General features: G+C 52.4%; 1 protein-coding gene across 2 annotated transcripts; it reads left to right on the top strand.

Moving 5' to 3' along the window:
- The first annotated feature begins 13,438 nt into the window (after window positions 1-13,438).
- CPNE5 (copine 5) lies at window positions 13,439-114,890 on the top strand. 2 transcript variants are annotated; one of them, XM_027958669.3, is made up of 22 exons: window positions 13,439-14,191; window positions 29,631-29,671; window positions 31,407-31,453; window positions 57,813-57,916; window positions 59,336-59,375; window positions 59,590-59,666; window positions 61,414-61,473; window positions 63,522-63,572; window positions 63,852-63,915; window positions 77,850-77,953; window positions 82,201-82,305; window positions 91,540-91,581; window positions 94,277-94,352; window positions 98,580-98,633; window positions 102,557-102,618; window positions 107,468-107,514; window positions 109,461-109,642; window positions 110,218-110,345; window positions 110,589-110,691; window positions 111,477-111,534; window positions 111,946-112,019; window positions 113,222-114,890. In XM_027958669.3, the coding sequence occupies exons 1-22, from the start codon at window positions 14,097-14,099 to the stop codon at window positions 113,438-113,440; spliced, it is 1,833 nt and encodes a 610-aa protein (XP_027814470.1). In that variant the 5' UTR covers window positions 13,439-14,096; the 3' UTR covers window positions 113,441-114,890. The 2 variants fall into 2 exon arrangements, with proteins under 2 accessions (XP_027814470.1, XP_027814471.1); XM_027958670.3 differs by lacking the exon at window positions 63,522-63,572.
- Window positions 114,891-117,523: the final 2,633 nt, after the last annotated feature.

Raw genomic sequence — 117,523 nt, 5'->3', positions numbered from 1 at the left:
CTGAGTGAGGGGGATGCCCCTGTGGATTAACCAAGTGGATGTGCTGTGATAACCTGAACCATTACGTGAACTTGCAGGAGATAATGTTCCTCCTTATCCCTCTCCGATTTTGGAAATGGTGATTTTCTTTGTGGGATGGCCAAATAAGGTTCTGTTCCCCAAGCTTTCCCCATGCACATCTTTCTCTTTTCTCTCAATGACAAGAAAGCAAAACCCAATAACGAACTATGTAACTGACTCTGTAACCTCCCAGAGATGGTTTTAGGGTACAGAGTTCTATTGCAGGAAAGTAGAAATACATTTCTTCTAGCTTGGACTGGGTGGACATAATTGAATCCTCCTCTGGAAGCAAGGAATAAGACACTCAGCCACTCACCTTCCAAAATTATAATCCTGAAAATCCCTGTTTTCACCCAGGTCATGGGAGTGGTGGAAATGTGTTATGGCTACTTTGAGAAGTAAACAAGGTTGTGATTACGTTGGGAAGAGAGCCACACGGGCACAGTTCCTTGTTTCTGGATGAGTATACCACACGTACGCCATGGTGATCATACATGCAAGCACATGCCAGTTTTCAGAAAGGATGTGACCTCAAAGAGTAAAACTTGAACTGAGTCACAGTTTCTAGTGATTCTGCCAGGTAGCCAGAGAAAGGGAGCTTGTGTAAAAGGAATCCTGGTTGACCCTTTGGTCATGTGAATGTTCACATCCTCTCTGGAAAAGTACAGTTAGGACAATTCTTATGGAAGTGGGATGTGCTGGGACACAGCTCATTTCAGTCGCAGCTCAAATAGATCAAGATGAGCGTAGGTTATGTGGAGAACGCAGGATGAGTTTGTAACTTAGATGGAGATTAATGAAATAGATCATGTTCCCAGACTGCAAAGGGCACGGCCCCCATGGGGTCTAGCCCAAGCTTCCCACACTTAGCCACACATAAGAATCACTGGGGAGCCTGCCCTTAGAAAGGGGATCCAGATTTCAGCATCTGGCCAGAGATTTCTGCGTCTCTGACCACCCAGGTGGTGGTGATTGCTGGTCCAGAGACCACACTGAGTAGTGAGAGTCTAACTCTCACGTTTGCCCAGCATGAAATTGGGGCAAGGGGGTGGTTCTTAAGAGCATGGGCAGTCAGGACATTAACCTTTTCTTCTGCCTCCTAGACCAGTAGTGTTCTCAGAAGATGAAGAAAATTGAAGGGATTCAAAGCACAGGGTGAGCTTTACCAGCTCGTGGCTTTGGCAGCTAAGGTGGAGCTTTAAGAACCAGTACCCTTCCACCTTCCATTCCCATTTACTGTACCATGGACATCAGACCACGTGTGACCCTGAGATCCTGTGAGGGCACCAAAATGACTAAGATGGTACGATTTAGTAGACATCACAAAGGCAGGGGTATGTCATCATCGGTCATGACATTGAGGGTAAAGGGCTCTGAAACCAGACTTCCAGGCCTCAGAGCCCAGCGTCACCACTTAGCAGAAGTATGATGAACTTGTTCCTTAATCCCTCTGTGCCTTGGTTTCCTCAAAATGAGGGCAGTGGTCCTTACCTCTTAAGGCTGTTGTGAAGATTAAATGAGCTGGAGCAAATATTTAGAACAGGGACGGGCCTTTGGGAAACAGCTGTCCTTCGCACTGGTGGTCCTTGAAGCCACCGCACGCTTCTGCCTCTTCACCCCAACATTTCAGTGGCCTGAAGTTGCACATCGCTCCCTCCCACCGGGCTAAACTCTGAGAGCAAAAACCCTTGTCTTATTCCTCTCTGGGGGCCCCCTCAGCACCTTATGCAGTTCTTTGAGAGGTTATTACTGAATAAATCAAATTAAAAATTGTTCTCTGTCAGGAAAAGGTTGAGATCCATTTGCAGAAATAGCTTTACCAACCCAAGCTTTAGCTGGTACGGCAGCAAAGCCTTTCCACTAAGCCCTGTGGAAGTCCTCAGCTTGATTTATTTTTGGATTGCGTCTCCAGAATATGTCAAAATAGCTTTCCCTGCACACGGGAAACGATTCCTACCCCCAGATCCTCGAGCCAATCCGAGCTGTCACTGTGGCCCCTTCTGGCACCACATTCTTGCAACGTGTGGAGGAGGAAACACTGAGAAGCGCATTTGTGTAAGTGGCAGAGTTTACTGCCTACGAAGCCCTTGATGGTCTCAGAGCCCTGTTGCCTGTAGAGTACTGTTCTTCATGTCGATACCAGGACAGGAGATTGTCCAGAAACATTTTTAATTTTTTTAACAGATAAAAGAGGGCAGGGAAAAAAAGAAGCAAAATGTATAGGGGAAGAAAACAGGGTCTCGTTCTAAGGCTGGCTTGGTCTGATTTTGAAAAAATGGATCCTTATTTGTTCAAGTAGGTAATTCATGATCCCTAACTACATCCCTAAAACCACAGAGAGCCAGTTTAATGACAATGAGTTGTAAGGCTTCGGGACCAATCATTTTACCTCCGAAACTCTGTTTTCTCATTCATCAGGCGAAGATCAGAATGAGGCCCCTATTAACCCTAAGTTTCGAAATCTAGGTCATTCTGAGAAGATTCCTTCCACTGCCAACTTTCCATTTAGCATGCTGTTTTGGAAATTTGCCACTAGAGGCCAGTGTGAATACAATTTAGCCTTACAGTCTCTTTAGGAGGCAGAAGCCTACCAGTGGCTTTCAGGATTGATTCTAAGCCAGGCCAGCCACCCCTTTGATGTGGAAAACCAGCTACTGCTCGGATTGCATGGGGCCAGAACTGAGATGTCAGCCTGGCACTAACAGGCCTGGGAAGGCTCTTTCTCCTGTCTACGGGACTAAGTGGAGAAGTCCGCCGTACATAGGAACAGGGAATGAGCCCTGGTGCCCAGGGCCTGGTTCTGTGATATGCCTCATGGTAAAGAGTCAGGTCCTTCTTAGCCACTTTATATCCCTTAGCAAGTACCTTTGGAGCCGTCTTTTAGGCCCAGCAATCACAAATATTTCCATAGAAACCAGAAGGAATCTTAAAGAAAAGGAGACGTCGCCGCCCTTGCTTTGTTCCGTGGTCTGTGGAAGCTGCTTATATGTATGTTTCTCTTAATCCCCAAAACCAGCCTCTGAGGTTGGCATTTAGTATGCCCATTTGCAGATGAGCCAACTGAGAACCAAACACAAGTAGAAAGCCTTGGACAGAGTGAAAGGGTGTATGGAATAATGGACCCAGCGAGGCATGGCTAGTGAAAGGCAAGTTCTCTTGAACTTGAGAACTTCTGATGCGAAGTTCAGCCCTTTTATCTCTACCTTTGACATTCAGAGGAGGAAGATCAGGTGCAGAAAAAGAGAACGATCTAGGTGCAGGGCACGGTTGAGGACCCGAATCGCCTGCCTTGCAGGCTATCCTGTCCAGCGGCTCCATGCTAGAGCATCCTCAGGTCAAGTTGGCCAGGAAGCCCCAGCCTTAGCCGTCTTCTTGAAGGCCCTTCTGAGCAGATCCTGCCACGGTCCTGCCGAGGTTGAGCAGGAGGAGGGGAGGGAGGGAGGGAAGGAGCACAAATGACCCTAATCAGTGTGTTTATTGGATCATAACTATTAGCCTCACCACTCAGCTAATCTCATAGAAATCACTTTCCCCTCTGCGAGGATCTGGCCACAGCTCCATGAAAAGCTGGCTGGCCTGAGTACCTGCAAGGGAACTCTCATACAGCAGAAGCAATGGGGAAGGAGGGAGAAGCAATATTTCTCCTTCCTCATTATACTGATGGGGAAAATGGCCATTTCACAGTCACTGTATAAGGAAAGCCCCCGAAGAAAAGGAAATCCAAGACTCACAGTTGTCCTTTTGGCAATATTCAGCTCTTAGAGAAAACGTTCCCCTTGTGCCTCCCCTTTTCAAAAGCACGTGTAGCTGTGTAAGATAGAAGACGGTAAGGAACTCGTGTTTGGGGAACGTGCCACGCGCTTTGCACGGATTACTCCATTTAATCCTCTCCAAAGGCCTGTGAACAAGACATCATGATGTCCGCTTCAACGAATCCGTTTTGTAGATGAAGGCTCTGTGTTGATTGACTGGGTCATGGCAAGGCTGAGCTTTGGGCTTTGGGTCTGCTCTCTCCCTTGGTCATACCCAAAACTCCCCCAGGAATGGTTTTCTTACCATCCTGTGCCCCCTCCTCTCTCCAGCTCAGACAACATGGAGGCTGGTCATTTCAAACCAGGTTCTTGCGTGCCCTTGGCAGGCTTCTTCCATCTGTAGAATGAGAGGGCCAGACTTGTTTTCTCACCATGCTGTGGTCTAAACTTGGTCAGTTTTATGATGGTATTTTCTTCTAGCACATCCTCATGTAATTGGAATCTCATACCAGTTTGGAGGGGATAAGGTGGAATGGGTATTATTATCCCCATTTCTTTAAGCTAGGAGAACCCGAGAAGCAGAGATACAATGCGGGGTTCAAGGTCACGAGGTGAGTGGTTGGAGTGGAGACAACCCTGTGCTGCCCCCTTGCCCCCAGGCAGGCGGCCAGGCGAGAGGCCGGCAGCAGCTTCTAAAGCCCGACGCCTGAGCCTCAGCCCAGCTCCTGATAGGCTTATCGGAGAACAGGGGACACACGCTTCCCGTAATCAGGGCAGATTTTCTTAGCCAGGGGTGGAGGAGGAGGAGGCAAGATGCGAAGTGTGTCTGAAGAGCAGGGCCCAGAGTTAATAGAACTCAGGGAAATAGCAGCAGGCAGCTGGAGACGCAAGCAGGCGTGCCCCCAGGGCAGGGCTTCGGCTTCCACACAAAGCCAGGCTCGTGGCATTTCATGCACGTTTCCATTTTCTTCCGCAGCCAGGCAGGCAGATACAAGCAGTTTGGCATGAAAATGAATTTATACCCTTAAAAAATAAAAGTTTCACCCTTGGTGGCTTTTCAGACTGCCCCAGCGCAGATCCAGCCGGGGGACATGCTAAAAGAGCTGCAGGGTACGGATTTTTCCAAGGGTGGGGGTGGAGTGTTGGCCCCCCTCCCTGCCCATCTACCTGAGGCCTATGAAGCCCCTCAAGCAACCAGGCCAGGGGGAGAAATGGGAGGGGGTTGGGGAATAGACTCAATCGAGGCTTTCAATCCAGCTGTTTTATCCCACCCCCTGGGCCAATCAGGAGAACATTAAGTGTGTTGGTGGGAGGCTGAGACTTCAGAAAGTGACATAGGCTGCTTTTAAGCTTCTGAAGATTCAAATGTGAGGATTCATTCTCCATTTCCCAAGATGCACAAATAAGAGGAAATGGCTGAGATCAAATGAAGAGAGAGTTCAGGAGGCCCAAGAGCAGACTGGCTGACTGAGAAGTCATATGTTCAAGTGTAATTAAATCCAGCAAAAAAGAAGAGAGGGAGGCTGAGGCTGGGAAAGGCCAGGCTATGGAGGACCAAGATCCAGGGACCAAAGCCTTCAGGGTACACCCCCTGTTAAGTGGAGAAGAGAGAAAAATCTACCTAAGAGAAAGGTTTTGGAGGTTCAATGGAAGGAGAAACTTGGTGACCTTGGGTGAATCCAGGCTGGCTTCCTGGAAGTGATGATACCTGACAGATGGGGAGAGTATGGGCCTGGTGGAGAGGAAACGGCAGGAAGAAGGGCCAGGCCAACCACGTGGCTGGTTCTGGTTGGGTGTAAAAAGCTGATGGTGGAGATGGAGGTTCACCTTGGCCCCTATCACAAAAAGCCCAGAGATGGCACAATTGCATTTATAAAATCAAGGGGACCCATCCTTTCTTGAAGGAGCTGAGCTAAGAGAAGAAAAGACCTAGGAGTTCATTCTAATATGAACTCCTGTTAGTTTTTACCTCCAGTTGCTACTTGTTGGCAAAACAACCTTGGCCAATTTCTTTCCCTCTCTAGGACTCAGACTGCAAATCTGTAAAATCAAAATGAGTTGCATTATCTTTCAAGTCCTTTGTAGCCCTGAGGTTTCCAATACCACAATAAAGAGCTAAATACTGGGTTAAATGTTGGAGGGGAGGATCGAGAAGGGCAGATAGTGACGTGCTGTGATGTCTGTGCTGTGGTGAAAAGTAAATGGGACAAGGCTCTGAGCACAGATCACGTCGTGCCAGACTAGGCCCCGCGGCCAGGTGAGGGGCCACGTCACAGACACCGAGATTCCTCAACAAGCCCTGAGTAGAGGCGGAAGGAGTCGGCCTGGTGTCAGGCAAAGACAGGGGCTGGGTTTGCATCCTGTCCTCTGCCGCTTGTCTGTGTGAACTTGGGCAAGTTAAGACCCATATTCTATAGATTCCTAGAACATAACTCAAAACAAGTGCTCCAACCCTACTGGACAGAGCTTCTGAGGAGGCTGGGTCTCTCTCTCCCTGGTAGCGAACTAGCCCAGCTCATGGCACAGAGTTTATCAAATGGGACAATAGCATCGTAGAGTTACTGTGAGGATTCAGCGTGTGATGGGTGTTAAATTCGTATTGCTGTGCTTATTACATGGTAGGTCTCGGTAAACAAAGTAAATAGATAAGATCCCTTTCCTTCTCTGTGCTAGTGGTCACGGAGCCCAGAGAGTCTCAGTCTGATAGTTGTCAATGCAACAACTGAATTCATAATAGATGCTCAATAAATGCTGCATGGATGAAGGCTGGGTGTGAGATGCATGTGGTGGTAACCCTGTTTGGGACTGCTCAGTAGAAGCCAAGGGTCCTCATTGAATGAGTCAGTGTTTCAGAAGGGAGAGACAAACTTATGAACTTTTCATATAGTCATATTGAGGAGCAGATAGATGGTCCCCAGGGTGAGCAGCTGGGGTTCGTTCCCTGTGGACAGAAACTCCACAACAGCAGGAGCGAGAAAGGAGGCTAGGTCCTGCCCAGGTAAAGGATAAGAGACCACATATTTCTCATTCTCGAAATCAAGGAGAACTTCCTGACTATAAAGCTCGTTGGAGGTCAAAAGGGGAGTGATGTCAACTACCCATAGGCCTCTTCTTTGGAATCCATCTTGACTAAGAGATGATCACACACACATGGGAAGTTCCTGAGATTTACCAAATATGGACTCAGAACCAGGCAAATCAAAATGATCGGCCAAAGGAAACCCGGAAGAAATGCCCCATGGAAGTGATTCAAACTACCACGAGGTCACAACACTGTCTGAGCCTGCCCACCTGTCTATCCACATAGACTCTTTTCCTCCTAATAAACGTGTTACCTGTTTCACTGCCTTCTGTCTCTGTGTGGAAATTCCTTTCTGCACAGCTGATGGGCCAAGGCTTTATCACTGGCCACTGGTCAAGCAGCTAGGATACAGCCTCTCACTGCTGCTACCCAACCCCCATCTCTGGCTGGGAACCAAAACCCTACTTCAAGCCGCTGCAGGCCAAGTCCAGCTGACATCAGTATGATCAACTGAGCATCTGTTATGTGCTAGGCACTATTTAGGAGCTGGGAGTGTAACCGCAAGCAAGGTAAGGTTCTTGCTTGTATAAAACTTGTATTTTAGTGGGAAAAACAGAGAAGGATACCGCTCTGAGGAAAAATAAAGGAGGGTCGGGGGCAAAGAGTAACAAGGCACTGGGTTAGGAATAATGGCCAGGAAATCCCCCTGCCCATGGGGCAGAGACCTGAGGGCCCCAGGGCCAAGTGTTCTAAGCTGGCACTTTCCTGGTGGTCCAGTGACTAAGACTCCGTGCTCCCAATGCAGGGGGCCTAGGTTCGATCCCTGGTCAGGGTACTAGATCCCACATGCTGCAACTGAGACCCAGGGCAGTCAAACATAATTTTTTTTTGTTTTGTTTTTGAAGTATTCTAGGCTGAGGGAACAGCAGTATAAAGGCCCTGAGACAGGAGCCTGCGGGTCAATAAGGAGGCCAGTATGGCTGGAGCGAAGATTGTGATGGGGAGAGAAAGATGAGCTGAAGTCAGAGAGGTCACAGGCCTTTTGGTCCACAGCCCACGGCCCATCAAGTCCTCTTGGCACAGAGGGAAATGGAACCCAGGGCAAGGTCTCAAACAGAGGAGTGACGCAGCCTGACTCTGGTGTCAAGTGGATCCCCTGGCTGCTGTGAAGATTCTAGTAGCTAGACAGGGAGGCCTCCCCTCACTTAGAAAGCAGGAGGGGCTGGAAGGAGGAGTACAAGAGACTCGAGAGGCAGCCCTGGGGTGGGGGTGGGGGCAGGGGCACAGCTGGGATCCGAGGGGCTAGGAAAGGCTGCTGAACCAGCAGTGGGAGCGCCCTGCCCTGGGGCTTCCCTTTGCCCGGATGGCTCTCCGGTGTGGGGAGAGGCAGAAAGGAAGGGTGGGGTGGGGCTCTGGTTGGGATGGTGGGGCAGCTCCAGGAGGAATGGGGGCTGGAGGTGTGGAGAGCTCCACGGCCAGCTTGTGCCCCTGCCTTCAGCCCCACCGAACAGGGCTGTTCCCAGACCTTCTCAGGCAGGTCCACCTTGCACTTGGGCATCGACCTCACTGTTACTACTGGAGTGTGTTATTGAGGGAAGAGGCGGGTGACCTTGAGTCCTTTACTCCCCTTCTCTAAACGTTTTCGTGAAAGAAGGGGTTTAATCTAGCTGATCTCCAGCCAAGCCCCTGCTAGCATTTCTAGTAATGGATGGAATCAGACACTGCATCTCCCTCACCTCTCTACTGCCATGATGGCTTCAGGTTCCCGACACGCCCTCTGTCTTTCCCTGTCTCCCCAGGACTCCCGTGCACCATGGTGCAGGGTCTTCACTTCCCAAGGGCACCCAGCCAAGGGAGTAAGCAGAGGGTCAAATCCAGTCCCCTCCGTTCTACGAGCCATGTGCCCTGGCTGGCTCAGGACGGAATTTACCCAAAGGCCTCTTTCCAGCTTGTTCTAAGATGCAGTATGGGCAGCCCCCACTCCCCGTCCCAAGCACAGTCCTTCTTCTGCTCCTTTGTGTTCTTTTCCTCTTATCGCCAGCCTTGCACAGGGCGGATCTGAGGGCAGCGTTTACACAACAGGGGGTGGGGGTGTAGGAGATGGGCAGCAGCTGCCTCATCTGTGAGCCCTGCCTCCTAAGCCCCGTGGTGCTTTTCCTCTCCTTATCAATGCTGCGGGTTGCCTCTCGAAATTGCTCTGCCGTCATTAACACCGCGGATTAGGTCAGATGAGAGAGCGTTTGCAGTCTTGGATGGCAGAGGCAAAACGCTGATGCTGATTATTCCACATCTTCTGGGCATGGCCCATTCTGTGCTCACAGTCTGTAATCAGAGGGACAAGGGTTGGTTACAGGGTGGGGTGGGCAGGGCGGTGGTTGGCTGTAATCTGGCTGCCAGGCTCAGACAGCAAGACTGCAACCCCTTTCGGCCTGCCACCGGCTTCCCTGAACTTCACAGGTGACCTCAGTTACTTGCCACCACTATCATAGCCCTCAAAGGAGAAATGACCTCTCCAGTGGCAATGCCCAGAGGCTGCTTTTGAACCATCAGCAATTCATTTGTGCAAGGACTGTGAGCATTTTGCCCCAGGCCTGATCATCGAGTTTTGTATTCTGGGGTCACTGGTTAACCATGGAGCTCAGGGGTGTCTTTCAGACTCCTCTTCCTCCAGTGTACCCTCCTGAAACGCCTCAGTGCCCAGAGGAGGCCAAGGCCCATGGCCTTGCATCATGGCCCCTCACCTCCTGGCCTCCATTCTATCTCTGCCACCTTCATCCTGCACTCCAGGGTCTCCAAACACAGCTCTCTGGCCCTTAATCTTGCTGGTCGCCCGCCAGAAGCACCTGCTCAGCCTTGTCCTCCAGGCAGGAGTTCGTCTTCTGTAGCAGCTGCCGTCCTGTCTGCACCCTCACCTTTACCATTTCAGCGCGCCTCAGCCCCACCTCCTGTTGTTGGCACCTGTGCTTCTCTGCCTGCAGCTCTCTCTGGCTTCTGGAACCTGCATTGCCACTCTCTGCTGGTCAGGTCAGACGTGTGCCAGGAAATGAGCACGCTCCAGAGGCGGCACTCAGCCACTGAGCCTGTGACTGATGAAAGTTGGTGTGTCCACACACCCACCCTGCTCCTTCACCCCTCTGGTGGGCTGAGTGTGAGGTGTGTGCTGCGTGGTCTCCCAGAGCGCCTCGGTGGGAATGAGCCTAGTTGCCCGCAGGGATAACCGGCTTGATAAACCACCCCTATTGGCTGCCTGCCCCGCCTCACCTCCACACTCCCCACATGGCATTTCCTTCATCTCCCAAATAAACTACTCACATTTAAAGCTTTCTCTCAAGGTCTGCTTCTGAGGGAAGCAAACAGACATCATCTTCAACGTCCATCTCAGTATCAGCTCCTTTTTGCAGTTTCTTCTGAGCCTCCCTTGCACCCACTCCTGGGGAAGAACTATTGGTCACTCCTCTCTGTGGCCCTGGCCCTTTATGTCTACCTCATCAGCACTGCTCTCGCCACGCCGTCATTTATTTTCTGCATGTCTTGGGGTCCCCACTGGCCTGGGAACTCTTTGGGGACAGATACTATGTCCTTTTCATCACCTTTTTATCCTCTGAGCCTGAGACAGCACCTGGCACAAAGAAGTTGCCCAATATAATTTTTTTTCCCCAAAGAGCCACGATGGAAATGCAATAACTAAGAGAGAGCAAAAGAAAAATAAACACCATATATTATGCATATATGTGGAATCTAGAAAAATGGTACAGATGAAACTATTTGCAAGGCAGGAATAGAGACACAGATGCAGAGAACATTCATGTGGACACAGTGGGGGAAGGGAGGGTGGGATGAACTGGGAGATTGGAATTGACATATATACACTACGATGGATAAAAGAGATAGCTAGTGGGAAGCTGCTGTATGGCACAGAGAGCTCGGCTCAGCACTCTTGTGATGACCTAGAGGGATGGGATAAGGGTGGTGGGGTGGGAGGGAGGCCCAAGGCGGGGATATATGTACACATAAAAATTATTCATTTCGATGTACAGCAGAAACTAGGGCTTCCTGGGTGGCTCAGTGGCAAAGAATCTGCCTACGATGCATAAGATGAGACACGGGTTGATCCCTGGGTCAGGAAGATCCCCTGGAGGAGGGCATGACAACCCACTCCAGTATTCTTGCCTGGAGAATCCCATGGACAGCGAAGCCTGGTGGGCCACATTCCATAGGGTCGCAAAGAGTCAGACATGACTGAGCGCGCAGACACGGGCTGCAGAAACTAACACAACACTGTAAAGCAATTATATTCCAATTTTTTTTAAGTATCTTAAAAAGAAATCAGTGAATAAAACAGAAAAGAAAAAAAGAGGGAATGGAGAGAAACAGACAAATTCCAGAATCTTTCTAGAAACAGACACAGGGGCTGCTATGCCCAATGCTGTAACATTACAAGGTTATGCGATAGAACTTCAGTCTCACTATTCACCTGGTCAACAAGCTGCAGTGACTCCCACTGTTGTCCTCCTCAACTGGACCTAATTTCATGGATGTCTGTCTTTTTAAAATATGTATTTATTCATTTGGCTGCGCTGGGTCTTAGTTGCAGCATGCAAACTCTTTAGTTGTCGCATGTGGGATCTAGCTCCCTGACCAAGGATTGAACCCCGGATCCCCTACATTGGAAGCACGGAATCTTAGCTGCTAAACCACCAGGGAATTCCTATGGATGGCTTTTAAGACCCTTCAGCACCCAGCTCCATGCTAAGAGGCAATCAAGACTTCTGTTCAGAGTCAGGCTTTGGTCTCAACTGCCTGGGTTCAAATTCTTGCTCTGCCAGTTCCCAGCTGGGTGACTGTGGGAAAGTTATTTAGCTCCCCTGAAATAATAATACCTCACACCTATACTTATTTTGAGAATTTATAATCATGCACAGTCTTTGTAAATATATTAAAACCATTGAATTGTATAGTTTAAAATGGTGGAATTTTATAGTACACAAATAGTATTTTGAAAAATTAATCATGGTGTCTGGCCCAGGGTAGGCTCTTTGAAAACAAAACGGTGGTTATCATTGTGACCGAGGAAGCTTTCCAAGGGAACCTAGCACCTGATCAGACACAGAGTGGGTATTCTGTAAACACTGGTGGGACCAGTGGATAACATAGCTCTCAAGTATGTGTGGAGCATGTCTAGGACAGCTACCTGGGGGAAAGTGGGGAGTGGGGGACACAGAGATTCCAAGCCCAGTTTTGCATCCCTTGGAAAAGCAGGCCCAGCTTATTCTTGGTGGAGACAGGGTCTTAAGCCCAAACCAGAGAAAGAAACCTTTCAACCCCGCAGCACCCCACCACCCTGGGCATCCCCTCTTTGTTCTTGCTGTCGGGTCCCAGGTCGCAGAGCCTAGTCCAGCAGATCCTGAGCCATGGGTAAACAGAAAACACTTAACCCAGGCTGACGAACGTGTTCTTATATTTATCTTTGACTCTGGCTGTATCCGATGTTCTGGGAATTGACTTCAAACAGAATCTTGAGCGCCGGTTAAGGCCCAGCTGCCAAAGCCAGGCCCGGAGGGCGCGGCTTTCCCAGAGCCGGTCTCAGGCTCTGATCCCCCCAGGACCCTTCCCCGGCAGAGAGGCGCGTCCGCTCCAAATGCCGGGGCGATGGGGAAGAGGAGGTTCCAGCTCAGTAAAGCTGAGATTCAGGCTGAGGAAGGGCCGCGGGAGATTTCCTGGGGAAGCGTCTCTCTGAGAAGCCCTGGAGAGACGCCACAGCGCTGCAAACCCAGGGGCTCACCCAGGAGGCTAGACCCGGGCAGAGTGGAGCCGCAACGGGCCAGGCTGGAAGGGAGGCCGCCAGAGAGGGGCCTGGACAATCTCCTCGCTCCCCTGACTGCGATCAGAGCCCGGCACACAGCAGGCGCCTACTTGGTGCAGGTTGCAGAGAAGCCTGGAGAGCTCGGACCGCCCTCTGCCTGGTTGGAGGAAGCTTCTAGACCCAGGGGCTGGCTAAGCCGTGTGGTCACGACGGGCAGGGGATGGGGAGGGCTCTGTCGCGTGGCTTAGGTGGCCGACTCCGCGTGGCCAGGCCCGGCGGGGGCAGAGGCGGATGGGAGAGCGTCCATGAACCCACGCTGCCTAGGCCTAAGGACCCTCACTGAGGCGACCCCTCCGGGCACTGGGGTCGTCCCCACACGCTTCCCCAGGAGATGTAAAATCTGTTTCTGCACTGAGACCCGCCCCCTCCCCCGCGTTGGGGCGCACCCTCAGCGGACTCCCCCCCCAAACCTCTGGGGGAGATGCTGTCTCTGTGCACAGATCCCTCCCCACCCTCGCTCCGCAGAGACCCTTCCCAAACAGATGCTCCTAGGTTCAGACACCCCTCTGGCTCCCGGGGTACCGAGATCCTCCGGGAGGTGGGAAGTGGAGCGCGGGCGCAGACGAAGACGCGCACCGCCGAGACCATCTCTAGCCGTCACCCCCCAGGCTCCCAGCATCTGGAACCGCGTCCCCACGCCCGCCACACGCACACACACACAGATTCACACGCTCGCACACACACTCGCGCGCAGACCCCGCCCGCGGCCCCGCCCCGGCCCCTGCGGGCGCCCCCTCCGGCGCTCACGGACCCAGCAAGCGGCCCGCCCCGGGTGGCGGGAGGTGGCGGCTTCGGGCAGATTTGATTTTCCCGCAGCCCGGGCGCCCCGGAGCCAGAGCCCGAGCCGAGGAGGTGGCGCTCGGAGCCGCGTCCCCAGCCTCGCCGCCGCCCGCGCGGAGACCCAGCGAGTGGCGCCGCAGCTCCGGCGCTCCGGGTTCGCTCCGCGCTGCCTGAGTCCCGCCGCCCCCGCAGCCCGAGCTCCACTCGACCCCCCACACCCCCTCTCCCTCTCCTGCGCCCCTTCTGCCCCCACCCCGAGCTCCCCGCCCCTTTCCTGGTGCTCTCTCCACCACTCCGCGCGTCCCTCCCGGCGCCCTCGCCTCGCGCCCCTCCGCCTCTCCCCGCTGCGCCCCAGCTCCCTGCGCGCTCTGCCCCTCAACACTGGGTCCCCAGCCTCCTCGCGGCGTCACCCGCACCCCCTCCTCTCTCCTCGGCCCCCGCTCCCTCCGCCCCCTTCCCTCTCTCACTTCCCACGCCCCCTCTTCGCTCTCCTCTCTCCTCCCTTTGCCGCCCAGCCCCGGCTCGGGAGTTAGGGGGAGAGCCCAGGGTTTCCGTCGCTCCGGAGGAGTCGTGAATCGCGCAGGGATTGACTAATTTGGGGTGGGGGGCGCGGTGGGCTATGGAACAGCCCGAGGACATGGCGTCGCTGAGCGAGTTCGACTCCTTGGCGGGCAGCATCCCGGCCACCAAGGTGGAGATCACCGTGTCCTGCAGGTGAGCCGCCCGCTGTCCGGGTCCCCCCGCCCCGCCCCTGGAGCCGGAGCCCCGTCTACCTCCGTGCGCCCCCTTCCAGAGCGTGCTCGCCCCTCTGCCTGTCGGGCAAGAGCCCATGCCCAGCCACGGGTGGCCAAGGCGGAATGGGAAGCCAGGCTCAGGGTCTTATTCGGGAAAGTTTGCACGCCGGGCTGATGTTGCGAGGAGATAAGAAGACACAGGGGGTAGGGATCCGGGAGCCCGAGGGGGGAGAGGGAGGTAGTGAACGAACACGGCAGGGGCTTCACGCCGTCTATTTCTGATCGTCCCCTCCCCAAATGGAGAAGAGAGGGATTTGCCTCATCCCTCCCAGGCGTGCCCAGCCTCTGCCTTCTGCGCCCTCCTTCCCTGCCTTCTCCCTGCTCCTTCGCCCCAACTCCCCCACCCTCTCCTCCCTCCCTCCCCCCACCTTCTAGACCCCAGGATCCTACAGCCTTTCTTCACCTCCAACAGCAAAACAGACTCTTTGGGAAACGATCAGATTGGCTCACTCATGCTGAGCTGTGGATGACTGATAACAACTCGAAGTGAGACCATTAAAAAAAAACAATAACTGGGATACAAAATCTTAAGCCAAAGGACTAGGACACTGAGTGTGGAAGTTTAGAGTCCAGCAGGGGAGGGAGAGGAGCGTTTTTGTGGGCTCCCACCCCTAAATCCTCATCCATGTCACACAGGCTTTGGGAGTCACTGGCAGGGGGGACATCGGAGCTGGGTCTCCCCTAGGTTCTTCCGTCTGAGAGGAAGGCTGTCCCAAGCAGTGAGGGGCACAGGTGGGCTGGGGGGGCTGTCTCCCCTAGTGCAGTCAGCCTGCGGCTGGCCTAGGGTCACTGCCTTGCGGGGACTGTGAGGAGCACTGGTCGGTGCAGACCCCACCTCTGCAGGAGATGCCGTTCCCCTGCCCAGAGTGACCAACAGGGTCTCTGGGGTCCCGGGTGTGCACTTGTCCCAAATCGCCTGCCCCATCCTCTTCTAGGCCTCTCTTTGGTCTGCGTTTCACCCACCTTCGTGGCACCGCCCCCCCCCCCAACCTTGTATTCCCAAGTTGTGGCCCTGGGGAGATGCATGTAGATGAACCAGAGGAGCTGGGCAGGGGTGTGAAAGAGGAAGGATTCGGGGAGCAGGGGTGGGGGTTACGGGAGTAGGGGTGAGAGCTGATGTGGTGGAGCATTGCTATCCCCTCGTGTTAAGGCCCTTCTGGGGGCTCCTGTGATAACTCCCACGTTTCTGCCCCATGGTCCCACACACAGTTTTGTCAGGATCATCTCCCAAGGCCATTTGCATCTTGTCATTACTCCGCTGGGAGATTCCTGATGGCCTGTTAGCTCGGGTCTCACTTCCTCAGCCATCCGCAGCTGCCCCAGCCCGCCCTTCCCTCCCCTGCGGGCATACAGCCTGCCGCTCCTTCCCAGCCCAGCCTTCAGTCAAGCCCCTGTCAGAGCTGTCTCGGGGTCCTTTTCACCCCAGAGCCTCTGAAGGGCACCTTCTCCATCAGATCTCACCCGGTCTTCATCTCTACCAGTTTATGTCCCCTACCCCATCCTGAAAAGCTTGGCCTCATACTCCCCACTTCTGGCCATCCTTCTCACTCATGGGACACCCATCCCAAATCACTGCCTCAGGTGTCCCCTGAGTCCTGAACACTCAGCCTGGCCCAGGGGGTCTCTCACATACTGAGCCCAGAACCTCTGAAGACATCTCGGTTGTATAGACTTCATTCCCCTTCCCCTGAAGTAACTGTTTTTTTCTTTCTTTCTCTCTCTCTTTTCTTTTTGGAAGTGGGAGCCCCCACTCTGATTCAGATTCACGAACCCTTTACTTCCAGGGCAGGGAGAGGAGGCAGAGGGCAACAGGGCACCATGGCTTTGAATCAGACACCTTAAGATGGAATCTGCTCTACCACCTGGGGCAAACTTTTAGCCTTGACTTCTCCCATTTGTCAAGTGCAAACCACCTGCAGCCCTGGGAGGTCCCATATTCACTGAGAAACCTTACTTGCCAAGGTAGCTCACGCACTTGGAAGCGTGGCTGGCATGTAGCAGATCCTCAATAAATCCTGTTGGAGGAATTAACTTACGGGAGTAGAGGATCATGAAGCATCCAGCATGCTGCTTTCCACTTGTTTCGCATACAGTAGGTGCTCAATAAATAGCTACAATGATTCTATAAGGCAGTAGCACTTGGCCCTTCCTGTTTACTCTCTGAAAGTAGAGGTGTCCAAAGACTTAAACCTTTGGCCTAGGTGGTACCCAGGGATGCAGTTGAGTTCCTGGGGGGTGTGGTTCTGGGATCAACCTTGGTGCTTATTCCCTTTCATAGGATATCAAGCTGGGGAGGGCATGACCCAGGCCCTGCTCTCCCACCCTCCCTGAAGCCAGAGGGTGGGAAAATGGGGTTCTGGTAGGAAGGGGTGAAGGGAGGAGTCACCTGGAACAGAGAGGAGGCAAGAGCACAATGTGGGTAGGCTTGAAATCGTCAGTCCATCTCTTTGCCTCAACCAAGTCCAGCTATCCAGTTTCTAGAACAGATTGAGAGAGGGAGAGAGAAGAAAGGAAAAGGAGGAGGAGGGGGAGGAGGGAGAGCTGCACAGAATGGCTTTCTCCAGCATAGTCTATACTCCCTGGCCACCAATTACTGGAAGTCCTGGCCTCTTCTGTTGCATTCCATGGTCAGCATTGACTGAGCCCCAGGGGAGGAGGCTATGGGATGCCCCTACCCTGAGCTTCTAGGTGACAGGGAATAGTGGGCAGGGGCAGGGAATAGTAGGGCAGGCAAAGGTGCTGATGGACTGAGTTCCAGAGGGCTTCAGAGCAGGCATCTCAGGATGAGGGGGCCAGTGTTTCAAAGGAGCTGGAAACTGTCCTGGGAGCCAGTTCCCTTCCCGCTCTGCTTCTTAGGAAGGCCCCTGCCACCCCTGCCGCCCTCAGAGGTCTCTGCTGTTCCCTGAGGGAGGAACTGACCCCGCACCATGCCTATCCTAGGACACTGCTAGCTGAGCCGAGCTGCTTGGCACAGGGACACATGTGAGCCCCAGCACAGGACCACAGTGGATGCCCACCCAAGCCTCTGCTGAAGGCAGATGACACTGTGGGGTGGGCATGTTTCAGCCCCTGGTTCTTCATGTTGGTATTTCCTGGGCTAATCTACAGTCTGTGTATGTGTGTTTTTGTTAATCACTCAGTCATGTCCAACTCTTTGTGACCCCATGGACTGTAGCCCAGCAGACCTCTCTGTCCGTGGAATTCTCCAGGCAAGAATACTGGAGTGGGTTGCCATTCTCTTCTCCAGGGGATCTTCCCGACCCAGGGGTTGAACCCAGTTCTCCTGCATTGCAGGCAGGCTCTTTACTGTCTACTCCCAAATAACTGTTTTTACCGATTTTGGTAACGTTGTTGTTCAGTTGCTTATTCGAGCCCGACTCTTTGTGACCCCATGGACTGCAGCACACCAGACTTCCCCGTCTTTCACCATCTCTCGGAGCTTGTTCAAACTCATGTCCATTAAGTCGGTGATGCCATCTAACCATTTCATCCTCTGTTGCTCCCTTCTCCTCCTTTGGTAAACTCAGGGTCAAAGATTTTAAAGCTCTGGTTGTCTGGCTCAGTGTTTAAGACTATGAGTCTGTGGAGTCTGTCTGCCTGGGTTCAATCCCTGTGATCCTGGGTAAAGTACTTAACTTGGGCCATGGTTTCCTCATCTGTAAAGGAAGTGTAATAATCCTTATCTCAGTAGAAGGATTAAATGGATTAAATTCAGGAATAGTAATTTATGTGCCTATTATTTGACACCTGAAAATAAATAAAAATCTATCTCTATAGCTGGTTTGTGTGGGTCTTGGAGATCTGATCCTTCTAGGAAGTTCTATTTTCCCCACTCCCAGCTTTATTGACATATATTTGACATACGGTGTGCATTTAGAGACTCTGAGAAGTTGTTTTGGGAATAATGGTTTGTGAAACCAGATTCCAGCAGACATCGTAGAAAGTGTGAGCCACGAGCTTCTCCCTCCTCTGACGGTCTGTTTCAGACCTTTCCTGACTTAGTAATCTCCCTGCAGACCCAATCAAACCTTACCTGTCAAAAAAAACCCCATAAAAACCTCATCTGTCCAGTGCCCTGTTCCCAAGGCCCCCACTATTTCTCTATGCCTCTTCTGATAGAGGGATCCAGACCAACGTGTTGGTTTGAAAGGGCAATTTGCATTTTTTATGTAACAGAAACCTGTGCACTTCCCAGGGGTCTTGCTGGCAGAAGCAATGCACAGTTCTACACGGTGGGGTTCCTGAGACCCACAGGGGAGGCAAAGAAGGGACAGCCCAGTGGTGGGCGGTGGCTTAGCCCTGCTGGGGTCTCTCAAGTGGCTGCCCACGCCCCTGCAGCAGACGTGGGGCTGGTGACAGCCGTTGCCTCTGCCCCAGAGATGTTGTTTTCTGCTCTCTGTTCAGGTTGGCATTTTGCTGCCCTAGGGCTCGAGAGGCAGCCTAGCTCCAGAGCGGTGCCCTCAGCCTCTCAGAAGGGGTGTGAATGGGCTCAGAATGCCGTCTTCTGACAGGCAGGGCGAGGGTGGTTTTGGTGAAGGAGGGGGCCTGGGGGCAATGTGGCAGCTGTTAGAGCCAGTGCTGGGGAAAAGAGACATATCCAGCCACTGAGTATATCAAGATACCATTTAGAGGAGCCAGGGGAATAATAACGGTGGGATTTATTGAGTGCTTACTACATGTTAGGCTCTTAACATCTGTATTAGGCTGAACCACATGCATTGCCTATACTCAATTGCTTTTTAACCTACCCAAATAGCAATTTGGTCCAAACTCAGATTTTTATTAGTTTTCAATTGCTGTGTAACGAATCACCACAATCCTAGGGCTTGAAACAATGGCCATTTATTATCTTACGTTTCTGTAGGGTCAGCAGCCCAGATACAGCACAGCTGGCTTCTCTGCTCTGGGTCTCCCCAGGCTGAAATCAAGGTGTGTGCAGGGGCTATGATCTCATCTGAGGCTTGGGGTCCAAGCCAAGCTCATCTAGGTTGTTGGCAGAGTTTAATTCTTTGCAGCTATAAGATGAAAGTCCTGTGTACTTTTTGGTTGTCAGACTGGGGCTCTTAGCTCCTATAGGCCACCCTCAGGTCCTAGCCACATGGGCCTCTCACAGCATGGCAGCCTGCTTCTTCAAAGCCAGTGGGATAAATCTCTCCAGAGTCTGCAACTTAATATAAAGTAACAGGAGTGAGTATCCTATCACATTCCCACTCACACTCAAGGGGAAGGGATTGTGCAGGCTTGTACAGCAGGCGTGGGAATCTTGGGGCCCATCTTGAATTTCTGTCTACCACAATGACTGCACCTTTTGTAACCTTGCAACCACCCTGTGAACTAAATAGTAGTATTTTCCCTTTTCACTGATTAGAAGATCAGGGCTCAGGTTCAGGAACCAGCCCAAGGCTGTATGGTTAGTGTGTTTTAGAAAAAGGGATCCAAATCCAGTTTCCTCAGACTTCAAAACCTTGAGAGCTTCTTCACATTGAGGATTAGGGTGTCCAATGGTGAGGACTGCAGTAGGGCCTGCGCTCCAACTGTGGTAGATGCAACCAAGAGGTAGGTACTCTATCTCTAGAGATGAAAGAGGCCTTCTTGCCCAGTTATGCCTTTGATTCTAAGCGGCAAACCCAGAGGAATCCCTAGGGAGCAGAGGCCAGAGAGAGTCACAGAATGGCAGCTGGCCTTCCACGGCATCCAGACTATAAAGTAGCAACTTATCATCTGTCCTCTCCCAGCCCCTTGTTCTTTCTGCTCAGACTTAAGGCCATTGCTAGAGATGACCTACCACTGGAAAGAGAGAGTGGAGAGGAGGTGAGGGGAATAGGTGAAACAAGCTTTGGGGCACAGAGAAATCATGTTCAGTTAGGAATGCTTTGGCTGTAAGTAACACGAATTCTGATAGTGGATCAAACCCAAAATACATTTATTTTTCTTAAATCACAAAGAATCCGTAGGAAGGTCTTCTCAGCTCTGGTTTGTCTGCTCACTTTGCCTAAGCACCCAACTGCCCTTCTATCTTGTCATCATCCAAAAGGTGGACCTCGTTGTTATAGAATAATTGCCTCTGTTCTAGGTATCACAACAGCATCCAAAGACAGGAAGCAAGACATAGGGCCAAAGACCTCTCTTTGAAAAGTTCTTTTTTAATCTAGAAAGCACAATCCTTCTCAAGAATTTCTCAGCAGACTTTCCCTTCTATCTCAGTGGCCAGAGCCAGGTTTCATGTCCACCCCTAGACCAGTATATTAGTCAGTTTGGGGGGGTATAACAAAATACCGTAGACTGGGTGGCTTAAACAAGAGAAATTTGTTTCTCACAGTTTTCTAGGATAGAAATCCAAGATCAGGTTGTCACATTCTGGTAAGGACTCTCTTCCTGGCTTCAGATGGCCACCTTCTCACTGTTCTCACATGGCAGAAAGAGAAAGTGAGAGCTAGCACCAACTCTTCTTATAAGGGCACTAAGCCCATCATGAAGGACCCACCCTCATAACCTCAAACGACATGAATTACTTCCTAAGACCTCACCTCCAAATACCAGCACATTGAGGGGTGATGTTTCAGTGTACACATTTTTGGGATTACACAATCAGTCAGCAGCAACAAGGGACAGGAGCCTTCTTTCTCTGACTTCAGGGCAGCTGCATCAGATACCTGAACCAGTGTGGATTCTGTTAGGAAGAAAGTGAGGAATATTTGTTGATTGGATAGCCATGGCCTCTGCCACAAGGAGGAGGCTTTCCAAGTGACCCATAGGTTCCCTGAGATCCCTGAGGCTAAAAGGGGCCTAGAGTTTGGGGTCCTCAGATTTTCCTGCACTTAGTAGACAGCCAGTGTTAAGTGACTGGGGACTGATTTTCCCAGCATAGCTTGGCTGGACTCTAGACAAAGTCTTTTTCTGCTAGTTTCCTGGTCAAGACAAAAAGACTTAAGAGTGATTCCAAAACATTTCAAGGTGCCTCTGTCCCCTAATATCCCGTCTGTCTTCCCACAGTCCTCTCTGCTGGCCTTGCATAGGCCTGAAGTTCCCAACAGGAGAAATTTTAAGATTTGATGAATGGGACAGGAAGGGGCATAAGGAAGTGCTGCCTACATTTCCGTTGTAAGCTATTGGCTTCACAGCTTCACAGGGCAGGTATATGGCTGCGTGCACTGATGAGGAAACTGAGGTTAAGTAGCTTGTTCAGGGTCAGAATTACCATGTGGCAGTGTGGAGATTCTAGTTTGAATGGATCTGAGGCAGAGCTCAGGCTCTTTTCCTCGGTCACGCAGCTTAGGAGGGACAATTATTACAATAATTAATAATAACAAAAATGCAAATAGCTCCAGGAAGGAGAGCTCTTTAAGCCATGTGAAAATTGCTTTTTAGACCTTGGCGAGGTTGCTTGGCACGGAGATGGTGCACGGGCGTGTGGAACAGGATCTGAAAGGGGAGATGGGCGAGTGCCAGGGGCTGGGTGCCAAGGTCCCTCTCCTCCCCAGCTCCCTCCTTGCCTTTCCTGAGATTACTTCTGCCTGTTAGGACAGGGAGCAGAGCAGGGAGAGATGGAAAGCCCTCCAGTTCTCTTCAGCTGTTCCTTTGCGAGCAGCCCTGATGAAGCTAGGGGATAGGAAACCGGGGAGTGAGGATGTGAGGGGCACTGCTGGCTGGGGTGGGGATTTGGGAGATGCTGGATTTTGGTAACACAGGCACCCCTGCCTCCCCATAGGACCTCTGAATGGGCTCCAGCTTCAGAGTTCAATCTCAGTGCTCCAGCTAAGCTGAGGGACACTGGCACCGCAGCCCCAGCCACCTTCCCTATAAAAGGAGACAGTGTCTGTCTCCCTGCATTGATACGTAGGGTGAATAGGGTGTCATAGGTTAAGTACCCAACAAAGGATTTGCTGCAGATTATATCCATGACTGGGCTTCCCTGGTAGCTCAACTGGTAAAGAATCTGCCTGCAATGCAGAAGACCCTCGTTCGGTACCTGGATTGGAAAGATCCCCTGGAGAGGGATAGGCTACCCACTCCAGTATTCTTGGTCTTTCCTGGTGGCTCAGATGGTAAAGAAGCTGCCTGCAATGTGAGAGACCTGGGTTTGATCTCTAGGTTGGGAAGGCCCCCTGGAGGAGGGCCAGTATTCTTGTCTGGAGACTCCCCATGGACAGAGGAGCCTGGCAGGCTACAGCTCATGGGGTCGCAAAGAGTCAGATACGACTGAAAGCCTAAGCACGCACACATATCCATGGTTAATGTGGCTCTCTCGCACCCACTGCCCACTGGGGGTTGACCAGATGTTTGGTGTGGAATTGTTCCATAGAGGAATAGGGTGCTTCTAGCAGGCCCCTCAAGCTCTGGGGTCTCTCCAGCTTCTTTAGGATTCCTGTTTCTCCCTGATAGTGACTCAGTCTGCTCTCCTTAATGAAGAAGATGGGCAGTGATGGGCCAAGGACATGTGGGTGCTCACAGTCCTAATCAAGCCCAGCATTTAGGGGACAGAGAGGGAAGAACACAGGGCATCCCTACAAGACACCTTATCCTCCACAGGGCTTTTGTGAGCACTTATTGTGTGCCAGCATATTACAAAGCACAGACATCACTTTGCCCACAAAGGTCCATGTAGTCAAAGCTATGGTTTTTCCAGTAGTCATGTGTCAATGTGAGAGTTGGACCATAAAGAAGGCTGAACACTGAAGAATTGGTGCTTTCAAATTGTGGTGTTGGAGAAGACTCTTGAGAGTCCCTTGGACTGCAAAAAGATCAAACCAGTCAATCCTAAATGAAATCAACCCTGAATATTCATTGGAAGGACTGATGCTGCAGCTGAAGCTCCAATACTTTGGCCACCTGATGCAAAGAGCCAACTCATTGGAAAAGACCCTGATGCTGAGAAAGACTGAGGGCATGAGGAGAAAGGGATGAAAGACGACAAGATGGTTGGACGGCATCACTGACTCAATGGACAGGAGTTTGAGCAAACTCCGGGAGATGGTGAAGATCAGGGGATCCTGATGTGCTGCAGTCCATGGGGTTGTGAAGAGTCGGACATGACTGAGCAACTGAGCAACAATCACATTGTATGCCAGGCACTGAACTGCAGATGACTGCGCCAGACACTGTTCTGTGTGGCATGTATGAGCTCTATTAATTCTCAGAAAACTTGTAGGAGAGAGGGACTATGATTACTCCCGCTTTACAGATGGGGATACCGAGGCACAGGCAGACTAAGTGATGTCCTAGATACACGAGAAGGGCTGGGTTCTGGACCCAGCATTGAAGATGCAAGTTATGTGCTCATCACCACCAGCTTTTTGCCAGAGGTTGCAGGGATGCTTAGTGAGGCTGTTGGAAAGAAACTAAACCATATTTCCTTGGCTTTTTGAACCTCATGAACCTCTTTAAGAATGTGATAAAAACTCTCCAAAAGAAGAATGCGTACATGCAGATCAATATGCCACATTTTGCTAATAGTTTAAAGCGGTTCATGGACCTCAATTAGGGACCTACGGTCAAGAAAAGCTGAGATACATCCTCTTGGAGTGTTTCCTTATTCTGTATCAAGAGTCATTGCTAGTAAATCCATGGAGCACGTATGGGCTTTGTTTGCGTGCATGCTCAGTCGCTCAGTTGTGTCCGACTCTTTGCGACCCTATGGACCATAGCCTGCCAGGCTCCTCCGTCCGTGGGGATTCTCCAAGCAAGAATACTGGAGTGGGTTGCCATTTCCTTCTCCAGTAGATCTTCCTGACCCAGGGATCGAACCCATATCTCCTGGGTCTCCTGCATTGGCAGGCTGATTCTTTACCACTGAGACACCTAGGAAACCCATAGACTTTGTTTAAAGATTGAAGATGTGATAATCAGTTCACCCAGCAATTTAGCTCAGAGGAAATGTATCCACCCCCTCAGACTGGGGCTCTCTGAGGGCAGGGCTGTGTCTCCCCTCAGACTGGGGCCCCTGATGCAGGGTTCAGTATCCTCTGAGATTTGGCCTCCACTAGACAAGGCTGTGTTTCCTCTCAAATTCAGGCTCCTTGAGGGACGGCTGTCTCCCCTCAGATTGGGGCTCCCTAAGGGCAGGACTGTGTCTCTGCTCAAATAGGGCTGCTTGAGGGCAGAGCTGTGTCTCCCCACAGACTGGGGCTCCCTGAGGTGGGGCTGTGTCTCCCCTCAGACTGGGGCTCCCTGAGGGCAGGGCTGTGTCTCCCCTCAGACTGGGGCTCCCTGAGGTGGGGCTGTGTCTCCCCTCAGACTGGGGCTCCCTGAGGGCAGGGCTATGTCTCCCCTCAGACTGGGACTCCCTGAGGGCAGGGCTGTGTTTCCCCTCAGACTGGGGCTCCCTGAGGACCTGGCTCTGTCTGCTCTCAGATCTGATCTGCCTGAGGGAGGGCTGTGCTTCCTCAAATTCAGGCTGGTTGAGGCAAGACTGTTTCCCCTCCGATGGGGCTTCCTGAGGGCAGGGCTCTGCCCCCCTCTCAGACTGTAGCTTCCTGGCGGCATTGCTGCTTTTCCTCAGAAGAGACTCCCTGTGTCTCTTCCTCTTTCTGACTACAGAGCCTCACCTTCTATTCTGACTCTTTCAAGCCCCTCCTTGGGGTGTCACCCTCAGGCTCTGTCCTTTAGTACTTGGCAGGAATTCTCATTTTGGCCTTTCTGTCTTTGCTGGGGTCTTCGCCCCTCACCGCCCAGAGCATGGTCATCCTTCCTGCAACTGTTTCAGAAATTATTCTGAGAGGAGAGTGGGGAGGGAAAGAGCATTGGCCTCGGCTCCCTGACCTTGATTTGAGGAACAAAAGAAGCCAAGCTTTAGGCTGCAGCTTGGACAGCTGAAGTATTTTATGCTTTTGGGGGAAAAAAAATGTATTTTGCCTGTTGGAAAGAAAGTCTCTTTGAGTTCGCCAAAGACTGGAGAAAAGCAGTTGTGGTCTGGTCTCTTTGTGTCCTTGCAGTTTGAGCCCTGCTTCATGGTAGAAGATCTGGTGTTTTTACCCCATGGCTTCTTACTACCCCTGTGCCTGTGGGCGAGTCACTCACCGTGCCTGAGCCTTGGGGTCTCAGTACATCAGCCCCAGGGGGAAACTGGGGATGTAGGTGATGGGATGGGCTTCCTGGACCTCTCAGTGTAGAAATGGCTTGTGTCGCTCCTCCTGTCTCTCCTTTGTCATGAAGTGAACCTGAGCTCTCGCCAGGAGAGTGACTGCTGTGCTCAGCACCGGCCGATGATGACTAAACCGTCTGATGAGCCTCACTATGTCCCAGGGCTTCACAGCAGTTCTAAAGGAGGAGCTATTTATAGCTCCATTTTACAGATGGGGAAACGGAGGCACAAGGAAGGCAAGTAACTTGTTCAGAGGGGAGATGTGAACCAAGCTCGTATGACTGCAGCCCCCACGCTTAACCATCAGGCTTTGCAGCTAAGTGGAAATACGGGGGCCGACCCTGAGCATGACCCTGTGGGGAGACAAGAGCCTCGCTCACCCATCTGGCCATTCCTTTTGGTTTTCCTTCATCCACCCAATTTGCCAGGGCCTTGCTCTGGGTCCAGTGCTGGGTTGGCCTGGAGCAGCGCTGGGGTCGCTGCCCCATGTGAGAGACAGTGTGTGTGTGTGTGCTAAGTGACTTCAGTCGTGTCCAACTCTTTGCGACCCTTTGGAGCGTGGGAGACAGAGGCACCCTGATTCTGAAGTCCAGGTTGTGCCGAGGATGGTCATGGGTCCTACAAGCCAGAGAATGGCACAGTACAGGCCAGAGAAAGCTCTGAGGAAACAGTTGTCGGTCACTGTCTGTCCAGGGAAGGCAGAGTTTAGAACAAATAGGAATGCTTCTGGAAGGAGGGTAAGGATAATCTCAACAGAACAGAGGGGAGCAGGCTTGCATTACCCTCAGGGCCACGGCCAGGATGACCCTAAGTCTCAGCGAGAGTCCAAGGTCACTGGGCAGGGAGCCACCGAAGCTAGGTGGCTGGGTTCCATTTCTTAGTCCAACTGGGTGCGCTCACCAGGAGAATCCCCATCGCCCAGACAGGCCCCATCTGCTTCTCTTGGAAGATAAAACTCCGTATCTGTGTCTCTTTCTCTCAGTCACTTTCTCTTTCTTTCACGTGCATGCACACACACACACACACACACACACACATATATGCCCATATCTAGGCTGGAATCCTGGAGAAGGCGATGGCACCCCACTCCAGTACTCTTGTCTGGAAAATCCCATGGATGGAGGCGCCTGGGAGGCTGCAGTCCATGGGGTCGTGAAGAGTCGGACACGACTGAGCGACTTCACTTTCACTTTTCACTATCATGCATTGGAGAAGGAAATGGCAACCCACTCCAGTGTTCTTGCCTGGAGAATCCCAGGGATGGGGGAGCCTGGTGGGCTGCCGTCTGTGGGGTCGCACAGAGTCTGAAGCGACTTAGCAGCAGCAGCAGCAAGCTGGAATCCAGAGTTTCACTCTGTCTCTCACCTAGACATGACTGAACCTGAGTTCCAACTAAACTTGAAGGATACCTAGAAGTCAGTTGCCTTCTCGCCAAGTCTCACATTCCTGATTTATAAAGGAATTAGAAAAGGTGACCTCTGAGGTCCCTTCTAGCTTGAACATTCTAGGATTTTATGTAATTACAGAACTTCATTATAGAATTCAAAGATAAACCTCAGCACTTGTTTGAGAAGAAGAGTCCCCCCCACTCCCCCTCCCCTCAATCTTCTTTATGACTTTCCAGCTTCTCACCACACCTCCGGTTCCATTGCCACAGAGTCGTCTTTGGAATTTAGGCATTTTGTATAATTCCAGACCAACGCTCCTGCCCTGAACCTAGTGCACTGAGGAGAGGGGCGTCCACCTGGGAACAGATCAGCCCACTTCAGTGCGGAAAGAAAGTGAAGTCACTCAGTCGTGTCTGACTCTTTGCAACCCTGTGGACTGTAGACTACCAGGCTCCTCCGTCCATGGGATTCTCCAGGCAAGAGTACTGAAGTGGGGTGCCATTTCCTTCTCCAGGGAATCTTCCCAACCCAGGCATCGAACCCTTGTCTCCCGCATTGGAGGCAGACGCCTTAACCTCTGAGCCAAAATAGGTGGTGTCTTATCTGTGGCTCCTGCTGCCTAGCTTTTCAGAGCCGCCTGTACGTGTCTTTTCAGCTGATGCTCACTGCAGAGGACTGGGAGGTTTATCAGATGGTTTCCAAAGTGGCCGCTGCTGGGAGCAGGTCTGGTAGAGGGCCAGTGGGGGCCAGCAGAGGGGTTCTGTGCCTTTGGGGTCCTGGAGAGCTAGCAGGGTAGCTACCTTCGGGGAGAGGCCCCTGAGTGAAGAGACTGGAGCAGAGGGTGGGAGTCTGTTGGGAACCAGAGCTGGAATGATGGACCAGCACAGTCTGGGCCTCCCTGGCAGCAGAGCATGCTGCGTGCTGTCACCAGAAGGCTGCTGCCGGGCTCCCACCTCAGAGTGGGGGGTGGTGCTGGCTGTGGGTCGAGGTGTCCAGACAGGCTGTCTCTGCTGATGGCTTCAGTGTTGGTGACTTGGGGGAAGGTCTCTTTCTAGACCTCTCTGGCTCTACCACTGCTCGCCACGCCCTGTCCTGGGCCTCAGTCCCCTCCTCCTCAGGGAGAAGGTGAAGGGATAATCCTGAAGGTTTATCTGTTATCTGATCACGGATAATCCAGCCCTGATACTGGGAGTTGGCTGGCAGGAAGCCACATAGCCCAGTGTCTGTGATTTCTTCTCTCTGGGGAAAGGGTGCAAGGGGTCTGTTGGGGGGAATAGGGCATGGGAGTGGAGAAGGGGGATGACAAGACCCTAGGGACCTCTGAGAGGGAGGTGGGACATGGATGAGGTGGTTGGCAAGGGCAGAGCAGGACTCTAGGGCAGTATAGGAAGGAGTCAGTAGCACCAACAGGTGGGCAGGGTGGGGGGGCCTCACAGGAAGCCCCTTCAACAATGAAGCCCTTGCCCGAGTCAACAAGGGTCTTCAAGGAGCAGGTCTCCCGGCGGGCCCCTCTGGGGGGCTGTGTGGGGACATAGAGCGATCCCCGGGGGGCGGGGAGTGAGGAAACTGGGCATTGATGCCCCAACGCCTGCCCATCATTGGCTGAAGGCTGCCCCGGGGAGTGTCAACTCCCTGGTTATTTGCAACCCTGTCCACCTGGGAGAGCCCTTGGAAGAGAAGCAGGAGGAAACTAGGGGTGTGGACGGGAACTCTGAGGGTTGAGGAAGGAGGGAAGGCCGAGCCTCTCTACCGTACAGATGAGGAACCCGGCCCAGAGAGGTGGAATCACTTCCCGGCCGGAGACTAAGTTTCCGTCGGGCCACACTGTGTCCTGCACAAGGACGGCCGCAGGTCACTGTGCAGCGAGGGACGCCAGACGTGCAGGGCACGTCCTTGCCCAGTTGCCCCTGTTAGATGGGATCCTGCCTCCCCAGCACTGACCTTGCAGGACCCTGAGAGGACTGGGAGCTAATATTTGCCCAGCACTGAGCACCGCATGTGGGGCTCAGTGAGTGGGAGCTGTGATCGCACAGAGGCAGGGCGGGAGTGGGATCCACACCTGTCTCTCTGCCCCCAAACACTGTGTCCATCATCTTTTTTTGTTGTTGTGAACCATGCCACGTTGCTGGCAGAAGCTTTGTTCCCCAACCAGGGACTGAACCCTGGCAATGAGAGCACCACGGAATCCTCTGTTGTGTCCATCATCTTACTGCGTGACTTCAAGTCTGATTGTCAGAGCCATGTGTGAGCTCTGGCCTTGATCACCGAAGGACCTTGTTCAAATGAGTCTGCATCTCCTGGGAGGTGTCATTAATTAATCCACAGGCACAGGGGAGATGGTCGAGTCCACTGGCTCTAAGTAGAGCCCTGGGAGAATGGAACAGTGAATGGAGAAGTTTTTGATGGCTTGATTTTGTTTTATTTTTTCAGAGACAGAGAAGTGGTAAAAGGAGAATTTCTAGAACAGAATTTTCAGAACATTGGGCAAGTTGGGATTTGGCCCAAGAGCGAGGTGCTGTGCAGGCTAGGGTACCAGGGTCCACAGGAGTGCGTGGTGGTGGGGGTGAGAGGCAGGGAGCACCAAGCACCCTAGGAAGGCTGAGCTGAGCAACCTCATGGGCCCACCCAGCTCTAATGAGCCCTACTAAACCACTCTGGGAGTTGGTGATGGACAGGGAGGCCTGGCGTGCAGCAATTCATGGGGTCGCAAAGAGTCGGAACACAACTGAGCAACTGAACTGAGCTGAACTGAACTGAAATCATGCAGAAGGAGCCTCCTGCTTCCTGTTTGCCTGAAGCCAAGCCTGAGGCTGCCTCTGGGTCTCAGTAACAGCCTGAATCCCCTGGGATCCTGGGGCTGTGCTAACTCCTGCTCTCTCCCCATCTTTCAGGAACCTTCTGGACAAAGACATGTTCTCCAAGTCTGACCCACGTAAGTCCTGCTCTGACAGTAGTAACAGTAGCAACAATAACAACTGCACTGTGTTTGGTTTATTTTGCTCTTTTCCATGTTTTATTATAAGATAGTGAGTATGCTTCCCTGTGCTCTACAGTAAGACCTTGTTGCTCATCTATTTCATATATAGTGGTAATCCCAAACTCCTAATTTATCCCTCCCCACCACCTTTCCCCTTTGGTAACCATAAATTTGTCTTCTGTGTCTGTAAGTCTGTTTCTGTTTTGTATAAATTCATTTGTATAATTCTTTAGATTCCACAATACATATTATCATATGATAGATGTCTTTCTCTGTTTGGCTCACTTCAATCAGTAGGACTATCTCTATGTTGCTGCAAATGGCAAAATTTCATTCTTTTTTATGGCTGAGTCATAGTCCATTGAATATTTGTACATCTTCTTTATCCATTCCCCTGCCCATGGACATGTAGGTTGTATCCATGTCTTGACTGTTGTAAATAGTGCTGTAGTACATGTACTGGGGTGCATGTATCTTTTCAAATTAGAGTTTTCTCCAGATATATTCCCAGGAGTGGGATTGCAGGATCTTACGTCAACTCTGTTTTTGTTTTTTAAGAAACCTCCATTCTGTGTTCCATGGTGGCTGCACCAATTTACATTCTTACCAACAGTGTGGGAAGGTTCCCTTTTCTCCACAACTTCTCCAGCACTTGGTGCTTGAGGCTTTTTTGTGATGTCCATTCTAACTGGTGTGAGGCGACACCTCACTGTAGTTTTGATTTGCATTTCTCTGATAATAAGCAGTGTCGAGCGTCTCGTCATATTCCTGTTGGCCATCTGTATGTCTTCTGTGGAGAAATGTCTGTCTAGATCTTCTGCTCAGTTTTTGATTGGGTTGCTTGTTTGTTTTGTTATTGAGCTGCATGAGCTCTTTGTATATTTTGGAAATTAAACCCTGTTGGGTCGCATTGTTTGCAAATATTTTCTCCCAGCCCACAGGTTGCCTTTTTGTCTTGTTTATGGTTTCCTTTGTTAACAATGGCATTAAGACTGCTCCAGTGGCCGACATGGGAGCCAGGACTGAGTGCTCACTATGTACCAGGCGCTGTTCCTGTACCTCAGGGCTGTCTCATGTTTCACCGACACCGTCTACAGAAAGAGAACTGGTGGGGCGGGAGGATGTGAAAGCTCAACACAACCAAGCGGGTGGGGAGGACTCAGGGTCTTTGGGGCCAGAAGGTCTCAGTCCCAGGGAAACCAGTGCAAGGTCTGTGGCCTAGGGGCATGAGCACTGGTTTTGGAGCCCAGGGTTCTAGCTCTAAGCAATGTTGCCCAAGTATATGACCTCAGACAGATCACTGGCCTCCTCTGATCCTCAGTTTCCCCATCAGGAAAGTGGGGCTGATGGTAACAATAGGGCTGAGGCCGCCTTGGGCTCTAAAGGGACAGGCAAGTCTCAGATGCCCCCTCCTGCCACATCTCTGCCACTCAGTCCTCCTTCAGGCCCACCTGTCCACCCGCCTCACACTTCACACTTGCTCTGGCCTAGGAGTGGCCCTGACCCTCCTCCCAGACCCCCATATTCTAGCCCCCTACTCCAAGCTGACCTCGGCCCTACCCAGACCCAACAAGGCTAACCAAGACGGAGTGTCCTGAGGTGCTTGACCCCCCAGAGCCCTCCCCATCTGGGGCGCACATCTTCCTCTTGGCATGGAGCGTTAACCCTTTTTTCTCTCCTCTCCTCACAGTATGCGTCATGTATACTCAAGGGATGGAGAACAAGCAGTGGCGGGAGGTAGGTACAGCCCTGCTCCCACCCTGGGAACACCAGCCTGTCCCGATGGTCTGTCTGTCTGTTCATCTAACTCTGGAGTCCTCCCACCTGGTGACTTATTACCAACTCCAGCATCTCAGCTCCCGAGGATAGTAAGACATGCAGAGTCTTATCCCTGCTGATCCAAGAAGAGACTGGAGGTGGTGAGAAAATTCCTGTCCTCAGGGAGCCCCGGTTGAGGCGGGAGACAGGGAGTCCCGGTCCACCAGGGTGGTGGCCTGAGGTGTGGGTACAGCATCTAGCACTGAGTCGCCGCCACAGTGGCTTTCCTGGGGTTTTTGACTAATGTAAGTGAGCGTGGCTTTAGTTAGGTGACTCCCCTCTGCTTTGAATCAACTCCCAACTCCTTAGTCTGACTTCCAAGCTCTGCCATAACTCAGGATGAGCACATTTCCAGCCTTGTTTCAATTCCATTGTCCCACCAGAGTCCAAGTGTCTTTTGCTCCTGGTGACAGGGGCTCTAAGGAAGAGGGCAGACTTGAAGGGCTTACTGTCAAGAATCACAGAGACTTTAGTGGATGGGTGCTAGATACCTTTAGTCTATTCCTCACCCAAAAGCCAGAGGAATCCTATTAAAACCCAAGACAAACCCTGTCCCTCCTCTGGTCGGAGCCCTCCAGCAGCTCTTGCAAAACCGCCGTCTCTGTGGTGGCCCACCAAGCCCCATGGGGTCTGACTTCCTTGAGCTGTCTGACCCATCCCCTGCTGCCCATCCCCTCCATCACTCCACTCCAGCCATGCCTGCCTCCTCCTGCCTCAGGGTCTTTGCACTTGCTGTTCCTTCTCTCGAGATGCTCTTTTCCCAGACGTTCATGTGGCCCCTCCACAATTCCCTCAAATCTTGACTCAGACATCACCCCATCAAGGCCTTCCCTTGGCTACCCACTCTGACATTTCAACCGTCAGGCGAGTATATGTTCCTCGGTTCTTTGTATGTCACGCGGGTGTATGTTCCTCGGTTCCGTCTCCTCACATCAAAGATTCGGAGCGACAGACATTAAAGCCCTCGGCGTGTCACAGCTCTCGGGTCTTGGACAAACCGTGTTATAGCTCTTAGGCAAATCAGTGTTACAGCTCTATTTTATTTAGAAGATGGCAGGAGAATCCATCCTCAAAGCGTGAGGGCATGCCAACCCAAAGACTCAAAGAGAAGAGAGTGGAGGAGCGCACGGGGGAGGGAGAGAGAGAGAGGGAGAGAGAAAGAGAGAAAGAGCGCACGCACGCGGGAGAGAAAGAGAGGGAGAAAGCGCTTTGGCTCCTCCTTTTGTATGTTTTCCCTCCCCCCGGGCCTGCCCTGTGCAAACTGGGCTTAGCCAGGAGTGCTGTCTGTTCTACCTGAAGTCTTCACTCTGGTCCTCGGGCCTTCCTTTGACCTTCCTTGTCTTTTAGCCCCCGCCATTTTGGACTCCTTTTCCCTATTCTGCCAGCACATAGGCCCTTCCCTGCTTAATTCTGCCTCCCCCCCAACACCCCACAGCATGTGTGATCTCAGTTCCCCAAACAGGGATCAAGCCCACACCCCCTGCTTTGGAAGCTCAGGGTCTTAACTGCTGGATGCCCAGGGAAGCCCTGCCTCCCTCTCATTTTTCAGTATAAACCATAAAACCAGTAGGTGTTAACAATGGCTGTTGGAGGAGTGACTGGATTAGGAAAAAGAGGTGGATGACAGACAGAGGCCAGCAAGAATGTGGCAGCTTTTGTCCCCTTCCTAACTCTGCCTCCTTCTTCCCTCACACCCTCCATGCCAGCTGGTTTTCAGGTGCAGAGGATAAAAGGGGGAACGGGCCAAGGGGGAGGGTCCTAGTAGCCCCTGGCTCCTGTCTGAGCAAAGAAGGAGCAGACCTCCTTACTCTTGGAGAAGAGGCTCTGGCCAAACAAGGATGGCGTGAAGGTCTGGGAGGTGAAGAATGTTTTCTTCCATGGTTGAAGGGGTGGAACCTCCATGAGGATGTGGGGGTGAATTTGTCCAGAGGTGGTTTCCCGTGGTCTTTGTATTGTGCACACTGAGCTCTTTCCTGGTGATCTGAAGAGGATCCAGGACGGGATGAGAGGGGTTTGACCTTGGCAGCCCCACCTGTGCCCTTCACGGGGAGGGAGGAGGCCCGGGGCTCTGAATAGAGACTCGGCTTGGGGTCTCCACTGAGAGAGGCGGGCGCTCTATCTAACGGGACAGAGGCAGCTTCAAAGAGCAGAGGGTCACAGGTCTAGCCCCCGGGGCCTGCCGAGAGGGAAGGAAGGGAAAGGTGCACGAGAAGAAAAAGTAAAAAAACCAAGAGCTCACAGGGGTGGGGGTCCCCAGTGGCTTGATGAGAATGGGGGACTGCCAGCCAGTAAAGCTTCAGTAATTCAGACTCTTAGTCATGAACCTTTGGTGGAAGTCATGAACTCTGGAGGAAGTCATGAACTGCTTCCTCTTTGGTGGACTGGATGGAATATCACCTGTCGTGCTCCCTGCTCCTCCCTCCTTCAGATTTGGCAGGAGCAAGTGGCCGAAGTGGGTAAATTTTATCCATAAAATGTATGGGCAATATTTCCCCAGGGACTGGGCTATTGTTGACTTTTTGCCCTCTCCAAGACTCTAAACCAGTTAAAGTCTAAGCCAGATTGCAGGGGAAATGTTTAGCCTAAAGGAACTTGTTACTTTTGAGGCCTTTGGCGGAGCTTCACAGACAGCACAAGTGTCCTGACATCTCAGTGATTCATTCAGGAAAGTCTGGAAGGGCCTCTTCAGAAGAGCGCTGTTCCACGAACCCTTAATTACAGTCTGTAATGAGGCTTGTCTCATTTGGGTCAGGGTCCCCAGTTGTCCACGTTACATCTTTTTTTTTTTTTGGCCATGCTTGGGGCATGCAAGATAGTAATTCCCCAGCCAGGAACTGAACCTGTTCACTGGAAGCGCGGAGTCTTAACCATTGGACTGACAGGACTGAACCGATAGGGAAGCACTCCTACTGCATCTTGATATCATACACGCCACAGGATGAAACGAAGGAAAGGCGACAGGCCTTGGAGTCAGATACACCTGTGCATTCACTCCTGGCTCCAGCCCTCTCTGGAACAAATTTCTTAGCCTCTGTGTTTCCACACATGGAGATAATACGGGGATAACACCGACCTCACAGGCCTGAGATGATTGTAGGGCAGGGTGGATATAATGTGGCTGCTGTGTAGTCATCGCTCGGTAAATATTATTGTACAGCATCGGCCAGATTGTGGGGCCTTACTGGTCCCTCTTCAGTCAATATCTACAATAGGAAACATCCATGAGGTGCTGAGGGAAAGAGGGAGACAGGCCAAAAGAAGAATTTCACCAAAAACACAGATGGGACGGGGAGTCTTCCGCCTGGAAGGGGAGATCCCCGTGCATGAATAATGCGGAAGGAGGATGTGATGAGAGGTATTGATGAGAACAGAACGGGAGTTCAGTGGAGAGAACGTTACAGTCAGTGTCATTCGGGTTTTTAATGGAATTGGAACCTAAACGCCAGTCACCTCTCTAAGGGGTGCTTGACAGGGAGCAGAGGAGACTGTGGGTTGGAAGGAACTCTGGAGCTCAGCGGGTTCACCCTCCTCGTTCTGTAGAGGAGGGGGACTGGCCTCAGCTGTTGGAATCGGGGTGCTCAACCCCAGCGCAGCGGGAGCGTCCACTTGGGAGAGCTGAGTCAAGCTGGGTTTCAGTGAAGCCGGGAGACACGGTGCTTGCAAGGGCCCAACAACAAAATGGAGGTGAAAGCGCAGGCTTGGAGGGGACGGGAGTAAGCAGGCCAGCCTAGGTCTTGGGTGGTCGAGACATATGATAAAAGGCTATTTATAAAGGAGTGTGCGGGGCTCAAGGAAATCAAGGAGGGCTGGTGAATCGCAGAGGCTGGCAACAGTGGGACCTCTCCAGGCCCGAGGCGGTAAGGGGAGGGTGGGGGTGGTTCCTGGAACCCCAGGGGAGCTTCTCTACAGGGGCAGGGTCCTCAGTGGAGGTGCGAGGTCAGCCCGGCCACCCTCGCTCTCCCCACCCTCTGCTCTCCTGCCTTCACCTCCCTTGGGGGAACCTCCTGGGAGACTCGGGGCAGGGGCTGCTGATCCAGTCCAGACACGTTGGCCTCCCAGGCACAGAGCAGGGTGGGGAAGGGCTGAAGTGCATCCAGAGGGGCAGACAGGGACTGGAGAGACAGACAGCGAGCGAATGCGTGAGGCTGGCATTCAGGCGGTGTTGCGGGTAAGATGCAGGGAGAGGCAGCTGAAGGGGGCTCGTGACCATCAGACTGAGGACTGCTTGGCTCACAGGGTCAGAATGTCAGAGAGGAGGCTGATCCTGTTTATAGGATCCGTCAGCACCACGTTCAGCCTTCAGGGGCCGCGGTGGCAGAGCTCTGTCGATGGGCTACCCGGGGACACAGGCTTCAAGCTGCTTCTAGAGAAGGGACGTTTCCGTCAAACACGTCAAAGGCCCTACTGCTTTGCCTGGTTCTTTGTGTGACCTGCAGAGGAAAATATCAGGAATGGAGAGGTTAAAGAATAATCCAGACCCACCTCTACGGAGTGGCCCCTGCTATGGAAGACTGCTTTCCCTGGTAAACACAAACCTGTTCGCATGGCTCCACATTTCATTGCAAAATGTCCCTGCATGAGCTTGGATGTTGGCCACGAGATACGCATACCATGGCCGGAGGGTGTCAAGTGCAGGCACAGCAGTTTCTCCAGGCAGGGTCCAGACCCCCCTTTTTGCATAAGGCCGCAGAAGGATGAAAGCTGCTCTCGCAGCCCCTGGCTGTTGAGTTCCAGCTGATTTTAACTGTTTGGGTCATTTTAATGCCTTCTGAGAAAGCTCCATCTTCCCAGCACCTAAATCTGTCACTGCACTTTATGAAAATTGACTCAAGATGTAATTTTAGCCCGGGAAATTGAGCACTATTTGCATCAAGGCTTGCTGGGGCCTTCTGCATGTCCCGGGAAGGGCAGGATGGCCCGGCAGGAGGAGTCCCAGAAACAGTCTCACTTAGGAAGACGGGGCTGTGTGTGGGTCCCTGTTGGAAAAGGGTAGGGGTAGGGGTGATCCCTGCCCCTCCCTTGCCCGCTGGTTGCCCAGGCTGAGGGCCCCTGGGAAAGGAGGAGATGGGTATCATGGAATCTGAGGGTGTCCCCTGATGATTGACCCACACCACCCGCAGGGCATGCGGCCCCAGCCACCACGCCCACGCGGCCCTGCCTGAGCGCTCAGTCTATTTTTGAGCAACCTCAGCCTGTTAAACATCTTAACACCAGCTGGGAATGACAGTTCATCTCTGAATGTTCAGGATGATCTTCTTCAGAGCATCTTGACATGAGCCTCCACAGAACTTTGACTCAACCTGCTCTGCGCTGGGGGATGGATGCTGGGGACACAGAAAGGGACCAGATACTGTCTATGGCCAGAGCTCCCTTTCAATTCAGGGAGGTAACAAAAACCCGCAATAACAGCAGGAGTAACGCTAATAGCAAACACTTAGCTAACAGTGAAGGACCCTGGCCCTGATCTAAGCATTTACCATAGTAACTCATGTAATCCTCACGACAACCCCGTGATAGAGGTACCTGCAGCCGCACTGTTGTTATCATTATTATCGGCCTCATTGAACAGAGGAGGAAACTGCATGCAGCACAGAGAGGTTAATGTGAAAGGAGTTTCTGAGCATGACGTCAGAGCTATAATAGAATAATATATAAAGGGCAAAACTCCACTCGTTCCTAATTCCATACTCGTTGTGCCAAATAAGCTGGTTTTCTCTCCCATGTGTTCTTTCAGTGTTTGAGGACAGCTCACAGGGCCCTGTTAGTCTGCTTTGGGGCAGACTTAGAATGTGACCCTTTCTCTCCAAGTCGTTCTTTAGTGTCTCTTGTCCCTTTGCCAGGCTGGGCACACTTTCTGGAACACAAGTCTGTTTGTCACTGTTCTTTCCAAAGTGTGTGTCCTGCTCTGTCCCCTTCTCTAGCTGAGGGCACCGTGGGTTGGCTGTCTCCTCACCGGGTCTTGGACTAGACAATCATGCATTCCGTGGGTCAGTTTCCGAGGTTTACGTGTCTGTCGACAGTGTCTAGAATTCCACTGGCCTCTTTGACAGACGTCTTTGACTTATTTCATCTTGATTTTGGGGGCTCCTGTATCTTTCTCACATGGGTTGCTATCCGAACAGAATTCCTCTAGCTCAGATTTGGCAATGGTGTTTTTGAATCTAGACGTGAGGGTTTACAGTTATCTCTGTTGTGTGTCATTTGGCAGATCCAGTCTGCTGTTCTGGTCTTTGACGCTCACGCTGAATTATGGTAGTGCATTCAGCATCTTGGTTCTGCCTTCTGGCCCTGCGTCAGCTGCAGTCATTTGTCCACGCAGTGATAGGGGTTGAATGAAACGGAGTGCTGTGCTCCTCCGCTCGAGACCTTTTCCCAGATTGATCTGGTCCCGAAGGACATCATGAATAACAGCCAAATGACTTGTCAGATGACACCCTGAACTTGATGTCCAAAACCCTGCGTTCCCAGCCCAACTCTGAGATTTGCTATGTGACCTGGGTGACGTATTTATCTTCTCTGAGTCTCATCTTACTCATGTGTAGAATGGGGTTAGGAGATCTTCTTGGGAGGACTAAGATAACGCTTGTGAAATATCAGTGGTAGAATATCACTGCCCAGCTCGGGCACCTGGCCCTTCATAGTGGGAACGGCCACACTTGGAGACCCTGGGAATCAAACCAACATGCCCTCCCAGCACCTAGAACTCATGAATGACAGCCAACATTCTGCAATATGCAAGCTTCCTGGGAAACTCGAGTCCCCTCCTCAGAGGCTGTGTGACTGCATTGGCTCCAAGGAATGAGGGCTTCCTGGGGGAGGGGGCTTCCCAACCCTGCGTGTGAGGGTCCCTCGTCAGGAGGGGCTCTCTCAGGAAAGGCCAGGATGTCACCCCTGTGTCACATGCAGAGCGCTGCAGCGTGGCATGCCAGCCACCAGGATGGGGACCACTGCTGGCACAGGAGCTCCACTCCCAGCCTCGAGGGTGCCTTGGTCCCCTGCGGTGTTTATCCAGATGTCTTCTCAGTCTGCCCACGAAACCCTGCCTCTCTGTGTGCCTCATCCCCCTTCCAGACCCTGATCATCCTCCCTGCCTCTGGCCCCAAAGGTCACCTCCAGATTCATCCCCAAAGTCTCCTTTCTTGCTTCCCTTGAATAGAATAGGCTTTCTCCTGGCCTCCAAAGACTCTCTGAATCACAGCTCAGGAATTCACCCATTTCACCCTTGCTCTGAGACAAGACATCAACCTCTTAGCCTGGGGTTAGAGCCTCTCCCACTTGGACTCCCCTAAAAATGGTCATAAGATAGGATCTACCAGGGACTCAGCCCTTTCTGTGTGCTCTGCTCGCTCATCCCTACCCAACTCTGCAGCCACCGCAAGGAGATGCAATTGGCCCAGATCCCAGAGAGGAGCCGAGGCGGGGCAAGGGGAAGCAACTTGTGCACGGCCATGCTCTTCATCAGTGTCGGGCTGGGACTCAGTCTGTGATGAAGTCTCCTAACTCTGGTTGGCTGTCCACAGCTGCCGGGCCTTTAGGGGAGACACCTGCCCCCACGGTCAGGGCTGGGTCAGGCACATCTCTGTTTCTGCTCAGCCTTGACACTGGGCCTACAAAACCATGAAGTCAGGACCCAGGCTGATTTCTCCATGTGCGCCATGTGTTAGAGTGAACCATGCGTGCATGCTAAGTCGCTTCAGTCACATCCAACTCTTTGCGACCCTATGGACTGTAGTCCGCCCCTCTGTCCAAGGGATTTCCCAAGCAGGAATACTGGAGTTGGTTGCCACGTCCTCCTCCAGGGGATCATCCTGATCCAGGGATCCCACCTGCGACTCTTAACGTCTCCTGCGTTGGCAGGTGAGTTCTTTTACCACTAGCGCCACCTGGGAAGCCCAGATTAATCATTTGGATTTGCAATTTGAAAATATTGGCAGTTTCGCATGGTCTGACAGTTAAGGTTAGGCTCTAACCTAATATTAGCAAGTGGTCCCTAGTCACACACAAGCTCAGAGAGGTCCCAGGGCCTGCCTCTAACCTGAGAGGCTTCTCGAGGTAGGCTGAGGGGATGCTCCAGGGTTGGTGATGATCAGGCCACGGCAGCCTCCGTCTGTGGGAGAACCTGGGGTATCCCAGGCCCACTCCCGAGGCATGAAGTCACACTGGTCTCTGCCGAGTTTTGCTCCCTGCTTGTTCAAGCACTTAAATGCTTGTACAGACTTTCTAACCATCCAGTTGTCTCTCTACACCTTCCCGTTGGCTGTGAAAAATCATTGCTAACACCCCTCTGTTAATATGGCTCTCCAGTGCCCAGGAGATAGCGTATTAAAGGTGAAACCTCCTAATAAGGGTCTTTCCAATGTAACTCCCACTTGGAGGATGGATGAAACTCATTAAAAAATAATTTAAAATCATGTGAGAAAACCCTCTGCTGTTTGATTCCAAGCTTTTTCCTCCTTCCTCAGGGCCTGGTACCCACTTAAGGAAGAAACTCTCCTTTGCTCTGACCCTCTCTCTGCAGCCAGCATTCAGAACCCCCAGTCTGGGGTACTGCCCACTCTCACTCTGTTCCTCCAGAGGTAATTTTCCACCATGCCCTTGCCTTTATCCACCTCTGATCTACCTTCAGCTCTCTCTGAGCTCCCTAGACACCCCTATCTTAGCAACCAAGATTGCTCCTTGATAACTGATGATTTAAGCTACTCAAAGAATCAGTCGAGATGTACAGAAAGTCTGTATAACAACAGGCCTCCTTTACTGAGTGCCTGCGGTGTACCCCACATCTCAGACTCATCATCTCTAATCCTTGTAACAACTCTGCAGGCAGGTACAGAGTATGCCCAGACCGTGTAGTGGGGGTGGGGTCTTGGGCAGTTTTAGGAGCCAGACAAACCTGGGTTTGTTTTAGGACCCTGATACCTAGAGCTCTGTGAACTGAACCAGACATGTATCCTCTCTGAACCTCATATTACTCATGTGTAAAATGGGCAACTAGCAATACTCACCTGCTCGATTCTCTAAGGATTTGAGATAACACAGGGTAAGTTGGGGGCTTCACTGTTAGATCAGCTGGTAAAGAATCCACCTGCAACGCAGGAGACCCCAGCTTGATTCCTGGGTTGGGAAGGTCCCCTGAAGAAGGGATAGGCTACCCCCTCCAGCATTCTTGCCTGGAGAATCCCCGTGGACAGAGGAGCCTGGCGGGCTGCAGTCCATGGGTCGCAAAGAGTCAGACACAGCTGGCTAAGCACCACACAGTACAGCGTAGGGTCAGCGGAGAAGCCAAGTAGGCACTTGGCAAAAGATAGCTCTTGATCATAGACCACTGATGGGCTCTGGGTGCCGGGCAATGTACCAGGCGGCTTATATACGTTCTCACAGGTAATCCTTTCTAAAGATAGCAGTATGGAAGCCAAGAGAAGGGAAGTCCCTCAAGTAAGACACTGTGGTAACCTCCAGGGTGCAGAGGGTAGCAGGGAGGTCCCTGCTCTCAGAGGCCTTACAGGAAGCTGGTGTGCAGGATGATTGCAGGAGAAAGGACAGAAGCAGGAAGACAGTATGCAGTGCCGTGGAACTCCTGGGATGAGAGGGGGTGGAGAACCGACACGTACACAGAAAGACTGAAAAGCCTCCTTTCGTTGATCTTGATGAGGGTATTGGATCAGATCCTCTCGAGGCCCCAGGTTTCAGACTACAACTAGTCCAAGAGCCTCCCAAGGAGTTTAGATTGGAATTCTCAGCACTTCACAGCAGGGACAGATCCAGGGGGAATTCCGGGGGGAGATGGCACCATACCTGGGACTCAAAGGATGGTGGGAGGAAGAAAGGGCATTCCAGGAATGGGGCCTCACAAAAGCAAAGCCTGGGGTGTGAATGGCCTGCATGCATTCACATGCTGGCTGTGACTCAGTCTGACTGCAGCCCAGGGTGTGCTGGAAAGAGGTTAGCAATCAGCTTGAGAGGAAAGGAGCTTGGGACGGAAGGATGGCACCTACTGGGAGTCCTGTTGGGCATCTGCAGTCTTAAATGTAATCATGATTTCCAGAGTGAGCAGTCAAGGAACAGGCATTTATGGAGCACCTACTATATGCCACACACTGGTCCAGGCACGTAGTGGAGGGCGAAACAAGAAGAGTCCCTGCACTGGAGAAGATTAGGATGGTCAACAAGGAAATTGATTTCAAGTACTGATTGATAAGTGTTGTGAAAAAGATAAGACAGTGTAATGAGATAGAGAGTGACCGGGAGAAGGGAGGTGCTTTAGTTAGAGGGGTATCGGGCAAGGCCCTGCCAAGTTGAGCGTTGAGTAGTGCCATGCCTAAGTCTGGGAGTGGGAGGTTCCAGACAAGGAACAAGTGCAGAGGCCCTAGGGTGGGAACAGTCTCTCTATACTCAAAGGACAAAAGAAAGCTGGTATCATTTGAGTGGCATGGACGATAAAGGCAATGGGCCATATAGTCACAGAGCTTGAATGGGCAGATTCTGTAGGGCTTTGTAGGCCATGTAGGAGTTCAGACACTGCCCTTAGTGCAGTGGGAAGTGATCTGAGGGTTTTGAGCAGGGGAGTGATGTAGCCTGGCTTGTATTTCAGAAGGAAAGTTCTGTCCCCGGTGTGCAGGACAATTGCAGGGGAAAGGACAGAAGCAGGAAGACAGGTTGCTCCTGGGATGAGAGGGGGTGAGCACCGGCAGTGGGCATCAGGTTGATTCAATGGCCAAGAGTTTAAGAGTGAAATGAAATGACCCTCCACCCACTAGGCTGTGAGCCCAGTTTGGGATCCCTGATGACCAGCATAGGACCTGGCCCGCATCATAAAACATAGACCTTTATCAAAAGATGGAAAGTGACAAGTGGACCATTATTATTGTTAAAGCCCAGAGCAAGAGACAAGCCTCTCAACGAGGAGGACTACCACCCCACCATGGGTTTGGTTTTCCAGACTCCCCTTTTTGCAATCTACCTCTGCAGAGAAAGGCTGCTCTTGGGAACTTCCCTGGTGGGGCCAGTGGTTAGGACTCCACACTCCCAATACAGGGGGCCCGGGTTCCATCCCTGGTCAGGGAACTAAATCCCACGTGCCACAGCTGAGACCCCGCACAGCCAAACAAATAAAGGTCACTCTTGAGCCCTGGGTTCCTTGGGCAGTCTTTGGTGGGATTTGTTCCTGAATTTTCAGCTGAATTTTGAGGGCCTTGACGCCCTGTCATCAGCAGCAGGCAGTCTAGGATAGAGGCCTTGCTTCTGGGAGGGACCAGGTGGAGCCACAGATATCTGCTCCCAGTCTTAGGGGCCTGTTCCCAGTCTTAGGCTTTAGAACCTGCTTTATTTCCGTGTCTCTTGAAATCCTGACTTTTCCACTTCTCAACCTCTCTGAGCCTTAGTTATTTTCATCAGCAAAATGGGACTCTGGGACCCTGATGCCTGCTCCTTTGGCTGTGATGGGACGAAATGACAGAATCACTCAGCTCAGTGCCTTGTTGCGCTCAATGCTTAATTTTTTTTAATGAATCCATTTTATTTCTGACTGCTCTGGGTCTTTGTATTGTGCGGGGGCTTTCTCTGGTTGCAGAGAACAGGGACGACTCTGCGCTGTGGTGCTCAGGCGTCTCTTGCAGTGGCTTCTCTTGCTGCAGAGTGCCTGCTCTAGGCGTCTGGGCTTCAGTAGTGTGGCAAACGGGCTTAGTTGCTCCGTGGCTTGTGGGATCTTCCCAAACCAGTGATTGAACCCGTGTCCCCTGCATTCTTATCCACTGTTCAGTTCAGTCGCTCAGTCGTGTCCGACTCTTATCCACTGTACCACCAGGGAAGTCCCGTGCTCAACACTTAAAGGATGATGATGATGACGATGATGAAGCATCGTCAGGCAAAGCTTCGGGGGCTCTGTCCCCGGTCCTGCTGATCCTCAACAGGAGGACGACTGACATTCCTACTGCCTCGTGCAGTCCCCACATCACCGCAGCCCGTTATCCCCACGGCCCTCACCACATCCCTGATGAGGAAGCCGAGACATGGAGGGGGGGCGCCCTGCTTTGCCCAGAGACTGCTAGAAATTGGCAGAGCCGGGACGTGCTGTGGTCTTCTGAGTCCGAGGCTCTGCTTCTCTCATCTGCCCAGGCCACCGACTTTCAAAATAGGCTTTTCTAGCTCTCGGCTTTGAGGTCCAGGGCCGACTGTGAAATTTGTCAGTGGCTCCTGCCGCCCCTTCCCCCATTCAGCCAGAGGTGTTTGTTAGTTCTGTGTCACACAGTAGACAGAAGCCTACGCTTCCATTTAGAGAAAGGCGTCAGCCTTTCTAGTAAACCCCGAGGATCTAGGCCAGGTCCCTTGATAGCTGAGAAATCTATTTACTCTTTGGCGTTAGCGTCCAGGCACACTTTACAGCGCTGCGGCTGAACTGCTGAAAGCGTGGGCTCTGAAGTCAAGGTAACTGGGTCCAAATCGAGGCCACCACCTTCCCAGTGGGGGCTCTTGAACAAGTGCTTAGGCTCACAAGCCTGCTGTGGGGATTAAAGGAATTGATTCACATAAAGTGCCCAGCACATAGGAAATGCTCAATAATTGCTCTTCCTATAAGAAGCCGTGAGTGAGACACGACCGATGGTATCATTTCACTGATGGCGGATCAGGAAGGAACTGCTGGTGCAGTCATCTCAGGTGTCTTGATGTCATTTGATAGGAACCATAGATATTTGGGGGTGTGCTAAGGAACAGGTGCTGTTATAGCAGGCTTTCTCAGGCTCCCCTGCTCCCCTAAAAGTGCTATAGCCAGGCCCAAGACCCAGCAGCCTAGGCAGGATCCAGAGGACAAGCCAATGGAGGGTGTTTCACCATCAGCTTGGCAGCCAGGCTTATTGGTGAAAGCGCCGCCAGGAGCTGAGACGGTTTAACAGATTATCTGGAACGATGACTAATTAGGAACTAAGCTTTTTGGCAGGATGTCTTTTATTACAAAGCTTGGTAAAATTTCACAGGCCACTGTCAGTGTCTGGGGCCAGATCGGGAACCTTCTTCGTTCAGGCCTGATCACCAGGAAGGCCGTTGGAGCCCCAGGTCCCCTGTCTCCACCCTTGCCCTTTCTCACTAGAGGCCTTGCCAAATCAGGAAGTGGTCTGGGAGGCCGTAGAAGTCATGGGTGGCTCTGGGTGACTTTAGGTAAGCCTCTTGCTTTCCCTGGGCCTGGTTCTCCTCATTCTCCAAGGCAGAGGTGGCCACAGAGTCTTGGACCCCTCCCATGAGCGAACCTGAGAGAACTTTCCAGGCGCGAGACGGTGGCAGACCTGGCAGGGGACCGGGTGCTGTGTGGGCATCCCTCAGCCCATGCCCTCATTCCTGATGCCCAGACCTCCGGCCATTCTCCCCAGCCCTGGGTGCCCACCCGGTCCCGTGTTTGCAATGCCAAGCAGATCCCCTTGTCCCATTTCTGTTTGAATCAGATGGCTTTCTGGCCTCTAATGTTAATCCTGGTGAACATGATTCATGAGGGTCCAGGGGTTGGGCCCTGCAGTGAACCTTTTAGAATCCCCCATTAAGGAGACATCAGTAATGGATGAGAATTATAGGGGGCCTCCAGCTGGTGAAGGGTGGGCAGCTTGGTGGTGGAGAGCAGTCTGTCAGCTCCCACCTGCCTCTGTCCTGGCCAACAGCCACCGGGGGCCTTGCAGCTGAGGGGACGTCTCCGAAGCTTCATCCAGCTGTAATTTGTAAAAAGGCAAGAACTGTGTGAATTAGGGGTCATTAGGCTGTTCGGGCTTGCAGAGCCACCCACTCATTCCAGGGGCTGGTGGTGAGTGGACACTCCAGGACACAGTGCCTCTGTCACCCCTGGGGGCCCTGGCCCTCTCTTCCGACCTCCTGGAGCTCAGTTTCTTCATCTGTAAAATGGGGATGGTAATAAAGTCATCTCCCCCGGGGATCAGTGGGGGTGTTAAATGAAATCGTGGATGTCTGGAAGTCTTTGGAAGATGAGAAGTCATGATGAGAAGATCTGATGGAAAGAAGAAACCTGAGGTGGGGGGTGGACAGGGGGTGTCCACAGGCTTCCAGGACACGAGGGCACTGCTCAGAGCCGGAGCTCCACCTGGCCTGGGCTCCTGTCACCGCCCTCTTCCTAATCAGCTGTGTGACCTCCATCAGGGCACCCCATTCCCCCTTCCCAGCTGCTCTCTTCTCATTGGTTGAGAGGATTTGGTTCCTTCTGGCCCTAAAATCTTCAGTTCTAAGTCAGCTTGTTGTGTGTGCTGTGTGCTCAGTCCTGTCTGATTCTTTGTGACCCCATAGACTGTAGCCCACCAGGCTCCACTGTCCATGGAATTTTCCAGGCAAGAATACTGGAGTGGTTGCCATTTCCTCCTCCAGGGGACCTGCCCCACCCAGGGATCAAACCTGCGTCTCCTGTCCTGCAGGCAGATTCTTTAACCACTGAGCCATTGGGTCAAGCTGTTAATCAGTGAATATTTACAGAAATCATAGGAAGGACCAGGACTATGGTGTGTGTGTGTGTGTGTGTGTGTGTAGGGATTACCGGTGCGGTGGGAGTTGAGCAGAGGAATAGCTCGGGGGCATTCACCTGCACTACTCAGCCCCACAAGAAGAGTTAACCAGATGGAAGGGACAGTAAGCACTGGAGATGTTCAGAGGTTGTGTGCATACTAAGTCGCTTCAGTCGTGTACAACTCTGTGATTTTATCAACTGTAGCCCACCAGGCTCCTCTGTCCATGGGATTCTCCAGGCAAGGATAGTGGAGTGGGTTGCCATGCTCTCCTCCAGGAGATCCTCCCGACCCAGGGATTGAACCCGCATCTCTTATATCTTCCGCATTGGCAGGCAGGTTCTTTACCTCTGGAGCCACCTGGAAAGCCAGTTCAGTGGTTGAGCTGGGGCAAAGACTGGATAGGACATAGTCCTAGCCTCATTCACAGTATTAACCTCTTATTGGTAAGTGACTGGACCAACCCCTAATTGACTAGGAGCCAGATTGCCTGGGTTTGAATCCTCTTCGTTCCAGACTTTTGCGGTATGACCTTGGGCAAAGTATCTCAATCTCTCTGAACCTTATCTTAGTTTACTTATGTGTAAAATGAAGGTGATGATAGTGCTGCCTCATAGAGTTTTTATGAACATTCATTACAGGCGGATCCTTTACCACCGGGGAAGCCCAGTATTAAGAACATTAGATGAGTTAATATGTGGAGAGCACTGAGCCCCTGGCGCCTGGTAGGGCTTGGCGATAGTTGATGTCAGTTTTGAAACCCACTGGGCAGCAGATGCTCCAGGCAGCCTTTCATACACATTTCCTTCTAGCCTTGCCCAGGAGAAGAAAGGAGGCTCTGTCTTATCGATGGGGAAATGCGTTCTCTGAGGGGTTACCCAGGTGGTCTCACATAGATAATAAGGAACAGAGCCCTGGCCAGTGTGAGGCTCCTGGGCCGCTGGCTTGGCTATACCCTCTACTCCTCCCTGGCTGCAGCCCCCGGGGCCCTCCATCCACGGTCATCTGCATGGAGCTGCCTGACAAATTGGGAGACATCCCTGAGCTGCTTGCTGTCACCGCCCCAACAGAGAGTTGTGAGGGAGAAGAAAGGGACCAGGTTTTAGAAATCTGAAAGCAACAGAGAGAGCCTCTCCCAGGCTGGCTTAGTTCTGTATCTCCAGTGTCTGAGCTGGGGATGAGCGGGCCAAGGACATCCCTCTCTCCCTCCACAACCACTAGCAGCCTCCTTGTACAAGCTTCCTGCCCTCCCTTTTCTATCAGTGAGCAGAATGGATTTTCTTTTTTTTTTTTAATATCTCTTTATTTTTGGCAGTCTCAGGTCTTAGCTGCAGCAGGAAGCTTCACTCTGGTTGTTGGTCCTGCAACTTGTGGGATCTTAGTTCCTGACCAGGAATCAGACCCAAATCTCCTGCATTGGAAGGCAGATTCTTAACCGCAGGACCACCAGGGAAGTCCCCAGACTGAATTTTCTTCTCTAGGCCTGGGTGGCTAAGCACATTTTACACATCCTACTGCCTTTTTCTAATGGAGGCCTGGGGGCATTGCTAGGTGTTGAGGGGAGCCCACGGGAGGGGCCGAGCCTGGATCTTAATGGAGCAGCTGCTTTCTAAGAGCAAAGGGCCAGCACCGCATTTTCCGCTCCGCCTCACCCTGTATGTAGAAGATGTTTGGACAGAAACCACATAAAACTGGGGCCTCCAGGGGACTCAAGCAGAGAGGACCCCTTTAGATGGAGGACCGAGACCGTCTCAGGTGTGGAGGGCTAGTAGGAAAGGTTAGTGGTTAGGGCCAGAGCATCTCAGAGACAGGGCTGAGTTCAGAGACTTGGGGGACATACACTTCCTGGGTGGCTTGGCCACCAGGGTTTGGGATTTATAAAGAACCAGAGCATGGACTCATACATTTACAGAGGATGTTTTATGCCTCGGGCTCTCTTCTAAGTATGTCGTTGTTGTTCAGTCACCCCGTTGTGTCCGACTCTTTGTGACCCCATGGACGGCAGCACGCCAAGGCCTCTCTGTCCCTCATCATCTCCCCAAATTTGCCCAACTTCATGTCCATTGCATCAGTGATGCCATCCAGCCATCTCATCCTCTGATGCCCTCCTCTCCTTCTGAAGTATATTACGTACACTAAATCATTTAATAATGCTCTGACAACCCTATGATGTGTGGATAAATGGTCATTTCCATTTTATGGAAGGGGAAATTGAAGCTCAGAGAGGTGAAGGTGTTGCAGGAGGTGGGACCCCTTTCAGGGCCCGAGAGCGGGCTTTTGTCTAACACTCAGAAATGAATTGTTCCAGAAAACACACGTGCTGACAAAGCAAAAGACTTTATTGGGAAGGGGCGCCCAGGTGGAGAACAACAGGTTAAGGGGACCCAGAACTACTCTGCTACAGGTTCACAGTCTTAGGTTTTATGGAAAGTGGAAGTGAAAGTCGCTCAGTTGTGTCCAGCTCTTTGCAACCCCATGGACTATACAGTCCGTGGAATTCTCCGGGCCAGATTACTGGAGTGGGTAGCCATTCCCTTCTCCAGGGGATCTTCCCAAACCCAGGGATTGAACCCAGGTCTCCCACATTGCAAGCGGATTCTTTACCAGCTGAGCCACCAGGGAACCCAGGCTTTATGGCAATGGGATTAATTTCTGGGTTCTCTGACCAATCATCTTGCTTGGCCCTTATTTGGTCTGACTCAGGGTCCCTCCTGGTGACGTGTGCATCTCTCAGCCAATATTCTGGGAGAATTCCAGCACAGAGGATTCTGGGAGGTTGGTAGGACATATTATAGGGTGACGTCTCCTCACTCTTTTTGGCCCCTCCCGAATTCTCCCAATTAGTTTTTCAGCTGCAGCGCCATGTTCCTTATCGGGACCTCCTGTTGTGAGGCAGCTCATGCAAGTGGTTATCACTGTGGCTGACCAATGTGATCAATTTCAGTCAGCAGTTCCCTAACAAAGGAATCTGACCAAGTCACACAGTCAGTGAGTAGCTGAGCCAGGATTTGAACTTAGGAAGTCTGGCCTCAGACTGCTCTAATAACTACTTTATTGCCTTCTATGGGAAACCCTAAGATCTGTCTTCAAAGCTTGAATCAGTGGTTTATAAAGCTTTCTGAAGATATGCTTCCCTTTGAGAAACTGATGGAAACCATGGCTTCTCTCCCCAGAAAATGAGGACATGTACAGACATTTGCATTCAATTTCAGGGCATCACAGCCCCTCAGAGCTGGTTCTAATCTGGCGGTTGCCTTTCCCTGCTGGGCTCTCGGGCACCTGTGTGGATGGGGCCAGGATGTCTACTTTCTACAAAGTAAAGGCTGTGATGGGAGCCTTGGTCCCCGAGAGTCTCCACAGAGTCTCACAGGTGGGATGGCTGTGCTGGGACCCTGCATCCCAGAGGGCTGTCTCGGACCTTGGGCATCTAGGCTGCACGGCAGGAGTCACAGACTTTACTCGTGCCGTAAATGTTACAGTGTCTGAGAAGAATGGGGTGGAGGTGGGGACTGTTCTTAGTTTATGGTCCGTTACAGTTGGAAATTGTATGAGTGTGTGAATGTGTCTGAGAGAGAGAAAATATATCAGCCAGGGGCTCAGCAGGAAGGAGAATTCTAGTCAACTGGTTTCGCAGAAGAGATTTAATGGATTTCTTTCAAAGGTGTGGGTGAGGTTGAGGATACCCACAAGGGACGGTGCCACACTCTGGGCCTGGCAAAGACAGGGAGTGGTTCCCACCCAGGCTTGAAGGGGCATTGGAAGGAGACAGTGTTACTGTGTGAGAGTGGGAGGTGAGTGAGGTCAGTGGGGAAGCAGCCCCTCCCAGAACCATGGTGCTGAGACTAGGTGGGAGCTGGAAGTAATAGCCCAACCTCTCCTCCCATCTGCCAGTGCCTCCCGCTGTGTGTGTGTCTGACTCTTTGTGACCCCATGGACGGTAGCCTCCCCCAGGCTCTGTCCATGGGATTTTCCCAGCAGGAATACTGCAGTGGGTTGCCATTGCCTACACCAGGGGATCTTCCCAACCCAGGGATCAAACCTGAGTCTCTGGTATCTCCTGCGTTGGTGGGCGGATTCTTTACCACTGAGCCACCCGCTGGCCAAACCCCACTGGAACCCACAGGGCAAGGGAACCGGGTGATGGAGTTTGGTGGGAAACAGTCTCCAGGAGTGTAGGGCAGGACCAAGAAGGAGCTGGGCAGGCCGGGACGGTAGCACTTCTCTCTCTAGCAAGAGAACAAGCCTCCAAAGCAGGCTAGGCCTAATCGCCAGCCCAGTGCCGCCTGCAGGTTGGGACACCCCTATCTTGAGGCAGGCCTGCCCCCTCCCGGCCTTGTAGCTGGATGTGGGAAGAGAAGGCCTTGCTTGACTGTCCTAGGTTCTTCATCTGCACTGGCCCCTGTCCCAGGACAGTGTGGCGGTGCAGCCCCCCACCCGCCCCCATAAATCTCCACTTCTCTGTGTAGCACAACCCCCGAGAGCCACTTAATTTAGTCCTCAGAGAAGTTCCAAGTCTGCCTCCCCACTTTGAGGGTCTCACTGGAACTTATGTAATTAATTCTGCTTAATTGATATTCTTGGGGCTTAGTCATAGGGGTTTTAGGACCCCTTGGGAGCATCTTTTGTGACAGGTCAAGAGCTTTTCCCACTGGGTTTGGTTGCCAGGGACAAGAAGTAAGCTTTTCAGAAGGTAAACACCCTGAATTTCCAGGCTTTTTTCTCTTTTGTGCCTTCTCTTTCTTCCCTCTGGGAGGCTGTCCCTGTCAGTGGGGTCAAAGTCCCCTCACCACCCAATCATTCAGCCCCTTCCCCAGTTTCACACCCCAGCCTGCTCAGTCCTGCACTTGCCATCTACCCAACAATTCTCTAGGGTTCTCTGCATTAGAATCACTTGGTGAAACAAAGAAGATTTCTGGCTTCCCTGCAGCTTCGTTAATCAGAGAGTTCCTGTGGCCCCCAGTGTTTGGTGGTCTGTTCCCCAGACTATAAGCAGTGTCAGGGCCCCCTCCCATCCTTAGAGACCAAGTATGGACAAAGGGCTTCAGAATGGGCTTCAGAGGCGCAGATCCTTCCTGGGAGCTAGAAGAAGGATGTTCTGGGAGCTGGCTGACTTGGCTCCGGATTCTGGGTGGTGAGGGGTTAACCTACTCCCCCTCCCCCTCACCCCCCATCCCGCCCCCCAGCAGAGCCAGATCTCAGCCTCTGCGTGCTTTCTTCCCACTGCTAGTTCCCTAGTACCTCATCTCTCCAAGTCCCTTAGGCTTGAAAGTGCTCTAATTCTATGTAGGATGAAATACAGCCAAATTGATTAAAAAAAAAAAACAAAACAATCAGTTTATCTGTGTTCTGACCATCATGAATAGGAGTGTAAATTGGGTCTAACAGGGACCCGGTGGCTCCTTGGATTTTTTAAATCCAAGTTTTCACGTTTTTTTTCTTTGTTAGTAACCCAAGTAATGAAGGCTATAAAACAATCTTTAGTAAGTCCCTGGGTTGAAGATTCCATACACAGTAGTTTGTGATATGCATATGTTAATTACTCCGGGTCCTGGTAATTCATCACCGCCCAGCCAGACTCACTTACCCCCTTTCCTGTTCCAGGAGATACTGGGTGCCCTTGGAGTCCCCCTCCCTGTCCTGTTTCCAGGGGAACTCCATTTTCTTCTCTGGCAGAGATCAATCTCTAGGGAATTCCCCTCTATTGAAGCCTCGAGTGCCGTTTTAAAAGCAGCGCTGTCATCTTCCCTAATGGGTGTTTTCCTTGGAGTCTCTGCCAGGAGTGGAAGGAGGAGGCAGGCTGCACAAAGGCATACTTGCTCTTTCTGGGCTGGGATTTTTATATAAAATTCTGCCGGAGGGATTTTTTTTTTTTTTAATGTGTTTGAGAGAGGAAGGCAGTGAGTGTATTGAGGAGGAGGTAGGTCCCTTTCTTAAAAGAGGATTCTCTGGAACCTGGGTGTTTTCCTGGAATAGTCCACATTCTAGAAAGCTATTAGGAGAAATTTTGTTTGCATCTGAAGACAAGAGGTATTAAAAATTAGCAAAGACAGGAGAGGAAAATTCGGGAACTCTTTTGGAACCAGGGTTATACGTTATAAGATTGTTATGGAATTTGGTGGGTGGGGCAGGAACCCAGTCTTAATTCAACTCAACGTCCTTCCCAGGGACTTGCACACAGGGAGGTTTCTATAAATGCTTGTGAAGTAAACCTCATATTTACTTGGCTTTCATAATGCTTGAGGACTCTTGGCAGTTAGATGAAGGAAAAAACATAAGGAGCTTTGGAATTAAACATACTTAGGTTTAGATCCAGCTCTGCCTAGCTCTGTGACCTTGGGCAAGTTACTTACCTCTTGATTTTCAGTTTGCTCACTTGCAAAATCCCTGGAGAAGGAAATGGCAACCCACTCCGGTGTTCTTGCCTGGAGAATCCCATGGACAGAGGAGACAGGTGGGCTACAGTCCATGGGGTCACAAAGAGTTGGACAGGACTGAATGACTGACCACACACTTGCAAAATGGGTAACAACTCACGGAGTTTTTGTGAGAATCGAATGAAATGAGTTCAGTCACTCAGTTGTGTCCGACTCTGAGACCACATGCGCTGCAGCACGCCAGGCTTCCCTGCCTTTCACCATCTCCAGGAGTTTGCTCAAACTCATGTCCATCGAGTCAGTGATGCCATCCAACCGTCTCATCCTCTGACATCCCCTTCTCCTGCCTTCAGTCTTTCCCAGCATCAGGGTCTTTTCCAACAAGTCAGTTGTTCACATCAGGTGCCCAAACTTTTGGAGTTTCAGCTTCAGCATCAGTGCTTCCAACGAATATTCAGGACTGATCTCCTTTAGGATGGACTGGTTGGATCTCCTTGCAGTCCAAGGGACTCTCAAGAGTCTTCTCCAACACCACAGTTCAAAAGCATCAATTCTTCGGTGCTCAGCTTTCTTTATAGTCCAACTCTCACATCCATACATGACTCCTGGAAAAACCATAGCTTTGACTAGAAGGACCTTTGTTGACTAGAAGGACCTCTGCTTTTGAATATGCTATGTAGGTTGGTCATAGCTTTTCTTCCAAGGAGCAAGCGTCTTATTTTCATGGCTGCAGTCACCATCTGCAGAGATTTTGGAACCCGAAAAATAAAGTCTCTCAATGTTTCCATTGTTTCCTCATCTATTAGCCATGAAGTGATGGGACTGGATGCCATGATCTTAGTTTTCTGAATGTTGAGTTTTAAGCCAGCTTTTTCACTCTCCTCTTTCACTTTCATCAAGAGGCTTATTAGTTCTTCACTTCCTTCCGTAAGGGTGGTGTCATCTGCATGTCTGAGGTTATTGATATTTCTCCCTGCAATCTTGATTCAACTTGTGCTTCATCCAGCCCAGCATTTCACATGATGTACTCTGCATAGAAGTTAAATAACCAGGATGACAATATAAAGCCTTGACGTACTTCTTTCCTGATTTGGATCCAGTCTGTTGTTCCATGTCCGGTTCTAACTGTTGCTTCTTGACCTGCATACAGATTTCTCAGGAGGCAGGTAAAGTAGTCTGGTATTCCTATCTTTTGAAGAATTTTCCGCAGTTTGTTTTGATTCACACAGTCAAAGGCTTTGGAGTAGTCAATAAAGCAGAAGTAGATGTTTTTCTGGAACTCTCTTGCATTTTTGATGATCCAGCGGATGTTGGCAATTTGATCTCTGGTTCCTCTTTCTTTTCTAAATCCAGCTTGAACATCTGGAAGTTCACTGTTCATGTACTGTTGCAGCCTGGCTTGGAGAATTTTGAGCATTACTTTGCTAGAATGTGAGATGAATGCAATTGTGAGGTAATTTGAACATTCTTTGGCATTGCCTTTCTTTAGGATTGGAATGAAAACTGACCTTTTCCAGTCCTGCGGCCACTGCTGAGTTTTCCAAATTTGCTGGCATATTGAGTGCAGCACTTTCACAGCATCATCTTTTAGGATTTGCAATAACTCAACTATAAAGATCCACTTAATCTACTGACTGTTCAGTAAGGGGCTCAATAAGTGTTAATTTTCTTCCTTCACCCTGCATGCATGCTAAGTTGCTTCAATCCTGTCCTATGGACTGTAGCCCTCCAGGCTCCTCTGTCCATGGGATTCTCCAGACAAGAGTACTGGAGTGGGTTTCCGTGCCCTCCTCCAGAGGATCTTCCCCACCCAGGGACTGAAACCATCTCTTACGTCTCCTGCGTTGTCAGGCAGGTACTTTACCGCCAGTGCCACCTGGGAAGACCCTGTTTCCTACTGAGAATCTGTGATTCTTAACACCATCTGCACCTTAAAATTGTGTAGGGAACTTTTTAAAAATACAGTTGTTCAGACCCCACCCGTTGAGATTTGGATTTAATTGGCCTGTGGTAGGGCTTGAGTATGGGTTCTTTTGTTTGTTTTTTTTTTGACCCTGCCTCAAGCTTTGTGGGATTTTTAGTTCCCCTGCCAGGGATCAAACCCTCACCCTTGGCAGTGAAAGCACAGAGTCCTAACCACTGGACCACCAGGGAATTCCGAGCATGGGTTATTTTGAAAAATCTCTTGTTAAAGGATACATTTTTTAAAGATAAAATAATGATTCCCACAGAAATATAAATTGAACACATAGCAAAATTTTATTCAACTTATTCATTAATGAGGGAACCAGTAAGATGTTATAACTGGTTCAAATCCAACAACGCGAACACATACACAATCACGAATGCTGAGATGAATTTACAAATAGATGCAAATCCACTGGGTAATAATCAAATAATCAATTGCATTCCACTGAGGGAAATTCATTTGCATTTCTGTGGATAAGAATCATTTGCATGACGTTATGCCTTCTGTAATTTACAGAGTTGTAAAAAAGCTCAGAGGTAATGAAGGATACAGACCTCTATGAAATCAGATGCCTGGACTGGTATGTGAAACAGGACTCCCAGTGATCTGCTTTTTGGTACATTTCAATGACTTCCAGGCTTCCCCAGCCAGAGGAGCGCACTCTGCCTTAGACTTTTGCATGTAATTCTGTGATGACTGTTCTCACACTGTCTTGTAGTTATTATCTGTGTCTGAGCTGTCTCACCTATGACAGAGGAGTCCTGAAATATAGGATTCATATTCTATTTATCTTTGTAGCCCAGGACCCACCACACGGCCGGGCCTACTTTATAAGTACTTGAAAACTGTTGAATTCATAATTGAATTGAATTGGATAACTCAAAGAAACAAGCAGAACAAGTAGTGTTTTTATTTGTTTATTTTTGGCTGCTCTGGGTCTTCGTCCCTGTGCTCAGGCTTTCTCTAACGGCAGCGAGCGGGCTTCTCATTATGATGTCTTCTCTTGTGGCGCGTCGGCTCTAGAATATAGGCTCAGAAGCCGGGGCGCACAGGTTTAGTTGCCGCACCCGGACCAAGAATCGAACCCACGTCCCCTGCATTGGCAGATAGATTCTTTTTAATTTTATTTGAAACCTTTATTAAACTCTTTATTGGGTTATAACTGCTTAACAATGCTGTGATAGTTTCAGGTGAATCACGAAGCACCTCAGCCATACGTATACATGTATCCATTCTCCCCCAAACTCCCCTCCCGTTCAGGTTGGGTAGGCTGATTTTCAACCACTGGGCCACCAGGGTAGTCCCAGAACACAGTAGTGTTATTTTCCATCTTCTGATGAGGAAGCTGAGGCCTTGAAAGTCTCTGATCTTGCAACATAATCAGCTTGTGATAAAGTTGGAACTCAAACCTTCTCATCCATTTCCTCCTTGGATCTTACTTCATTCAACAATGAGTAGCTTACTCTGCACCAGTCACTGGGAGCAGTGGCTTCGGCTGTTCTTGCTCCCGGAACCTTACATGTAGGGCAACATGCTTAGAGAATGTGAGCCAGAATGCCTGAAGTCAGCAATTATTAGCCTTGCGACTCTAAACAAATTACTTGGCTTTTCGGTGCTTTCATTTTCTCAGCCATAAAATAGGGAAGCCTACCATAAAAGGATTAATTAAGGGAATACGATGCAAAGTGTTTACAGCAGCTGCTGCTGCTATAATCATCTGTGAAAGATGAGGAAAACTTGGATCCTCCCATTGCTTGAGAAGCTCTATCTATTGGGATGAAAAGAGTAGATCATGGTTAGGGCATGTGGTGAGTGCAGTCATAGGGATATGAGGTGAACTATGGGAGCTGTAGAGCTGGACTTCTGGGGAGCTGAGTCCTTAAGCATTAGCATGGGAAACCACATGGGGTTTCTCACGTGGCTCAGTGGTAAAGAATCCGTTTGCCGATGCAAGAGACAAAGGAGACTCGTGTTCAATCTCTGGGTCAGGAAGGTCCCTTGGAGGAGAAAATGGCAACCCACTGCAGTGTTCTTGCCTGGAAAATTGCATGGACAGAGAAGCCTGGCGGGCTACAGTCCATGGGATCGCAAAGAGTCGGACACAACTGAAAGACTAACACACTTTAGCCACGTAAACAACAGGGTCATGAATCTGGGTTCAGCTTTGTGGAATCCTTTGCCTCACGGTCTCTCACGAGGCTTCCATCGAAGTGTTGGCCAGGAACCCCGTCCTTTCAAGGCTGGGCTGGGGCAGGATCCCACTTCTAAGTTCATTCAGTGGTTTTCGGTAGGATTCAGATTCTCAGGGGTGGGTTGGCTGACAGCCACCGTGGTTCCTTGCCACATGGGCCTCACCATAGGTCAGTTCACACCATGGCATCTGGCCGCATCACAGTGAGCAGGAGAGAGGCGAGGTGCCCAAGACAAAGCCACAGTCTTTTTTGGCTGTGCTGTGTCTTTGTTGTGGTCCTTGTGGTGTGGGAGCTCCTCTGGTTGTGGATCACAGGCTTAGTTTCCCCCCAGCGTGTGGGATCTTCGTCCCCCTACTAGGGATCAAACCTGTGTCCCCTGCATTGGAAGGCAGACTCCTAACCACTGGACCATCAGGGAAGCCCTGCCATAGTCATTTATAACATAACCTCGGAAGTGACTTGGGCTCCAGTCCAATCTTCATTAGACGCGAACCATTAACTCCAGTCCACGTTCAAGGGGAGAGGATTACACAAGGGCATGAACACCAGGAGAAGGCGTCTTCAGAGATCCCACAGCCCCTGTCTCTGCCTTGCGTTTACCATCAGGGCATCAAATCAGTATGCCTAAATCGGAATCAGTCCGAGAAGGAAGGTAATCATAGAGGTAGCACAAGCTCAGTGTGCTCACAGAGGCGTCTGGTTGGAGGAATCAGGACAGTTTCCTGGAGGAGGCAGCATTAACAATGGACCTTGAAAGAGTGGAGGACACGCCATTGGCCGATAAGGGGAGGCCTGGTAAAGGACACAGCATAGGCAAAGGCAGGGAGGTGGGCAAGTGAAGGGTCTGCTCAGATGTCCCAATATCAAAACCATCTCACTTGGGAATTCCCTGGCCATCCAGTGGTTAGGACTCTGTGATTTCATTACTAAAGATCCCAGTTTGATCCCTGATTGGGGAACTAAGATCCCACAAGCCCAAAAAAATCCCCACAAAAAAAACACAAAAAAACACTATCTCACTTGAGCGGAACCTATTTAAAAAAAGGGAGAGTAAAGGGATGACAGTGGAGATTAGAGCTGAAGGTAGACAGCTTCCACTGTTAGATGAGGGAGCTCTCTCCTTGACTAGGGGATGAGGGTGGGGGCCAGGGGCTGGAAGAGGCACGGTTTCCATTACTACCGGGTTCAGGACTGAGGGGCTCTGAGTCCAGTCCCTCCATCCTGACTGCGAGACCCACGCCCCTTCTCCTCTTGCAGTTTGGACGCACCGAAGTCATCGACAACACACTCAATCCCGACTTTGTGCGCAAGTTCATCGTGGATTACTTCTTCGAGGAGAAGCAGAACCTCCGTTTTGACCTGTGAGTGGAAGATGGTGCTGAGGTTGGAGCTGGGGTGGGAACCACGGTTGGGAGGTGGGGCTCCAGGACCTGTTGTTGGGGCGGCGGTTTCCTCACTCGGGAAGGCAGGAGATCTGTCATGTCAGAGGAAGCCCGGGGTTGACCTGGGAGAAAAGGGACTATTAGCTGAAGTCCAGCCCCACCCACATCAGGAGATGGAAGAGAGGTGGGGAGAGGGAACAAAGGCACCCCCCGCCATTTGTTTAGTGTGGAAGGGCCACACTAGGCAAGCTACCTGATTCTGGGGCGGGTGGTTGAGGGAGATCTTGGGGGCAACTCCAGCTCTGCCTCCAGGGAGCCCAAGTCCCCAGCGAACTCTTCCTCTGTCAAAGCTGGTTCTGGGGGCAGGTCCCCTCCAGTTTCCCCTCCTGCAGAGGTTACCCAGCTGATCAGACTCAAAGCATCTATGTGTTCATCACATGGATGCAGAGTGCCCCTCTCCTGAGGTTAAAGGTGACAGTGGGGTTTTAGTCTGGTGAGTAGGTGGAGGAGTGTTTTATTGTTTTGTTCGGGGTATAGGGTGGTTAGAAAGCACTGTGCCCCAGAGAATTGTGGATGGAATGGCGAAAAGGGGTTGGCAAAGAGGGAGCAAAGGAAGAAAATGCAGGAAAAGGAGACGAACACAGAGGGAGGAATAGGAGGACTCGAGGCCCAGGGCAGCAGGGCAGCCGATTGCTGGGAAGTCAGCTTCCCAGGTGGCACTAGTGGTAAGGAACCTGCCTGCTGATGCAGGAGACACAGGAGACACAGGTTCAGTCCCTGGATCTGGAGGATCCTCTGGAAGAGGGCACGGCGCCCCATTCTAGTATTCTTGCCCAGAGAATCCCATGGACAGAGGAGCCTGGCAGGCTACAGTCCGTGGAGTTGCAAAGAGTCGGACACGACTGAGTGACTAACACATACACAGCTTATATACGGGCTTCCCTGGGGACTCGGTGGTAGGGAACCCACCTGCCCACGCAGGAGATGTGGGTTTGATCCCTGGGTTGGGAAGATCCCCTGGAGAAGGAAATGCCAACCCACTCCAGTATTCTTGCCTGGGAAATCCCATGGATGGAGGAACCTGGAGGACTGCAGTTCATGGGGTCACAAAGAGTTGGACATGACTTATTGGCTAAACAACAACATAACTTATATATAGTAAAGTGCTCAAATCTTAAGAACCCTACCCCATGATGCATGTTGATATCCATTTATCTCCCAGATCAAAAGACACACTAGAAGGCTACCATGTGTGTCTCCCTGCTATTACTCCCAGAAATGTCCACTGTGTTAGTGCCTGGTTTGGGGAGAGCATGGGTTCTGGCTCAGCTCAAGAAGCCAGACAGTTCAGGGCAGGCTGCCCCAGCTGCCTTCACCATCTCTCTGTGTTCCCTGCAGGTATGATGTTGACTCCAAGAGTCCTGATTTATCCAAACATGTGAGTTCTGCCAGCACCTGCCCAGCAATTCTGAAAGTCTCCTAAATGCCAAGCTCTGAGTTGGCCTTGGGCTTCACTATGACACAGTGTGTGTGTCTGACGCTACATCCTGTCATTTCAGAGCCCTCGTATATCCAGGTGTGGGGTGATGGGGGAGGTGGGAAGACTGTGAGCCTAGTGGGTGACTGGTCTTTTTTGCACCCTGGATGTGCAGGATTTCCTGGGCCAGGCTTTCTGCACCCTTGGAGAGATTGTGGGGTCCCCTGGGAGCCGCCTGGAGAAGTCCCTCACGTAAGTATACAGGGAAGTGGAGCCTGTCTGGGTTGCTTCCTCAGTGATGGTCTAACTTGCTGTTCATCCTTGCTGAGGGCTAGCTCAGGGGAGGGGCAAGCCGTCAGCCGGTCATCATGGGCAGTCAAAAATATGGAGACTGCAAGGGCCTTGCCCTTACAGGACTTTTAACCCAATTATCTTGGAGGGAACTCGGCTCACTTATTAGAGACCCACATTCCTTAGAATGGCCCGAGACCTTATGTAGTCCACTCCCACCCCCCACCCCATCGTTATATACGGGAAGAAACTGAAGCCCAGAGAGGGAAGTGATTTGCCCAAGGCCGCATAGCTAGGAAGTAGAAGAGCTAGGATTTGAACCTAGGGATCTGCTCACATAGAGTAGCCTTCAGATTGCTAGGATGGCAAAGCCCTCCCCATCCCACCCTGCCCCTGCATCATAGGGTTTTCAGTGCTTTAGGGGGAAACTATTACACTGAACAGGCTCCGCCATGAAGAGTCTCAAGGCTTCTCACAGTGGAGCCTGGGGGTGGCTTCAGGGACCAGCCAGGCTTGCCCAGGCAGTGGGGTGACCTCTCTTGTCCCTGTTTCTCAGGAAGCCCCAGGAGCAGGGCCCAGGCAAGAGAGGCCTGAAAACTGGGACATTTGTCCAGGTCACAGGGCAGGGTGGGCAGAAAAGCCCACCTCCCCCCTCCTCGCTTCTGTCAGTTTCACACTGGACAATGTCCCCTCATCATGATCAATAACTGCAGAATGTGTTATTTGGGAGGTGGAGGCTGGTCTCTTTCCCAGGCCCTGTCTCTGACCCCCAACAGCTATGTGGAAACTTCAGAGCCCCCAGAAAGTCCTCCTTGTCCCCCAAAAGTTCTCCTCCTCTGGCTTCACAGAATATAGTGATAAATAGCTATCATTTCTTGAGAATAGAGAGTAATCCCCTGTTTGAGGGCTCTGAAGCTTATAGAATTTGAGTCCCAGGAGTCAGTGTGTGTCTTCTCCTCTCAGCTCCCAACTGCCTGGGTCAAAAGCACCTGAGTTATTTGGGTCTGTTTCTGGTGCTGGCCCCTGGCCCTCCAGCGGTGGAGGGGCACACCTTCTGGAGGGGCTGGAGAAAGACTTTGGATTGGGGAGGAGCCAGTGGGAGGAGCTTTAAAGGTCAAACAGGATCTAAAATGTGGAAATGCAGGGTGCTGGGGAAGGAGGGGACCTACTCCCCCACCGAAGCTTTCACATGTCCAAGTCTAGTTGTTTCCCTGGCTAGACCTATGAATGGCTTCCTTTCAATGGTATCTGTTCTGGGCCAGACAGTGTTTCGTCTCTGTGACCTCACGAGGTCAATCTCCCCATTTCACAGCGTGCACACTGAGGCTCAGAGAGGTCGCGCAGAGGTTCTCAGACTGAAGCAGGCATCAGTATGCCCTGGAGGGCTGATTTCGCACAGACTGCTGGGCTCCAACCCCAGGTCCAGGCAAGGGTCCAAGAATTTCCATGTCTAACATGTCCCCAGGGGAGGTAATGCTGCTTGTCCAGGAACCACTCCCCAAGAACCTCTGAGGTGAAGTTGCCCAGGGCTTCACCTTGTTAGGTTTGGGAAGAATACCTCTCCTTCCCCTGGCCTGTGGCTTTTGGACCTGTTTTGATGTTTGATCCAGAACAGAAACCTGTCTCCAAGAGTCTCGGTGATGCCGAGAGCTCTGGCCTCTCAGGATGGGGATACTCAGCTCACGACATGCTCTTTCTCTCTCCACAGAATAGGAGCGTTCAGCCTGAATTCCAGGACAGGCAAGCCCATGCCAGCTGTGTCCAACGGGTAGGCCACCAGACACCTCTGGCCCTGGAGTCCTCAGACATTCGGCCAGCTCTGCAGAAGGGGGCCTCAGGGTCCTGGTCCTATCCCTGCTCCCACCACTGTGCCTTCTTCAGTCCTGCTCAGGGGCACAGAGAGGGCCCTGGGTCCCTCCTAAAGGACCCAGGCACTTGGGGCCACTCTGCAGCTGGCCCTCCCCACACCCAGGCTAGAGCTCAAGCATCCTCAACCCCAGCGGTCAGAGGGCTCTGGGGAGCAGGGTGGGGCTTAGAGGTAGGGGCTGTTTCTGGGCATCAGCAGGGACTGGGCCCTCTTCCTTCCTGTCCTCTCCCCAGACCCAGTTTCTTCCCCACCCGCCTCTCAGCCTTCTCCTCCCTTGTCTTTATCTCCCCTCTTCTCCAGTGCTTCCGTTGCTGGACGTCAGTCTCCTCACAGAGTAGATTCTGCTAAACCCTCACTTTCTGCATTTCCTTACCAGCTGTGGTGGGCTAGCCACGTTTCCCCAGCCCCAACCCTGACCATCTGCTTTTGGCTGGCCTCATGCAAATATGGCCACAAAGACCCTCCTTCCCTTTCCTCTCCTGGTTGGAGAGAGGGTTCACACCTGGCAGAGGGTAGGGGGACCAGGGTAGGGAGCATCTGCTTGGGGGACCCACCTGGAGGAGCCACTGGCATTTGCTGAGGGCTCCTAGAAGTTGGGGTCTCAGTAGCTGGATTGTCCATCCGACTAGCAGGATGTAGGAAATGGGCCTTCAGGGGACCCAGGGATGCCTGCAGCCCAGGAAGGGTATGGATGCTAATTTACAAGAAGAGTAGAGAAGCAGGAATTGGAGAGGGAGCAGGAGTCAGAGAGAGAAACAGAAAGGGAGAGCGAGTGGGAAGAGAGGGAGAGAGAGAAAGGCCAGGCAGGTGGGAGCTGACTGGGGCTGGAGAGCGTGGAAGGAAAGATCGGAAATAGACGAGGGGCTCAAAGGCAAGGAGAGGAGCAGATGGAGAAACTTTGGACAGAGGAGGCTGGTGTGAGCATTCTATGTCCCTGGTCAAACAAATCAATCTTTACCAGCAGGCAGGGCCAGCTGGGGGTGGAGGGGCTTTGGGTTACTCAGCTGGCTGCCCAAGTCTAGAGGGACAAGCTGGCCACTTGGCTGGGGCAGGGGACACTCCAGCTGCAGCCCTGCTCTGGCCGCTTCATCTGGAGGGATCCGAGCTATCTCATCAGCCCCCTGCAGAGGGCCAGCTCCCCTGCCTCCTCTGTTTGAGAATCTCTCCCTTCAAGAGCCGGCACTGGAGAGAGCTCCATCAGTGGTTCTCTGAAATGTGTTCCGCAGCCAGCATGCTGTGGCCCTGAGGGCTGGCTCAAGTGTGGGCTGCATTTCATCAGCTTTGCAGAGTTGTAAAGGGTCACAGGCAGGGAGAGAAACGGTGCTTTTGAGGCCTCCTCCGTGTCAGGCGCGGTGTGTGTACGTATTATCTTGTAAAATGGATGCTGCAGTCACACCCATTATATGGGCTAGGAAACTGAGACTCAGAGAGGTGCAGTAATGAGCCCAAAGTCACACAGCTACTGGACAGCTGCCATTTTCTTCTCCCTCCCAGGGGCCCTGGTTGCCCTGGGACCTCCCCCACACTGGGGTTAGTCCTCAACATCAGAGTGCTATGGGCTGGTACCTGGGTGAGGTGGGGTCCCTCCTGACCAAAGGAAGAGGTCATAGTAGAACCCCACCCTGGGAACTTACTCCCCTAGAGAGGATTCTCTGGGGGAGGGGGGCCAAATTCACGTCCTGGTCACCCACCTCATAGAGGAGCCTCAGGGTTGGCCGAGATCTCTCTCCCCCAGAGAGACCCCAGCCAAGAAGTTGCAGGGGAGGGGGCCATGGGAGACGGCCTGGCAAGCTGCCATCCAGAGTACACCTGTCCTCCTGTTTCACTACCTCTTACTGCTCTCCTTCCTCCGATGGATCAGAGTGGCTCAGAGCTGGGGTGTTCCGGGACTCTGGGGATCAGCTGGGTGCAGGGTGGGGTGGCTAGCCCACGAGGTCTTTTGCCCACAGAAGTGGTCTCTGGACGGAAAGTTTGAGAACCACTGGTCTGGAAGCCTCTGGGTGAGTCTGGATGCTTTTCTAGGACTTTCAATGCAGACAGTACCCTTCTTGGTGGGCTCTTGGGGAGCAGGGGTGGGGCAACTCCAGGCCTGGGGCCCTGGCCCAGGAAGCAGCGCCCTAGGTCACAGGAGACTCTGTCTTCTTAGGGGCTTCAGAGCAGATCTGCTGGATGGTGGTGGGGAGGTGAGGGGAGGCTGAAGAGGGCTGAATCAGGGAGAGCTCAGGCTTGTGGCTATGTCTTTGTCTGACTTTCCGTTCTCTCATCTTCTCCTCTCTCAGCGGTGTCCCAGGGAAGAAATGTGGCACCATCATCCTGTCTGCTGAGGAGCTCAGCAACTGCAGGGTGAGTGGCAGAGGACTGTAGGACAAGACCTGGGAGGGGGTGGGTGGAGGGCAGGCTGGCCTCCCTGGGGCCCTGGGGCCCACAGGATGTCCTTGGAGGCACCGAGGGAAGGTGGGGCTCTTCACTTTACCCTAGCTGTCATAGAAGCCCACAGCTTTGGAGCTGGAAGAGGTACCCCCCTTTTTAGAGCTGAGCTGACTGAGGCACAGGGAAAGGAAAAAGCTCGCCCACGGTCAGCCGCTAAGCTGGGCTGGGAGCCCTGGTCCACTCCCTGCCACGGCCACACTCACTTGTCCTTGAGCCAAGACTGCCTTGGCACAACACTGGCGGCGGAGAGGCCTTTTCAGTCTGGGAGGCTGGGCGCTTGGCATTTAGTTGTCATTTTTCCCTTTTAGCTCTGGAGTAGGGTGATGCCCCTACATGGGGCTGAGGGGGTGAGAGCATGTGGTTGGTGTGTGTGTGTGTGTGTGTGTGCGTGCGTGCGCGCGTGTGTATGTTGGGAAGCCAGAGTCTGCAGTCCTACGCAGCCCTTGGTTTTGCTTCTTCTGTGGGACTGTAGAGAAGCAGGAGGTAGGGACAGCTCGAGGGGGGAGCTGAGGGGGTAGCCAGGGTCTTTAATAACGAGGCTGTAGTGTCTCAAACTCTGCATTCAGGGGCTTCCAGTTGGAGAATATGACACAGAATTGAGATTCTTTGGGAAGTACAGCAATGACTAGATCAGCTCAAACACAGTTGCTCTATCTGCTTTCTCTGCTTGTCTGTTTACCTCGGTGGGTCTGGTGGACCTTGACCCCAGGACTAAACCTGCCCCACATGTACACCAGCAGAGGGCGGGGCGTGCAGTAGGTGATCACAGAGGCTCTTCTGTGAATCTGTAATTGAATGAACAGGAAGCCCAAACCAAATGTCTAGGGGATGTGGACATAACTGCTACACCTGTATATGCTGGCAATCTGGACGCTATTGGAGTCCCCACAAGGGAGAGTCAGTTCAGTCTCTCAGGCGTGTCCGACTCTTTGCAGCCCCATGGACTGCAGCACGCCAGGGTTCCCTGTCCATCACCAACTCCCAGAGCCTGCTCAGACACTGTCCGTCAAGTTGGTGATGCCATCCAACCATCTCATCCTCTGTCATCTCCTTCTCCTCCTGCCTTCAATCTTTCCCAGCATCAGGGGCTTTTCCAATGAGTCAGTCCACATCAGGTGGCCAGAGTATTGGAGTTTCACGGAGAGAACAAGGGCAAGAACCCAGCCACTATGTAGACTAGAGCTTCTATTCAAGCTTCCTGAGCCTCAGTTTCTCCACCCGTATGCTGGGGCTGATAGACTTGCTGTGAGGATTAAAGGAGATCGTGAAGGTGAGCGTGCCCGAGGGGCTCTCCTGCTAGTGGGTGTCTGGGAAAGACCAAATCTGAATTCCCTGAAACCTAAATTCAGTTTGCCCTCAGCTTCTAACTCAGTCGGTGGCTTCCTCCCTGGTTTATAATTAGACAAAGTAATACAAACAAAAGTGCTTTGGAAATTCTAAAGCTCTAGACAGTGCTGGGTGCTGCTATTGGTCTAGTTTTCCGGGATTGGTAAACAGTGTGTGTTTAGGCTCTCCTCCTCCTCCCCCACTCCGCCCTCCTCCCCCTGCATCCATGGATGGCAACAGCTTCTTTGATTTAAGCAGTTTCAGAGCAAGTGGGGGTGGGGGGCTCCCTCCCTTCCTCTTGAGATCGTCAGCTCCTTTTCTTTGGGGGCATCTTTGGCTGAGTTCTGTCTTTCCCTAGAATACTTGCAAGGAAAAAGAGACTAATTCCCAGCATCTGGCTGAATTAAAATAATTACATCTGATCGGCTTTGCTTCTGTCATCCCAGCATTCAGTAGGAGGATCAAAGGAAGAGGGTGGAGTCTGAGAGATGGTTTTTCACCAGAGCTGGGCTTCCTGCTCAAATGAATATATTCTGCTAGAGCAGACAAACCCTCCCTTCATCCATGGGGATGGTGTGGGCAGGCAGGGACCAGAGAAGGATTAGAGTTGACTCCAGAGGGTCATCAGCATGCTTTGATGGGTTATAGAAAAGCCCTTCTCATCGAGAATTTAAATACCAAGAAAGTTCCAACAATCAGAATTTAACCCCAGATATTATTCAGTGATACTTGGGGTTGACAAGGCTGAGCTTAATCTCCTGAAAGGCCTCTGAATTACCAAAGAATTCATTATGGTCAGCAGTAAAACAGTAATTATTGCATGTAATACTGACCAATATTTGCATAGTCCTCACAGTTGACTGAGACTCTCGTGTTGACACTCTATTTGATCATTCACCATGGGACTCGGGGGCTTCGCTGGTGGCTCAGACAGTAAAGAATCTGCCTGCAATGCAGGAGACAGGGGTTCTGTCCCTGGGCCCGGACGATCCCATGGAGAAGGACATGGCAACCCACTTCAGTAGTCTTGCCTGGAAAATCCCATGGACGAAGGAGCCTGGTGGGCTACAGTCCAAGGGATCACAACTGAACAACCAACACTTTCACCTTCGTGGGACTCAGGGCTGGATAGGTGTGAGTGACCCAGTGTCCAGATGCAGAGAAGTTGGAGAGGCCTGCTTAAGACTGCAGGATTCTAACCCAAGCCTGTGGTCTGGGAGTGTTTCCCTCATCCAGTGAAGTTCTGAACCTTCATGGCACATAGAACAGCTATGAGCTTTGTCAGGCCAGTAGCTGTTAGTAGGTCTTATGAGTGGCTGGACTTCTAGAGAGAGGCAGGAGGGTGTTGTGGGTGTGGGTGGTGAATAGTTCCTAGGCTTCCCCTTCCCAGACCCCTAGCTGCCCCTAGGCCTGCCAGGCAGCCAGACAGCCTTGCTCCGGAGCCAGGAGTCCTTGGCCGGAAGCACATTCTCAGTGCCATCCAGTCAGGTCCCTGCACACACTGGCGAGAGTGTGACTCACCTCTCACCAGCCAAGGAAGTCAGAGCTCCACCTGGCAGCTATCCCTCCCCATCCCCTTCTAGATATCAGCAGCCTGGCAAATAGATGGGGAAACAATGGAAACAGTAACAGACTTTATTTTCTTGGGCTCCAAAATCACTGCAGATGGTGACTGCAGCCATGAAATTAAAAGACACTTGTCCCTTGGAAGAAAAGCTATGACCAACCTAGACAGCATATTAAAAAGCAGAGACATTACTTTGCCAACAAAGGTCTGTATAGTCAAAGCTATGGTTTTTCCAGTAGTCATGTATGGATGGGAGAGTTGGACCATAAAGAAGGCTGAACACCAAAAAAATTTATAGTTTTGAGCTGTGGTGTTGGAAAAGACTCTTGAGAGTCCCTTGGACTGCAAGGAGATCAAACCAGTTGGCCCTAAAGGAGATCAGTCCTGAATATTCATTGATGCTGAAACTGAAGCTCCAATACTTTAGCCACCTGATGTAAAAAGCCAGCTCATTAGAAAAAGACCCTAATGCTGGGAAAGATCGAAGGCAGGAGGAGAAGGGGACAACAGAGGATGAGATGGTTGGATGGCATCACGACTCAATGGACATGAGTTTGAGCAAGCTCCGTGAGATGGTGAAGGACAGGGAAGCCTGGTGTGCTGCAGTCCATGGGGTCACAAAGAGGCGGACACGACTGAGCAACTGAACAACAACAAAGCCTGCTTGTGTTTTCATTCATTTCATTTCATCAAATATGCTTTGGCTCAGTTCATGCCCTCCCAAAGTTTTCCATTTTGTATGAAAGACAGAAATTGCCAACCAGCAATCACTATACAGCAGGGTCATCAATCCTGTCAGACCCATTGCCTCTTTTTTTATGACAAATATTTTATAGCAGTCTTTACTATCCTGAAGGAAAATTCTTGGATGTAGCATATAATATGCCAAAATACATACAGGTGAGGCAATGAGCCCTTGCAACTACCTAGAGGAAGAATACCGTAGCTCTTGCAAAGGAAGGAGCAGGAAAACAATAATGATTGACATCAGAGAGGCAAAGGTGTGGGTGAATGTGGGGGCCAGATGGTGTGGGGCTTTGTGCATGGGGAGCTTAGCTTTAAGTCCTCATTGTTCTAAAGACAGACTTCAGAGAGAGCCCAGTGTCTCCATATGTGAGTCTTGGGAAGATTCCGGGAGAAAGATAGGAATGAAGAGGTAAGGTGAAGTAGGGGAAGTGGTGAGGTTTTCTGATTCCCAAAAGAAGCAGGTTGATCTTTGGGAATGGTTTGTGTGTGCATGAGTGCGTGTGTGTGTGTGGTTAGCACAGCTACGTGTCCTGCATGATGAAAAATCAGCATTCAGATATCACCCTTTTATTTTTTATCTTTTTAAAGGAAGAGCGGGTACTTATTTATTTTTGGTTGCCCTTGGTCTTCATTGCTGTGCGTGGGCTTTCTCTTCTTGCAGGGGCTACTCTAGTTACGGTGTTTCTGTTGTTGCAAAGCACAGGCTCTATGGCATGTGGGCTTTAGTAGTTAGGCATTCGGGCTCAGTGGTTGTGGGACATGGACTTAGTTGCTCAATGACCTGTGGGATCTTCCCGGACCGGGAATCAAACCCATGTCCTCTACATCGGCAGGCAGATTCCTATCCACCGTACCACCAGGGAAGTTCCAGACATCACCCTTTGAAAAAGTTAGTTTGCAACATTTTGGCCTTAGAAATCATCTTTCTGGTTAACAACAACAACAAACAGAATGAAAGAAAACAAAACAAAAACATTTTTCCTGATGCTGAAAAAATAACATGTTCCCAACAGACAGTTGAAAATACAAAGATGAGAAACATCACCAAGAGATAATCATTGTTGACATTTTGAAGCCTTTCCTCCAAGGCTTTTTTCCTGTGTGTCCAAGTATATAGTTTTTTCTTATAATCAGTAGAATATGATATCCAGATTTATTTTTCCCATGTCATTAGATATTCTTGGAAGACATATTTAATAGCTACATATCAATTCTCTGTTATATGCATGGGCCATAATTTATTAAATCTATTCTCTTTAAGGAAAACAATATAATTAATACCTTGAACATTCTCATAGTTGACTTCTTCCATTTTCCTTTGAACTTTAGTTGGAGTTTGGTTAGTGTCCTAGACACACAGGCTCAATGAGAGGGAGGAAAAATGGTCAATCGCAATTCTCCGCCTGTGAATGACCACATCAACAGATACACAACTGATTGGCTTGCTTGAGAAGCCAGGCGTTAAAACAGCAGAGAAAAACCAGCTTGACCTCAACGTGGTTCTTCAGCTGATGTCTAGAGATAGGCCCAGCTCCTAGACCAGCTTGAATGCTCGCCGTCTGCGTGAGAATAAACTGCAGCCTGTGGAGTCTTCACCACCATCCCGAATGCCTACCCCCGGGCCTCCTCCCTCTGCAGGCTTACCCAGGCAAGCAGGGGCTCTGGGGCTGGGCCCCTCTGTGAAAGCAAGAGCCCTTCCAGAGGTCATTGGTCACAGAATCACCCCCAACTCTGAGTTGTGTTCACTCTGTAGGGGTGCTAAATCTCAAGAGTTGTGGCTAATGATTCATTTTCTTACCTTCTTAGGTTTAATTTTTAGTTTGTATGGGGTATAGTTGCTTGACAGTGTTGTGTTAGTTTCGGGCATATGTGTGTGTGTATGTAACCATGCGTGTTCAGTCACATACAACTCTGCGACTCCAGGGACTGTCGCCCGCCAGGCTCCTCAGTCCATGGAACGCTCCAGGCAAGAATACCCGAGTGGGTTGCCATCAAAGCGATTCAGTGATACAGTTACATATATTCATTCTTTTTTCAGATTCTTTTCCCTTACAGGTTGTTTCTTTTCAATGTCTTCATTTTTCTGAAAACTTATTTGGAAAACAGCAAATATTAAGGAGAAGACCATAAATGTCACTATGTTCCACATCTATTTAAAAGGGTTTCTTAGGGTACAGAATGTGAGCAGTAGGTCAAAGCGTTAAGAACTTGGGCTCTGGGTCCAGACTAAATGCCATTGCTTACTAGTTCTGTGTCCCTGGGCAAGTTGCTTGACCTTTCTGTGCCTCAGTTTCTTCATTTGTAAATGGCTTTATTTTACTTAAAATAGATTTTTGATATTTTATGTGTCATGGATTTTTTTTGCATTTTTTTTTAATACCGCATTAAAATCTTTATTTCAATTCCTGAGATTTTGGAGTCGCTTAAATTTTGCACTGGCCTTATCCTGGCTCTCACCCTGGGGGCTGCCAGCAAGACTCAAGCCAGAGTAACCCTCCATTCTCCCCTCCTGGCTGTGGCTACCCTCTCCCAGCCTTCAGCCCACCCACTGACCTCTGACCTCTCTCCTGGGTCAAGGAGGGCTAACATGTTAGAGTAGGCCAGACTACCACCCCAGAGAAAAAGGCTGTTTGTGCTGTGGTCTCGCCAGCAGCCTGATTAACATGCGGAAAGATGCAAATGGAAGCAATCCTGCTGTTAAGAGAACTTAATATGTTTTTTAAAAAGATGGGGTGAAAAGGCAGAAATTGCAGAAAATTATATATTGCCGGAGCTGTTTTTACCATCCCTGCACTTGATTCCAGAGATGCTTCTGGTTTGGGAAAGGCATTTTATGTGCTCAGGGAGCCCCCCTCTCTCTGACTGAGAATGTCAAACAGCAGGATCTTTGACCCTTGGCCAGATTTTGCTGCTCCCTAATCCTGCTTGCCCAGTACATTTTATTGCCTCTTCTGGAGTCACATGTATATCAAGGGCTGATTCATTTATTAACCCTTATTCAAGAGGAATAGTCAAAGCATAGTAAACCTATTACCATAAACCATGGGAAAGCGTGAAAGAGTTAGTCGTGTCTGACTCTTTACAATGCCATGGACTGTAGCCCACCAGGCTCCTCTGTTCGTGGGATTCTCCAGGCAAGAATGCTGGAGCGGGTAGCCATTCCCTTCTCCAGGGGATCTTCCCCACCCGGGGACTGAACCTGAGTCTCCTGCATTGCAGGCAGACTCTTTACTGTCTGAGCCACCAGGGAGGCCCAACATAACCCATGACCTGTAGCCACCTTCAAAAGCAAGTCTCTCAGCAGCTCCATGTTCCTTGGCTCAAGGGCTCCCCACGGGTTGTGCACCCTTTAGAGAGGAAGGGTGCCTTGGTTACAGCCTAGAAAGTCTCTGAAGTTTTGTCTTATGCCCATGGATTTGAATGGCCCCATACTGTTTATCATAATGGGCTTTTGGCAAATGTTACTGCGTCTAGATGGTGTTAGGGAGGACAGATCAAGTTGAACAACCAAATAAACCTCTATCAATGCCGCACACGTATTTGCTATGAGGGTGCAGTAGGGGAACGAGGTGTGGCTCACTGATGGATTTTTCCAGTTAGATGAATTTCAGATCCAATCTTTTATCTTTTTTTTTTTTTGGACTAGTTTGCACAGAGGAGACTTTTGTAAAATGGATTTCACACTTCTGTGACTTCTCAAACTGAGACTGCAGAACATAATTAAACTTACCTTGATGATTCGGGGTCATCATTTGGAATCTCAGTTATTCATCTTTGGAGCCAGACTGTCTGGTTTCAATCCAAGCTTCTCCTCTTATTAAGCTGTGTGGCTTCAGGAAAGAGTATTAACCTCTCTGTGCCTCAGTTTCCTTAGCTTTAAAATGGGAATAATCATTGTATTTATCATAAACACTAGCTGGACACTGGCAATTTCATTTGGGTCAGCCTAGGAGTAAATGGCACTCAGAAAGTGTTGGCTTTGATTCTTTTATTTCATCTTTTACATTTTTATTTATTTATTTTTGGCTGTGCGTGGACTTTTCTCTAGCTGTGGTGAGCGGGGTGTATTCTCCTGTTGTGGCATGCAGCCTCCTCATTGCTGTGGCTTCTCTTGGAGCACAGGCTCTAGGGCGTGTGGGCTTCAGTAGCTACAGCACATGGGCTCAACAGTCGTGGTTCCCGGACTCTAGAGCACAGGCTCAACAGTCGTGGCACACAAGCTTAGTCACTCCGGAGCATGTGGGATCTTCCCGGATCAGGGATCGAACCCATGTCTCCCACATTGGCAGGTGGATTCTTTACCACCGAGCCACTAGGGAAGCCCCTTAAATTTGTATTAGAGTGTCACTTTCTGCTGTGGCTCTGATTCTTTTAGCTGTTCCATGCTAGGCTCTGTGGACTGGTACTTAACATATATTATCTCCCTTGGTCTTCCAAACAGTCTCAAGGGGAAGTCTCCATTTTTCCAGAGGAAATACCGAGACTTAGGTGGAATTGCTTGCCCCACGCTGCTCAGCTGGTAGATGGCGGGGGAGGGCTGGGGGTTTAATCAGGGGCTGTGGCTTCTTTGTACTGTTTTCTCTGTCAGGCGCTGTGCTGGGACCATGGCCCTCCCAGTGGAGCCCTAAATGGTCCCTGAAGTTATGGTCTATTAAGTTCTGCATTAATATTTTTCTGATATTTCTACTCCCCTTCCTGATCTTGCAGGACTCCCCCATGGGGTTTCCTAGGCAGGAAAAATAAGAGACTGTTCCTCTGGATTTTGAGGCATCTGTTTTGGTTGTTTTAAATATATGTATGCATTTTATTGGGCTTCCCTGGTGGCTCAGACAGTAAAGAATCTGCCTGCAATGCAGGAGACCTGAGTTCGAACCCTGAGTCAGGAAGATCCCCTAGAGAAGGCAATGGCAACCCATTCCTGTGTTCTTGCATGGAGAATTCCACGGACAGTGGAGCCTGGTGTGTTATAGTCCATCAGGTCCCAAAGAGTCAGACATGACTGAGCAACTAAAACACACACATGCATTCTATAGTCAGCCAGTATAAACTGTCATGTGTAGCTCGTCTGTGTTCATTCAGGTGGGGGTGTCACACAGGTGACCTCCAGCTGTGGGAGAGGTCACCGTGATAACCGCCAAGTTATGTCCTGGGGAGCCTGAAGGGACCCTGGATTCCCAGACTGTCCCCTGAGCACCAGCCTTCCCCAGATGCCACCCCATATGGTCTCTGTGGCATTGGCACCAAAACCTAAGCCATCCAGCTTTAAAGAACAGTGATGGTCATCCTGTCCACTGCATCACTTTTTAGAAGAAGCAGCAGGAAGAGGGCTTGAAGAACTGCTGGGACTCGCTAGAACTCAGAGCTCTGTGTTCCTTGCTGAGGCTCCTCTCTGTTTTCTGATGCTACTGATGGTTCCATCCAAGGGGAGGAGCCAGGACCCACCTAATGGGGATGGGATCTGTTCACTGGGGCTTCCCAGGAGCCCACCTGCCAATGCAGAAGACATAAGAGACATGGGTTCGATCCCGGGGTTGGGAAGATTCCTTGGAGGAGAACAGGGCAATCTACTCCAATATTCTTGCCTGGAGAATCCCATGGACAGAGGAGCCTGGTGGGCTACAGTCCATAGGGTTGTAGAGTTGGACATGACTGAAGCGACTTTGCATGCATGCATGATCTGTTCAGCCACACAAGACCAGCTCATGGCTTAATGCTCTGCTGTCACAGTCTTGAAATCTCTTAATACTCTTTGAAAAAAGGACCTCACCTTTTCCTTTGACACTGGGTCCCACAAATTACACAGCCAGTGCATAGCGCAGGGAGGTGAGGGGAGCCCACCGGGTCCTATGCCATCCCCTTTTCCTAGGCCTTGGGATGGAGCTCCCCAGGAAAGCATTTAGGGGCCCCCTCCATCCAGCATGAGATGTGATTGGAAATTTCTCCTGGGTAGAGCTAAAAACTGTTAGAAGTGGACCTCAGTTCAGTTCAGTCACTGAGTTGTGTCTGACTCTGCAACCCCATGGACTGCAGCACGCCAGGTTTCCCTGTCCATCACCAACTCCCGGAGCCTGTTCAAACCCATGTCCATCGAGTTGGTGATGCCATCCAGCCATCTCATCCTCTGGCATCCCCTTCTCCTCCTGCCTTCAATCTTTCCCAGCATCAGGGTCTTTTCCAATGAGTCAGCTCTTCGCATGAGGTGGCCAAAGTATTGCAGTTTCAGCTTCAGCATCATTCCTTCCAATGAACACCCAGGACTGATCTCCTTTAGGATGGACTGGTTGGATCTCCTTGCAGTCCAAGGGACTCTCAAGAGTCTTCTCCAGCACCACAGTTCAAAAGCATCAATTCTTCGGCACTCAGCTTTCTTTATAGTCCAACTCTCACATCCATACATGACTACTGGAAAAACCATAGCCTTGACTAGATGGACCTTTGTGGACAAAGTAATGTCTCTACTTTTTAATATGCTGTCTAGGTTGGTCATAACTTTCCTTCCAAGGAGTAAGCATCTTTTAATTTCATGGCTGCAATCACCATCTGCAGTGATTTTGGAGCCCCAAAAATAAAGTCAGCCACTGTTTCCACATCTATTTGCCATGAAGTGATGGGACCATATGCCATGATCTTAGTTTTCTGAATGTTGACCTTTAAGCCAACTTTTTCACTCTCCTCTTTCACTTTCATCAAGAGGCTCTTTAGTGCTTCTTCACTTTCTGCCATAAGGGTGGTGTCATCTGCATATCTGAGGTTATTGATATTTCTCCCAGCAATCTTGATTCCAGCTTGTGCTTCTTCCAGCCCAGCATTTCTCATGATGTACTCTGCATATAAGTTAAATAAGCAGGGTGACAATATACAGCCTTGACATACTCCTTTTCCTATTTGAAACCAGTCTGTCTGGTGAGGTCCTTTTTTCAACCATGTCCAGTTCTAACTCTTGCTTCCTGACCTGCATACAGATTTCTCAAGAGGCAGGTCAGGTGGTCTGGTATTCCCATCTCTTGAAGAATTTTCCAGTTTATTGTGATCCACACAGTCAAAGGCTTTGGCATAGTCAATAAAGCAGAAATAGATGCTTTTCTGGAACTCTTTTGCTTTTTCAATGATAAAGTGGATGTTAGCAATTTGACCTCTGGTTCCTCTGCCTTTTCTAAATCCGGCTTGAACATCTGGAAGTTCACGGTTCACATATTGCTGAAGCCTGGCTTGGAGAATTTTGAGCATTACTTTACTAGCGTGTGAGATGAGTGCAATTGTGCGGTAGTTTGAACATTCTTTGGCATTGCCTTTCTTTGGGATTGGCATGAAAACTGACCTTTTCCAGTCCTGTGGCCACTGCTGAGTTTTCCAAATTTGCTGGCATATTGAGTGCAGCACTTTCACGGCATCATCTTTCAGGATTTGAAATAGCCCAGCTGGAATTCCATCACCTCCACTAGCTTTGTTCGTAGTGATACTTCCTAAGGCCCACTTGACCTCACATTCCAGGATGTCTGGCTCTAGGTGGGTGATCACACCATAGTGATTATCTGGGTCATGAAGATCTTTTTTGTACAGTTCTTCCATGTATTCTTGCCACCTCTTCTTAATATCTTTAGCTGCTGCTAGGTCCATACCATTTCTGTCCTTTATTGAGCAAATCTTTGCATGAAATGTTTCCTTGGTATCATCTTGGATGACCTCTAAAAGTCTCAATTTTCTCATCTGTAAAATGGGGAGACTAGAGGAGTTACTTCATATATGTGTGTAAAAAGGGCTCAACACAGCACCTGGCATCAAGTAAGTGCTCAATAAGTCAGCCGTTCTGTATTCCAGGTCTGAAGTCCTCGATTTCTCAGGAAGCTCTCAGATTCCCAGAGTTTCCCAGTCCTGTCTCCTTGTCCCTCTCAGGTGGTCAGTGCTGAGGGACATAATAAAAGCTGCCATTACCTGGGCACCTCTGGATGCTGGCTGCTGTGCCTGGGCACTGCCCCCAGGGGCTCCCTTCAGGGGACCCTTCAGGCCAGGCTAACTGGAGCCCAGCCCTGCCCCGAGTCAGAAGAAATCAGTGATTCTAAAGAGATAGGGAAGCGGGCCCCATGAAGGGTACTGTGCTCTTTGCTGGAAGAGGTATCACTTTGAAATCATGTTGCCTTCATACATGTTGAATTTCTGCTCTGCCAGTTGCCAGCTGTTGATCTTGGGCAGGTTACCTAGCTTCTGCAACCTCCAGCATCCTCATTTGTAAAATGAGGATTATTATGAAAAGGGATGATTTGGAGGGCTAAATATGCTAAGGCTGTAAAGCCCTGAGCCAAGGCTGGCCTACACAGACGGCAACTAATAGCTGTTTGTGGAATGAATGAATGAATGAATGAATAAATAAGCTAGTGGTTGGAGCTCTGTTTGCTGTCGTCAGATGCCCTTGAGAGAAGGCTTGTGAGCTGGTAGAGGTGGGCGTGGGGCAGGGACAGAGGCCACACACAGGCAGGGGCAGGGAGGGAGAAGGGAGAAATACCCAGATCATCATAACTTATACACACACAGTACTCCGTGTGCGCCGTATACTCCTCAACGTTGTCGTCAGTTAACTCATTTCATTCTCCGACAAGCCTACGAGGTAGTCTTTCCTGTACCCCCATTGTACAGATGAGGAAACTGAGGCCAGACAGGGTGAGGAGCTAGATCACACAGCTAGTGAGGGATGGAGTGAGAGCAGGCAGCCTGGCTCCAGAGACCATAGTCTTAACCAACATACCGTATCCACCGTCCCAAGCTTTTTTCCTTTTTTTTAACAAATTTATTTACTTATGGCTGTGTTGCTGTGGGCTTTCTCTAGTTGGGGAGAGTGGGGACCACTCTCTAGTTGCAGTGGGCAGGCTTCTCATTGCAGCGGCTTCTGCTGTTGTGGAGCATGGGCTCTAGGGAGCATGGGCTCAGTAGTTAGGCTTAGTTGCCCATGGCATATAGCATCTTCCTGGACCAGGGATTGAACCCATGTCCCCTGCACTGGCAGGTGGATTCTTAACCACTGGACCACCAGGGAAGCCCCCTGCCCCAACATTTGACCATGTCCTCTGAGCTGTGAGAGGTGGCATCTTCATCTCTGCCACCACGCTGGTCCTGTGGGACTGATCTCCAGAGACGCTCTTCCCCACTGAGAAGAAACGGGCAGCACGAGAGAGTGGGTATTTCCTGACAGGCCCAGCCCTTGAGAGCAGGCCAGGCCCCAGGCACCATCTCCAGAACCCTAAGCTCTGGCCAGGTGGCAGCTGACTCGTTGGGATGCAGAGCTTTCAGGTTGAAGAGCCCACATGGGGATGGGCAAAGAGGAGGAGGCAGGGGCATCTCTGCCCAGTGCCCTGTTGGCCACAGCAAGCCAAGGGGCCAGGATCTTCATGGGGCGTGGGTACCTGCCACGTGCTCTTGGGCTGGTGGTACCTCACGTGCTAATGGCTAGCGCCATTAACTTATCAGAGGAGGCAGAAACCCAGGGCTCTGTTTGGCAAACTTGTGGGAGCTGCTCCCTGCTCTGAGCTGTAGGCTCCTCAGCTATAAGATGCGGGAGCTGGGGTCACGGTCTAGCTGTACCCGCCTCACAGTTAGATGCGTCTTGTGTGTGTCAGTGCGTGTGGAAGGCATGCTTAAACTCGGGAACCATGCAACCCTGTGAGGGAATGAGGCGATGTGGACCTCAAGGGCTCTGAGGCTGGGCGGCCAAGCTCAGAGTGGCTCAGGTTAGTCATTTCAGCTGTGAGCCACTTGGTACAACAGTGATGACCACCACGTGTGTGAGCCTCGACTGGGGGGTGACGTGCCTGCAGCACGCTCTCCTTCAGCCCTCACCATGGCCCTCTGCGGCGTGCGCTGTCATCAGCCCCATGACACAGAGGGGAGACTGAGGCTCCGAGAGGTCACCTCCTCATCTGCTCACGCAGCAGCAGAGTAGCGGAGCCAGGATTCTAACTGGGGCAGCCGGCCTCATAGCCCAGCTGCTCCGCCAAACCTGCCGGGGAGGGCTGTCTGAAGACAAAATGAGCCCCTCCAAAGTGTGAGCTCAGGGCCTGGCACCTTGTGCCAGGCAAACGTGAACTGCTGCTGTCCTTTCTGACTGGCTTGGTGCCTGGAATCCCCAGGCCTCTGGGCTGTGTTTCCACAGGGACGGAGGGGGGCCCCCTCCAGCCCTCTGCTGCCTCACATCCCTGTTCTCCTTCCTCCCCCCCAGGACGTCGCCACAATGCAGTTCTGTGCCAACAAACTGGACAAGAAGGATTTCTTTGGGAAGTCTGACCCCTTCTTGGTGTTCTACAGAAGCAACGAGGATGGAACGTGAGTTCTCCAGCAACACTTCCAGGGGCACGGGTTGGGGGGTGGGCTGAACGGTGATGACTTGCTGGGCGGGCTGGCTTGGGCCCTTGCTCTGGGTAGACGTCAAGGGGCCCTAGGAGCTCCAGGGGCTCCTGGCTGCACAGATGGGACTGGTGGGGGACAGATGGCAAGCCCTCAGTGACATTCTGAGGGTCTTAGTGATGGCGAGTGCTGGGCGTGTCAGAGATGGAGGCAAAAACAAGCAAGAACTCAGGGTCCCTCTGACAGTCCACTCCTTCAACATCGATCAGTCCCCATCTCTAAACCTAGTCTTCACCCATCCACAGCCCTCTGACACCCCAGGACACATGTCCCCCCCCACTTCTTCCTCCTCAGCATGGCAAATCTGCACCCATCTCCCCACCTGGCCCCACACTCTGCCACAAGCTTCGTTCAAATTCCCTCCCGTCTTTGAAACCAACTCCCCCCTCCCCAATCTCCTTCTCTCCTCTCCTTCATCTGGAAGCCACCCACAGTATGATGGAAAGACAGATGACTCGTTAGCCAATGTAGGTCAGTGATGTACACAGAGGGACAGATTCTAGGTTGAGGGTCTGGGGACCTGAGTCGTCTCCACCAACCGGCTGTGTGACCCCAGACAAGTGTGCTCCGTCTCTGGGCCTGTTTTCTCATCAGTGAAATGATCTGGTTGGACGAGGCGGTCTCCACGGTCTCCTTAAGCATCATAGCTCTGGGAGGCTGCGGCCACTTACGGCTGGGATTCTGCAGAATGAGGAAGCCATGGGGCCAGGAAGGTTAATTAGAGCAGCGCTGCTGGAGAGGGGAACTGGGGAGCAGGTTTTGAAGGAGAGAAAGAAAATGGGTCCATGAGGGTTGGGGGTTGGGAGGGGAGGGGAGGGGAAACTCAGGGAAGAATAACAGTCTAGAGAAACAGTGTGTGCAGAACTAGTGTGCCCTGAGCAGAGGGCAGGGAGGCCTTGCTAAGGCCCCTAGAATCTGAAATTCTGGGGGGGGGGTGTTGGGGGGCAGGGCAGCAGCAGAGAGGAGGTATTTCACTTCAACGGAAAAACGGATTTTTAAACCTGAACGTACAAAACAAGGGAAATTTGGTACGATCATTTGCATAACAAAAGGATTCTTTGTCTCACCAGAGGCCTCCTAGCAGAATTTCTTTAAATAATCCTTGTTGACTTTGACTTGACTTGAGGGAGGGAGGAACAGATCGGAGTGATGTTCTGGGCGCTCATGGAAATGTCCACGCAGCTCCCCTCCGGTGGGGCCGCGCCAGGGCTCGTCTCCGAGGGGAGGGCCGGCTGGCCGGCAGCGGGGAGGGGCTTGGGCTGTGGAGCTGGAGATGGGTGTGTTGCAGGGTGTTAGCCCATGATTAATCTGGCAGAGCGGTGTGTAGGATGGATGGGGAGGGGGCGGGGGCTGGGAGAGACTCGTGACTGACACGGTGAGCAGGTGGGAGGTGCTGAGCCCGGCGAGCTGCGCGGTGGAGACGGGCAGGGGCGGAGGCGGGAGGGGAGGATGGGGCTAGAGGCCGGTGATTGGCCTGGCGTGGCAGAACTGGGGTGGGGGCTGCAGCCACACCCCCTCCCCGGTAGAGGAACTGCGGGGAACCCAGAATGTTGAAAACAGCAGGGGAGTTGGTCAGATGGGGCCGGCGATGGGGGGTTATTTGAGGGCGGGTTTCCCTGGAAGCAGGGGCTGGGTCCCTCTGGGGTGGGGGGTGGGGGCAACCCAGGGCAGCTGGAGAAACTGATCAGAGGGAGTGAAATGTCACGTCTGCCATCCCAGGAGGAAAAAAGGGCAGGAAACATCCACAGAGCACCCCCTGTGCTCCCGGCCCCTCACATACCTTGTCTCCTTCAATCAGAATCACTCGACTGGGAGCAGTGGCTGCCGGTCATCGGCTGTGTAACTTTAGGCGAGTGTCTGAGCTCATGGAACTTTCTGGGATGGTGTAAATGTTCTGTATCTCACTGTCCCGTACGGTCGCCACCATGTATAACTGCTGAGCCCCTTGAAAGGGACTAGAGCGACTGAGAAACTGAATTTTTTAAAACTTTCCTTTCAGTTAATTTAATGTAAATAGCCACGTGTGGCTAGTGGCCGCCATTCTGGGCAGTGGAGCGCTACCCTCTGCGGTTGTTTCTTGGCAATGGGGAAAATCCTAACACTTCCCTCCCAGGGAAGTCGTGAGGATTAAATGAGTTAATGCGGGTTATTAGAGCAGGGCCTGGCAGCATTCGTTACGGTTCTTTGGGGGAGCTGGGGGAGCGCAGTCACTCGCCTGGGGCTGCACAGCGAGGCAGCGCGCGCTGGGACCCCAGCTTGCATCTGTCTGAAGCTGTTGGTTCTTACCGCCCACCCCCGCACCCCATGTGTTGAAATGAATTGAACTGAGCTGAGAGATGATGCGGGGACCCTTTCCGCACCAGGGCCTCGTACCCCGCCCGCGGCAAGTACATCAGGGGATCAGGGGCCTGTGGATTTAGCGATGGATGCGGGGAGGTTGGGGGAGCATAAAGAAAGTGGTTTCAGGCAGGAGTCTGAAGCGGAAAGCAGACCACACAGGGCTCAGGAAGAAAGACATATAGGGAGGACGTGAGGCTCAAGAGCGTAGCCGGCTTGCTCAGGCAGTTTTGCCGGCCTGGGAGAGGAGCTCTAGAAGGCAGGGGTTCCAAAGAGGCGAGGAGGCCGAGAGGGTCCACAGTAGGTCTGGTGTCTGTTCAGGTGGGAAGTGAGGGTTTTTGCGAGGTGTGAACCTCCCCCGGCGCCGCCAGTTGCTGCTCCAGAGTCTCCCTTCTGTCCACTCCCCTCATCCCGCCCTACCCCAGCCAGGCTCCTCTTCCTGCCTGACCTGCTGCCCCAGCCACGGGCAGCGGTGGCCCCTCCTCCCCGGTCCCCATTCCTCTCATCACCAGCTCTGGGGTGTGTGGGGAGGTCTCCCACATGAACCTCACACTCCAGCAGGTGGGCGAGAAGGAGCACAGAAGAGAAATGCTGAGCCGTGGTGACAGGAATGACATTTTGACTTGAAAATTGCCAGAGAAGAACTGGCACAGGGCTGTGTGCTTAAAGGCAGGGCCCAGGCACCTTCCCAGGTGACCTTTCCCAGCCGGGAGGTAGCTGGGGTGGATGCTGGGGAATCTCAGGGGCACAGACCTGGCCCTAAGCTCCACTCGGGGTCCCAGCTGCCCCTCCACAGGGGTTCCAGGGCAGGGCCCATCAGGCATGGCGTGGGGAGTGGGCCAGGAGCTGGATGGGCGCCCAGCTGGGACGAAGCCAATTCTGCACTTTCAGTTTGCAAAGCAAGCTCATGGATTCAGACTAGAAGAACCGAGAAGGTCTCAGAGATCATCTCAGCCAGGGGCTTTAATTTCACTGGCTTTAATTGAAATGCCAGTGAGAGCTATGGAAACTCTCCTCTGAGAAATACATTTATTTGTTAGTTCATTCCAAAAAAATATTACATGAACATCTGACTAAGGGCCAGGTGCACTTCTGAGCGCTAGAGTTATACCAGGGAACGAAGAAGACAAGCCTTGACCTTATGGAGCTTACATTTTTGTTCCAGATTGTAAAAGAAATGAGAAAGACCCTGTCAAATGTCAAATGGTGACAGATGGGATGAAAATAGCAGTATAGAAAGGGACTAGGAGCTGTCAAAATCAAGGGACCAGGGGGCTATAAATTTTAGATAATGGTGCTCTGGGCAGGTACTCATGTCACAGAGATGACATTTGAGCAAAGACCTGAAGGAAGCGATCAGGTGAGCCAGGAACATGGGAATCCAGGTGAGAGTGGTCCAGGCAGGGGACAGCAAGCACGTGAAACTCAGACACCCAGTTCCACCGATGATTTCAAGGGTTCACAGATTCCTAACGCACCCTCCCCCCTCCAGATCCTTCCATGGGTCTCAGATAAAGAAAGTCTGATAGTGGCCAACTCCCTGGGATCACAGGTGAGGAAACAGAGGCCCAGAGGGGGACAGGCTTGTTCAAGTTCCCCCCGAGAGCAGCAGGGGCCAGAACCACGTCTCCTGACAGTCCTGCCTGGTGCAGAAATCCTCTCTGCAGTGTTTTCAAGAGATGGCTGTCTAACTTCAGCTTGGATGCTGCTAGTGACAGGCAGCTCACCACCTCACAGAGCCATTCTCTCTACTGAGTGGCACCTGCCCAGATGGGCCCGCCAGCCCCTCTGGTGTCAGGACTGACGGCCCTCCTTCTCTCCTCTGCCAGGTTCACCATCTGCCACAAGACGGAGGTCGTGAAGAACACCCTAAACCCAGTCTGGCAAACTTTCTCCATTCCCGTGAGAGCCCTCTGCAACGGGGACTATGATCGGTGAGATGAGAAACTGTCCCTCTCCCCAAGCCCAGGTGCGGGACGCACGGTCTCGTGGATGAGGGCCAGCCCATCGGTAGAAGCAGACCTCCTGGAGCTGCGAGCTGGCGGCCCTGCGCAGGGTGGGCCTGGGAGTCCCTCTGCCTCCCTGGGCAGAATCTGCTTTTCATCTCTTCACAGCCCTTCCCTCCCCATGCCCCGCCTCTTTCCTCCCAATCTGAGTTCCCATTGGTGGAAGCCCTCCCAGGCTGGGGGTAGGGGGTGGGGCTGGAAGGTACCAGGGATTTCTGGGAAGCCAGGGTACTGGGGCCACTGCCCCAGAGGGCAGATCTAATTGCAGGCAGAGGTGGCCTGGTCCCCACCTGCTCCAACTCCTGGCTGAGGGTCTCTGGGGAGTCAGGATCCTAGGATATGCTCTGCCAGACAAGTTGCCATAAGCGGGGGTGAAGGATGCAGTGCAAAGAGCTCGTGGAATGTTTTTTTTTTTTTTTTTGATCCTTCAAAGCCTACTCATGATACACGTCCTCACTGTTTGAGTGCAGATTGCTGAGTGTGGATACCAGATACCTACTTTCTAATCCTGCCTCTGTGATGAAAAGGCACTGTCAACCTGGGCCGACTCTGGCCTGTCTGAGCCTCAGCTTCCTCATCTGTAAACTGGGTATTTAAACATCCACCTACTTTGTAGGGCTGCTTTGAAACTCACATACAATAAGGCTCTGGTTTGGAGACCTGGGTTCAATTCCTGGGTCAGGAAGCTCCCCTGGAGAAGAAAATGGCAACCCCCTCCAGTATTCTTGCCTGGAGAATCCCATGGACAGAGGAACCTGGCAGGCTAGAGTTCATGGGATCGCAAGAGTCGGACACGACTTAGTGCTGTCTTTCTTTCTTTCTTGCATAAAACGCTTCCCTGGTGGCTCAGCGGTAGAGTCCACTGGCCAATGCAGGAGACGCAGATTTGATCCCTGGGTTGGGAAGATCCCCTGGAGGAAGAAATGGCAACCCACTCCAGTATTATTGCCTGGGAATTCTCATGAACAGGGGAGCCTGGTGAGCTACAGTCCATGGGGTTGCAAAAGAGTCAGACAGGACTTGGCGACTAACAGCGACAATGCATGAAACACCATTCAGCGTTTCAGCCACAAACGTTTGTTGACTCCCTGCCATGTGACAGGCACTGTGTCAGATGCTGGGAAGTCAGCAGGAAGCAGAACACACAGTCTTCACCCTTCACCCAGCCTCTCGGAGTTTACATGCTAGTGGGGGAGGCAGACATTAATCCAATAATCACACAAAGAAACGTATAATTACAAATTGTGGCAAGTGCAGCGGGTGGGGGAGAGGGGTTTGTGGGATGGAGCTGTAACACAGAATTGGTCCGTGTTTACTCACAAGAACCCAGCCCGGTTTCCTGGTGATTGCTAGAGCTGGTGGGCGAGCTGGTAGGAGCTTCCTGGTCAGGGCTACCCAGGTGTCCCTGAAGGAGCTGGGCCTCTGCTGGCCACTCCAACAGGAACACTCGGCTGTCAGAACAGATGCCTCAGGGCACCCCAGCCGGTGGCATTGGCCTGGGTTCCCCAGTGTTCTGTTCCCAGTGGCCACTGACGGGGTGTGTTCGGTGGGTGAGGGGACAGGAGTGAGCAGATGGTTGGCCTCCAGGCACCCCTGTCTCCCTCCCTCTAAGGCTGCTGATCCAAGAGATGAAGCAGCTTCTTTGTCCTGCCTCTCGGCTGGGACAAAACCGCCACAATTGATTCCACAGGTGGTCATGGGGCACCTACTGTGTGCTGGGCAGCTGTGCGGCATTCAAGGGAACGCAGCTGCATTTCCGGGCTTCCCAGGTGGCTCAGTGGTAAAGAATCCTCCTGCCAAGCAGAAGAGGCAGGTTTGATCCTTGGGTCAGGGAGATTCCCGGAGAAGGAAATGGCAACACACTCCAGTATTCTTGCCTGGGAATTCCCATGGACAGAGGAGCCTGGCGGGCTACAGTCCGTGGCGTTGCAAAAGAGTTGGGCATGGCTTAGTGACTAAGCAGCAGCAGCCACATGTCCATTTTCAGGGGGATTATAGCCTGACCACAGGCGCACACATGCGCACACATGTATTTTATCTTAGTATTATTATTTTGGCCGCCCCGCCTGACATGTGGGATCTTAGTTCCCTGACCAGGGATCGAACCTGCTCCCTCTGCAGTGGAATCATGGAGTCTTGACCCCTGGGCTGCCTGGGACGACCCTGCATACATGTATTTTAGATAGCTAAATAGCTGTGCAAAATGAGGCTGGAAACAAAAAGAGGCATTTCAGTCTAACAAACTCCTGTGTCTGGCCAAGTCCTGGGCATTCTAGGGTGGTGGGGAATTGGCGGGGTTGAAGCGATAGGGTCTAAAGGAGGCTCAGGGGAGGTTGGAAGATTGAGGAGGGGTCAGTTCCTGGGGACCAGGGCTGTAGGAAAAATGGTTGGGATAGAGAGAAAAGGAGGGGGACGTTCAAGGTGGGGGATGGAAGGATGTGGCAGCTCAAGTCTCAGGGGCATCCAGCTGACCCCTCACACCATTGCATCCCAGGGCAGGGCTCCTAGGAGCCTTGGAATCCAGCCTTGTCAGGGTCAGCCAGGAGGGCAGCCCGGCTTAGAGGCCTGGGCTCACTGTTCAGCCATCAGAGGAGTTGAGGCCTGGTGAGGAGGTGCAGGTCATGAGGAAAGTCCAGGTGGGCCCCCATATCCCCATCCCGTGCTGAGTCCTGGACTGGCTTCCCCCGAGATGGCCACAGGCAGCTGGGCCCCTCCTCCAAAGCCAGGAGCAGGTTGACTGGGGTGTGACTGACTGTGGTGTGAACGGAGCGGTCGTATGTGTCATCCTGGCCTGGTGAGCCCTAGGGTCACCTACACACCCAACAGCCACTCAGGAGCCACTAGAAGGCCCCGCTGGGCAGGAGAGGGTGGGCCTTGTGCAGCAAAGCAAGGCCCCTTTCCATGCCTTCCAGGGCACCTCTTACAGTGTCACAGGACACATTGGCTTTAATCCAGGAGGCCTGTCTTCTAAGCCAGCCAGACACCGGGCACCGTCTTGGGTGCTATGGACACACTGAGCTATCAGACCCAAGCCTCCTTCTGAGGTTGCTCCCAGGCCAAGGTGGGAGACAGATGGGTCGTAATCATAACAGCAAAGGCTCCTATAATACTTTCAAGGTAATTGATATATGTGAACTAATTTAATTCTCCCAACAATTAGTAACCTCTTCCGAAGAAGGTACAAATACCACCCACTGAGGCCCAGAGAGGTTAAATGACTCACCTAGGGTCTTACTGCCAGTCAGTGGTCCTACCAGGAGCTGGACCCCGGCAGGCTGACCCTAGAATCTGTGTTCTTAAACTCCAGCGCTCTGCTGACAAATGGTCAAGACATGGGGTGAGTGTGGTGGGATTGGAGAACAGCTCTCAGAAAGTTTTACCCGCAGGCTGGGGCAGGTCTGCTTTGAGTCTGGAGGTCAAAGGAAGACTCCAAAGGCTTGACATCTACCTGGATGTGGGAGTGAAAGAGACAAGGAGGTTATCAGGGTTTGGAGCTTGGAGGATGGGGGATAGTACCACTGATGGAAATGAGAAGTGTAACGGAGCCAGAGTATGTGGCTATGAGACAGGGACAGTGGGGTTCCACTCAGGGAGAGGAGAACAGGATCTGGGGGTCCCCAGGAAAGGGCTGGCAGAGGTGCCCAAGGCCCCAGGGGAAAGGCACAGGTCAGGAACAGGAGAAAGAAGAGGGGATGTCAGAGAGAAAAGAGGAGTCCAGAGCCGGGCAGCCATAGCCAGAGGGGAGAGATGAGAAGAGGGTTCAAACAGAAGTGTCAACTGCTGTTGTGAAAAAGAGGGCCATGGGGTGAGAACAAGGGATGTGTTGAGAAAGGGCAGTTTTCTTGGAATGATGGGGGTGGAAGCCAGTTAATTTTTTTAAGATTTACTGAGTCTTTAGGACACGGGCCAAATTGTGTCCTAGTTGGTTGAAATACAGTATCTTATTTTATGAATTTAAATTTCACAATAACCCTAGAAGGTGGTACTAGTGAGGTACCCATTTCACAGATTGGGTAATGAAGGACCACAGATTCTGTAACTTTTCCTGGGCAAGGAGAAGGTGCGTTTCTCTTCTCCAGAAGTCACCTCTGGTCTGGCCCTGTGATTTGGGATTCTCCTAGTTTGGGGTCCCTCTACCTGTATTGTATTTCCAGTCCACATAAGGCCAAACCCAAGCAACCCAGCTGAGCAGAACTGGAGTCAGAGGACATCGCATCCAGATCAGAATGAATCTAACCCCCCAGTAGGGGGATGAAGGCTCTTTTCCTGCCTTCTGCAGTCCCCCTGCTCTGTCCTTGAATATTCTGTGACTTGAGGATTTGTCTCTGTTCGACCAAATTCCTCTAGGCCGGGCTGCTCTCGCTCACACCCTCATGGTGAATGAGTAGCTTTTAAAAGAGTGATCAGGGTGCTGAGTTTTCACCTGAAGAGATGAGCGGATTCCCAGGAGCCAGAGAAACTCTGGGCTGGACTGAACGAGTTGCTTCTCCTTTGAGCCCCACTGCACGCTGAGCCCTAGGAGAGGCCAGGCACAGCACGACGGCCTCAGTTAGGAGTGTCTTATCCCAGCTCACACAGGTACCCCCTGCACCCAGACAGGGGAGGCAAAGCAACGCTGTACAGCCGGGGCTGCCCAGTGCCCCCGCCATCACGTCTCCTGCCTGCCTGGGCCCGTGCGGCTCGATGCTTCTCTTCTTCTCCAGAGCATTTCAGAGTAATGGACTGACTCAGTTACTTTAGAGTGAACCCTGCAGGGCCTGTCTGCCCTGGGAACTTGTAAGCATCAGGGAAGCTTACCTTCTCCTGCCTGGGAAGGGCAGAGGTTCATTAGGAACAGATCCGCAGCTCAGCTCAGAGGAGGCTACAGACAGAGGTGCTTGGTGTGCTGGGAGGGAAGCTGGGCATCTCTGCCAGCATCCCCCATCCTTGCGGGCCTGCTGAGGCTCACACACACCCTGCTCTGTCATCCCTGCCTCACACATTCAGAGACCCGTGGGACACCAGCTCCCAGCCCTGAGCGCGGTGTCACTACTGACCAGCTCTGGGAAAAGCCACTCCCTTTGGATTTTTTTTTTAATATTTATATATCTGGGGGCACTGGTTTTAGCTGTGGCTCACAGGATCTTCAGTCTTCATTGCAGCAGGCTGGATCTTTCGTTGCAGCCTGTGGGATCTAGTTCCCTGACCAGGGATTGAAACCAGGCATTTGAGCACAGAGTCTTAGCCACTGAACCACCAGGGAAGTCTCTCCCTTTGGGATTTTGTGGAAGGAGGGTCTTGTTACTCTGGCCCACTTCACAAAGTTTTAGAACATCTTAGTCAGTCAATAGGGATTTAATAATCTGTATATTACCTAATGGGCTTCCCTGGTAGCTCAGCAGTAAAGAATCCACCTACAATTTGGGAGCTGCAGGCGACATGGTTTCGATCCTTGGGTCAGGAAGATCCCCTGGAGTGGCATCCCACTCAAGTATTCTTGCCTGGAGAGTCCTGTGGGCAGAGGAAACTGGCAGGCTACAGACCACAGGGTTGTAAAGAGTCGGACACGCCTGAGGCGACTTAGCAGGCATGCACACATATTACCTAATAGATGCCAGGCGCTGTTCTGGAGGTTGAAGATACAGCAGTGTACAAAACGAACAAAAATCCATGGCCTCGTGGAGCTGACATTTATATGCTGAATGAGAATTGTTTGGGAGACGGGAGTTTAGAAAAAAGGCTTGAATGTTTTAGATGGAACAAACGTGTCCAATGCCAACTGTGTGAACAATGTAGTTGCCTTCTGATCGCAATCGTAAAGTGGGTGTGATTGTCCCATTTCACAGAGGAGTAGTCTCCCAGGCCTCCTCGGTGGCTCAGCAGTAAAGAATCTGCCTGCTACACAGGAGCTGCAGGAGACGTGGGTTCAGTCCCTGGGTTGGGAAGATCCCCTGGAGGAGGGCATGGCAAACCACTCCAGTATTCTCGCCTGGAGAATCCCATGGACAGAGGAGCCTGGCGGACTACAGTCTAGTGGGTCACACAAAGTCAGACGCAACTGAAGCAACTGAGCAAGCACACAACAGTCTCTGAGGGTGAAGCCGGTTGCCCAGGGCCTCACAGCTAAGCTCCTGGAAGAGCTGGGATTGCCACGCAGGGCTGCCTGCCCCAGAGACCGCTGTCTCCCCTTTCTGCCTCACTGCCTCCCAGACGAGGTGCTCTGTGTTCTGAGCCTTTCTGTGCCAAATAAGATGTTCATTGTGTGAGGTCATTTCATTGTCCCACACCCAGGAGCCCCTTCTCCTGGGTGCTGACCCCAGAAGTCACAACCCGACGTGAGCCCTGGCTGGGCCTGTGCTCAGGGACTGGGAGCCGCGACGTGCAGCCCAGGAGTGGCACACAGGGTGACCTGGGGCTGCCTAGCCAGGGCTGGACGGTGACAGAGCTGTTAGAAAGTAGTCAAAGCTGTGTCCGGCTTCTGCCGCTGCCTCCCCCATCTCTGGGCACTTCCTTCTTCCCCGGTTCTGGAGGTTGCAGCATCCAGGCTCCTGTGACACCACCACCGCGACCCCTACCAGTCCTCGCAGCTGTCCCTGGATCCTTGATTGCTCAGGAATCTCACCCTCAGTGGTCTCAACCTCAGCTGCAACTTCCCATCCCCTGAGGAGCTTTTAACAATTCCCTGCACAGGCTGCACCCCCCAGGCCAATTGATTCTGAATCTCTGGGGTGAGGCCTCACCATCAGGATTGCTAAAGCTCCCCCATGGGATCTGATGTGTAACCAAGTTTGAAAAACAGTCATTCCATCTAGAGAGGTTAGAGACTCTGGCAGCACATTAGAATCAGCCAGGGGACTTGTAAAAACTACCCGTGCCTGAGTCCTTTCCATACCAATTGAACATGCCTTCTGGCGGTGGGATTTTTAAAAAACCTCCCCAGTGATTTTTTTGGATCTCCAAGGCTGTGGCTATGAGTGGGGTCCTTCCACAGTCTCTGAGCATGGGGCTGTCCCTAATCTGGTCACCTGAGGGACTAGTGTTGGTGATCCAAGGGGAGGGACTCCTTGCTGAGGTCCCTGAAGGTCCCCTGCAGAGCTGGAGGGGGAGGCTCTGGGGAAGGACTGGGAGACACTGGGGAGCAGGGTCCTGGCTCAGACCCTCACCACTTGTGTGACCCTGGACAAGTGACTGGCTGCCCTTAGGGCTCAGTTTCCCCAACTGAAAACGAGTGGCTGGAGGTCATGTCTCCAGAAGATGCATAGCAGTAGCATTTGTGGAGACTGTCAACCTAGATTCCTGGGCCCTGCCTAGAACTGCCAAGAATTGGACCTGGGGTGGGTGGGCAGGGTCTGTGTGTCTGGGAAGCTCCCTGGTGATCTGCCAGGTGGCCAGGCTAGGGTGCTGCCAAGGTCACTTTCAGCCTTGTCATTCTAGGAATCAGAAGTTGCAGAGCCCAGGTACCCAGGCTCAAGTGTCCTTCCTTTAAGTAAACTGCATGTGAAAAACTATCCCGAGTGCGGCCTGAATGCTAAAGTGGAGAGAAGGAGGCACTTTTATAGAGACCCAGTGCACGCCAGGCGCCTTTACCAACCTGTCTCCACAGCTGTGCAGTATGGCCCTTAATTATTGTTGTTCAATCGCTAAGTCCTGCCTGACTCTCGCGACCCCATGGACTGTAGCCCGCCAGGCTCCTCCATCCATGGCATTTCCCAGGCAAGAATACTGGAGTGGGTTGCCATTTCCTTCTCCAGGGGATCTTCCTCACCCAGGAATCGAACATGCATCTCCTGCTTGGCAGGCGGATTCTTTACCTCTGAGCCACCAGAGAAGCCCCAGGGCCTCTCACTATGCCTCCTTCAAAATGATTTTGTGGCTCAGTGAAGTTAAATGACATCTCCAGGTCCCACTGCTCAGGGCCCAGCATCCCGGTCCACACCCCAGCCACTTTCCACTCCTTCAAGACCACCAGCCCACCTTCAGAGGCCCAGGGTTTTTTTTTTTTCTTCCCATAATAATTCACCTCAGAGAGACATAGTGTTTTGTTTTTTCACAGGAATTCAAAGGATTTCTCTAATTGGTGGGCTTCTGTGCCCACCCCATTTCACGTTTTGGTAACAAAAAATCCAGTTGCTGCCCAACCCCTGGGGCATCCCTCCATTTCTGGAACAGTTTCTATGCCAATGCAAGAGAATCCACACCCACCCCCAGGCCCCTTGGAGGCTCATCTGAAGTCAGACAGCGCCTCCTTCTGGGAGCTCCAGAACCCCAAGGCCGGCTCCCTGCAGCCCCGAGGAGATGAGATATTCATAGAACACCAGCCCAGGCAGCCGCCTCTGCCTTCCCCATTTAGAACTGAAGGCTGGAGACCCCAGCGCCCCCCATGCCTCTCCCACCTCCTCAGACCCTGACCCTGCAGAGGGACCCGCGTGTCTGCCCTGTCCCTGGGCATCCCTGGAGGACAGCTGGCACCAAGGGTTAACCTGCAGCCCTCCACCACCCTCCTCCGCCTCTGGTCTGCTAGCCTGCTGCCATGGAAACGGGCTAAAAATAAAATGGGCTCCCAAAGCCCAGCACCGAGCTCAGGAGTCAAAACAAACTAATTAAAGCAGCCAGGCTAAAATGTGAAGATAATTACGCCCTCACTCGGGAGCCAGTCTGGCATGGAAAAGCTCCGAGGGCCATCCCCAAGTCAGGGCCCCTGAGCCCACCCCTGACGGGCGGGGTGCGGGGGCTCCCTACCACTCAAACTCCTTGGACCCTGGGGTCCCATCACACAGTCTTGTGACTCTGCCCCAGGAGAACCCACCCTGCTTAGGCCTTGGATCTAGGGAACACCATACTCCCCCTACGACAGTCCCACCCCGATAGACTCAGAGTATGGCTTCATGCGGGGACCTGTGCGCCCTTTGGGGTGGCCAAGGAGAAGGCAGCATGAACTAGAGTCTGAGGTTGCTTCTCTACATCTGGCCTGAAATTGAGGGAAGTCTCAATGCAGTTTTGGGGCTGGCTGTGTCCCTGAGGCCTGAGGCTGCAGAGTTGGTCCTTTGTCTCTTGGGCCTCTCCAGCACAGGCCCTGGGTGTTCCTGTATACCCTTGTGGCCCAAGAGTAGGAGAAGGGCCCCGTTCTCAGGCCACGCAAGTGCTGGGTCAAGTCCATCCCACCACGAGCCCTTTGCCTTACAGGACCATCAAGGTGGAGGTGTACGACTGGGATCGAGACGGCAGGTAAGCTGGCCGAAGGACAGCAGGTGAGCAGGGAGGGGGCCGCCCCTGGGCAGAGGGCGGGTCTTGCTCTCGAGGAGAGAGCTGTGCCCAGGCCCCCCACGCATGGCAGCTCTGGGGTGAGGGGCCTGGGTTTTCCTCATCCCTGCCCAGCTCTGCTGAGGCACCAGAAGGCCAGTGTCCTGCAGGACATGGCGCAAGGGGAGTAAGAGGCCTCTTTTCCTCAAATAGTTGTCTAGCCGCCAGCCCAGTGTCCAAAGTCTCCCCCACACCTGGGAGAATTTAGGGTTTTCTGAAACGTGTGTGTTCTAAGGTACAGGCAGATGTTAGTGACCTCCTGAGCGTTGATGATCATGTTCTCTGTGTGAGGCTGAGCATCGTGGGGTGAACTAAGTGCAGAAGACAGGCTGGCCCGCAGAGACTTCCTGAAATCCAGCAGGGAGGCCCTTGAGTCCTCAGAGGAGCTGTTTGCAGGGGGCAGGGCCTGAGGGAGCAGAATCTGTGGGAGGTGAGCCTTGACGCAGACAAATGGGCCCAGGAGCCGTGAGGCAGAGCCCGAGGAGGGCTGAGCCCAGCGCTGGGGCTGTGCATTGAAGTGCCCCCAAGGAGCCGGTATTGCTGGGAATCCATAGACAGGACCAGAATAGGCCTCTTGCAACTTTAGTAGAACTCTCACCCACTCTTGCCAGTTGAACCAGATCCAAGTATGCCATCCCTCCTGACTTTGGGAGCCCTGCGTCCTGTGGTGCTACAGGGGGTGTCGTAGGGGGCTTTAAGCCCTGCAGTCTCCTGTGGTGCCTTCCGAGTCTGGGACATGGACAGGGGATGCCGTGGAGAGCTGTGCACACGCAGCTCTAAATCAGGCCCCAGCTTCTTCCAAGGAGCTCACCTTTCCAACATCTTCCGATAGAGAAGCTCCAGAACCAGCACTACCTCTGCCAACTCACTCTGGCCCCTCCTCTCTCCACTTTAACCACATCACAGGCAAGTCGGCCTCAGGCTTCCACCCAGCACTCACCTCATCATCTTACCCCGGGGTTCCTCATGCTTCACCTTTGCCAGGGAAGCTGGAAGTGGCTTGAAAAAGCTGGCTTAAAATTCAGCACTCAAAAAACTAAGATCATGGCATCCAGTCCCATCACTTCATGGCAAACAGATGGGGAAAAAATGGAAACAGTGACAGACTTCATTTTTCTTGGGCTCCAAAATCACTGCAGATGGTGACTGCAGCCATGAAATTAAAAGACACTTGCTCCTTGGAAGAAAAAAAACCTATGACAAACCTAGACAGTGTACTCAAGAGCAGAGACATCACTTTGCTGACAAAGGTCCATATAGTCAAAGCCATGGTTTTTCCAAAAGTCATGTATAGATGTGAGAGTTGGACCATAAAGAAGGCTGAGTGCCGAAAAATTAATGCTTTCAATCTGTGGTGCTGGAGAAGACTCCCGAGAGTCCCTTGGACTGCAAGGAGATCAAACCAGTCCATCCTAAAGGAAATCAGTCCTGAATATTCATTGGAAGGACTGATGCTGAAGCTCCAGTACTTTGGCCACCTGATGCGAAGAGCCAAGTCATTGAAAAGACCCTGATTTGGGGACAGATGGAGGGAAGGAGGAGAAGGGATGAGAGGAGGAGGATGAGGTGGTTGGCTGGCATCACTGACTCAATGGACGTGAGCTTGAGGAGATTCCAGGAGATAGTGAAGCACAGGGGGACCTGGCGTGCTGCAGCCCATGGGGTTGCAAAGAGTCAGACACAACTGAGACTGAACAACAACTGGAGGTGGCCGCCAGATGCTGTTGGGTCCCACCATTAAGGAGCTCGTAATCTGAAGGCTGAACGCTGTAAATATGTAAACAAACCACAGTGTGGACTCAAGGTATCAGGCTCCAGCAGGTGCTTCCGGCCAGCATGTTCACCACTGCCCGCTATGGGAGAGTGACGGTGAAAGGCAGCCACCCACAGAAGGGGTGGGAGTTCTGCTTTGTACAAGGTTCTGCTGCACTTAACATCAACACACGCTTGTGGGGCAGAGATGCAGAAGATAGAAACACTGCAGAAAACACTTCAGGCTGCCTGGACTGACCTAGTGCTGGATGTCTTTTCAAAACATGTTATTGGAAAAATGTCAAGTGCACAGAAAAGTCAAGAGTTTAATGAACATTTTAAGCCTATCACCTGACTCTGACAAGTGTTCCACATGGCCACAGTGGCTTTATCTGTGTTTTGCTGATGTAGTGTAAGTTACAGACGTCATGGCATTTTTACATCTAGATATTTCATTGGGAATGTCTAAAAATTAAGGGCATTTTTCTACCTAACTACGCATGTCATTATAGCACCAGACACATTGAACAATAATTCTTAAATACGATCTAATATTCATTTCATATTCAAATATCCCCAGTTGTCCCCAGAATACCTTCTATTGCTCGTTTGTTCAAGTAGGAATCCAAGTATGAGAAGTAGGTCCCATTCTCCAGGACCCTGCTCTTTGCTGGGTTACAGCTGGGTTTCTGGCCCCATGGGTGACACTCGGCTCTTCCCAGGGCCCCACCATCTCTGCTGGCATGGACCCCTGGAGCAGAGGAGCTGGGCAGAACTGGAGCCCGGGGTAGGGACGTGGGAGGGGGCGGGATGGGTATGAACAGCCTGGCCTCGTGTCCGTGTTCTCAGTAGCGCCCTTCCCTTGCAGCCACGACTTCATTGGGGAGTTCACCACCAGCTACCGGGAGCTGGCCCGTGGGCAGAGCCAGTTCAACATCTATGAGGTGAGGTGGGCTTTGCTCTGACGATACATAGCTCCCACAGTCTCTGAGGCCCACAGGGAGCCCGGGCTGGGGTCTTTGCATCTTCTCCTGTGAGGTGGGTGTTATTGTCCTATTTCACAGTTCAAGAGACTGAATCTCCAAGAAGTAAGGGGACTTGACTCAAGTTCAGAAAGTGGCAGAAGAGGCCAATGATCTAAGTTTATCTAACTCCAGATCATTGAGTTATATTCCATACCCCCAGCCCCAAAGAGAGCTCTTCCAACCACGCAAGGGGAGAGAAATGTAGGTGGGGCGGGAGGTGGGGCCCAGTATCAGCAGGTTCCTGCCTCCAGACCTGAGGTCCTGAGTCCTGCCTTTCATCGGAGCAGTTGCAGGGCCTGCAGAATGTATTCTCTGTCCTAGAAGGAAAGAGAGGGACAGGAGCCGGGGTGCCTCCATCTAGACGGGAACCTTGGACAAGATGCCCAGTCTCTTGGCAGATAAGAGCGTCTGCCCTCAGGATAGTCTCTACACTGAGCCTCCACCTGCATGCGCTCTTCCCTTGGGATACGCTCCCAGCCTCACACATCCAGTTCAGGCCCTGCTCTCTGCCACAGAAGTGAGGCAGCTCCATGGACAGCACAGTTCATGCCAGACACTGAACTGCAGATGCTTGTAGCCCTCGTTTACGGCCCAGGGTTCCTATCCCAGCTCTACCGTGTATAAGCTGGGTGACCCTGGTTGAGCTCCTGCCCCATTCTGTGCCGTGCACACTGAGAATTAAATTACTAGAACCACGCCTGGCCCCTGGTGAGCATTACGTCAGTGCTATCTCCTAGTATCATCTGTCGAGAGCCTGGGTGCCAGGAGATTTACATTTCACAACCGTCCTACGAGCTGGCCCTGTCCTCACATCGCTCAGCGAGTGAAGTCGCAGAGCTGGCTTTGACTCCCATCACCGACTCTGAGTCCCTCTTTACGTTGCTCCCTCAGCCTGTATCTCTGTCCCGAGTGGACAGGTCTTGTGTTCCAGCTGGACCAAAGCACCCCAAGGGCAGACTAAGTGACAGCCCTTTCTGTTGCCCTATTCACGTTGGCCTGGGTCCTCCTAGGCACACAGTAGGTGCTTCTTATACACCCACGCTGAATTCAGTTCAACAAGGCTATTTGTGAGAATGGAACATGGATGAATTGCTTTGTAGGAGCTCTGACACTCACAGTTAATTGCTTTGTTTTCGGCAAGGACAAAGGACGGAGCTGTCTCTTTTCTCCCACCCACGCAGCAGGCCCCGTCTTTCTCTGGACTCTTTTTTTTAATTCCTTTATTTTTGGCCGTGCTGGGTCTTTGCTGCTGTGTGGGCTTCTATCTAGTTGTGGCGCACTGGCTTCTCAGCACGTGGGCTCTAGAGCACAGTTGTGACGCAGGAGTTTAATTGCTCAGCTGCATGTGGGATCTTCCTGGATCAGGGATCGAACCCATGTCTCCTGCATTGACAGGCAATTCTTTACCCCTGAGCCACCAGGGAAGCCCCTCTCCAGACTCTTATTTACTCATTTTTTGGCCATGCCACACGGTTCATGAGATCTCAGTTTCCCAACCAGGGATTAAACCCCACCCTCTGCATTGGAAGTACAGAGTCAACCACTGGACCACCAGGGAACTCCCTAGAGTCCTCTAAGAAAATTTTTAGGGAAGGGAAGGGAAGGGGTCTGATCTCTTGGAGTCTGGCCTTCTAAGGGTGCTTGACAGGCTCAGATGAGGCCACGATCTCTCAGGCTTAAAGCAGGAAAGGTTAGATCGACTTGTTTTCTCGGTCGTTGAGCCCTGCTCCCTTGCAAACAAGAGAAACTGCAGCACTGGCAAGCCAAAGTGCTGTCTCACACACTGGAAGCGCCGGCAGGTAGAAAAGGAATTAGATTCTGGCTGCCGAGCGGCAGGCCTGGCACTGTGGAGGGCATCTCTGGGAGGCTGGTTTGGGCTCAGGAAGGCCCTTCTAGTGTCTGAAGTGCCTGAAGAGGGAATAGGCTTCTGCCAGGAAAGACCCTCATCTCAGGCTCTGGCGTCAGCCTAGGTGTCCATCGCACATGCCCAGCTGTATGTGGCCGCTCCTCAGACTTAGCCTCCTAAACTGAATGCGCCGGCTAGAGCCCCTGCCGCCCTCCTCTCCTCTGGCCAGCCGCTTCCCCCTCCTGTGCCATCATCGTGGGGACCACGGCCCCTGGGGAGGCATCCCTGATGCCTTCTGCCCCGCATCCCACACCCAGTCCACGGCTGAGTCCTGCTCCTCCTGCCACCTGGATATTCTGAGGCTTGTCCCCTTCCTTCCTGTCCACCCCCACCATCACCATCTCCCCCGTGGGGGTGGGGGGCTTTGCGACAGCCTCCTAATGGCCTTTCCACTTCTACTCAGTAACCCAGAGCTGCCTACAAAATGGTAATCGACCACACTGCTGCCCTGCTTACTACCTGGCTGTTCACTTCACCCGCTGTCTCAGCCTGGTTCGCCCCAGGGAGCAGGGAGCCTCCACCCCAACTGATGTCCGACAGGGCCCTTTACCTACAAGGAAAGGCCGAGCTCCTTCACAAGAGGGTCAAGCCCCCGCGACCTGCAGTGTCTGTGCAGCTGAGGTGGGGGCGTGTATGAGCGGCCGTATACATCACAGCTCTAGGAGCCCCTGGGGTCTGGCCCGCTCCCCGTCCCTCTGCCCACCCTCGCTTTCAGCCCATTATGCCATCTGAGGCTCTCTGAACCTCCATCTGGCTCGGTCTCTGTGGCTTCATTTGTGCTGGTGCCTCCCCGGGGCTCCCTTTGCTCTTCTTGACCTGGTTGGGCCTCTACCGGGCCTCAGAGACAGCCTGTGATGCTCCTCCCCCAGGAAGGCCCTACCTGCACACCCACCAAGTCTGAAGAGGGTGCTCCTGTTCCCTCCTCCCCCACTAAAAGCAGGCCTGTTACCTGTTTATCATACTATGTGTGTGCGTGTGTGCTAAGTTGCTTCAGTCGTGTCTGACTCTTTGTGACCCCGTGGACTGTAGCCCACCAGGCTCTTCTGTCCATGGGATTCTCCAGGCAAGAATACTGGAGTGGGCTGCCATTCCCTCCTCCAGGGGAATCTTCCTGACCCAGGGATTGAAGCCACATCTCTTAGGTCTCCTGCACTGGCAGGCAGGTTCTTTACACTAGCGACACCTGGGCAGCCCTTATCATACTTCCTCCCTCCCCTCCCCCCTCCTCCCTCCCCTCCCCACCCCCCCTCCCCAAAGACCATGACATCCTCAGGGGTGGGGACGATGTCTCGCTCACTGTTGTGTCCAGAGCCCGCAGAGCTCCTGGTCCTGGGAGCCACTCAGTGCCTCCTTGCACAGGAGGGCAGACCCCCTACCAGCCCTGGGGACCCTGAAGACGCTGGGGACGTGAGGAGAGAGAGGAGAAAGCTTCGAACTCCAGCCCGGGAGTGGGGAGGTTGCTGGCCCCTAGGGGGCGCTGGTCCCCTGCACGGCGTCTGGGGCCGCTTAGGCTGGAGAGTCTGGTACATGGGGAGGGGGGGAGGGGGTGTGCATGCCCAGTGGTGGTGGAAACCCCAGAACAAACAGGATGTTTTCTCAGTGCCCACTTCACAGGAAGATCTGAGAACAAAACAGTGCTTTAATATTGAAACAGTTATAATTAGAGAGTGCATGTGGTACAGGCTAATTTAAAGATAACAGATGACTTCAAAGACATATGCTTGTGGCCAGGTCTTTTGGTGATGCCCAGACCCCCAAGAGTCCATGTGCATTCCCCTCTGGTGGGAGAGCTGCTCTGGAGTAGATGTTTGAGTTGCGGTAAATACTAGAAGCCCCACACCCTCATGGGACAGACTGAGAGATCCAGGAACAGTGTAGTCTCGGGGCTGCAATGTGCCCCCGTCTCAGCAGCTTGCCTAGGGAACTGTCGTCCTACGAACACGCCAGGCAGCACCAGATCCTCTGCGTGGCCTTCAGGCCTGTGGCGGTTCTGAGGTTTGTGCTGGGTTTGTCCCGCCAGACTTCTCTCCCCCGTTCCTGCCTGCACAGCTTGCCAGACCTCCCACCTGAACTTCCCACCTGGGCCTAAGCTCCAGCTCTTTCTTCCTTCTGCGTCTCCCTAGTCACCCTTGGCTTCCTCCTTCTCTTCTGCCCCAGGGCCACACCCAGCCCCTGCAGAAGCGCTCCTTCTTACCTGGTAACTGGGTTTTATTGTGTGTGTGTGTTTTTTTCCTCGGCAGGTGGTAAACCCAAAAAAGAAAATGAAGAAAAAGAAATATGTGAATTCGGGCACAGTGAGTAGCCACTCCCTCTCTGAGGCGGATGTAGACTTCCTGAGCCCCGAGCTAGGTCTGGTGGTCTGTGCGGCTTTGCTGCAGGGTGTGGGAACCAGACCTGGGGGTTGGGGGTGGGGAGGAGTGGGGCTGACGGAGCAGTGGGGGTCCGGGGGGACGGGCCCTGTGATGTAGGATGAAAAATCCCAGAGAGAAACTCCCGTGGGGGGCTCTTGCTGCAGGAAGGAAAAGGACTCGAACTTATTGGGCTCTTACTCTGGGAAATTCCCCGTTGGGGTGCTTTTCACAGGTTGTTTCCTTAAGAGGCAGGCATTATCATCCCCTCGTCACAAGAACGGAAACCAAGGCCCAGGCAGGGAAGTGACTCAACCAAGGTCACAGAGCTGGAAGGTGGTAGACAGAGCAGTGAGCACAACAGTTAAATCTGCAGCTTGCAGCTGCTGTGGACACGGCCTCCTTAACCAAGACCATCCTGGGATCACACTGGCCCAGCGGCTTCCGGGGGCTGATCCTCAGCACACTCCTGCATTTCTTCAACAAATATTTACTGTGTGCTCCCAAGTGCCAGGCACTGTTTGGGGCAAGAGGGAATAAGACTGATGCAAATCCCTGCCCCCCTGGTACTTATTGTCAGGTTGGGGGGTGGGGGACAGAAGACAAGTGCTCCCGCAAATACCTGTGTGTGCCAGGTGGTTGGGGGTGCTGTGGAAACAAAGTATAGTGAAGTGTGGAATCTAGAAAAATGACATAGACGATCTTACTTGCAACGCAAATATAGAGACAGACATAGGAAACAAACAAATACCAAGGGGGAAGGCTGGGATGAATTGGAAGACTGGGGTTTACATATACACACTATTGATACTATGCATAAAACAGATAACTCATGAGAGCCTACTGAATAACACAGGTTCTGTGGTGACCTAAATGGGAAGAAAATCTGAAAAAGAGGGGATATATGTAAACATATAGCTGGTTCACTTTGCTATACAGAAAAACCTAACAACATTGTAAAGCAACTATACTCCAATAGAAGTTAATTTTAAAAGTATAGTGAGATAAATCAATAGAGAATGCAAGGGCCCAAACTTGCTATTTTATATAAAATAGCCAAGGAAAGCTTCTCTGAGAAGATAACCTTTAAGCAGAAATTTAAGCAAGGTGAGGGAGTTAAGTATTAAGGATATCAAGGAAAAAGAGTTCTAGCTGTAGGGATCAGCATGTGCAAAGGCCCTGAGGTGGAGCCCACCAAAGCATTTATAGAACAAACCGATGTCTTAGCAGCGCAAACATACCCAAGTCTGCGCCCTTCATGTCCCTCCCACTCTAGAGGGCCACTGCCCCAGAGCGGATACAGCCAAACGCAGCCATTTGAGTCAGGCCAACGGCAACTCTAGACCAGACGAGGCCACAGGCAGGGGCCCCCAGGATTCCTCCCAGGAACCTTTTCTCCATCTGTAAAATGGGTCTAATATATCATCCCTACCCTGTTGAAGGCACAGGGTGGCTGTGGCAGACACATGGGAGATGCAGGACTGTAAGCTGGACTCTGCTGACCACCACTTCTCTGATTATAGCTGCTTCACATGCAGACATGGAGTAATACTTCCTTTGTCCAAAGGTGCAGGGTTTCTCAGTGGGGATGTTGTCAGCATTGGGGGCAGAATAATTCTTTGTCTTACAGGACTTCCCCATATGTGGTGGGATGCTTAGCCTCCCTGGCCTGAGCCCATAGCTAGCAGTAGAACCCCAGTCATTGTGAGACCCCAAAGCTCTCCCTCATGTTCCCAAATGCCCCTTGAGAGGGCAGCACCTTCCCCAGCTAAGAAATATTAGATGTACAGCTAAAATAATAATAATAATAATAAGGTATGAAACCCACTGATCTCATCCAGCTTTCTTGCTTTAGTGATAAAGAAACTGAGACCCAGAGAGGGGACATGATGCCTCAGGTCACAGTGAGTTAGGGAAGGGGCAGGGCTAGGCCCAGGTCTCCTGACTTTCCTTTGATCCAGCATTTCCCAATCTTTACCATTAAAAAAAAAAAAAATCACTCAGGGTTCAGGATCCCTATTAAAATACAGATGCCCAGGCCAGTTCCCTGGGGTTCCATTTTAGGAAACCCAGGCTGGGAGCCCAGGAATCTATATTTAGTGCTTCTCAGACCTTACTTGCTATGTGCAGGATTTCCTGGGGATCTTGCTGAAATGCCAAGAGTCTGCATTTCTATCCAGTGATGCTGATGCTGCTGTTCAGGGACCACCCTCTGAGTACCAAGTCCCTGAGTCAATTCATATGGCCAGCCAAGTTCAGCAATTAATTGCTTCATCCCAGGGCCTGAAGTGGAATTCAACCCTGACTGCATGTTAAACTCAAGTGAGGAGCCAGAAATAAACCAGAGCCATATCCCTACTCCAGAAAGCCTGATGATATTGGTTTGGGGTCTTCAGTCCAGCCACAAGATGTTTTGAAAGCTTCCCGTGGAGTCTAATGTTCATAGAGGAGAGGCCACTGCCACAGTCCACTCCTAGACACTAGGGAGGCTTTGTCCGTCCACAGCGAATGGGGGTCTCCAAGGCCCAACTCAGTACTCACAGACTCTCCATCATTTGGGCTAATGCTCATCCGCTTTGTCAAGGGGAAGCCCTCCCTGGTCTCCCCACCGAGTTGATAAAGATGACTGAATCTGTACCAGTAGGGGGCGCTACAAATCCTAGAGTGGAATTCTCTGACCCTGGTAAAGTGTCCCCCGCCCCATTCTTGCCTCATTTAATTGACTTTGCCAAGATTGAAGGCAGGATGAGAAAGGGATGACAGAGGACGAGATGGTTGGATGCGATCACCAACTCGATGGACATGAGTTTGAGCAAGCTCCGGGAGCTGTTGATGGACAGGGAGGCCTGGGGTGCTGCAGTCCATGGGGTCGCAGAGTTGGACACGACTGAGCAATTGAACTGAACTGAACTGCCAAGCTTTCATTTGTCTCCACGATCCTAAATCATTATCATAACCCACTGCCAGGTAGTTGCCTGTCTTGGGAAAGCTGATGCCAAAGCTGCCAGGGGCATAGGTCAAGCAGCATCTGCTTAGGCAAGAGGGCCTCAGGTGCTTAGTTACCTCCAGGGAAAGGACAGGCTACTTAGGAGGGGCTTGGGTCTGAGAAGGTAGAGATGGGCGATGCTAGAGGAATGAGGTGGGACAAGTAAGGTTTAAAACAAGCGCAAACCAAAGAGGCGTATTTCAAGATTAAAGCATATGTGCGTGCTCAGTCCTGTCCCAACTCTTTGCGACCCCATGGACTGTAGCCCACCAGGCTCTTCCGTCCATGGAATTTTCCAAACAAGAACGCTGGAGTGGGTTGCCATTGCCTACTCCAGGGGATCTTCCCGACCCATGGATCGATCCGGGTCTCCTACATTGGCAGGTGGATTCTTTACCACTAAGCCAACAGGGAAGCCCTTCAGGATTAATATGGAAGCACGGAGCTTGTCAGCACTGACAGATCTTAGCCCTGTGTCTGGAGGACCCCGCTGCTCCCTCTACACCCATGTCCACTAACAGAAAACTCAGTTCCTCGGCTTGAGCCCCTGTACTCCAGCGACAGAGACAGGGCCCTTCCAGGATGCAGTTTGGCATCGAGGTCAAGAGCACAGGGTCTGGGGCCAGACAGATCTGAGTTCCCATCTTACCTGGTCACGTCCTGGTAGTGTCCTTGGATATACCGCATCACTTCTTTGAGCCTCAGTTTCCTGGGCTGGAGAATGGAGATAATAATAGTACCTCATAGAGTTGTCATGGGCACTGTTTGCAATGATGTGGGCGAACCTGGCACATGCTGGGGGCTCCATCACCATCTGCAAAGCTCCCTGCACCCCCTCTCTGCTCAGTGCTCCCCACTGACCAAGCCTCTTTTTGTTTTCAAGGTCACGCTGCTTTCCTTTGCTGTGGAGTCAGAGTGCACATTTCTTGACTACATCAAAGGAGGGTGAGAAGAGATGCAGCCTGGTTTCTTTGGCCTCAGGGGGAGGGAAGGGCCCCCCCGCAACACGGACCTGAGCTGAGCTGACCGCACCTGGCCTCTCTGAGGTCCTGGCCAGAGCCTGGGGTCCTGGGCTCTGATCAGACCTCCGGTATCTGGGCTCAGACGACTCCCCAGAGCCCTGCAGGGCCCTGATGTGACTGCAGAGGGCGCTGCTGAGCCATGGAGGCTTGCTTGGGTTGTGGGCGGTCTCTGCAGAGGGGACCTGCAGGTGGTAGGGACTGCGTGAGACTCCATGGCAAAGAGAACTAAGGGCTTAGGGAGGTGGAAAAGCCCTAATCTAAGCATCAGGAGGCCCAAGCCCTAGGCCCCTCTTTGCTGTGAACTGGCTGGGGTACTTTGGGCACATCACTTTCCCTCCCTGGGCATCCATCTCCTCCGCTTACACAGAGAGGTTGGAATTTAGTGAATTCTAAGGTTCCTTCCTGCTCTGAGCTTCTGATATGGTCTGTCTGGGAGGCGGTGATTAATCTGCCCAGTGTCATTAGGGACCACAGGAGAAACTGGGACAGAGGCCAGGGGATGGTCCAACACAAGTTTAAGGAACAGAGACAACCAGAGGGGTTGGCCTCCGGGCCAAGGCAAGCAGAGAAATCTGGAGACTCCGGCCAAACAGCTCATGAGGAAAGAGCCTGACTCTGCAGTGAGGTCCTGCCCAGCACGCTCCCTGCCGGGACAGGTGCCGGGGCAGGGGTGTGGGTAGCCGAGAGCCCACAGGTGCAGGCAGGTGAGTGACTACACCTGTCTGGAAAGGAGACAGGCGGGGCCATTGCCAAAGGTTCATCCCAGCCAAGCCGGCGCTTGGCTGCCTGGTTCTCAGGGCAGAGGGAGGAGTCAGGCCCTGGGAAGCCACACTTACTCTCCCATGACGTGACTCCCTGCTGCCTCGAGCCTGCAGCCCGCAGGCTTGCAGCTCTCCTTGTCCCCACTGAGCACATGCCCTTCCCGCAGTCCCCCAGAGGCCTCCCCGTCCCTCCCCCACGTCAACTCCAGCCCCTGCCCTTGCTCCTTCCCCAATCAGAACTGCTCTGTGCTCTATCCTATTGAAAAACCACCCCTGATATCCCATGGTAATTTTCAAGCAACCCTCACATCCTGTTTATCCTTCCCATTTGCATGCATGCACGCTAAGTCGGGTGTGCCCGAATCTGCGACCCTGTGGGCTGTAGCCCGCCAGGCTCGTCTGTCCGTGGGCAGACTGCCCCCAATTTACAGGATACAGGGGGCCAGGGAAGATGATTATCTCCATTTTACAGAAGATGTCCGAGGCCACACCGCTTAGTCAGCGGCAGGGTTCATCCCATCATCCACAGGCTGCGTTTCTTCCATAGTAATGAATCCACCGAGCTTCCCTTGTGGCTCAGTTGGTAAAGAATCTGCCTGCAGTGCAGGAGACCTGGGTTTGATTCCTGGGTTGGGAAGATCCCCTGGAGAAGGAAATGGCAACCTGCTCCAGTATCCTTGCCTGGAGAACACCATGGACAGAGGAGCCTGCAGGCTGCAGTCCATGGGGTCGCAAAGAGTCAGACACGACCGAGCGACTCAACCGCCACCACCCCCACCATTGAATCCGCCTCATAGCTACGAGGTGGGGTGTGAGAGAGATGGATGAGTCCAAGGGCTGGGTGCTGTGAGGTCTCGTCATCTTGCTGAGAGGGCGCTCTCAGAGGCAAGCCCTGGCCCTCCTCCTCTCCTCTCTTCACACTCTGGAGAGCCTGGGTGAGCGAGCCGGCTCTAGGGAGCGAGAGGCCAGCATGCGTGTCCAGGCAAGCAGCTGATGGAGGCATTTGTCTAGGGATTCTCTCCTCCCTCACCCACCTGGACCAGGAGGAAGGTTCTGGGCGCCTGTGTCCCCTTGGAGTCAGAGATGGAACTGGTTGCTGAGCAGCCTGTCCTTGCCCTTAGGCAGGAGAGGCGAGCCTGCAGGGAGTCACTTTTTGACAAAAGTACCTGCTTTTCAGTCCCTTCCTTCCCTGAGCCATTTCAGAACGAGAGCAGGAAAGACTGCTTAAGGAGTGAAAAGCCTGCCTCTCCCTCACCTTTTTTTTTTTTTTTTTAAATGTGGACCATTTTGTAAAATCTTTATTGAATTTGTTACAACATTCAGTTCAGTTCAGTTGCTCAGTCATGTCTGAGTCTTTGCGACCCCATGGACTGCAGCACACCATGCTTCCCTGTCCATCATCGACTCCTGGAGCTTACTCAAACTCATGTCCATTGAGTCGGTGATGCCATGCAACCACCTCATCCTCTGTTGTCCTCTTCTCCTCCTGCCTTCAGTCTTTCCCAGCATCAGGGTCTTTTCCAATGAGTTAGTTCTTCTCATCAGGTAGCCAAAGTATTGGAGTTTCAGCATCAGCATCTGTCCTTCCAATGAATATTCTGGACTGATTTCCTTTTAGGATGGACTGGTATGATCTCCTTGCAGTCCAAGGGACTCTCAAGAGTTACAACAATGCTTCTGTTTTATATTTTGTTTTTTTGGCCACGAGGCATGTGGGATCTTAGCTTCCCAACCAGGCTTTGAACTCTCACCCCCTGCATTGGAAGGTGCAGTCTTAACCATTGGACCACCAGAGAAGTCCCTTCTCTCACCCTCTATTTGGAAGAGCCAGGCTGACAGGGTCCGTCAGCTGTAGTCCTGCAGGCCAGAACCGCCTCTTGCCACCCTGTGGCTCCTTCTCCCTCAGAGCTTGGAGTCTACTGAATGCTCTGGCCGAGGGCAGCAGACAAGGGGAAGGCGTCTGGGGAGGACTGTCCCTGGCCAGCAGACCCTGGGTGGGGTCTCCTGCTCACCAGGTCCTTCCCCCTTCCCGGAGATGGAAGGTTTCCTGAGCAGCAGCTCAGCTGTGATCAAGTGCAGCGAGGGCTGTGGTTTCTGATAGGGACTCCTCAGGGCACGTGAGGTGAGCCCTGCGTGCGTGCTAAGTCACTTCAGTCATGTGGACTCTTCGTGACCCCATGGACCGTAGCCTGCCAGGCTCCTCTGTCCATGGGATTCTCCAAGCAAGAATACTGCAGTGGGCTGCCATGCCCTCCTCCAGCGGGTCTTCCGGACCCAGCGATCGAACCCGGGTCTCTTATGTCTCCTGCACTGGCAGGCGGGTTCTTTACCACTACTGCCACCTGGGAAGCAACCTCACCGTATATCATCCATGGTCAAAACTCAGAGCAGAGTCTTCCCAGGTGGGATCCCAGAGCCCCCTCCTCAGAATCGCTGCTTGAAGGCAGCTGTTTGCTGATTCTGGGGCCCCATCTCAGACCAACTCCCTCCCTGGGAGGGAGGCCCTGGGACAGTCTTTGTAAACAAGCTCCCCTGGTGACTCTACACTCACTGTGTGTGAGAATCACAAGACTAGACTTTATCAGGGATTCGTGTCTCGTCAGCTTTGTTTTATCAGCATCTGGCACGGAACCTAGAACAGCCAAACCCTCAGAAAGTTTTAACCCTGAATATGAATCCTCAAAGCCTAATTTTTTTGTTGTTATGGAAAAATTCCAAACACAGGCAAAAGTGGAGAGACGGTGTGATAAACCCCCAAGTACCCTCCACCCAGATTCGACAGTTACCAGCTCACAGAGTCTTGTTCCACACATTCACCCTTCCACCCAATTATTTTGAAGCTCCAGACATCATGTCTCATCCCCTAATTACTTCAGGATGTGTCTCCAAAATAGAAAAGGACTCTCTCTTTGTAAAATTTAACAGCAATACCAAAATCACACCTAAAAACCAAGTAGTTCCTTAATGCCAACTGTCTAGTCAGTACTCAAATTTCTCCAGTTGTCTTATAATGTTTTTGAATTGGTTTATTTGAATGCAAAATCAAGGTAAGGTCCATATATTGAGATTGGTTGATTTGTCTCATAATTATCTTTTGTTTTTTGATCACGCCGCTCCTTGTGGGATCTTCGTTCCCCAACCAGGGGTTGAACCGGGGTGCCCTCAGCAGAGAAGGCGCCCAGTTCTAACCACTGGACCACCAGGGAATTCCTCATTATCTTTTCATCTAGTGGTTCCCCCAAGTGCCTGAAGGGCTTGCTAAAACAAATTCCTGCACCCCACCAGGGGATTCTGGTTCAGTAGGTCTACTGGGGGCCTGAGACTCCTCACAGATTCCCATGTGATCCTGATGCTGCTGGCCCAGGGGGGACCTTCCAGTAATGCTCCTACAGAATTTCCCACAGGCTACCCCTGCATCCTCCACAGACCCTCACTTAACGTATTCCTCTGTCCCCTGTGTTTCCTGTAAACCACTGGTAGATAGTTCTGGAAGCTCAGCTGATTCCAGTTCCATTTTTTTGGCAAGACAGCTTCATGGGTGGTGTTTTGTTCTTCTCTCAGGTGATGCCCAATGCCTGTTTGTCTTTTTTTTTTTTTTGCCAGGTTAAACAGTAAGGCTAAATCAGCTTTAACCCTGAATCTGACTCCAAATCTGAGCCAGGAATACAGGGAAACCCTACTTCACTGGCCTCCGGGGGGGCCCAGGGGCAGGGTTTGGAGAGGAAATAAGTGATCTTAGCCATGTGCCCAGCAGAACGTAAACATCTTTGGAGAGCTGTCCCACTGTCCTCACTTCTGATGCTCACAGCAGGCCTCTGGGGGAGGGTGGGGCGGATGCTACTCTTCCAGTTTTCCAGACCTGAAGGAGACAAATGCTTCACCAGGCTTCATACACGGCATGCAGTGGGGCTGGGGCAGAAGCCGGGGTTCTCACTCCGGTCCAGTACGCTTCACCCTCCCCACAGCCCTGCCTTTGGCCAGCTAACTCCCTTGTTGTCCTCCTTCTTCTAGGACCCAGATCAACTTCACAGTGGCCATTGATTTCACAGCCTCCAATGGTGAGTAGCAGGCATGGGCGGAGGAGCTGGATGGGGGCTGGGGGCCTGGAAAGGGGAGGGCTTTCCAGGACTGTGGTAGTTGTCCCTAGCTGGACGCCAGGTCTTCCATACTCTCTGGCCTCATCCTCCCAAAGAGGAGGAACGTGGGCCTGGAGAACCAAAGATACAGCCAGGGTGGCAAAGGTATTCGCTGATTGGATCGTGGTCACTCGCAAAGCCAGGCTCTGGGCCCACATACCCTGAGCCTTGCTCTTGAGGATGCCCAGCCTCCCTGGGGGAGTAGGGGAGCCCCGGGGCAGAGGTGTTTCCTCACAGGATCAAACTGCACACCCCCTGTGCAGGCCAGGGCTTCCCCGGTGGCACTAGCGATAACGAGCCTGCTTGCCAATGCAGGAGACGTAAGAGACGATTCCCTGGAGGAGGGCATGGCAACCCACTCCAAGTACTCTTGCCTGGAGAATCCCACGGACAGAGGAGCCTGGCGGGCTACAGTCCCTGGGGGTCAGACACGACTGAGCGACCGTGCGCGAGCAGAAGCATACTGTGCAGGCCAGCCCGCAGGCCAGAGGCAGGCAGAGGCAGGACTGGGAGGCGGGCACGTGGGGGCTCCAGGCCTCGCCTTTGCTCACGCTGCCCCAGCTTCCTTCCTTCCCTGACTTCTCCAGGGTGGCCGAGTGGTTGGGAGCAATCAGTGCCTAACTGTCAGAGCCATGACAATCTTCCCTGGATTCTGGACCCGCATTAATCCCTGCTCAATCAGAAGTTCCTCAGGTCTGGTAGTCCGCAGGCATGTCAGAAGCCTCTCTCTGCAGGCCTGCCACAGCGGAGTGCTGAGATGTCAGAGCTGAGGTGCGGTGCTTAGTATTCATAACAATGAGGAGAGTTACAGGAACATCTGTTTAATCCTCACAATAGTCCAGTGAGGCGGGGACTGTTATTAGTATAGTGTAGTGTTAGTCGATCAGCTGTGTCTGACTCTTTGCGATCTCATAGACCGTAGCCCGCCAGGCTCCTCTGTCCGTGGGATTCTCCAGGCAAAAATACTGCAAGTAGGTTGCCATTCCCTTCTCCAGGGGATCTTCTCGACCTAGGAATTGAACTCGGGTCTCCTGGATTCCAGGCAGATTCTTTACCATCTGAGCCACCAGGGAAGCCTGGGGACTATTGTTACCCCCATTCTACTGCTGGGAAGACTGAGGCTGAGTGGTTAACATTCGTATCCAAGATCACACAGCAGGAAGTAGAAAGAGGGTTAATACTTGGCAGCCTGTGCTGTACTACTCTCGTTAATAAACAAGTAACTAAAATATGGACCGTGTCAGTGGTGATAAGGGCTATGGAGAACAAGCCAGGAAGAGGGGTGGGGACTGTAGCTTTCAACAGGCTCCAGGAAAGACCACAGCAGACCTGAAGAGGGAGGGAGCGAGGCATGTGCACATCTGTGGAAGAGTGTCCCAGAGCGGAGGGATCAGCCCCTGCCAAGGCCCTGAGGCGGGGATGGCGAGAGGCTGGAACCGAGGGAGTAACGGGATGGTAGGAGATGCGAAGAGGTGTCACTGGAGCCCAGCTCCAGTGGGGCTGTGTGGGCCCTCGTAAGGACTTCAGATTCAGCTCTGGGTGAAATGGAAACATTGGGGCATTTTGAGCAGAGAAGAGGTGTGATTAGGTGAGTTTTGATGTAGACTCACCCTGACAGGTGTGCTGAGTGTGGACACAAGGCAGAGACCCGGAGATCAGGCTGCTGCAGTCCTACAAGCAAGAGGCTAGATTCACAGAGGGGGCACTCAGGCTCCATTCAGAGGGTTTCGCAGCCATGGTTTGCTCGAGAATTGAATGCTCAGTAAGGGAAGGAAAGGGATGCCCCTGGACACCCTCTTCTGCATTCCGAGCCCGGTGACTTGGCGTGTCCGGGCCACCCAGTGTCCCCCCTTGTCCCCACTTCGCAGGGAACCCCTCGCAGTCCACATCGCTGCACTACATGAGCCCCTACCAGCTGAACGCCTACGCACTGGCGCTGACGGCCGTCGGGGAGATCATCCAGCACTACGACAGCGACAAGATGTTCCCCGCCCTCGGCTTCGGGGCCAAGCTGCCCCCAGACGGCAGGGTGTCCCACGAGTTCCCGCTGGTAGAAGACCCCGGGAGAGAGGGCTGTGGCCTGGGGTCAGGGGGCCTTGCCCATCCTGCCCGCCTGGCTTTGTCAGGGCAGGCTGCATGCTGGGGCTTGGAGCGGGACTTGTATCGGAGCTCGGATCAGAACTCCACTCCCCACCTCGGTCACAGTCATCTCCCCTGTGAAGCCACCCACAGTGGGCTCTGCCCCCCTTTTCCCAACAAGACCCTGATGGAGGTGGAGTGGAGTCATGGCTGAACTATTCCCTAAGACCTCAGAAATGAGGATTAAAAGGGTCTGAACAACTGCAGGTAATTCTAGGATGGGAGGAAGTGTCTGAGCAGATAGGGAGTAGGACAAGGAGCCTGTCTGGACACTGCTCACCTGGAGCTTGTGCTGCCCTTCATGGTGGGCCTTGGGGCTCTCTCCCCAGCCCCCACCCCCGAGCCCCCACCAGAGAAGAGTCTAGGAGGGCCCAGGCCTGCAGGCCTCCTCCGTCCTGGCTCAGCTGCCCCCCGGACCACCCCTCTGCCCTCCTTCCCACCCCTCCTTCCTTCCTGGGCTCAGCTCCCCACCCCCTGTGCTCCCAGAACGGCAACCAGGAGAACCCCTCGTGCTGCGGCATCGACGGCATCCTAGAGGCCTACCACCACAGCCTGCGCACGGTGCAGCTCTACGGCCCCACCAACTTCGCCCCCGTGGTCACCCACGTGGCCAGGTGAGCACGGGGTCACTGGACAGCCCTCCCTGCAGCTCTCAAGGGGCTTCCTTCCGTCCCCGTCTTCTCAGGAAGGCGGGAGGGCGCGTCTCTTCCCACTGATTTACTTTTGGGGACGCCCTGACCCTAAAAAGACCCCCCTCCCACCAAAGAGCTGTCGCACCAATGTTCAGGGTCCTTGTGCGGGGGGTCGGCGTGCCCAGCGTCCCAGCAGACAGACCGCTGCCCCCTGCCCTGCCCCAGGAACGCGGCCGCAGTGCAGGACGGCTCCCAGTACTCGGTGCTGCTCATCATCACAGATGGGGTCATCTCAGACATGGCGCAGACCAAGGAGGCGATCGTCAACGTGAGCGGGGGGTGGGGACAGGGGGTGGGGAAATCTGGGGGTACACCTCCTTGCCTCCTTTGGGGAGACCTGTGGGGCATGGCTTCTCTTCTCCTGGTTTGGGACATCTTTGGGACCACTCCTGGTTTCTCGCTATAAAGCCTGGAGGGCCAACATCAGGGTTTGGGGGGTGGAGGGGGTTCCAGCTGATGAAGGATCCAACTGGCAAACTCTGTACCCACCTCTTCATCACACTGGGTGGTCCACTCCCTCCAGACTCCTATGGCTCTCTCGTTCACCTCTGGGGCTGCTGCCCCAGACCCCAGCCCAGCTTGGCCAGGTAGAAGAGATGGGAGATCCTGAGAGGTGGAGACCTGGAAACGTGGAACCCCCCACGGGGTGGTCTCCCTGCACAGGGGCTCTGGCCACAGCTGGCCCTCCCTCCAGGCCCACCTGATGGAAGTCCAGAGGCAGAGGAGAGGACGGGGTGTCTTGCAGAAGCAAACCTGTGACCCGCCTCCCCTCTGCCTCCCTCCTTCTCGATTCCCGCTTCCTCTCTGGTGTCCCCACTTCCATTCCCTTTGGTTGGTGCCCTCTTTCCCGCCTCCCTCTTTTTCTGTGTTTCTCCGTGTGTCTCCATCCTCCTCTTCTCCATTTCTTCCCTGACCGCCTCCCTTTCTTCTGTTGGCCCACGCCTTCCCTTCCCTACCCACGATCTCCCCTTTCTTTTAACTGGCCCCTCGGCTGGGCCCCCGCCCTTCCCACCCCCCTCCACCTCCTGCGTTGTCTCCCACATTGCCTCCCAGGCCGCCAAGCTCCCCATGTCCATCATCATCATCGGCGTGGGCCAAGCAGAGTTCGACGGTGAGTCCCCACCGCCCCCCGACATTTTTCCCCAGAGGTTTCAGGCCCTTGGGAGTGACCCCTCCCAAAAGAGCAAGGACTCATACCCCAGTCTGTGCGAGACTGTCTGGGTGAGCAGGCAGGGTGTGAGAGTGCATTTGTTTGCACAGGGAGGGGTGTGTCAAGGTGCGTACCCCACACCCACACCCCAAGGCTGTGGGGAGGAGGCCCCAAGTCACTCCTCCAGCCTCCACCCTGGGAGCCTGCGGGGGTGGCGGGGAGGGCTGCCCAGGACTGGGCTCCTCCTGTCTCCTGGCTTCAGCTTTCTCATCTCTGACATGGGGGCCTGGGCTGGCGGCCTCTGTCCTGCCAGGCTCAGGTGCCCTCCGGTTAGCTTCCCCACCGCTTGTCTTTACCCCCTCCCCCCAACAGCCATGGTGGAGCTAGATGGCGATGATGTGAGGATCTCCTCCCGGGGAAAGCTGGCCGAGCGGGACATTGTCCAGGTGAAGCCCAGACCTTGGCTTTCCCCACAGAAAACACAAGAGCCCCCCTAGCCAGGCTGACCTCACTCCCCCTTCTGGGGGCTTCTCTGGAAAGGGGCCCTGCAGGCAGGCATTGGTAGTCCTAGAATGGCTTGGCCATCATAGGAGATAGGAGTCAGTTGTGGGGCTGGACACCGGCCTCACCATGTCTGAGACTCACCCCTAGCCTGGTGTTACCCCAACTGCAACGCTCACACCCAGCCCTCCCTGAGCCTGCAGTGTCTCCTGTAGAACACAGAGGCCTAGTTTCTCGCACCTTGTGTTGCTTTCTGCCGGGCTGCCTTCCTAAGTGAGGTGGCAAACCCTGGGAAGGTGGAGGCGGTGTCTAAAGGGCTGCTGCAGCCCTTTTCAAGAATGAGTGTTGCCTGATTCACTGAATCAGTGCCAGCCTCCCCGCAGAGAATGGCAAATGTAACAGCAGACAGGTCTTTGTCCTCGGGGAATCCCTGTCCAGTCAAGCCTCAGAATGCGCCTCAGTAAGCACACACCCCTCTGTGACTCTGCTGCAGACTGAGGCCCTGGTGCTTAGGAGATTCAGAATAAAAAAAACCGACAGTCTCCATACTGCCTCCTCCCCCATTAAAAAATTCAGATGGGGGAGGGGTCATTCCAGATGTGGGGACCAAAGTTGGGGGGGCAGTCTGGGAGGTGTGTGCAAAGGCCTGGAGGCAGCCATGAGCCTGAGGCACGGGGGTGGGGGGTGGGGGCAGACATCTCCCGGGAGGAAGCCATAGGAGTGGGACTGTAGGTGTTGGGCCAGAAGGGGAACCCAAAGAGACAGGAGGAACTCTGTTGCAGAGGTGGGAGGAGGCCTGCAGGGTCCGTTTCCCAGAAACCCCGCATTCCCGTCAGCATTTCCTGAGCGTCTGCTAAGTTCTGCTAAGTGCCTCTGCTTGGTGCAGATACTTAATCAGAGATTAAGGAATCTTGTTCAGTAGTGTATCCTGGCATGAACAGTGTTCAGGAAGTTATTTTTTGAGTGAATGAAAGAATAATGACTACGGTACAGCCCTTTAGAGAATCACTATGGTGAGGAAGGCTTGGGGCAAGCCAGGCAGAGGCTGGGCAGGAGTGGGACAGGAGCCCAGGCCTGGAGATTTAGGGGGTGGGGACTGGTGTCCAGAGGGAGACCTGGCCTCACCCTGCCTCCCCCTGCTGGACAGTTCGTGCCCTTCAGGGACTACGTGGACCGCACGGGCAATCACGTGCTGAGCATGGCGCGCCTGGCCCGTGACGTGCTGGCCGAGATCCCCGACCAGCTGGTGTCCTACATGAAGGCACAGGGCATCCGCCCGCGCTCCCCGCCCACGGCCACGGCTCGCTCTCCCCCACAGTCCCCGGCCCGCACACCCCCAGCTTCCCCGCTGCACACGCACATCTGAGCATGTGGTCTGCTCAGACGGCTGGGGCTTAGACCAGTAGAAAGGTGGGCGGGGCGCCCAGACCCTGCTGCGGTCCACCCTGCCCAGCCTCTGGAACACGTGTGCCTGGGAGGCTGGTGGGGCGGGGCTTCTGGAGACTCCTCCCACACTGCTCCATTCCCCGAAGTCTGGTGGCACAGGTGATGGAGTTGGGGATCTGGGCCCCTCCTTCTCTTCTTTCACCGACGCCTGGTTCTGGACCAGCCAGGAAGATGCTAATCAGGACCATCAGGGTCCCCCTCAGCCCACCTAGGCAATCTTCGTGTGCTCCTTTATCACTCTGAGCCTGGGCTGAGCTTCCCACCACCAGGTCGCCCGCTCTTGTGGTCTACTCCTATACCAGCCCCCTGACCCCCACCTCGGTATCTCTCCTGTCCCTGTTTCTAATGAACCCCATGAGGCTGCTGGGTTTTGAGGAATGCCCAAACACGTGACCCCCTCCCTGGGACCCTTGCATGTAGCGGGAGTACTACAGACCCATGAAGGAGACGCCGTGGTAGTGGATGGAGGCCGTGTGGTGGGCGAGGAATGGAAGCTTATCAGGCTCGGAGTCCTTCCTGGTGCCTCTCCAGCCCAGTATGATGCTGGTTCTAGACAGAAATCCACAGGCCTCTCCTGGTCTGTGCCCATAGGGACCTTAGCAGTTGGCTCCTGGCCTCAGACAGCCCCTTCTCTCCCCAGAGGCTGCCCAGGGTCCTTGGGGTGCAATCCTCTACCACCCACCTGGAGGCTTGGGCAAAAAGCAGCCCTGCTCCAACACTCTGACACTGCCCCTCTATCCCATGGGGATGGGGCACCCCTGGGTTTAACCCTGCCTCCAGCCCCTGCTGGCTGCAGGATCCCAAGCAAGGCCTTTCTACCTTCTGGATCTCAGTTTCCACATCTGTAAGGCAAGAGGGTTGACCAGATGGCCCTGGGTTTACCTTCAGCTCTAATGGTCTAAGAGTCTACGGTCATCCCGTGTCCAGCTTCCCCCATCCCACTCCTCACTAGTGCTGCCCTTGAAGGCCGTCTTGGCTCTAGGGTCACCCTGTTCCATCCCATCACCCCAAATCCACCCTAGTCCCTCAGCCTTGGGCTCCTGGCCTCTGAGCCAGAGCCCTTGCCCCTGTTGTGGGAAAGGTGAGAAAGATGATCTCATGCCTGGGCCTCTCCACAGCTGCCCAGCCTTTACCCACCTGGGGAACAGGTCATGCATGCCAGTCCCTCCTGCTGCATGGGGCTCCTCTGCCCACTGAACCTCCCATGCCTGGTGGAGACCAGGCCACACCACTTCTGTTGCGGACACTGCTTCCCTTCCCATCATGCATGATGGTGGCGTTTCTATGCTGTCTGGTCCTGTGCCCGTCTCTAAGACAGTCTCTGTGTGGAATTTGCCTTAAACTGAAGTAAATTGGATTCTTTTACTAGAGTTCTTTGTTTTCCTTTGTCCTTTGAAAAATAGCACAGATGTTGCTGTGTGTTCTCCTCGCTCTCTTTTTTCCCCTCTTTTGTTCCACAAAAATGTGCTGAACAGCTATGTGCCAGGGTCCGTGCTAGGCACTGCGGATGCAGCAGTGAACGAAACACAGGGGCCCCATCTCCATGTCGAGCTTACAGCGGACACGCAACAGGACAGGGGAAACACAATAAGCACGTAAACGAATAGGTAAATGACGATTTCCAGTGGTGGTAAGTGTCACAAAGGAAAAGAAGAGCATAAGACGATAGAGAGTGACAGGGTGACGTTTTAAATGAGGTGGTCGGGGAGGGGCCCTCTCTGAGGAGATGACAGTTAGATGAACCCTAAACAAAGGAGAGAGAGAGGCATGCTGGTATCTGAGGCAAAAGGGCTTCAAGGAGCAGGAGCAGCACATAGAAGGCCCTGGGGTGTGTTTGAAGGACAGCAGGAAGCCAGTGGGTTGAACCTGCATTAAGGAGGGAAGAGTAGGCGTTTCCTTGGTGCTCCAGTGGTTGAGATTCCACACTTCCATTGCAGGGGGCACAGGTTCAATCTCTGGCCAGGGAACTAAGATCCTGCATGCCACAGCGGGCAGCCAAAAGCAACAAGGAGGGGACAGTGCAGGAGATGGGCTTGGGGGTGGAGAATCTGGAATGCGCAGGGCCTTGTAGGTCACAGTATGGTCTTCAGTGTTACTCTGAGTCGATCAGGAAGCCACTAAGGAGGTGAGACAGGTGAGCAACATGATCAGATTAGTCTGTGAGTGACTTTATTGCATTTGCTCACTCATCTCTCAGCAAGTGTTGAGTGAGCATTAGTGCCAGGCCCTGCCCAGGTTTGGAGACCCTGCTCACACACAGTTGCACCCTTCACAGGCCTCTAACCCCTGCTTTGGAGAAATAAGCAATAAATACTACCGCCCTAAGGTATCAATACAAAACCAGTGGGAAGGGCCAGGATCTGTGAGTACCAAAGGGGGGACTCTTGGGACAGCCTAGACCATTGGTCCCCAACCTTTTGGGCACCAGGGACCGGTTTCCTGGAAGACAGTTTTTCCACAGGGTTGTGGGGATGGTTTCGGGATAATTCAAGCACATTACATTCATTATGCCACTGCTGATCTGACAGGAGGCCAAGCTCAAGGAGTAATGTGAGCGATGGGGAACGGCTGTAAATACAGATGGAGCTTTGTTTGCTCACCCACTGCTAACCTCCAGCTCTGTAGCTCTGTTCCTATCAGGCCAAGGATCCACACCAGTCAGTGGCCCAGGGGTTAGGGACCCCAAGCCTAGACAACTCACAGATCGCATGTCCAGGATGCGTTACTGCTCCTGTGTGGCAGGGCCGTCTCTCCTCCCTTGCAGCCCTGTCGTAGGGCCAGAATAACATGCAGGTGTGCACATATGAAGCGTGTGACATGCGCAGGACCTGCTGCGCTCAGTGTGCAATAAACACCACCTTCCTCCTCATCGCTCTTCACAGATAAACTCCTGTGGCCACGAGGGCCCAGGATCACAGGGAAAAGGGGTCTCTCCCTTCTCTGGGTGAGTTTGCTCGCAGATTAGCCCTCCAGGCAGCCATTCCCAACCTGCACATCACAAGACACTGGTACTCATTACACCAAAGTTTGGGACTTGCTTGCTTCTGACAATTTTATCGTAAATTAGAGCTGATTCACCACTGTCCTTATAATTAGATGCCCCTCTGACTTGCATTCTGATCTGCTTTGAGTGGGAACCGGGTGGGATCACAGCTCTAGAAGAAGGAAGTTCCCATAACCAGTGGCCTGATTTCCCTCACCTTGGGCACCCATGGGAAAGGGTTGGGAGGAGAAGACTGCCTGGCAGGGGAATTGAGGCTCAGAGCCGCCGCCCCAGGGCGCTGGGAGCGTCTTCATTGTGCTCAAGACAGTAGCTTCTCTCCTGGGTTCTTTCCCAACGATGTGTTCCACGGAACACTGGTTCCCTGGCAGGGGTTTTGGGAAGCTACTGGCTCCAAGGCCCTCTCAGAGTCCCAGGGGCTGTCAGGGTGTTTGAGGCTCTGATTAGTCTTATGGCAAAGAGACTATATTTCTTAAGCTTTTTGACCATGATGTGTGTGCGTGTGCGTGTGTGTGTGTGTGTGTATTTCGCTGTAACACCGTCACCGAGCAGAAGCTGTCTTGGGAATTTCAGTGGAGACACACTTCCCCGGTTCCCAGGCCAACACAAAAGCCTGAGGCTTTTCCCTAGGAGGCCTGAAGGAGGGCATGGAGTTGGGGAACTTCTCAGAGGGAATGGGGTAGCAGAGGTGAAGCCATTTGGTTCCGGACAGAAGGAAGAGGCCTCAAAAGGCGTCTCTGCCCCGGCTACATCAGGAAGAGAAACCACAGAGAAGAAAAGAGGGTGTTCAGGAATTCACAGACTCATGGCTCCACTTTGACTTTACTTCATGGGGTTCCTATATTGTGCTGAGAAGAGTGTGTGTGGCAGAGCTGAGGGAGGCCAGGCAGAGAAGGGAGAGGAGATTGAAGGGGCCCCCTCCCTGGACTATGAGCCCCTACTCAGCCTGCCCATTCAATCTCCAGGCCTTCAGGATTGAGGACCCCAGGTTATCAGCCCCCA

Source organism: Ovis aries, chromosome 20 (genome assembly GCF_016772045.2).
Source record: "Ovis aries strain OAR_USU_Benz2616 breed Rambouillet chromosome 20, ARS-UI_Ramb_v3.0, whole genome shotgun sequence".
NCBI lineage: Eukaryota > Metazoa > Chordata > Mammalia > Artiodactyla > Bovidae > Ovis > Ovis aries.
This window is presented reverse-complemented; position numbering and strand designations above follow the sequence as displayed.

What these genes read in the sequence shown, in the direction of transcription:
- CPNE5 (XM_027958669.3), top strand. Translation starts at nt 14,097, where the DNA reads ATGGAACAGCCCGAGGACATGGCGTCGCTGAGCGAGTTCGACTCCTTG. An exon ending in GTCCTGATTTATCCAAACAT is followed by an intron (nt 59,376 to 59,589) that starts GTGAGTTCTGCC and finishes CTGGATGTGCAG; the next exon opens with GATTTCCTGGGCCAGGCTTT. An exon ending in GACTGGGATCGAGACGGCAG is followed by an intron (nt 91,582 to 94,276) that starts GTAAGCTGGCCG and finishes CTTCCCTTGCAG; the next exon opens with CCACGACTTCATTGGGGAGT.